Source organism: Diceros bicornis, chromosome 38 (genome assembly GCF_020826845.1).
Source record: "Diceros bicornis minor isolate mBicDic1 chromosome 38, mDicBic1.mat.cur, whole genome shotgun sequence".
Taxonomy (NCBI): Eukaryota; Metazoa; Chordata; class Mammalia; order Perissodactyla; family Rhinocerotidae; genus Diceros; species Diceros bicornis.
The window spans coordinates 30770315-30911324 of NC_080777.1; the positions used below are offsets into that span (position 1 = coordinate 30770315).

The following is a 141010-nucleotide window of genomic DNA, read 5'->3' on the forward strand; positions in this document are numbered from 1 at the left end:
GGTAAGGCCAGCGCTAACCATGAGTTCTTGGTACCCATAGGGAAAAGAAAACTTATTGAGGCATTTTTGCCCATTTAGGGGTGGCCATTTCAAGGCTAAAGATGGCTGCTAGATTTCTAGACATCTCCAGAAAATAATAAGCACCTCACAACCAGGGCTGCAAAAAAACAAGTGACTCACTGGTGAATGTGACCCTAGGTCACATTTGCCCCCTCTATTCCGCTGTTGTCTGGGAACAAGAGGAAGGTGGGGGCAGGCACAGAGAGATGAAGCAGGTTCACACCCCAGGGCCAAAATACTCAGTTCTTTGAGATCGGTAGAGCCCTAGACAGGGAACCAGCAGAGCAAACTGAGAGACTGACTTTTCCTTAGAATAAAGTGTAGGCTCAGATCAGTCTCATCTGATTCCAAAGTCCACCTCTCATCTCTTTAGCTTTCACATATGTGAAATAGGGATATGTGCTACCTACATCTTGAAGGGTCATCCTAAGGAACAGTGACCATGACAGGTAGTCATTCAGCATTAAAAGAACAAAATTCCAAGTGTGTTTTAACCGGTCAGTGGTCAGGACAGCTCCAGAGGCTACAGAGCATCCTGAATAGCAGCCATCTCCTAGGAGCTTAGAAAGTCTTGCAAGAGCTGGGCCAACTGACTTCCAACACAGCAGACACTCTCTGAGCCAACTCTAAATTAACCTAAATGCTACACTCTCTGCAAAGTGTACTGATGGTCCTGGCCTGCTCAGCACTCTGTAGTCTGCTCTCTTCTGTTCTCACCTCTTGAGTGGCATTTGTTCCTAATTGTATAATAGTCAATCTGTTATAGTAATTATGTTTTAATTATTACATAAATAAGTGTGAAGATTCATTCTCATAAAAACCAGATTGAGCTGCGTATAAAACTTGCTATTAAATTAGGTATAGGTGGAACTCTTATGAAATTCTGAAGCAAATGAGTAAATATCTAGAATTCTAAAGTCAAATTCTTTCACGTCTAAATTCTTTATCCATTTTAAAGCAAGTCCAAGCTGAAAATCATAGATAATGCCTTACAATTACTGTAAATAAAGGCCCTTGCCTCCAAACTATAATTTTTCTCAATTTTAGAGTTTATTAAATGAATATATATATGATTTAGGTTAAATGTTATCTTTTTCACCCTTTTACTGATTTTTCGATTAACCGTCAAACTACTTGTCCTAATCATACGCAAAAGGGGCTTTCTTTTCTATATGTCCCTACTTTAATTACGGTCAGCGAATAAACATCAACACCGGCAGACAGCAGTCAGTGGTTGAAACTGCACTCCTCTCCAACTTCTAGTAAGTAAGTTTGCCAGGAGCTAGATTTTCTCGCGGGGCAAGAGTGTCTTTGGGTATTTATTTTAAATAGAGCAAATAACTTTTGTTTCCTCAGAAAGGCAACTTTTAAATTTCTCTATTTTCCCATCCAAGGGGAGACAGAAATAGTTCTTAGGCCTCCACTCACCTGGAACAGATCAAATGACCTCACAATTCCATTCCTCTATGGCAATGCGGCAGGTTATCCTGAAAATAAAAGACACATCCAGACTCACTATATCCCAGCCCTTCATCTTGTACAATTATCCCAGAACCGAAACACAGAGCTGGATCTGTTCTGTTGTTGGCTGGTTTTAAATGTTCCATTTATACTGATAAAAATGTTAAATGTATTCCCACGGAAGCAATCTTGAAACATGAAAATTTGTTTACACCAATTTTGAAGTGAAATATACACTTTACAAATTGATTCTTTATGCTTTGAAAATGGATTTACGATAGTATTACTTTATACCAGTTCCTACTTTATACAATATTTTCTTTAGGCAGCTTTTCAATAACATTTCTATTACAAGCTCCACATGGAACATCTCAGAGAAAAGTTGAGAGGCTTAAAGGAGCCACATGCAAGGGATGGTGAGGGGCAAAAGGTATGATGTCATCACTCTGGTGCTCAACTAGGAGTTGAGAAAGGACTCCAACTCTTACGTGGAGCTCAATAAAGGCACTGGGATCTTTGTTATTTTCCCCAGCTCTTCTTCCCAACAGGCAAAGTTTCATCGGAAGAGGATTGTGTTTTCTGCATCATTATGGCAAGGAAAGACCATTTTAATATAGGCTGATGCCTAGCATCGACTAGCACAGTTACAGAATGGCAACAGTCAATGAATCTTAAAATATTGGTCATCCAATTCTATCTCTTGTTACAAGTATATAGCATCTATATCCATTCCAGTCTGTGAAAAACACCTTGGGCACTAAAGACCAATCAATGCCTGATCCAAGCCAGAAGCAGGTCTTAACAGAATGCCAGATATCCACCAAGATTGTAAGTGGAAAAAAAAAAAAAGGCAGAAACCCATTACAAAAGGGCCTTCAGAGCACAACAAAAGGCAGAAAGAGAAGCCAAGTTTTACCCCCTTCCAGGTAGGCACCACTCTGTTCTCAGGCTTATCTTGCACAAATACCAAAGGGTCATGTTGCTTTGTATGGTGGATATAACGGCAATTAGGGCATCTCAGATACTTCTGCCAAAATATGATCCAAAATCTCAAGATCTTTACATCTCATTTTTTAAATCTCTGTATGGCAGAATAAAGCAGGGAAATTCAGGTTTTTACCAGCCTCTACCATCACAGGTGGCATCTCTGGCTTTAGGTTAACTTTGGGATAGAAAAATGAGTCCCACCTCCCAGGATGCTGAAATGAAGCTGCAAAGAAGTCAACTTCCTTCACAGCTGGTCCAAATTACACAAACTTTCTCCAGGCTCTTAGAGGCTACATACAAGCAAGGCCTTTATTCTCTATAAGAAATCCCCCAGAGTCTGATCTGACGGACAAACAAAAAACAACAGTCACTGAGGTGGGTTGGGGGCACTCAGCCACCTTTTGTGCTGAGTTCACGAGATTCTTTCTTTACCCACTAACCCTCCTGGCTCAGGCTCCAATCTAACACAGTCCTTTCTCTCTCACACCTCAGGAAGCTGGGGGACTGCTGAGATGGAAAAGTGTCAGTTTCTGTGTGTGTTTTATCTTCTTTCTCCAAGTTCAGACGTTTCTCTAGAATATGGGCTGGCTTCACAGTTAACACACAATAAACATGGTTTTTAGATAACAGCACTCTGTAGTCATTTTGGACACATAACAAGAGGCATCAATTGTTCAATTCAATTGAACAAACACTACTAACTTTGTAGTGTTAGTGCACAGGGTAGGAGGACTACTACAGAAGTGGAAGACACCACACAGGCTTTGCCATTTACTAGCAATATACTTTTGGGCAACCGACACTCTAACTTTAGTATCATTATATGTAAAAAGATTAGTGGTTCTCACCTGGGAAGGGGATAGTTTAAATACATACCTCCTGCCTTTCCCCCCTCACTCAGAGAAGCAGAGAATCTACCTCACCAAGGATGCTGGCTGTCAGGAATTATGTAAAACCTAGAGGTGAAGAAGGAAAACTAGCAGGGGCAGGCGAGATGCATACTAAACGGCAAAAGCTCTCCAAAGGCAAGCCTTAATTCTAGCAGCAGTGTTCCCATTAACTTACTTTCTCAATGGAACTGGAACAGTTGGCATCCTGTCCCAGTGTTGGGGGGTTCTAAGAATCTGGATACTTAAAAAGGCCAAACCACTATTATTCCAGATTGTACTCTGGAGATTCTTCTTCTCCGTTGGCCCCAGAATCCCCATCAGACAAAAAGAAACATCACAATAACTGTGGGAAAACTGTAGACAATTAAAAGTCATTCTTAATGAGATTTAATTATTTGAATTGCATAAAAAGGAGACAGTACATTTAAATCCCTGCTACAACACCAACTGCTGTTTTTGCTGTTTTGTTTAATTAAAGACCCACTAGTTCTACCCATCTTCAGGTTTATGGCTATAGAATGTGAGGAAAATAAATATTAGCAACAGAATAGAAAAAGCAAGCAAGAGTGAGTTCTGTTTACCAGAATGTCTTCTCCCCTGCAGAACAGTCCTTTAAAAACAAGAGGAGGGAAAGACTATGAGCTATCCACACCCAGTAACAACAGCCAGAGAAAGAGACTGAGAGGAAATCAAAAAGGCAGAGCCTGGGTGTTCGTAAGTTCTCCCTCAGCCCATACTTCCCTAGCCCTCTGTGATGATGAATCTTCCTGAGTTCCTTCTGATACCTTAACTGAAGACCAAATTTCGCTGTCAATTCAAATATAATAATGACATTCCCACAAGGAGCACTGATGTAAGGACTGGAATGATTTGCTAACATTCTGAGAAAGCTTATCAAAAAACAGCATGGCTTTAAAGACAGGTTCTATTCCTTGAAGACTAGGGAGAGGTCTTTATTAGTGGTCACTGGAGGCATATGGCTCACCAAACAGAGCAGGATACAAAAGAACCCCCTAAAGTTTGCAGGCTACCATCCACCTCCACTGTAGCCTGGTGGGCAGAGGCAAAAGCAAGCAACCCCCTCCTGCTCCTCAAAGCCCACAAGGCAGAGGGGCAGAAGAAGCTGTAGTCTAATGGCTCTAAATAACCAGCATTTAGTGTTATATTAGGACCAAGGATTTATTCCACAATATAAACTGTAACATTTGATACAAGCTACCAAAAAAATAGGAGAGAAAGGAAGAGGCAGGAAGAAAGCCAAAACACAGCTGTGGCAATTTCTTACAGAGCAGTCTCTTTCCCACATCACTAGTTCATCAGTGACACTAGAAATCAGACATTGCATTCTGTACATCAACCAAATGCTAAAGCACCACACACTGTTTGGAAGTTTTTTTTGTTTTGTTTTAATTCCAGCCACTGAAACATAGAAGTTATTGCTTAGATAAATAAACCTAGTCTACCAGGAAAAAGAAAAGTAAAGAAAGAAACAAACAAAAAAAAACCCCCAAAAGTGAAAAACTTAAGTTCCCCAATATGGTAACAGAGTAAACAAGAGAAATTCCTCAAATGAGGATTTACTGGAATTTCGGGTGCCCTTCTGGGCACTGAAACTGAGTTGGACTCTTAAGCCGGTAAATCCCAGACAGAGGTAAGATTTTAATGCTGTACATGAAAAGGTGCAAGCTCCAATGCCTTCCAAATTGGTGGAAACCCCTGCAAAAAACAGTCAGCATTTCAAACCTAAACAACCACAAACAGCTTTTAAGGAAAAAAATACAAAAAGTGTCAAAAAATTTTTTAGTTGTTTTTCCTTTTTTTCAAAGAGTTCTGGAAAAATGATCCCGTAAGGAATAGAAATAGCACCGTTTACAGGCTGGTTTCAATACCAGTCCTGTAGCTTTGCTGAGAAATTGAAGAAATCTTCCTGGTTGGAGTCCTGAATTACATTAAGTAGGGGAAGGGTCTGTTTTTGTGTTTTTTATTTTCGGCTTGGTGCGTCCTTCACAGAACAGCGCACACAGATGTAGTCTTCTTTCTCTGCCATCTCTGGAGAAACACCAACACAGACCTGATGAAACCACTGATTGCAGCTGCCATCACACTGGACCCAGTCCACCTGGTTACAAAGAGCAGGGAGACGGGGTTTTCAGAGGAAAAAATCTGATTCAGAATTGGGCAGGCCAGCCTCAAGATATTCAGGCCGTTTGCCGCTAACGGCCACTGTCCCACCACTGGGACCTCTGGCACAACAGCTAAGCCAAATGAGTGTAGCTGGCCCACCAGCCAAAGCAACTGAGTCAAAGCCATTCTTCAAGTTGTGACTGCTTTGGGGTTAAGACAGCGCCGCCCTGTGATGATAAATAAGCAAACGGGCATTACATCAGCATTCCCCTCCCACCTTCTTAGTGCCGGGACGGTGAAAGCTGGAGGAGCAGGAAGAGGAAAAAGGGAAGAATAAGAGTTTCTTCAAGAAAAGGGAGAAGACCCAGGAGCGATGGTAAGAGCAGAGATATCAGTGGGGGAAGGCTGAGCCATCCATTCAGATCAGCTCAAAGCAGAGAAGCAGAAGAGAAAGACCCAGCGAGGTGAGGTCTAGCTTACAGGGTTTCTGCGTTAAGGGAAAGCACGTCCTCTATGGCCCAAACCTCACTGACCTCATCTCCTTCTGGCTGCAGGCAGCTCACAGCTGGGCAGATGGCATCTTCATCCTCAGAGTCTTCCTGCTCCGAATAGGATGTGTCTGAGGGCAGGGAATGAGTTTCGGCAGAACGGACTAACTCATAGCTACGCTCTCTCTCTAACGTGAAATTGTTCATGTCCTTGGGGTGGCTCAGTTTGACTTTCTTCTTTTTGGGGGTCCGCATTTTTTTAACTCGATCCCACCGCTCACTGGAGAGGCCTTCTCTTTCCAGGCGCCTCTTCAGTTTTCTCTCAAGACTATTGATTCCATCTCGTTTCCCACGGCAGCACTCATTCTGGGTGGAAAATGGGCAAACTCAATTTTAGCCTAGTTTGCCTATTACTAAAACCAGTGAAGCTACATATTAGCTGTTTGGAACCCCATCAACAGTGGAAAAAATACTGCATCCTAACCACGACCACCCATCTCCCCTCACATCCTATAGAACAACTTGTCTAAGTTTAACCAAGTTAACTGTTAGTGCTGTCAAAGGAATGCTGGAAAAAGGACATGTTAGAGACATGACTGGGCTTCAACTCAGCCAACCAGAACCAGGAGATGGGGAGATGTCTACATTCTTCTTTTCACCAAATCCGTAAGTGACTGACTGCTCTATAGTTTCTATCTCTGACCTACAGACTTCTAAGGAACCATGGCTAATACCTTCCTTCTTTAAGGACGTACAACCCCACCCCTTATAGGAGTAAGGTGCATTAATTGAACACAATCAATAATGGTGTTACACTATTTGGTATCATAATGAAAAATAAAATTCTAAATGCCAATTATCTGCCCTATGCTAGAGATTTTTCCTATCCTGACTACATTCTCAGGTGCCTTAAATGTTACAGGCCGGTTAGTTCACTAATAGGAAGAAGCAGCAGTGTCTCTAACCATGCTAAGTAACAGGACATTATATAGTATTCCCTTCAAGTTAAGTCAGCGCTCAAAAGGGCATCCTCAGTCTAATCACCACTCCTCACATCAGCTACCTTGTTAGGTTTAGAAGAATTAAAGCATTTGTTAAACGTTAACTCCAAGAATATCTTTGATTTTTTTAAAGGCTTTATTCCAAAAGGCCTTCCCAGCTTGTAATTACATTTGCATCTCTACAGTATTTTCTCTTACAGAAGAAAAATAATCCTGCTTCTAGCTTCCTACATGGAAATGATGAGAAGCACTTTGCTAAACAGAAAAAAAAAAATTCAAACAGTAACTTAAAAAAAAAAGACCAAAATCCAGGCTGTAAGCCCAAAGTGATGTCCAGCACCCCTCTGCTCACCGACAGCCTTAGGAATGAAGTTTTGAGGTAGATAGTTTGCATCCTTTTCGGGATCAAAGATAGCATCTCATTCACTAAACTATTTAGATGAAATGACATTAAAAACCATGCTCCCCACTCCAGACTTTGCCTTCCCCAGCAGCCTCTCAGACACTCACCTTTTCACTGCTGGCTCTAACCGGTGAGCTTCGGTCAGTCTGCTGAGCAGGGCTTGGCTTTGCAAGTAAAGTCTGGTAAAGTTCCTGAATTTCAGGAAGGGATACCTGGAGCAACTGGGCTTCCATCAACAGTTCATTCACTTCTGGACTAATACCTGTTAAAGAACAGACCAAATCATAATGATGACAACAAAGCGTGTTTCACATTGACATTCAGACCTGTGAGATAAGCAGAAGGATTATGCCTCACTCCACTACCACCTTCTCCTTTTTTGTGAGGAACGTTAGCCCTGAGCTAACATCTGTTGCCAATCCTCCTCTTTCTGCTGAGGAAGATTGGCCCTGGGCTAACACCCATGCCCATCTTCCTCTACTTTACATGTGGGACGCCTGCCACAGCATGGCTTGATAAGCAGTGCAAAGATCCACACCCGGGATCCGAACCTGCGAACCCTGGACCGCTGAAGTGGAGCGTGCACACTTAACCGCTATACTACCGGGCCAGCCCCCCTACTCCTTTTTAAATTACATTCAGTTGAAGTTAGGTTCACTTAATGTGACTAAAGCTACAATATAACATAGCCCAAACCAGATTTTCTAAGTCTTCTGATTACTAGGAAGTATTAATTCCATACTGAGTCCCCTCACTCACTTATTACTAATGCAGGAGAGACAGTACTTCTGCCTTAACAGCTTTTAATAGAAAGCACAGAATAGCCCCGGGCATGGGCAATCGCAGTGGATCAAGTAGCTCTGGCCCCATTACTAGACACACAATGTGATGGTGTGACTAAGGATCAGACTCCAGTTGCAGCTTTAGGCAGAAGTCAGGGGGCACGCATTTATTTATAGGTAAGTATAGGAAAAAAAGGAGAGAGGTTTCAAGTGTGGATTCTCTTTCTAATATCCTCCACAAATCTCCTAAGTAATGAACTAACAAGGGACCCCATGATTATCTGACTAAAATGCTTGGTATTTAATTATCAGTTGGCCTGGGATTAACCCTTTCATCCCTGAAAGCAATGATATAAAGCCTTCCTCTGTTTCCTTTGCATTTATAAACCTTCAAATATGATCCTTCTCCTACCTTCCAAATACAGAGTAACTCCTATCCTGCATTTGGGAATAAAGTCCTTTTCTATGGTACCTGATCATCTATAACAAAAACATATGACAAGATCACTTCTTATTGTCCAGCCTCAAAATAGTAGTAATAAAAAATGCAAACCATGGAGGGGGACACAACTCCGTCCGGTAGAGAAGGGAAAGTGTAAATATGAGGTTCTGTGGTCCCAGTCATCAGGCAAGGAAAAGGATGTTGTGCCAGGAGGCTGAGATACCTAATGGGGGAAAACATTTTATAGTCAGGCTTTTCAGGATTAAAAATACTCCCACCAATAAAATGAAGATAGCCTGGGTTATCAGGCAGGCAACCAGGAAAGAGAAAGACTTGACTTTCCCAAACTGAAAGAAGTCTCCTGGCATCTTAGATCTGGACAAATCAACTCACATCCACCAAGCCTTTCGTCTTCCTGGTTTTACTTGGACTCATTTCAGAGAGGTGAAGAGCACCAATTGGAAATAAGTCATTTTCTCTGTGTGAGAACATGTCCTATGACCTTTTAATCCCTATGTAATTCTCCTTATGAAGACTGTAACACGATGAACACAAACATGTACCCCTTTGAGTAAACCAACAGAGGAACTGCCTGGTATCATTCACACCCACCTCCCTACCTTCTTCAGTGTTTATTAAAGGAGCTAGGAGAAACAGTCCCTGACCACACATTTGTAAATTGACAGGTGTGTCCTCTCCTTTTATTAACAAAGGTAAACTCCTAGCACATCTTGCATAAAGAACACAAATGTCTCCACTATAGGCTGCCCAAAGAGCCCCAACTCACTCACACAACAAAAATCTAACTGATCATTTGCTAAGTGCCAGGCACTGTATTTCAGAAGCCTGGAAAGAAATTACAAAAACAAGGAAACAAATACAACAGAGACCAATATTTTGTCCTTATCTCTGACCTGCTGAACATTTAACTCACATAATTCCTTTGTCTGTGTTAGTTGTGACACCTCTGCTAGAGAAATCTGTACTCGATTTGAAAGTCATCAGGTTAACCTTATAAAAAGACTGAATGCTGCCCCCCTGACTGGACTTTTCTCATGTCTTCACATTCTTTTCCTGCAGCCATCTTTTATGGAAGAAGACAGAAAACTCTGCCCATTCCAGTGATGGTCAGAATAATCTGGCTTCTGGCAGAATGATCACAGATGGTATGAAACCCACTGCCTTTCCTCTGAAGCAACATGGTACTCAGACACTTCAAAACCTCTTCTTCCTCCAAGGGCAATATGAGACAGGAAGGAGACACTTCCTTTCTACTCAGTGACTTACGTGAGAGGAAGTAGGGAAAAAAAGTCATGCAAAAATTTTAAAAATCCATAAATATTAAATATGTATCTGGATTCATGCACATAAATGGAAAAATTACATACATATGTGAAGAGGTGAAATTTGCTCTACTGAAACAAAGGACCTGAGAGGCACTCCTGACTATGGGAGCAGAGGAAACTAAAACAACAGGGTAGGTACACAGGACCCTCCAACTGGAAGCTGCAGGTAAAATGCGTGCTGTTGACAGTCCAGCGATCACCAGGAACAGCGACACCAGAGCTACAGGCTCAGGGACAAGGTAGAGAGCTATGCAGAGTCCAGCACCCAGCAAAGAAAAGTTCAGACTCACCTTGTTTGTCTCTGATGCCTGTCCTGCTGAGGTTTGCCATCTGCTATATAACAGTCCTGAGCCCACTTGATCTTGCACAAATTTGAGATTCCCTGAGGAAAGCAGTTGCTGGGCTCTGTGCTGCCAGTTCACGGTTCTTTCAATCATATATCGAAGTGCATCTCCCTCAGGAAGGCGAACTCGGATGCGCTGTAGGGAGGCCAGCAGGGGCAGAATTTTCTCTAATGGAGGTTTCTCTGACCGCCGACAATGGGGACAAAGCCAGATTCGGGGGCCTTGTGAAATACTGGGTACCGCCACACAGCTAGTATGGAAAGCATCCCTGCAGAGTTCACACTGGATCATAGGGGCAGCTGGGGCCTTGTGACACAGACAGACTTTCATCTCCACATCTTGGACAGGCGACAGCAATTTCCCTTCATTGGCTAGTCTGAGAGACTGCAAGGCTTCCATTTCCCTTAGGCGAGCTTCCCCAAGTGTTGCCATCTAAAAAGGAGTTAACAATCAAGGACAATGCCACAGAGAACTCAGCCTTCTCCTAAAACTCAAGGGCCCTAGTGGTTAAGAATATGGGCTCTAGAGGAGATTATCTGCTTTCAAATCCTGGCTCTGCCTCGCTAAGCTGTGTGAGTGACCTTGGGCAACATATTCCACTCTGGCTAAATTTCCACGTGTAAATGTCCACATATAAAATGGAGTTAATCATAGTGTCCACCTCACAGGGATGTAATGATGATTAAATGAGAGATGTGACACACTTTCTGCCCAGCACATGGTAAACACTTCATGTGAGCAATTACTTAACATGCACCACTTCTTAAAAGTCCAACTTCCAGGCACATTCATCTCCTAGAAAATTTACTTCTCTTGAAAGAGACAGGCTTATCACATTCTCCACATACTAATTTCTGAGGTTCTCCGTTTGTTTTCAGTTCCATTAGCTTTTGTGTTCTTCTAGAAAAGTCCCTTAGATGGAAAAGTCTCCTAGAACAGTCACTAACGCAGTAGCAGTCTATGTCTCTCATTGTCCTTAACATTAAGGCCTTATATGTATGCCGGACACAGCAACTGTAGATAATGAAACTGGATTCCTCATGAAAAAATTAAACAGAAACCACTTTACCACACTTTTCTTACACTCATGTGCATGCACGCACACATACGCTATAAAATAGATCATTAGGGCAAAGACAAAAGCAAGTTGCTTTTCTGCAAAAAGTGGCAAGTATACTGATACTGTAAAGTCTTTCCTCTCTATTAAAATGAGAGCCATGTCCCAGGGAAGTGCTGAGTTCAGCTAACCTGCATGAATGAACTGAAGACACATAAACAGAGTAACTTGATCTCCATGTATTTCTGAACAGTATTTACAAGCTGTCTGCAAGGAGAACTTTTACATGAACAGACTAGACATCTATTACATAAACACATCCAGCATCACAGATTTATCCATTATGCACCATGAAGTAAACACAGAGTCTAAAAGTGACAAAATCAAATCACTAGCTACGTCAGAGTTAGCCCCTACCACCTCGAACTTAACGTCCAGTTTCCCCAACAAAAGGCTGGACCACCAAAGTCCTTCTCTAGTACTTTACTGATAGAGAAATACAGATAAACAGGAGAAAAGCATGGATTTTTAAAACAGAGCTTTCCCCTCTAATAACAAAAGCTATAGGCTACAGAAACTATTCCTTTCCCCAATTCTATTCCCAAGTCCTTAAAACGTTAATCTGTCACAGTTAAAACCATTCCCAGTTATCACATCCCTCCACCGATCCATCACGATGCATCAGATGAGGCACCCCGAGTCATAAGGCCAGAATGAACTCTCCATTATCTCTTTTCGGATTAGAGAAGAAAACGTATGAATGAGAGATAAGAGAAGAAACAAAAAGATCTAGAAGTAAATCAGGTATATTTTTGTTAATTGGTAAATTTTCAAGTAAATTGGTATTTTTTAAAAATCCACTTATTTCTGTAGACAAAAACGATGTACAGGCAGTATACATGGGTTATGTGATAACAGGTGCCTTCCTATAGCTTAGAAATGGAGAGCAAATACAATATGATCTTCTCATCTTTCAGAGTTCTACTATGAAATCAACAGGTCACATATAGGAGTTCTTAAACCAGGGGTTCATAGACTAGACAGACATAGACTAGACTCTATTAAAAAGACACAGCATGCACAATTCAAAACAAACACAATTTTTACAAAAACGAACCACAAACATAATAGTGGAAAGCAGCATCTGAAAAACACCACAACGATGCTCAGGCAGCAGAATCTGATCAGAACTGACTGAATGTACAAATAGGTCCAAAGAAAAATCTGTGTCAAAAGACATAAAATCAAGGCAATCGCATGTCAATCACAAGAGAGGTCAGGCAGCTACAAGGAACAGACTGGGAAGAAGGTGCCCTGGCCCAAGGATGGATCCATTCAGTCCAGTCCTAGTAGCAGGAATATTTCTACTCGAGAATGGGCAATGCTTTGTGCCAGGAAAAGTATCCAAATGAGACTACATCCAACTAAAAAGCTTCTGCGCGGCAAAGGAAACCAACAAAATGAAAAGGCAACCTATGGAATGGGAGAAAATGTTGACAAATCAATTATCTGATACAGGGTTAATATTCAAAATAAAGAACTCATGCAGCTCAATAGCAAAACAAAACAAATAATCCCATTAAAAAATGGGCAGAGATTCTGAACAGACAATTTTCCAAAGACACACAGATGGCCAAAAGGTTACATGAAAAGGTGCTCAACATCACTAATCATCAGGGAAATGCAAATCAAAACCACAATGAGCTATCACCTCACACCTGTCAGAATGGCTATTATCAAAAAGACAAGAAATAACAAGTGTTGGCCAGGATGTAGAGAAAAGAGGACCCTTGCGCACTACTGGTGGGAACGTAAACTAGCGCACCCACTATGGAAACCACTATGGAGGTTCCTCAAAAAATTAAAAGAACTACCATATGATCCAGCAATTCCACTTCTGGCTATTTATCCGTAGGAAATGAAAACCCTAACTTGAAAAGATATCTGCACTCCTATGTTCATTGCAGCATTGTTTACAATAGCCAAGATATGGAGATAATCTAAGTGTCCACCCATGACAGATGAACAGATAGAGAAAATGTATATATATACACACAATGGAATATTATTCAGTCATAGAAAAAAGGAAATCTTGCCATTTGCAACAACATGGATGGACCTTGAGGGCATTATGCTAACTGAAATAAGTCAGAGAAAGACAAATACTGTATGATCTCACTTATATGTGGAAATTATAAAAAAAAAAAAAAAAAACTCACAGATACAGAGAACAGACTGCGGGTTGCCAGAGGCAGGGGGTGAAAAAAAGAAACGAAAAAGGTTTTTAACTATGTGAGGTAATGGATGTTAACTATTAACTAGACTCAGTGTGGTGATCATTTCACAATATATACATATATCGAATCCTGATGTTGTCCACCTGAAACTAACGTAATATTATATGTCAATTATACCTCAATAAAAAAAGGATTTTAAAAAAAGCATCCCAGGGCCGGCCCGGTGGCGCAGCAGTTAGGCGTGCATGCGCGCTCTGCTTTGGCGGCCTGGGGTTCGCCGGTTCAGCTCCCAGGCGCGCACCGATGCCCTGCTTGTCAAGCCATGCTGTGGCAGTGTCCCATATAAAGTAGAGGAAGATGGGCAAGAATGTTAGCCCAGGGCCAACCTTCCTCAGCAAAAAAGAGCAGGATTGGCATCGGATGTTAGCTCAGGGCTAATCTTCCTCACACACACACAAAGCATCCAAATTACACAGCTATCTTCCATTGTCCTGATACTGTGGTCAGTAAACATCAGCTACATACTGTTGCATCTTCCTGAAGACAGTATCATCTTTGAATTAACAGTGTTTACGAAATGTTAGTCAGACTCAGAAGTATCCAGTACACTTGTAAGTGTATTTCTTATTGTAAATTAATAAGTGGCATTGCAGTTTCACATAACTGTCAACCTTGATATCCTTAGCATCCCTGGATCAACCCACAGGCACTAACAAGACTGTTTCTGAGTCGGTAAGACTTGACACTAGCAGGCTTTCCCTGAATCTTCCACACCTCTATGCGTCTTCCATTCAAAACTTTCACATTTGACAATTTTCAGAAAATCTTTTCGGTAAAACTGAGTTCTTTTAAAATTATTCTTCTACTTGCCTTTCCAATATTCCTGTAAATAAAGAAGAGTTAGAAACTAGCCTCCCTGACCAACAGAAAAAGGAGAAGGAAAAGCCCCACTACATACAGCTGAAGCAGTCTCTCTGCTTTCAGTTAAAGCTCTCTCCAGGTCACTCAGACTCTCTAATCTGGTGCTTTTCTTTTTTCCACTTGGCAAGGGCTCCTTTAACTTTCTCTGCTTCTTCTTCAATCCCAAAAGGCCAATATCACATCGAGGACACAGCACCTAATGTGAGACAAAGCACACCCTTTGGTAAAATGGATTTCAGACAGAACATTAGGAAGCACAAAATAAAAACATAAGCAGTAGACAGGGCTGGCCCGGTGGTGCAGCCATTAAGTGGGTGCACTCTGCTTCAGCGGCCCGGGGTTCACAAGATCCCGGGCACATGCGGACGCACCACTTGTCAAGCCATGCTGTGGCGGCATCCCATATAAAAAAAAAAAAAAAGTAGAGGAAGATAGGCACGGGTATTAGCCCAGGGCCGATCTTCCTCAGCACAAAAGAGGAGGATTAGCATCAGATGTTAGCTCAGAGTGAATCTTCCTTACAAAAAAAAAAAAAAAAAAAAAGCAGTAGAAAGGATGTAAATTTCTTAGTATCTAATGTTCTTTGTAACACACCACTCTGAAGCCAGAAAATTCCTCTACAAAGAAAAGAAGAAAGGGAGGGAGGGAGGAAAGAAGGAAATCTCACAAAAGATTGACTTTGATTCTAGTTGCAATTAAACAATAGGTACAAATGGGATATATGCTGATCCCAGTCATAATGCATGACCAGTTTCAGTTTACAAAAAGTACAACTATAGCACTTTATGAGAGGGAGATGAGATCATTTATCTGGCTTACTAAATGCAAGTGGTGAAGTATGGCCAAAGTTAGAAGTCCAATTTCAACATAGACTGAGGAACTTCATTGAGAAAAATGTTCTACCTTAGACACTGAATGCTATCCTAAAGGTATCCAGAGAGCATTTAAAGGTCATTTCACTAGAAGAATCTCCCTAGCTCTACTGAAAAAAATAAATAAATAACTCATAGAACATAGATCAATCAGTGATGCCACCTTTGTATGAGAGGGACTGCATGTCTTACCAAGCTAGGACATCTAAGGTCTTGTAGATGGGCTGGGTGCAAACTTACCTCTAAGAGAGAATATGGAGAATTCTCAGTCAAGAATGTATTAGCAGCACATTCTTTCCAAGCCTGAACCTCAGCTACTAGTGATTCCAGTCTTGGTAAAGAATTCAGATGTACCGGTATACATCGGCCTCGTGTGACAAGTTCTATGAGTGTGTCTAACACTGGCACACGTCCTCCAACCTAATAAATCAAGAACAATTATAGCAACTTAAGAAAAAGAATACTTCTATGTAAAGTGGGAAAAGCACAATTTAGACTGGGCCTACTCCATGATTTTAACATGCTAAATTCACAGATGGATATTGACAAATCTGCCAGCTGACCAATGGTGGTGGGAGTGGGCGAACATGTGTTCTTTCACTTAACAAAAACTCCAAGAATCTAGTTTGTGCTAGAACCCAAGGATACAACTGTGAACACTGACATACACTGTAGTCCTTTTGTTCTATTTATGCCCTTCTAAATTCACTTGTCACCTTGGTCCCTATGAATAGTCAAAAAAAATTCAACAAAAATGTAGATTTGAAATAACTCAAAAAAGACTTACATAAATAAAAGTAACAAAACAATATTTTACTCCAATTCACTCACCAAGGATGAATTAAAGTAACTCAGTATAAACTATTCAGGAAACTGAGTTGAGAAAGCCCAGTGGTTCTCAAACTTTAGTATTCACTAAGAATCATCTGGAAAGCTTGTTTAAACAGTTTCCTGGGCTCCATCCCCAGATATTCTGATTCAGGGAAGGATCCATGAATTTGCATTTCTAACAAGTTTCCAGGTGATGCTGATGCTGCTGATACTGGAACACATTTTGAGAATGAGATACTCAAACTGGAAGAAGAATAAAAGCATTAGGTTGGGGGTGAGGGGTGGCAGAGCACAGGTGTCGCTCTAATACAATAGTAAATCTTAGCTTCACTAAGTAGGTCATCCAGATATGTCTCTTGATATGATGTAATATCTATAAAATATCACCTGATATTTTGATGTATTCTAAGTCAAAAATATTTAACTTGAATCCATCAAGGCTTTGAAACTAACTTCTTTTTTTTTTTAAATAATTTTATTTATTTATTTCCCCCCCCCCAAGTCCCAGTAGATAGTTGTATGTCACAGTTGCACATCCTTCCAGCTGCTGTATGTGGGACGCGGCCTCAGCACAGACAGAGAAGCGGTGTGTCGGTGGGCGCCCGGGATCCAAACCCGGGCCGCTAGCAGCAGAGCGCGCGCACTTAACCGCTAAGCCACGGGGCCGGCCCTGAAACTAGCTTCTAATTTACAGAAAACACAGAAGATAGAACACACCACCAAAAAACAACCAGACAAATCCAGAAGGTGGAACATACCACAAGATAAATGTTCTGGAAAGTGACATGAAAAAAAGTAGGGTGGGGAGGAGAACTCTACAAGATTAAAAGAAATTTAAAGAGATATATCAATTGGATGCAACATGCAGTCCTGGATTGGACAAACCAGGACATTTTTGGGAAAACTGAATATAGACTAGGTAGACTGATGTTTTACTGCTTTGATATTTAATCTTATAGGATTGAAACTGTGAGGGCAAAAATGTTCTGCTGGACACTTAAAAAAAGGAGACTTACAAATTACATGCTATTCCTATGATACTTAATTTGGAAAAAGTAATTCCTATGTGCAAAGCAGCATATTGGACAACTTTTTAAAATAACCCTCTAAATATGAAAAGGTTCCTAGTTGTTAGTCACATTTCTCTATTAGTCCTCAAATATATGATGCAAGTAAAGGCCAGACTATTATTTCAGGAATGGAGCAAAATTTGCTCTGCGCCCTTATAGGCACTATTGCAAACACAATACTTAGCAGTACATACATATAAAACATGAAGGGAGTGAAACTATCCAGAAACGTGTCCTCTCTTTCTGATTTCACATGCTCACCTCTCTTTTTTGCAATGATCTAACCCTTCTGGCTGTTCCCTTTCATGAGTGAAAAGGGGGACCATGACTAAAACTAATTACTATAGTTCCAACAATCACTGACTAGAGCCTGCATCTAAAACTTCCATTAAGGAAGTTAATGTACACAGTAGATACTTTCCTTGGTTTTTTTCTTGGCCAGCTGGGGTCACCCCTCAATTATGCAATTATATTTATCAGAAAATATTCTCTTTCCCATTAACTAGAACAAATGTCCAGATGTTTTATTGCAAGCATCTGGCTAAAACTGTCATGTTTGGCACTTGTTAGCAACTGGTCAATTAGTACCACTTAAAATAACACAAATATTCAGAAAACCAGATAGTATTTTATTCCTAGAATCTGATGGCTCCAACAAAACAGAACTTGAGACTCAAGAATATAAATTAAATTTTTTAAAACCTTGCCCATTAAATAATTCAAAGATCATTTTCCTCAATAGGTCCATAAGACCTATTGGTTTATGATGACTGGAGAGATAAAGGAAGCCAACCCTCAACCAACCACTTTTCAAATGAAATTATCCAGCTGAAAATTGGGTAAATCATAAAATGCATTCTGTCTGTACCTTAATAATGCTACAAGTGAAAAAATTCTCTTTTTTAACTTAAGGCAAGTCAGTTAAGTATAACATCTAGCAGAGGGCCACAAATACTTAGCACTAATTACTTTGGAAATTGGTAAATTTCATTTCCTTTGTAGGGACGGGGAGGCACTTTTAAGTCACTACTGGGTGAAAATTCTAGGCCCTGGGGCCTAGTTTGGTTATGTAATCCTATAATTAGATTCACTGTATCTGCTATTCTTGATTGTCTAAACTCCAAGTTGTTGACATGCCAATAAGAAACAATGGTACTTATCAAAGATTAGAAACTACATTTCTCTCACAACTTCATTTTTAGTTCTTTTTTTCTTCAATCCCCAACCAAGTACTCAAGTTTGTTATGGGTTGCTCCCAAGCTCCCAGAAAAAATTGGTTTAATTATCTAAGCTTTAAGTAATTCAATCAATCTAAATAACGTTGAGTAGAATTAGTAATCTGGCCAGCCCAAAATACTCAATCTGGGCAGTGAGATCTAACATATTACTCTTTACACAATTTTTCAATTATTGCTCTTTACAGATGCCCTTACACACTCAGGGCATTTTTTCAGACCAACCTGCAGGGCCTCCACATCCTGGAGCCAGTCTCTGGCTCTCTGCACTGAGTCTTTCAGAGCCACACCATTGGGCAGATAGGCAGGGATCTCCTCTATCTCCTTAACTGCCGTAGCAAGGCTATTCAATGAATGCCGAGGTCTAAAAAAATGAAATATAAAAACTACTTAGTATTTTATATGATGGCTCATTTTTCTTATGGTTTACCAGAGAAACCAGAAAAATCATTTCAAATGAAATTTAGTATAGCAAATAAATTTTTTCAAATGGCAATAACTGCTAGATATCAAATTAACTAGTTTCAAATAGCTGCCTAAGACTTAAGAGCATCTAAGATAAAGCAAATGACTCAGCGAAGCATTTAAGTTCTACTTATTTCTAATTTAATGTTGGAATAACCAAAACCTCCATTTGCAGAAGGTAACCTAGTGTTACTTTATGTCCAACTGGATACACTGTCAAGACTCATACACTTTCACTAAAGAGCAAAGTACCAAAATATTTTGCACACTCTGCTCAATGACCACTATTTTAGGATTACAAAAGATTGTCTACAACCTAGATATTTTTTGTACTTTATGTTGTCAGTTGGACCAATAAAGATCTGTGAGACAGAAAGTAAGATTAGGGAAAGGCTAACTTTCTCCCCCTCAAATGGTTAGCTTGAGTCCAAGCAAATCTTTCACACAAAGATAAGGTGTCCTGAATTACCAAGCCAACAATACAAATGTACAGCCCTCTTCCTGTTGGAAATTACCGGCACTATCTTCATTTTACAGAACAGTGCACATTAACTCTCAGACATTTCTCTTTAAGACTCCTTGGGATCTTACTAACTGTGGGTTTAAACAGCTCCACTTATTTGCAAATTTTTTCTTCTCTCAAAGATGGTATCATTGGGGTCCAGAGAAATTTCATTATACCAACTTTAAAAAAGGCATGTCCATTTGAATCATTCATTTCATAATCAGTAAAGAAAATATTAATATTCTTTTGCCCAAGTTCCAAAGCAGCCCCAAATATCTTAGCTGTTTCTACATGTACTCTACATGCACAACCAGAGTACTGAACACTAGTCACACGCCAATCACTGTGCCCTGTCCTCTAAATGGATGTTACCCAACCTTCCCCAAGAGAGAGATGCGAGTCTGCTTTTTTACCTGGCCTTGAGGAGACCCCTGGCTTTGTCATCCCAGTGCTCCGACACTGTGAGCAGTTCCTGAAGCCGGGCCATAGCTTTCTCCACTGCTGAATATGGGGCCAGACCAACCCCTAGGTCTATGAGACGTCTCATATCATCTAAAGTAAGGGAGCTGGGGTCTAGGCAAGCTTGCTGCACCTCTTCTAGCCAACGGGCCTGTTCCAGACGAATACGCATCTCAGCAAGCTGTGGAAGTTCAACATCAAATTCAAAGCTGACATCTAGCAAGTCTTGCAGCTCAAGAGCACTGGGCATTTCCTCAGAGAGCAATTTCTGGCTATGCTGTTGGAAATCTTCTACGCGATTCAAGAGATCCTAAAAAAACACAGGTTGTTGCATCAAAACATGATTTCAGTAATTGGCTTCTTTCATACTCAGAATCTTCAATGTATATTCAATGTGACGCTCTTCCATCTCACTTGATTTTAGTAATAATATAGGTAAATGAGACAATATATAAGCCTACTGACGCTAAACCAAGTGACTGTAACAGAGACCTTATACCAAACGCGAGAAGTAGCTGGTGGTCACTTTCAAGAAACAAATTTCCAAATTTCTCTCTCCTTTGTAGGCCTGTTATAATCTCTTTATATACATACACCACTCAATGCGTATTAAAAAGATCTGTAAATAAATGTACAAGTCACCACCTGAGAAGATGACTTGATCTTGTCAATCCCACACATCCCCCCTATAGTTACCTTTAGCAATGGTGTTTGACTGAGGACACATGGAAGAGCGTACAGCTGTGTCACAAACTGTCGAAGCTCATTCACTGTCAACTGATTTTGGGATTTTCCTCCACCAGATCGGTATCTATAAAGACAAAAGCCCAAGAAAGCCGTATGAGAACATACATTTTTACCACTCTCAGATTCCAATGTCAGGAACGCAGGACAGAAGAAAAAATCAGTCACGATAGGTTTCCAAGTTTAGCCACCAAAGCATCCAAACTCAAACAGTCAAAAGTACATACCTAGTTTGCCTTTTACCATTAAGCAACTGCTGTGCAACAGAGGCACACTTCTCTGCGTCCTGCGTGACTAAGCGAAGGTGACGCAAAAGATCATTGTCTGGAAATTTCTTCATTTCAGATTCTTCAATTAAAGCCTTAAAGCTGACAAGGCCTAGGAATAAAGAAAAGGTTGTCTTTTCTGTGCTCATTAAGTGCATTACTACTGGTATGAAATACAGAGGGGAGTTTGCTTGTATCAGTTCTTATCTATAAATACTTACAATGTTTTAGATCATTAATAAATTTGTTTGACTTTTTTTGGCTGAGGGTGGAGTGTTTTATTTTTTTATTTTTTAATTTTTTCCCCCCAAAGCCCCAGTAGATAGTTGTATATCATAGGTGCACATCCTTCTAGTTGCTGCACGTGGGACTCAGCCTCAGCATGGCCAGAGAAGTGGTGTGTCGGTGCGCGCCCAGGATCCGAACCCGGGCCCCCAGCAGCGGAGCGCGCACACTTAACTGCTAAGCCACGGGGCCGGCCCAAGGGGGTGGAGTGCTTTAAACAAGTGCCTAGAGTTGCTCTTCAATAATGGAAATGTTTAAGATATGAAAACAACTGACTTGTCCAAAACAAAGCAAATGCAGATTCTTATTGTGGCTTGAACCACCTCCTCCTACATTTTACTCTGCAGTTGGCAGATAACTAGTATGCTCGAGACAGTGACATTGCGTTCTTCCCCTAACCAAAAGAGGGCAGAGTTACCCGCTGGGCTAACACTGTGAAAGAGATGGGAAGGGAAGCAGTGACTTTCAAAGGTAATAAGAGGAGACAGAGACTTTGATTAGAACTAAGAAGTGATAAACCAGCATATCAGAGACTTCTAATTTAATGGCATGCTGCCTTTGTAATGAGATCTAGTTTTTAAAAAAAAGTTTTTCTAAGATTCCATATAAAATGTGAAGTACTTTTGTTTCTGAGACAAAGAGGTGTAAATGTTATCCTGTTTCCTAACAACATTGTTTTTGTTAAATACGTGATCTTGCACAATTCATATATTAGGACTTCACTTTGATTTAAGGGCACCTGCCTCATCCAGTCTGGGCTTTAAAACCTCTGCTAATGCTCTGTAACCCCGGCTTCACAGAGAGGCTAACCAAGGACAAGGTCGGGATGTTTCAGGTAATCCATTTGTTGATAATTCTAAGTGGGCTACATTATAATCAGTGCCAATTTGCCAATCACCAAGTCACACTTTCTGTACCACATACTTTTCTTCTTGTTAATCTTCGCCTCCAAAGCTTCATTTACATTCAAGGCCCATTCGTTGTAAGATTCTGCTCGAAGCTTCAACGCATTCATCATGGGGTAGAGATCATCCAGAGTGTATCTATACCTGGAAATAGAATAGAGGCTCAGCTTTGAGATATGTGGGTTTGGAGAAAATCAGACATTTTATATTCAATATTTCAGCCCTAGAACAGGGATGTCACTGAGCTTTTATTAAGGATTTAGTGTTTTCCAAAAAAATCATTCTTCCTACTCACCGCAGTTTGTATTTATAAGGAGGACAGGAGCACAATTCTTTTACATGATGCAGGCAAACAAGCAAGCCAGGTTTGCAAGAACACGAGATGGCAGACATGAAGCATGTGGTTTTGCATTTTATACACTGACGTTCGTCATCTGGCAACAGCTCAAAATCCATTCGTTCTGAATCAATTACTCCCTAAAATAAAATGTACTTCAGACGCCTCCAAAGGATAACATAGTCCACCAGTCCCCAAAACAAACATGAGATAGTTGAGTTAAAAAAAAGAGACTTACCAAAATAGGGAGTACATGATTAAAAATGTGTGGAGTGCAAAGTAACAAATATAGGCCAAGTTAATCTGCTTCAGTTGTCTAGGGAGAACCCCTTTATGGACAAGGTAAGTCCTTATGTTTGGCCATTTTGATCTGAGTATGAAAATAGTTATTAATTGGACTATAAAACTAATGACAGCTGTTTATTCTACTCCAAATAGGCCTTGTCCATATTTTGGGCATAGATAAGAGCAAAGGAAATGTATATACTTTCTACTTCAGAGGAAATACTATATAGGGCTTCAGAGTAATATTGCTGGAGAATCCATAAAAAGAACACACAAAAAAAAAAAAGAAGATGGGGCAAGTGGAAAAGACTATTATGCAGGAATTGTTGAGGGTGGGAAGTTACCTGAAGGGATGTCATTATCTAAAAAGGTTATACAATTTTTGCAATAGAGACTAAAGTCATAATAAAGCATTTCCGAACTGAAAGAGTGTCAAGACAATGAGGTCTTGAACCAGTAAATTTCAACTGTAGTTTGTACCGCCTGACATCTAGACAGCCCTTCTAGAATATACCTTTTGTCATTCAAAGACCAAACTTTTACCACCTTTCCTCCTATCTGGAACTGGATCCAAATCCAACCTTGAGAATGCCAGGACCTGATTAAGTCACTTCATGAACCATCAAGCTCCTCTGTTTCACTCTTTTATTCTGTATTTTAACCTTTTGACCATTTCACTTCCTACCAATCATATGGACCAACAAAGACAGAGGAGAGTGAGGAAAACATCAATGAATGAATTTTGGATTTAATCTGGTATTAATCATTAAAACCGACTTAGTGATGGAGATTGTTGAAATTTTTGTTTAAAATGAGATTAGGGACCAACTCTTTGGATTTTAGTTGAGAATGAATCATAAAGGTCACCCAATTTTAATTTGTAAATTTCCACATGTGGAAAACAATTAAGTTCTCAAAGTTCCAAAAATGACCTACCATTATTGATGTAAGACCCTCTTGGCATTGTTTTCCCCAACTGTAAAATAGCAGGGGAGGGTGAGGAAATTGTTGTTATCTGTAACGGGCTCCGGGGAGCCAACATTCTAGGATTCTATCTCAAGAGGCATATTAAAAAAAAAAAAAAAAAAAAAAAATCAATGTGACTCTATTTGCAGATACGACTGTCCCAAAAGAATCTACAAAAAAGCTACTACAACTATTGAGTTTAGCAAGGTTGCATGATACAAAGTCAATATACAAAAGTTAATTGTATTTGTAAATACTGGCAATAAACAACTAGAAATTCTTTTGTGACTTTTTAAAAGTACCATTTAAAACAGTACCAAAAAACATGAAATACATAATTATAAACCCAAGAAAATATGTGTAAGATCTGTATGCTGCAATCTACAAAATACTGAATGAAAGAAATCAAGACCTCAACAAACGGAGGGATATATACTATGTCCACGGACTGGAAGACTCGATATTGTTAAGATATCAGTTTTCCCCCCAAACTGTCCACAGGTTTAATACAGTCCCAATCAAAATCCCAACAGGCTTTTTGGTAGAAGTCAGTAAGCAGATTCTAAAATTTATATGGAAAAGCAAAAGAACTAAAATAGCCACAATAATTTTTAAAAAGAACAAAGTTGGAAGACTCATGCTACTTCATTTCATTTCAAGAAAGTTATGGTAATCAAGACCATATGGTATTTGCAAGAGGACAGACGCATAGATTAACAGAACAGGACAGAGCCCAGAAACAGACCCATGCATATGTGGTGAACTGACTTTCAAAGGTGCCACGGCAATTCAACGGAAAAAGGAAGAGTCTTTTCAAGAAATGGTGCCAGAACAATTAGACATCCACGTGCAAAAACAGTAATCTCGACCCATCTGGCACCACAAAGATAACCTGAGATGGATTAAAGACTCAAATGTAAAATCTAAAACTAGAAATTCTAGATAACTACACAGGAGAAAATCCTTGTGACTTTGGGTTAGGCAAAGATTTCTTAAGTAGGACACACACAAAAAAAATCCATAAAAGAAAAAAAGTGATAAATCGGACTTTATCAAAATGAAAAACTTCTATTTGAGACACTGGTAAGAGAATGAAAAAAGAAGCCACCGACTGGAAGAAAAATCTGCAGAAAACTTATCTGATAAAGGATTGTGTCTAGAATAAATAGAAATCTTAACAATCCAGTAACAAGGAGGTACGGCAGAACATCTGAACAGACACTTCACTAAAGAAACACATACACAGGTAGCACATAAGTCCATGACAAAATGTTCAATATACCATTTAGCCATTAGACAAATGAAAATTAAAACCACAATGAGACATTAATATACATCTATCTGAATGGTCTTAAAGGAAATTAGAATAAGAAAAGACTTCTCAAAAAGATATTAAAGTGCATAAGAACTTTACTAAGTAATAGCCAATGACATGCAATTGGGATTCCAGAAACCTTACCAATTTACGGACAGTTTCTCTTAAAGCTTTCTCATCTTCAATCATAATGGCCATGTCTTTCTGAACAGTAGACGCCACTACGACATCTAGTACGTCAGCCTTGGAAGCCATCTTGCAAATCATTTCATCGTGGGAGAATACGCAATAGCGGTGAAGCAAGCGATAATGCTCCACACACTGTCGGCCTAATGGTAACTGTGTCAAAAGACAGAGGAAAAACACACAACATTCATCTTTCTCCTTCCTATTTCCAAAGACTTTGGATCTTTATTATCAAATTACCAAATATCACACTCTGGGTCATAAAACGCATCATATGTCAACCCTAAAACCAGACCCTAAGAGGACTTAGGCCTTTTTAAGTCTTTACGTCTCAAATATCTGGCATATCGGGTAGTAACTTAATTAAAAAGTGGTTTAAAAAACCCAATGTAGTAACAACATATTGATGTTTACAACAATGTAGAATTGGAAATATAAATTTACACATTTCCTGAAACAACTGTGCTGAAGTGGTGTGGTTAACCCACTTCAGGAAACAATAATGCTCCAAAAACTATATAACAGAAAATCATTATAGATCCAAGTAGTACTATTATTCAGAAAAGCACTGAAACAAGGTTATAATTCATGAGGTTTAACATCGCACACACTTAAACTAGACAGTTCTTTTTAGGTAAATGACAAGTATTAATACTAACACTGTCATTATTAAAGACAAAGATACATTCTGAGAAAGGCATCGTTAGGTGATTCTGTTATAGTGCAAAAATCAGAGTGTACTTACACAAACCAAGATGGTACAGCCTACTACACACCTAAACTATATGGTATAGTGTATATAGCCTATTGCTCCTAGGCTACAAACCTATATCGCATGTTACTGTACTGAATATCGTAGGCAACTGTAACACAGTGGTAAGTATTTGTGCATGTAAACATATCTAAACATGGAAAAGATATAGGAAAATTACAGTAAAAAAGATAAAAAAATGTATAGGGCAGTTATCAAGAATGGGCCTTGCAGGACTGCAAGTTGCTCTGGGTGAGTCAGTGAGTGGTGAGTGAAATGTGAAGGCCTAGGACATTACTGTATACTACTGTAGACTTTATAAACACTGTACACTTAAGCTACACTAAATTTATATAAAAAATTTTCTTTCAATAATAAATTAGCCTTAGCTTACTGTAACCTTTTTATTTTATAAACTCCAATTTTTTTTAACTTTTTGACTCTCTTGTTATGACCTCTAGCTTAAAAGACTAACACAATTGTACAACTATACAAAAATATTTTCTTTATATCCTTATTCTATAAGCTTTTCTCTATTTTTAAATTTTCTTTTTTTTTTTTTTTTACTTTTCAAACTGTTTTGTTAAAAACTAAGACACACATTAGCCTAGGCCTACACAGGGTCAGGATCATCAATACCACTGTCTTCTACCCCCATGTCTTGTCCCACTGGAAGGTCTTCAGGGGCAATAACACACATGGAGCTGTCTTCTCCTATGATAACAATGCCTTCTTCTGGAATACCTCCCAAAGGACCTGCCTGAGGCTCTTCTTGAGGAAGTATCACTCTTTTCAGAAATATGTCCACGGTGGTTTGCTTTTTTCATCACAGATTTGCTTATAAGCAGATAATGCACCATGAACATTCCTCTCTATTAATGAAAACCTTTTCGTGTTGGAGTCTATGTTTTCAAACTTTTTAAGGAGCTTGTGGAGGTCTGCAAAAGCTTCTGCTAAACCCTTCACTGTGCATTTTCTTGGGGGTTCTTCTTTTTCTTCTCCTGCAGTTTCCTTTTCTCTTGCCTCTTCTTCAGCTATGTGTTCCTGTTCCAGTTCCAGCTCCTCAATGTCATCCTCACCCACACCCAGGTTAAAGTTGTTTGCCGTCTCAACCACAGCCTTGCTGATTTTTGTAACCTCCTCATCCTTGGTGAATCCTCTGAAGTCATGGACAAACCTCGAGTGTCTTCTTCCAGACACACTAAGCGACAGGAATTTTTCAGCTCCATTATAATCTTATGGGACCACTGTCGTATATGTGGCCCATTGTTGACTGAAATGTTGTTATGCAGTCCATGACTGTATAAAAATTCCACTTTTTACAACAGAAACCAAATGTGTCATTAAAAATTGCTGTGTTGTGGATAACTTAAGCTAGTGCCGTATAAAGTATAGCCTTAAAACTGGAACTGTTGTTATCAGTTTGCAATGAGATACTGAGCTTCAGCCAAAATGTAAATCAACAGACTATTTTCTTCATCAAGTCTTGCAACAAAAGAAGAAACTGTCAGCTGAACCAAGCTGTGTGCTTAGTTAGTACAGGCTTGACTTACAATGTGGTGCAAATGTCTTATCTTGTTGTAGATGGTAAACAATTTGCAGATCGGCCATTTGAGCAGCAATAGGTTTAAGCAACTATACACATGACAGTTTTTAAAGCATTATATACCATTTCTGCAGAAAAAACAATAAATTTGAAAAGGTTCACTAAGTCATAATTACATACCCAATCAACAGTGCAGAAGTTAACGGCCTCAGCAAAATTAAAACCTTGATTAAAACCACTGTGGTAGGCTCTTGGAAATGTAATCACAAACTCCCCAGCACACTGATTCGTTCGGTAAACCTAAGGAGACAGAAATTGGAGATTTTTAGTGACATTCTCACAAAAGACAATCTGACATAGACTATCAGATGATTCTCCAGAAAGGGTGGCTTTCTGCCAATTAAAAGTGAGCCAGAAAAAACACAAAAAACAAAAAATAAAACAAGTAGAATGTCACCTAGAGATATTCAATTCTGCCACAAGATGGAGTGGTACCCCAGACAAGCAGGGTTGATTAGCATCTGAACAGAAAACATGGTTTATATCACAAAAATTTGGCTACATCCAGGATCAGGACATATCTTGCTAAATATAACTAAAATTAAGAATACCCTAATATTATTTTACCAGAATAGAATCTCCTACCACCAATTACAGAAATTTCACTGTATTCCAAGGATCTTATCCCATATAGAGATCTTCTTGATCTGGGCCTAAAACTCACCTTCCATCAATAATTCCCCTTTTCCCACCACCAATCTTACCCAAAAACACCTATATTGCTCTAGGCATACAAATCCTCAGATTAAACTTATTATTATAGCGTAATAATATTAGATGTCTTTTGAATCTCTATCAGTGGTTCTCCAAAATGTAGTTCCCAGACCAACAGCATCAACACCAACTGGTGCTGGAACTGAACTTGCTGGAAATAAAAATTCTCAAGCAGCACCCACACCAACAGGACGAGAAACACTGGGAATGAGGCTCAGCCATGTGTATTGTAACACTCCCTTCAGGTTCTGATACAGGACAAAGTTTGAAGACCACTACCCACTGCATGAGCACAATCCCTTCTATGTGGACCACTTCCTCCCTCCCCCTAAATCTTTGCCAAACATATTCCTTATTAGAGCTTCCAAATCCTAGTTTAAATGTCATTATGAGCCCTTTCTGATTCTCCACAGAGTTAACGGGTCAGTGTCCTAATTGACACCACTGTCAAACCACACCACCCTTCCAGTATCTGTGTAAACATTATTTGTCTTTTCCATTAAATTGTGAGTCCCCAAATGCATGAGTTCATTCATCTCTCTCTGCAGGTCCAGAAGCTAGCCCTAGATGGTTTGCTGAATTATTAAAGAACCAGGGCCAGAGGTCTCATTTAGGGCAAGCTACTCATAACAAATCAGAAGGATCAATTAACATGAGGAGGGAAAAAAATCAATCTGGAAAACACCAACAATGAGGAGATGGTGGTATTTTGGTAGTTACTGGTCATTATTTTCTAAGCTATGGCCCATGAATAATTATCATCTGTCAAAGAAAAGTCTTTCCATTTGCCCCTATTTACTATAGCCTATGGACTCCAAAAGCATAAAATTTAGGTCACAACAAGATCAAGAAGTCATTAACACTATAAATGCATGATTTACATTTGATTTAGCTAATTAAGATGGACTCTTCAACTTCATACATCTCATTCTGGCCTCCCAAAATATCTTCATAGGATTCACCAAAAGGAAGCCAGTATACAAACAAGTGTCACTTTGTATAGCAACCTCAGAGGAAATATCACCTATAGCAGCTTTCAGTCTAGAATGAGAACCCTGAAATACAAGTTCAAGACCTTGAAATAAATTTTCTCTTAAAAAAAAGCTTAGTTAGGGGTCGGGGTGTAATATAATTAAGATCTACCAAGCATGTCATTTCAGTTCATCATTCAAAATTAAGACCATGTAGATTCAATAAATTACCTTTTAAAGCAAGAGCAGAGTATGAAGGACTCTGACACTAGAGTTTAGATCTAATTAAAACAGAACCTAGGGCCGGCTCCGTGGCTTGGCGGTTAAGTGCGCGCGCTCTGATGCTGGCGGCCCGGGTTCGGATCCCGGGCACGCCCCAAGGCACCACTTCTCCGTCCAACCCGAGGCCGAGTCCCACGCACAGCAACTAGAAGGATGTGAACCTATGACATACAACTATCTACTGGGGCTTTGGGGGGAAAAAAATGAATAAATAAAATCTTTAAAAAAAATAAATAAATAAAACAGAACCTAGCCATGTTCACAGTAAACTAATTTATACTGACAAATAACATTTATTTATTTTTAACATACTTATTTTTTAAGGCTTTTGTTTTGTTGCATTGAAGGACTGAAGTTATAAACAAAAATAACAGTTTAGAAAGTATCAGTGGTGATGGTTGCACAATCTATGAATATATTACAAACAACTGAATTGGACACAAAAAAACACAAAGCACTGCACTTATTACGTGCAAAGTAAAGCTGCTCAGTAATCTAGTTACTAGCTGCAACAAATTCGCTTTTATGGTGTCTTGAGATCCAGTCCCACTGGCTTAATGCAATACTGGACCAAATTGCACCAAAGAGCTGATTCTACTATCAAGTTATGCTATGGAAAACACATTACCAAATCAACTTCATAAAAAAGTGAGTAACAGGGAAAAAGAGAAGTGGTGAATTAAGCCTGAGTGGCAGGAGGATTGACAGAACATACAGGCACTTTGTGAGTCATCAGGGTATTAGGGTTCATGATAGTCACAAGCTGATGGAGGAGATCTGGCTGGGACACAAAGAGCTCCGGAGCAAGTTTCTTCATTACGTTCTCTAGCTGCTCAGCAGCATACCCTGGAACTCCATACCAGGTTTTTGGCTCGCCCCTGGAAATAGATTGTAAAAATAAATCAATCTCAAAAAATACATAAACATGAAATTTCAGTAGTTTCTTCAAATCACACACACATAAAATATCAATCTGCGGCCGGCCCCGTGGCTTAGCGGTTAAGTGCGCGCGCTCCGCTGCTGGCGGCCCGGGTTCAGATCCCGGGCGCACACCGACGCACTGCTTCTCTGGCCATGCTGAGGCTGCGTCCCACATACAGCAACTAGAAGGATGTGCAGCTATGACATACAACTATCTACTGAGGCTTTGGGGGAAAAAATAAATTAAAAAAAAAAAAATCAATCTGCAACACTATCATAAACAAAATGGTTAACCGGTTCATATTTTTCAGACTTTGCTTTGTAAAACTATGCTACAAAGGAATGTTCAAACTAAAGAAGTATCATTAAAAATGTGATCTGAACACATGTAATGCATTTTCCCCCTTCAAGTATCAAGTTTAGAACATGCGACTTTCCATCTGAGGTCCCTCTTCTCCCTCCCATTTTCATCTGACCCTTTAGAAAATATAGATTATCTAGAATTGCTAAGAACATAAGATATCATGTGAGTTATAGGATATATCGTTACCACAATTTCCTACAGCAATTGACAAGGGATGGCAACTCTCCATCTTCCTTTTCCCTTGTCTATTCTGACAGGTGAGGTTAAATCACACACTAATAAGGCAATTAGCATTTCTAAAGAGCTCTTATTCTTCAAAGCACTTTAAACTGCCAACCAATTAATCTGTGACATCCCTGTGAGGTATGGTAAATACAGTCTTCATTTTACAGCTGGGAGCAATTGCCTAGGGGAGCAGAACTGATGCTCCTGCATATACGTGCCCACTCCCTCTTGCTTGTGGTACAGTCTCACATTCTTTTTGTGGGGATTTCAGTGAGTTAAAGATCTTCAAATGTTTTTGTACTTAGAAAAGCAAGGGAAATGGAGGGAAAACACACAGAGACCTGAAAAGAGGAAAAGGCTTTGGTGGAAGAGTTTAAAAAAGTAAAAAATAACAAAAAGTCCAAATACCTGTCCATTCCCCCCACCACCCCTACCACAAAGACAAGGCCCACTCTACTCTGTGTAGCAATGTCAGAATTCAGCACACAAAGCAGAAGCTAGCAGTCCCAGGGACGGGGAGGACACCATGGCACATACACTCCACTCCTCTCCCAAGGGCTACCTGGGCCACCACTGCCACCAAATGAGATTTTCCACAGCAAAGGCAATGCTCAATGCTTTTTAATCTTTCTATGAGTAAAGACTTCTTTGACAATTGGATAAAAGCTGTCTACTCTCTCCCCAAATCACACACACACACACACAAATATTGTGTGTGCAATTTCAGGGGATTCATGGATTTCCTAGGAAACCTTAAGAACCACTGTCTTAACTTGGTAGGATGCCTGTTCAACAGAGGTGAAAAATCTTAGAGAAAAAGAATAGCTCATTACTCCTCAGACATAGGAGATGTATCACAGTTAAGACACACCTGAGATGAAAAGGAAAGTTTCACAGGTTATTTAGAACTTCTCACCAGTGCAGGTAGTTAATTGAATAGCTCCAGTGGTCTTCAATATGCCAGCAGAATGAAGAAAAGCACATTCCCACATACAACCAAGGAAGTTTCATGCCACATATATCAGCGGTAATGTGGGCAAGGACAGACTGCTCCATCACTGGCATATTGTTCAAATTCCAGCCACTATCAAGATATTCCTAAAAATAAGGAGACAAAAAAAGTATAAAGGTATAGCTATATCAAGCTAACATTTTAGAACTGTGATTGTTTCAAAACCTAGCTGAAAACAGTCTCCTCCAAAATACAAAGGCTGAGGCAGGAGGGATGGAGGAGAGGCCACTAGGCTGACTTCTTGGATGCCCACAGAACAGTTTTACCCAGTTTTTAGCTTTTATAGAAATGGACTGAGATAGTATATACTTTTGTATCTGCCTTTTTTGTTTTGTTTTGTTTTTTTGGTGGGGGGCCTCTACAGAAGTATACACAGTATGAATCCATTTACATAAAGTTCAAAAATACGCCAACTAATCCATGGTGTTACAAGTCAGGATAGTGTGGTTTTTGTTCTGAGACAGAGAAGGTAGTGAAGGAGAGAGCACAAAAGGGAAGCTTCCAGGGTACTGGTAATGTTCTATTTCTTGTTCCAGTGCTGGTTTCATGGGTGTATTCAGTTTGTGAAAATTCATCAAGCTGTACACATGAGATTATGTACTTTTCTATGTGTATGTTAGATTCCAAAAATGTTTACAAAAAAAAAAATCTCATTTCCTACTAGGATAGGAATAAAAACCTTCCTAGGAGCTTGCTAGTGTGGAACATAATAAACTCATAAACACTAAATTGCAAAGATAAATTGGTCTGGTCCCAATCTCTCAGATATTTTTCAGGAGAAACCAAAGTTTTAGAATCTGAAGGTAAAGAGAGGTATGTAATTTTCCCATATCACAGTGTAGTGGCACAGTTGGGACCAGAATTCTGTGGGCTCTTTCTACTTTTCTTGAAATTGTTAAAACTCTGGTAATTAAGGATTTGCTGAAAGTAATCACAAATTACTTAAGCCAACCAAACAGAATTTCAACTAATAACTCAAGTTCCAAGCTACATATAGTTTTCGCAGTAAGTTGCTATTAATCCAGTATTATGCCCTTTAGATCAAGGATATGTTGAACCATCAGCTTTAAATGCAGGTCTCCCCCTCAAAATATAAGTGCCTCACAGTGAGAGCCTACCTCTTCCTCGGGTGAAAGTTTGATTTTCCCATCGCGGACAGGGAAGCCACTGCCAAATTCCTTTGAGGCAATATCAGCTCCATACTCCACTGTAACATCCTCTTCAATAGTGCTTACCAGTCGCCAAAATTCTTTCTCAACCAGTTCTGTGGGAACCATCTGGAAACAAAACAATGAGGAAGAGAAAAAAATGAATTTTCTCAGACACTCACAAACTGCCTGTGGCCAATCTGACTAAAGAAGCTAAGTGACAGGAATCACAGGATAGCACCCTAAGGAAAAACCGTTCCACAATTGATCACAGGCAGTTCACATATGAAAATGATTTTCTAAAAGGAATTTTCTAACTATAAGAGTTCAGAATTGATTAAGAATTCATGTTCCTCTATCACCAACCTGGCCATTACAGTTAAAGGGAGTCAAGGAAAGCAAAATGCTGACAAGTAAGAAGTGGGGATATTTTTTTGTTTCAAGGATGCAACACACAACTTGGTTGACTATTCTACAGTAATAGCTGCATTTGAATGATGCTTTATTCTTTGAGATACGTTCAAACACATTACCTGAGTCCATCCTTATTCTTTTCACTAGACCTGTCTGAGAGTAATGTGACAACCATGATGAAAAAGACAGGATGTAGAAAATGAACAGAAATAGCAATTACTTTGCAGCAGCATGCACTAATAACATAAAGAGCTAGCAGACTGAGTGTCTAGGATCTGTTGTTAATCTGATGCAAGCCCACAGGCAGGTAACCTAAAAGCCTACCCCTCAAAGTCTTCATCTTTTAAGTAAAATAAAAAGCCAATCACAGATAGAAGAGGTCATATGCAAGTCACCAGAACCAGTTAAGCAAACACATGGGGAAATAATATAATGCATGAGGGATCAAAAGCACTGAAAATTCAAATGGAGTATAACTTGAATTTATAAGCCCATTAAACAAGCAAACATTTTAAGTAACTTAACAGTTAATACTAGCGATGTTAGGGAAAAACAGGTTCACTCATACATTGCTAGGATCCCATAAATGATACAGCTATTATCTATTATTAACTATTACTGGGAAAAGAATGGATAAATACTCTCATCTGTTCTCAGTAATCACCTCAAGAAAAGAATCCAACTAAAAAGATCTACACGGCTGAAGTGTTTGCTGTAGCATTTTGTTAGTAGTCAGAAAAAACACAGCTTATGTATCCAGAATTACAGTAGAAAACCATTTAATTTTGGTGTACTCATTTGATGGAATATTAAATGCTGAATGAAACATGCTTATGCTTCTAAGTGAATAAAGGAGAATTTAAAATGAACTCATCCTAAAGTTTACAATACTAACTTGTGATAACAAAATAATATATAAATGTGTTCCCAATTCATAGCATACTGATTGGCATATAGTTTGAGTTGAAAGGATTGCCGATGATTTCCTTTATTGGTGTTGTTACTGTTGCTGTACCATCTGTGTGGAAAAGCTTATCTTTAGGGAAATCAATTGAAAAATTAGAATGCATTTTAAACTATTATGGAATTTTAATACCACTAAACAAATTAAAGGTTTCCTTGTGCATGCTAATGACTATCAGAGATAAGCATGACTCAAACTTGTCTAAAGATATGTGTTTCTCCCAAAGTCACTAAAATCCTAAATCAAAGCAGTATGTATGTACATACATGCACTGGCATGTTGAAGTAGTCAGATTTGAAGGCATCTGCCATTTCCCCAAAAGTACGCAGGGTATAGTCCCTGGCTGCTTGTTCAAAGCCAAATGCTTCTTGTGGCTTACTACATTCCTGGGGGGGTGGGTAAGAAAAAGAAAAAAACATTTTTTATTTTTACATATATATTCATTTATTTATACATGTATATATAGCAGATCACTAAAATTACTTCTATGGTGTAATTCCATTTGTTTAAAATACCAAAATATTGACAGTGGTCACCTTTGGATTGTGAAATCATTTATCTCTTAAGTCATTCAGTGTTTACGAATTTTTGCAAAGAGCATACAATGCTTTTTTAAATGAAAAAAAAATTTTTAGTATAGTTATTAAAATTTCTGTCTCTTCGCTCTGCATAGCCGTGGAACTCACTTCTAAGACCTCCTTCCTATTCAGGTCCAGCCAGTTTTTTTCACGGGCCTCATTGTTATCAACTAACAAATCTAAAACCCAAAGGCAAAGAAAAAATATTCTGAAGGGAATTTTCTAAGGCTATCTCTGCCATTGTTTCTTACCTGAGCCAAACACTTAGGACACCTCCAGTCTCCCTTGGGAACATCATGGAGAGGTGGGATCAAGCAAAAGGTATGGTAACTGTCATCACACCCATCACACAAGAGAAGCCGGTCCTCATCATTGCCACTGCCACATAAAAGGCAGACATACAGGTCCACCTGTAGCAATGAAAATGTGTACAGAACAAAGGGACATTGTGAAATTCTAAGAATGAAATGGATCTGAGGCATAGTCTCTCCACCCTGCTTCAAATGAAAATGCTTCACCGTCTATAAGGAATATTTTAAATAAAAATGCTTCAACTTCTGTAAGAGATATTTCACAATACCTCACACATTCCCAACTCTAAAGTGTAATCTGCAAGCTTTCTCAACTGTGTGTTTTAATTAAACTTTGTTAATTAAACATCTAGCTTTCAGTAGTTTAGAAAGACAGTCTTCTAGAAGAATAACATGTAAGGTAATAAATTATCAGCCTAACCAAAAATAGAATTTATAAAGGAAAAATTCAATTTTGCCATGTTTAAAAGGAAAGAAAACTGTTTAAGTTAATTCACCACATTAAATTACCACTTTATATTCTAATTAAAGAGTCATTGTTAAGAAGTTCCCCAAATACACAGGGATAAAAATAGTTATTACCTGTTATGGGCCGAATTGTGTTCCCCCAAAATTCGTATCTTGAAGTCCTAACCCCTACTACCTCAAAATGTGACCATATTTGAAGAAAGGGTCTTTAAAGAGGTAATTTTTTTTTTTTTTTTTTTGGTGAGGAAGATCAGCCCTGAGCTAACATCCATGCTAATCCTCCTCTTTTTGCTGAGGAAGACCGGCTCTGAGCTAACATCTATTGCCTATCCTCCTCCTTTTTTACCCCAAAGCCCCAGTAGATAGTTGTATGTCATAGTTGCACATCCTTCTAGTTGCTGTATGTGGGATGCGGCCTCAGCATGGCCGGAGAAGTGGTGTGTCGGTGCGCGCCCAGGATCCGAGCCCGGGCCACCGGTAGTGGAGCGCGTGCACTTAACAGTTAAGCCACGGGGCCAGCCCAAGAGGTAATTAATTAAAGTAAAATGAGGTCTTTAGGATGTGCCCTAATCCAATTTGCCTGATGTCCTTATAAGAGGAAGAGATTAGGACACAGATATGGACATAGGTAAAGCCACGTGAAGACACAGGGAGAAGCCATCTACAAGCCAAAGAGAGAGGGCGCAGGAAAAAACCAACACTGTGGACACCTGCATCTCAGACTTCCAGCCTCCAGAACTGTGGGAAAATAAACTTCTGTTCCTTAAGCCACTCAGTCTGTGGTACTTTGTTATGGAAGCCTTAGCAAACCAATACATTATCCAATAATAGAAAGCTAAGAATTGAACTAAACAGAGAATCTCACTTTTTCACAGTCTTTGCATTGTAGTAAATAAAAACCTGGGCTCTGCTAGCTTTTGACTGCACTGTTTTGGGTGGTGGGGGGAAGGGGAGATGATATTTATGAAGAGAATATTTAATTGGAATAATTTCAAATTCCAAGATGAAAAGCACTGTTGTTGGGCCAGCCTGGTGGCGTAGCAGTTAAGTGTGCGCACTCCACTTTGGCAGGCCAGGGTTCGCAGGTTCAGACCCCAGGCACGCACCAATGTACCGCTTGTCAAGTCATGCTGTGGCGGCGCTCCATATAAAGTAGAGGAAGATGGGCACAGATGTTAGCCCAGGGCCAATCTTCCTCAGCAAAAAGAGGAATTTTTTTTACAGACATAACATAAAAACTTAAATTTCCATTTGAGTAAACGGCTGCCCAGTCCTCCAAACTCTGCTGGGTCCTCACATCCTACCCCCACTCTTTCTTTTTCCTTCCTTGTTGGAAAGCTGGAAAGCATCAACTTGAATTCTGATCTAGCCTCCAGCTCATCTGGAAGTGGGCTAGTGATTTATGAAAACTCTACATGATCTAGGTCACCATCATTCAGTGCTAAACTGAACGTACTCAAGAAAAACAGCTGTCAATGACCCTCAGATGTTACTACTATTTTCATGATGCATTCGTCTATTTCCTCAATTATAAACTGATACTATAAACGGACTTGAAAAGGTCTTTTCATTGTCAGACACTAAGCTAGCAGTCTTAAATAAGGAACGAAAGTATAAACTGGGAGGTTTCAACTCACAGCATTGGTTGTTTTTTTAGATCGACTCCTGGGTTTTTCCTTTTCATTTTCTACACTATACTCTTTCTTCTCAATGGGTTCTTGCTTGATGTTGCTTTTCATTTCTTTCTCTGTAAGAGGCAATCCACGTTAGCGCTTTCTGTACTACGCTTTTCTTATATTCCTCCTCCCGCACCTTATCACTTCCCTCCCAAAGCACGCACTGGACAAAACTTTGTTTCTTTTCATTTTAGCAGCAGTAGCACCCAGTGTTACTACTATGTTTAAGGGCTCAGTGCTTATTACTTCATGATAAAATGCAAACTCTCATCCCATTTAAATTCTAAGACATGGGTACTTCTGGAGATGTTGCTCAGGTTTGCATGCTTTTTAAATAGGAGCTGAAGACACAGTCTTCTTAAGACCAAGACATGACATATATTGATCAAAGCAAGTTCCTCTTCATTTTGACTGTGATAGACTGACAATTCACCAAATTGCTTCTCCTCCACATTACAGATTATCCCTCCATGATCTAAGATACTTACCTCTCTAACTTCCTGGTTCCAAAGACTTAGAATTTTGGCTAAAATACTGGCTATCAATTAATGAACTATCCTGTGGTAGGCATCATGCTAAATGCTTTCCATAAATTATGTAATCTTCTGCAACAAATCCGTTTCAAAGATAAGAAAAGTGACATTAAAAGAAGTCAAGAAATATCTCTAAGCTCATACAACTAGTTAGTGGTTAGGCCAGGATTCAGATTCAGATCTGTGTTTTTAAAAATCCATCTACTTTCTACTACATTGTGCTGCCTTTCCACTAACTCACCAATCACTAAGAAGAGCCAATTTTAATAACTTCTCAATTTGCATGTGCCTGCCTATATAGGATATAAGGTATCTGTTAAGAGAGTCCCAAACCAGTGACTGACATCAAGCAATAACCAGGCAAGCAATTATCAACTAAAATTCAGATTTAGAAAGCATCTCTGCCTGCCATGCCTGAAATAAACCTACCAGACATTCGTAAAAGGAACCTATGCTTTTCACAAATCACTTCTTTTCAATGAATGCTATTGAGCCAAATTTCAAAGTAGCAACTAGTGACAGCTGAGAAACTCAATCGCATTTCTATGGCTTATATTCATCTGTTTACCTCTCTTACTGGTCAATTAACTATATATTTTAATTTTACTTCTCAAGGCCCAAGCCCGTGACTAGTATGTAACAGTTGCTCAAATGTTCTCTTAATAAATGAATAACTGTTTTTACTTATTTATTGTTTACTTCTTTCCTATTTGTGGATAAACTTTCTTACCATTTTCACATTTTGGAGGTGGACAACCCATTCGACGTCTCAGGTTATGTGTCCTGGCTTCTGTGGTCTCTTCTGGTTCTATTTTAATATTCATGGCCTTTAAAAAAAAATTGTCATATACATGAATATTTCCTTTAAAAAGAAAGAAATCTTCTAAAATCCAATTGGAATCTCAAGGTGACTATAATCTTATAAACTGTCTCTATTAATATGGCATTCAAAACATACTTCTCTCTCTCCTTAGAGGAGAGATCTCACCCTTAAAATTACTATTATTTTTTTTTTTTTATAATTTTATTTATTCATTTTTTCCCCCAAAGCCCCAGTAGATAGTTGTATGTCATAGCTGCACATCCTTCCATTTGCTGTATGTGGGACGCAGCCCCAACATGGCCGGAGAAGCAGCGCGTCGGTGCGCGGCCGGGATCCGAACCCGGGCCGCCAGCAGCAGAGTGCGTGCACTTAACCGCCAAGCCACGGGACCGGCCCAAAAATTACTATTATTTAAGGAATGGATGAGAAATCTTAAAAGTTACAAGAGTATTCTCCACTTCAACAGGTGAAAAAAATAAGGAAAAGCCAAAGGATCAGGAACAAATTATGGGAAGTGTTACTACCCAAATTGGGAAAAGCTCTTACTTTCCTTCTAGAAGCTTCTCAATTCTCATCTACTCACCTTATGCTGTATTCAGTCACCACTAAGCCAAATCTTAAAGTTATATAAATATTATAATTTCATTAGCCTATAAGAGTTTGCTGACTTCTTCCAAAGCTGGCAAGCACTGATAAAAAACTCAGCTTCCAGGGGCCGGCCTGGTGGCGCAAGCAGTTAAGTGCGCGTGCTCTGCTGTGGCGGCCCAGCGTTTGCCAGTTCGGATCTCGGGCGCGCACCGATGCAACGCTTGTCAAGCTATGCTGTGGCGGCATCCCATATAAAGTGGAGGAAGATGGGAATGGATGTTAGCCCAGGGCCAGTCTTCCTCAGCAAAAAGAGGAGGATTGGCAGATGTTAGCTCAGGGCTGATCTTCCTCACCAAAAAAAAAAAAAAAAAAAAAAAAACTCAGCTTCCATAATAATTTTCTATTAATTCTTTTAGTAAACCATTATTAAAAACTACTCTTCTGGAAAGGAACAGACACTTCTCCAAAGAAGATACACAGATGGCCAATAGGCACATGAAAAGATGTTCAACATCACTAATCATCAGGGAAATGCAAATCAAAACCACACTAAGATATCGTCTTACACTCATTAGAATGGCTACAATCACCAGGACAAAAAAAACCACAAATGCTGGAGAGGCCGTGGAGAAACGGGAACCCTAATTCACTGCTGGTGGGAATGCAAACTGGCACAACCTCTATGGAAAACAGTATGGAGATTCCTCAAAAAATTAAAAACAGAAATATCTTATGATCCCGCTATCCCACTACTGGGTATCTACCCAACGAACCTGAAATCAACAATTCAAAGAGGCTTATGCACCCCTGTGTTCATTGTAGCATTAGTCCCTATAACCAAGACATGGAAGCAACCCAAGTGTCCCTCGACTGATGAGTGGACAAAGAAGATGTGGCATATATATACAATGGAATACCACTCAGCCATAAAAAAAGACAAAATCGTGGCCAGCCTGGTGGCGCAAGCAGTTAAGTGCGTGCGCTCCGCTGCGGTGGCCCAGGGTTCGCCGGTTCGGATCCCAGGTGCACACCAACGCACTGCTTGTCAGGCCATGCTGTGGCAGTGTCCCATATAAAGTGGAGGAAGATGGGCATGGATGTTAGCCCAGGGCCAGTCTTCCTCAGCAAAAAAAGAGGAGGATTGGCAGATGTTGGCACAGGGCTGATCTCCTCACACACACACACACAAAAAGACAAAATCGTCCCATTTGCAACAACATGGATGCACCTGGAGGGTATTATGTTAAGCAAGATAAGCCAGAAAGAGAAAGACAAACACCACATGATTTCACTCCTAAGTGGAAGATAAATCAATACATGGACAGAGAGAACTGTCTGGTGGTTACCAGGGGCAAAGGAGGTGGGGGGTGAGCACAAGGGGTGAAGGGATGCATTTATATGGTGACTGACAAATGATAATGTACAACAAAAATTTCACAATAAAGAAAAAAAAAAAAACAAAAAAACTACTCTTCCAGCGTCACTAAATTATTAGGGATTCCCGTATCACTGAGGGTATATAAGCTAGTCTCAGTTTCCATTGTTTCTTTTTTAAATAATGATATTGAGGTTCATGTTCTTTTTTTTTTTTTTTTTTTTTGGAAGATTTGCCCTGAGCTAACATCTGTTGCCAATCTTCCTCTTTTTTCTTCTCCTTTTCCCCAAAGCCCCAGTGCATGGTTGTGTACATGATAGTTGTAGGTCCTTCTAGTTCTTCTATGTGAGCTGCCGCCACAGCACAGCTACTGACAGACGAGTGGCGTGGTTCTGTGACCAGGAACTGAACCTGGGCCGCCAAAGCAGAGACCGCCAAACTTTAACCACTAAGCCATCAAGGCTGGCTCTTCCATTGTTTCTTAAAGTGCTAATGTTTATTGGTAAACCAAAATAATTTTTGTGGTCTGTAACACTTAAGTATTTGTGGAACTATACTTGATCATTTTTGCCTGTATTCATGCATACATATTCAAGATGTCCACTGGTAACAATTTCTTCCAGGGAGATATCATCACCATTTATGTCACCAAGGCAGACCTAGGCATCCACAGCATTAGGGCATGTCTTATACACTTAAAGATCAAGATGTACTCAAACAGGAACTGATTCTTAGACTAATGAACTTTCAGTATGCTTATAGGCTTCAAATAACCATATTTTCCTATTTTGAGGCAGTCTCAATTCAGAAAAACGGAGTCACTAGATTTTTTCATATCTCCAACTTACCTAAGTGAAAAACAATTCCCTTATTTATCCATTTCCTCAGAAAACAAAATGGCTGATTTTTTTCATCCTCAACAATAATTACTAAATAACCACAGACTGATTTAGAAACCCAATTAATGCAATGAGGCTTCCCGGCTCTAAATTGTTCCTAATATATTAATCACTAACTCTTAATACTCACATGCCCATCAAACAAGGCAGTAACCCAGAACCTTCACACCTCTTTACGGGAATAAGCTAACTGGGAAAAGACTCTTCCTTTCCCAGGGGAAACCTCTCAGAGCAGAAAAATCTTAAAGCAAACCGTCCTTCTTATCAGTCTTTCACTCCTCCTGATCTTCCCTCAAGGTTTACTTTCTTTTCATCTTATATATTCAATGCCCCCATCCCCACGCTGTCTAATTATTTTCTGTCTTAGAATAAATGTTTGCCATAGATTCCATACCCCTTTTTAGGAAGTCTGAGAAAAATAGGTTTCACTATCTTCTAATCTCTCTTTTAAAAAAATTGTTCTTTTCAGCAAAAATCTCCCCAGCTTCACATCTACTAGTCTTAATCGTCAATAAACACTGCTTAACTTCATGAAGGCAACAGGCAAACCAAACACCATCACAATGAATGCCTGCCTATTCTTCCTAAGGCTCTGACTGGTAACAATTAAGCAGCTCAGTCTGTGCAGACACCATAAACCTACAAAGCGTTCTTCGATTCCTTATACCCTTTGACAGCTCAATTCTCCCAGGTGTAAAAGGTAGAATACACACAGCACCCCTCTGTGAGGTTAACATGGTTCAAAGCCCCGAAGAGTACACATGTAAGAGAAATTCAGTGTCAGACAGACATTGTAATAGAGCTCTGGAATTCCGTCTGATCATCTCACCTCTGCTCTCATGCGTTTTGCTCGTCGGGCTGGGGGGCATGTTTCCGAGAGCTGTACAGACTGCCTCTGGGGAATATCATGGGGTTTGTACTCCTTGTCCTTTGTATCTGTGGTCAGGTTTGGCTTCTGCAGACACTAGAAATAAAACACAATTGTACTGATGAATTTCTCCCTTTTTTTAATCTTAGAGAATTTCACTGGATTTTTGCAAGGTATATTTTACAATTATTTATGTAGATACATATAACAGGTCTGCAATTTTTAAAACCTAAATAAACACAAAGACAAGTCTGCAATTAGCAATCACACACACACAGATATAACAGCTTAAAAAGTTCTTTCAGCAGGTGAATGGTGCTGCTTCAATTCATTTAATTGTTGATGTCATCAGATTACAGCAGGCTCAAGGCACTCCCAATGAGCCTGCTGAAATTATCCCTGCTTGCAACTGTCAATTAACTGAAGGCCCAAATAGTTAGAAAGGCCCTTTATAAGTTCCCAAAATAACTTTCCATATTGAGCATATCTCATTTTTAAAAAAGTGTTCAGAGTAATAAAATAGGGAATCTTACAGGTTTTCTAAACTTTACAATCCTGTAGTTTTAAACCTAACTAGCAATGTTCTATTATCAAAAGCCAACATCTGAGGTGAGAAAAAAGTCATTTGACTAAAATAGTAGTCTCCCTTATTAGTTCAACTTATTCTTGCATTTACTTCAACATATTTCTACAAAGTCTAACTCACAAGGCAAAGGTTAATAGGTAGCCCACAGCAATAACTTTGGTTCTGATCAGACAAGAGTCTCTTCTTGCTTTGATTCTTCTTTTTAGTTTGATTCTAAGCTGGCTGAAAGAGGGTATTTAATGCCATGACAAAAAAACAGAGTGACAACAAAATATTACCACTGAATCCAATAGAAACTTCAAGTACTACTCTTTCAGAAGAGGACAAACAAAAATCACAAGAAGCATCTTTAAAAGCAGGTTCCAAAATGTAATACTTAGAGTATATTATATTATCTATACTTGGAATAAGATATACTAAAATAATAACCCTCTAGAACTCTTGGCTCTTGGATACCATTACTACCAGTCTCACTAACAAGACTGGTTTCTTCCTCTTAACATTTGAAGAAAGAATTCAGAGAATGTGGGAAGGAAAAAAGAAAATATAGAGCAACCACCTAACAAAATCTACTTCTAACATTTAAGAAACATGATATACTAAAAAAAAAAAGAGAAGGATTGGCATGAATGTTAGCTCAGGGCTGATCTTCCCCACAAAAACAAAACAAAACAAAAAAACTGTAAAATAAAAATAAAATAATAATAATAAAAAAAGAAATATGATATACTATAAAAATACTTCACAAGTAATGAATCTACCACTGGTACAACTTATAAATATTAAATAATCTGCTCATTCTAATTAAACCTATACATTGATTTGATCTGGAAATGTTAACTAAATTTGTATGGTATATTACCTTCCCTTCTGTAATAAGCCCTCAATTGCACATTCAGAGTATGTTTGGTGAAAGCACAAAGATGGGAATAAAACCTGTCCACCATCTAAATTAACCGCTTTTATGTATTACATGAACTTTCTATTTAAGACCTAAAAGTACATGTGATTGTGGAGACACAAATTGAGCTGAATGACAAATTTTATTAAGTGGATAGTCAGAAATGCAGATATTATAGATTTGGTCCCTATCTCCCACTAGTCTAAATGGTTCCATAATCTATGGTCTGCTTGGTTCTATAAGGACTTTAGAGACCTAAGGTGAAATCAAGCTCAGAAGCTTTTTAGAATACATATGAAGAGCTTTATTATTTTTTCCAAATCTCAATTCAAAACCACACCTGAGTGTTTGTTTTATATCTAATGCTATCACATGCAGACTCTTTAATTTTAACCTTTGAGAAACTGAGTTGCTTTCAAGTTTTGGCAATTATGAATAATAAAGCTGCTGTAAATATCCGTGTGCAGGTTTTTGTGTGGAGGAAAGTTTTCAACTCCTTTGGGTGAATACCAAGGAATGTGATTGCTGGATAGTATGGTAAGAGTGTTTAGTTTTCTAAGAAACCACCAAACTGTCTTCCGAAGTGGCTGTACCATTTTGGTTCCCACCAGCAATAAAAGAGGTCCTATTGCTCCACATCCTTGATAGCATTTGGTTTTCTTAGCGTTCTGGATTTTGGCCATTCAAATAGGTGTGTAGTGGTATCTCACTGCTGGTTTCCATTCCTTTTTAAAATGTGTGTCTTCTGATTCTCCTTTCCTCTAAGAATTATTTTCAAAAGTAAGAGACGGGCATAAAAATCTATGTACAAAGAATGCCCATCATAGTATTATAATTAAAAAAAAAAAAAAAAAACTGGAGCCAACCTAAACATTCAGCAACAGGAAAAATCAAATCTAGGTCTGGCAATAAAAAGGGAACGTCACGGAGTCATTAAAAACTCTATCTTCCAAAATATTCAATGACAAGGCAAATGTTTGTGATTGTTAAGTAGAAAAAAGCAGGATACAATCCTGTATATGAAGAATACATTCCCAATTTGTGTTTACATGCATAAAGACAGCCTTGAAAGAAAAAACAGGTGAAAGGATTACGAGTGATTTTATTTTCATCACACTTTGTTTTTAAACTTTCTACAATGAATAGGTATTAGTGCCTAGAACACACCTGGCACATAGGAGGCCCTTCAACAGATATTTATCTGTGCTGTGGATGTAATGTTTGTAAAGGATATCTTTAAACACCTACTTCTTTCAGACTCTGTATAAATGTTTACATGCTTTTCAACTATGAAACTACACTGCCTCTCTGACTATAGATGAGATGTTTCTAAAGTGCTGCAAGCCATAAAGCAAGTAGATTCTCTTTCCCCTTATTTACTGTAACTTCCACACAGAAAAAGGGAGGTTAATAAGGAGAAAATCTATTGTGGGCAACTCTATCTCTAGATCTGATTATGAAACAGAGGCATAAAGGTTCCACACACAATGTTCTAAACTATTTCATCCATGGGTTCATTAAACATGCACACAACATACATTGAAAAAAAAAAACTCGGGGCTGGCCCGGCGGCACAGTGGTTAAGTTCAGCGTGCTCCACTTCGGTGCCCCAAGTTCACGGGTTTGGATCCCCCGTGTGGACCTACACCACTTGTCAAGCCATGCTGTGGCAGCGACCACGTACAAAATGGAGGAAGACAGGCACGGATGTTGGCACAGATACAATCTTCCTCAAGGAAAAAAAGGAAGACTGGCAACAGCTGTTAGCTCAGGGCCAATCTTCCTCACCAAAAAAAAAACCCCAAAAAAACCCTCAACAACTTTCTGAATATTAGATTGGTTATATTCTTCTATACTGAAAAGAAGGCTTATCTGGAATCAAGGGAGAGAGGGAAGAAAAACACAACACTACAAAAATCTATAGGATTTAAGCATTACAGATGGTATGCCTATAATTTCAAGACAGAGTTTTGATTAGTAGTTTACCCTCTGAAACTATGCTATTATCTTCCTACCTCTCTACCGCACAGTAACAATTCTTAAAATTATAGGGCTTACTGCTCTAGCCTTATTTACACTCCAAAGGTGTAAACAGAGTATGACATTCTTCGTTCTAACCAGGGCCTTGAAATAAGTGGAAGGTCTTTATAACACTGTTTTACTTTAATTAGAACAAAAGTTTTTACCTGAATAATTTATCTAAATACCATCTTTGTAAGGAAACAAACATGGCTACATAGAAACTATTAGAAAAGGGATCCCTCAGCTTTCCAGCATTGTTAAGTCCTCTAATCTTTACCAATATCAATATTCTATCTGAAAATCTCCTTGGAGATCTCAGCTGGCAAAACAGAACAGGAAGGCAAGTTATTTCACATATTTGTACCTTCATGTGACAACCAGGAATACACTTTAAATAGCAAATGAATGCTAAAGCTCCATAACAAGTAGATAATAACCAACCCCTCATTGTAAGAAAGCAACATCTATAGTGAAGTTAATATAAATATCAGCTTTTGACAGCAAAAGGGTATTTCCTCTACAATGTCATTCATGCCAAAAACAAACTTCTAAGTACGGCTGCTCTCAAAGAGAACAACCAAAACATTAGAGGAAAACTTCACAAAACAAAGTCTTCTAAACAATGTCTTCCACACGTATCAAGGCCCTTTCATTCCCTCTAAAAGACAATGTACCACTAAGCAGTGAAATAAAATAGGTTAAGGCTAGCCCCAATACTCACCCTCAAACTGTCTCCAGACAGGAATAAGTTGTAGGGGTTGAGGATTCGCTCATAATGCCCTCTGATATGGGAGCCCACAGCTTTGCCAGGAGCAAACCCCATCTTGGTGGCAATTTTGGTCCATTTTCTATCCTTGCAAACCACCGCAAATCCACCTTCTTCTGCAACTAACTGTTAAATAAAATGGCAAAAGAAATTAGAAACACCTATGTGGAAATCACTTCTAATTCCCTCATGCCTAGGTATAACTCCAAGAACAAAATGTTCTTGGCTGTGGTAATCTTTTGAAAATACATTTTCCAAGTCAAAAGAAAATATATATGCACTATTAATTTTATACTAGAAAATTAAAATATCACTTTTGACAGCATAAATATTTTTTATCCACCAAAAGCTATTTCTCAGTTCCCCAAAGCAGTCAAGATTTTCTAGGAGGAAGAACTAGATTTAACAATTAAATCTCTAATAAAGAAAGGGTCCTGATACTTAGTCCAACTCAGTGACCCTTAAAAATCTCCATCAGATAAGGTGTAGGCAGGATAACGGCATGTTTGGTGGAAAGTATGTAGGCTTCAGACTGAAGCGAACTTTAAGTTAAGGTACTGAGTTATGACTCAGCTTTTTAGCTTGGTCAATTTTCTCCCCTGAGCCTCAGTTGTCTTATCTGTAATAAAACAGAAAGGAGCAGCTTACAAGACTATTGTAAAGTTTAAAAACGACAAAAAATAAAAAAATAAACCAAGCGGCAGCAAAACATTTCACAAGACAAGGCTTTCAGACCCGACAAGTAGAGCCCGATAAATCCCTAGACTGAACGGAGAGTCTCATTTTACATATTTCAAACAGTAAATTCCTTTTTAAAGCAAAGAAGATCAAATTCATGCTGTCAGAAGAATTATGAAATGAGCGAGATGGGCATTAGCCTTTACCTTATTAAGTTGAAATAAGTCCAATATCTTCCTCTCCACGTGTGGGATTTTCAGAGTACTTCCTTGTAACTCCCAGTACTTTGCAATCTGGTCCAAGAAATTCAATTTTACACGAGTCTGGGCCTAAGTGACAAAGAACTGAGTTTTAATCTTACCTAGCTTATTTTAAAGCTCTTGCCTATTACCTGTGCATGTGTATTTTCATTCTTAGAATCTTTAAGTGCAATACCACTTCCGAATTCAACAGAGAAACTACCAAAAATATACAAAATAAAGCTGGTTAAATAATTATACATTAACTCAACAAATATTTAATTTAGCCCCTACCATGTGCCACGCAAGGACTTAACACTCAGTAAGCCTCCCATAACATAAGTAGGCATTCTGCAAGGTGCTTCATTTAAGGAGTACTATGAGCACAATTTTATGTTATTGGTTAAAACTATACGACAACTAAGCTTCTATATGTCTCCGTTGGTCTTTGTACAATTTAGGTATTTTAAACGCCTGTGCTCTCCAAATACAAATTTTCTTATTTGCTGAATCACAAATCTAAAAACAGATTTACAATAGTGATTCTACATCAATTTTATTACGTCTTGATAATATAAAGATAACAGAAAAACAGGGAAACTTGCTTAAAGATTTTTCCTTTAACAGATTACTTCTGTCATCTACAAGTCATTCAAAAAATATTTTTGTCCTTTTTCTTTCCTCTCCTTGTAAAATGTTAAGTCAAACAGTTATAGTTTTATCTTGCACAAGATGAAAATTGAGATCGATGTCCAAATGTTCCCAACCACATTCCAAGACCTCAAAGTTAGCACCCATCTCCTATTTTTCAAGCTCAACTTGAAAATACATAAACTAGATGCTACTACCAACAATGCCCACAGAATTCCAATGGATATATGCTCCATTTAAGCTCAGAATGTTTTATTTAGTATAAAAAACAAAATATGGTTCAATATGAAAATCAGATCAGCAAAACATTAATGTAAACAACCTAGCCCTATGTTATCTAATACCCAAGCCTTGTTCACCTACACTTTAGTAGAATAAAGACTAAAGTAACATTACCTCTTTTCTAGAGAATCCCCTGTATTCCTCATTCCTCTGTGGGAAATTAAAGTGTTATTAATCTAAGTGAAGACACGTATTTGGAGGAAAATTAAAGCTGGAGAATCTTTTCCATTATGTGGTTCTCAAAGTACATTCCTTTCAAAACCTAAATTCTAGTGGTTATCACCTAAAATTTAGAAGGATTTAAAATGAATTAATTGGCCAAACAGGACTGACAAAAATTAGTGTTTTTAATGAAATCTGGTTTGCTGCAAAGGCCTTACTGCCATTTGTTTTACCATGATTATCAATTACTGGCCATATTTTAGCTTCCCTAAAACTATTAGACCTGGGACAGTCTCTTCAACGAAGGCCCCCATGGATTACAAGCAACCACAAGAGTAGCTAAGACATTACCTCCAATTCATTCAGCCTCTGGATACGTGGAGTAAAATGAAGTTTATCAACATCACATGCAAATGGTGGCTGCCAATCCTAGGGGAGAAGCAAAGGCTTTTATTAGAAGAATTTATAATTTCAACATTTAAAAAATTGTTTTACAATTAAAACCCCAGCTAAGTAAAGCATATGTTATCCCTAACCAGTCAAACAAAACAGAACATAGGGTAGCAGTTTCTCAACCATTTTCCCACCAAAACAGCAGAAGATGTATGACTACCCTCCCCCAAATAAATGATACATCCTGCACACACCCTCAACTCACACTTTTCCAACTGCGCAATGTCACTGAGCCTCAACCTCTGTTGAAAAATCAATGACTTGGGTGAAGGAGACTTTGACTCCTCTATTCCATAGAAATTTCTCTCTTTTTATAAAATAGCTATATGTATTAATGTCAAAATATCTATAAACTATATGTTTATAAATGTAACTTTCTAGTTACACTAACTTTTATTATAAAATTGAGGATAAGCTCTTCTGTGGGGGGAAAAGGAAAAACTGACATCCAAAACCAATGTTAAAAATCATCCTTAACATATCTACTGACACAGGTATACCTCACTTTTCGAAAGTTTGCTTTACACCACTTAGCTTTTATGAAAGACCTACATTTATATCTGTCTTCACTAGCTGAAAGAAATCCAAAGAGAGTGACATCATGGCAGAGTGAGCTGTTCCCTTTGTTTCTCCCCTCTAAGTTACAACTGAATGGACACTCATTAACCAGCAGAGGATTCCCTGCACAGCACAAAAGGACGTCTGAGAGATCTACTCAGCCACACATCTGAAGGTGGGTGGACTGGATCCCCAGGAGACAGCAGAACTAAGTGAGCATTGCCCTACCCCTCCCCAGCAGCAGTGATCTATGGCCGGCACAACTCTAAGAGGAGGCAGGGGCAGCCTGGACCAAACAAATGCTTTCCAAGTTGTAGCCCTGCCCATGGGAGAGCCCACCATGCTGTGGCAGCCCAGCAAGTGAGAACACTCCCCTGGTGTGGCTCAGCTCCCACGAAGAAGGCCCTATCAAGCACAGCAGCTCAGCCAAGCCACCTGTGAGCACAGAGCTGCCCATGCGTGAAAGAAAGCACCCCTCCCCTCCCGCCTAGCACACCAGCTTGGCCAGTCACCTGCCAAGCACAGTGGTCCCGCACCAGAGCAACCTGTCTGAGTATGCATGCATAACCCATCAAGCGGCTGTGGCCAGCACACAAACGCAGAGAAGCCCTACTGGCACAACTTCCAGCAGACAGGGTGGGATCAGAAAACACAGCTCCTGCCCAACCCCCAGTGGTGGCAGGTGGAATCTGCAGCCTGAAACTACCACAAATGCACCAGCAGAGGATCATATCATCAAACACCATGGAGAACTACATTAACACCTTAGAGCAGAAGGAAAATGACAAGCCTCCAGGAACCAATCCTGAACTCACAGAAATTTAAAATCTAAATGACAGATAATTCAAAACAGTTATCATAAAGAAACTCAACGAGTTACAAGAAAACTGAGAAAGACAGTTCAGTGAGGTCAGAAACAAAATTAACAAGCAGAAGGAATACTTCACCAAAGGGACTGAAACTCTAAGAAAAAAAAAATTCAGAGATGAAGAACACAATTAATGAGATAAAAAATAATTTAGAGGGGCTGGCCCAGTGGCATAGTGGTTAAGTTGGCACGCTCTGCTTCAGCAGCCCGGGATTTGCAGGTTTGGATCCCAGGCGCAGACCTACGCACTGCTTATCAAGCTATGCTGTGGCAGGTGTCCCATATATAAAGTAGAGGAAGATGGGCACAGATGTTAGCCCAGGGCCAATCTTCCTCAGCAATAAAAAAGAGAAAGATTGGCAACAGATGTTAGCTCAAGGCTAATCTTCACTAAAAAAAATAAATAAAATAATAATAATAATCTAGAATCCATAAAAAAAAAAAAAAGAAAGGGGCCAGCTTGGTGACACAGTGGTTAAGTTTGCAGGTTCAGATCCCGGGCACAGACCTATGCACCGCTCATCAAGCCATGCTGTGGCAGGTGTCCCACATAAAGTAAAGGAAGATGGGCACAGATGTTAGCTCAGGGCCAATCTTCCTCATCAAAAAAAAAAAAAAAATAGAGCTGATGTTATAGAGGACAGAATTAGTGATGTGGAGGATCGAAATCTAGAAATGCTTCAGGTGGAGGAGGAGAGAGAATTAAGATTTTTACAAAATGAAGAAATTCTCTGAGAAACATCTGACTCAATTAGGAAAAGCAACAAAAGTATTATAGGTATTCCAGAGGGAAAAGAGAGGGAGAAAGGAGCAGAGAGCTTGTTCAAAGAAATAATAGCTGAGAATTTCCCAAACCTGAGGAAAGAACTGGATTTACAAGTACACGAAGCCAACAGAACTTCTAATCACATCAATGCAAAAAGACCTTCTCCAAGGCATGCGATATTAAAACTGGCAAAAGTCAATGACAAAGAAAAAATATTAAGGGCAGCAAGGCAGAAGAAAATAACATACAAAGGAACCCATATCAGGCTTTCAATGGATTTCTCAGCAGAAACCTTACAGGCTGGGAGAGAATGGAATAATATATTCAAAATATCGAAAGATAAAAACTTTCAGTCTAGAATATTCTACCCAGCAAAACTATCCTTCAGATACAATGGAGAAATAAAAGCTTTCCCAGATAAACAAAAGCTGAGGGAGTTCATCATCACTAGGCCTACCCTATAACAAACATTGAAAGGAGCCCTCTCACCTGAAACTAAAAAGCAAAGGTTTACAAAACCTTGAGCAAGAAGATAAAGACAATCAGAAAATTGCAGCTCTATATCAGAATAGGTTAGTAAACAATTATAACATAAAAGACAAAGGGAAGAAAAGCATCAAAAATAACTATAAACACCTCAATTTAGTCACAAACTCACACCACAAAAAAGAACAATTTGTGACAACAGTAACTCAGAAGGGGAAGAGGAAAGGGATGGAACCTGCTTAGGCTAATGGAGATAAGAGGCTATCAGAAAATGGACTATCTCATCAATGAGATCTTTTATACAAACCTCATGGTAACCACTAAACAAAAAAATCAGAGCAAAGTCACAAATCATAAATAAAGAGAAAACTGAGAAAACCATCACAGAAAATCACCAAACTGAAATGGCAGTCAGAAATACAAGGGAAAAGAAACGGAAATATAGAACAACTAGAAAATAAGAGATAAAATGGCAGCATTAAGCCTTCATATATCAATAATCAACTCTAAATGTAAATGGATTGAATTCTCCAATAAAAAGACACAGAGTGGCTGGATGGATTAAACAACAAGAGCCAACAATACGCTGCCTCCAGGAAACACATCTCAGCTCTAAAGACAAACATAGGCTCATCATGAAGGAGTGGAAGACGATACTCTAAGCAAATGGCAAGCAAAAGAAAGCAGGTGTTGCCACACTTATATCAGACAAAGAAGACTTCAAGATAAAAAAGACAATGAGAGACAAAGAGGGGCAGAATATAATGATAAAAGGGACATTCCACCAAGAGGACATAACACTTATGAATATATGTGCACCTAACACAGGAGCACCAAACTACATAAAGGAACTATTAACAGACCTAAAGGGAGAAATTAACAGCAACACATAATAGTAGGGGACCTCACACCCCACTTACATCAATGGATAGATCATCCAGACAGAAAGTCAACAAGGAAACAGCAGCCTTAAACGAAATACTAGACCAAATGGACTTAATGGGTATATATAGAACATTCCATCCAAAAACAGCATGCTACACATTCTTCTGAAGTACACATGGAACATTCCCAAAGACAGACCATATGTTGGGAAACAAGGCAAGCCTCAATAAATTTAAGATGATTGAAATCATATCAAGCATCTTTGACCACAATGCTATAACACTAGAAATCAACTAGAAAAGAAAGGCTGGGAAAGTCACAAACATATGGAGACTAAACAACATGCTACTGCGCAACAATTGGATCAATGAAAAAATCAAAGGAGAAATAAAAAAATACCTGGAGACAAATGAAAAGGAGAACACAACATACCAACTGTTATGGGATGCAGCAACAGTGGTGCTAAGAGGGAAATTTATAGCAATACAGGCTCACCTCAACAAAGAAGAAAAATCTCAAATAAGTAATCTTAAACTACACCTAACAAAACTAGAAAAAGAAGAAAAAACAAAAACCAAGGTCAGCAGAAGGAGGAAAATAATAAAAATTAGAGCAGAAATAAATCAAATAGAGACTAAAAAAAGCTAGAGAGGATCAATGAAACTAAGAGCTGATTGTTTGAGAAGATAAAAAAAATTGACAAACCCTTACCCAGACTCACTGACAAAAAAAGTGAGAAGGCTCAAATAAATAAAAGTGAAAGAGGAGAAGTTACAATGAATAACCACAGAAATACAAAGAATTATAAGAGAAACTATGAAAAACTATATGCCAACCAATTGGACTACCTAGAAGAAACGGATAAACTCTTACACTCATACAACCTCCCAAAACTGAAGCAAGGAGAAATAGGGAGGCCAGCCCCATGGCACAGCGGTTAAACTCAGCACTCTAGCGGCCCGGGTTCACAGGTTTGGATCCTGGGCACAGACCTACACCACTCGTCAGCCATGCTATCGGCAGCAACCCACATAAAGTGGAGGCACAGATGTTAGCTCAGGGCCAATCTTCCTCAAGCAAAAAAAAAAAGAGGAAGATTGGCAACAGATATTAGCTAAGGGTGACTCTTCCTCAGTGAAAAAAAAAAAAGAAAAGAAGAAATAGAGAATCTGAATAGACCAATCACAAGTAAAGAGATTGAAACAGTAATCAAAAACCTCCCAAAAAACACAAGTCCAGGGCCAGATGGCTTTGCTGGAGAATTCTACCAAACATTCAAAAAAGATTTATTACCTATCCTTCTTAAACTATTCCAAAAAACTGAAGAAGACAGAATGCTTCCTAACTCATTCTATGAGGTACACACCCTGATACCAAAACCAGACAAGGACAACACAAAGCAGGAAAATTACAAGCCAATATTGCTGAAGAACATAGATGCAAAAATCCTCAACAAAATATTGGCAAGTGGAATACAGCAATATATTAAAAGGATCAAGCGGGATTTATACCAGGGATGCAGGGATGGTTCAATATCTGCAAATCAATGTGATACACCACATTAACAAAATGAAGAAACATCACATGATCATCTCAATAGATGCAAAGAAAGCACTTGACAAGCTCCAACACCCATTTATAATAAAAACTCTCAATAAGGGCCGGCCCTGTGGCTTAGCGGTTAAGTGCGCATGCTCCGCTACTGGCAGCCTGGGCTCAGATCCCGGGCGCGCACCGACGCACTGCTTCTCTGGCCATGCTGAGGCCGTGTCCCACATACAGCAACTAGAAGGACGTGCAACTATGACATACAACTATCTACTGGGGCTTTGGGGGGAAAAAAAAGGAGGAGGATTGGCAATAGATGTTAGCTCAGAGCCGGTCTTCCTCAGCAAAAAAAGAGGAGGATTAGCATGGATGTTAGCTCACGGCTGATCTTCCTCACAAAAAAAAAAAAAAAAACTCTCAATAAAATGGATATAGAAACAAAGTACCTCAACATAAAAAAGGCTATATATGACAAACCCACAGCCAATACTTAACTGGGAAAAACTGAAAGCCACCCCTCTGAGAACAGGAACAAGACCAGGGTGCCCACTTTCACCACTCCTATTCAACACAGTACTGGAGGTTTCAGCCAAAGCAATTAAGCAAGAAAAAGAAATAAAACATATCCAAATTGGAAAGGAAGAAGTAAAACTCTTGCTGTTTGCAGATGACATGATTCTACATATAGAAAACGCTAAGGAATCCACCAGAAAGCTAAAAATAATCAACAACTATACCCAAGTCCCAGGGTACAAAATCAACTTACAAAAATCAGTTGCATTTCGATACAATAACAACTAGCAGAAACAGAACTCAACAATACAATGCCATTTACAATTGCAACAAAAAGAATAAAGTATCTAGGAATAAATTTAACCAAGGAGATGAAAGACCTATACACTGAAAACTATAAGACATTATTGAAAGAAATCGAAGAAGACATAAATAGAAAGATTTTCCATGCTCATGGATTGGAAGAATAAACACAGTTAAAATGTCCATACTACCTAACACAATCTACAGATTCAATGCAATGACAGTCAGAATCCCAATGACATTCTTCACAGAAACAGAACAAAGAATCCTAAAATTTATAAGGAACGACAAAAGACCCTGAATAGCCAAAGCAATCCTGAGAAAAAAAGAACAAAGCTGGAGGCATCACAATCCCTGACTTCAAAATATACTACAAAACTACAGCAATCAAAACAGCATGGTACTGGCACAAAAACAGACACACAGATCAATGAAACAGAATTGAAAGCCCAGAAATAAAACCACACATCTATGGACAGCTAATCTTCAACAAAGGAGCCAAGAACATAAAATAGAGAAAGGAAAGTCTCTTCAATAAATGGTGTTAGGAAAACTGGACAGCCCTATGCAAAAGAATCAAAGTAGACCATTATCTTGCACCATACACAAAAATTAACTCAAAATAGATTAAAGACTTGAATGTAAGACCTGAAACCATAAAACCCCCAGAAGAAAATATAGGCAGTAAACTCTTTGACATCCGTCTTAGCAGCATCTTTTCGAATACCACGTCTACTCTGTCATGGGAAACAAAAGAAAAATAAACAAATGGGACTATATCAGACTAAAGAGCTTCTGCAAGGCAAAGGAAACCTTGAACAAAACGAAAAGACATCTCACCAACTGGGAGAAAATACTTGCAAATCATATATCCAACAAGGGGTTAACTTCCAAGATATGTAAAGAACTCATACAACTCAACATCAAAAAGAGAAACAATCCGAAAAAAATGGGCAGAGGATACGAACAGACAATTTTCCAAAGAATATATACAGATGACCAACAGGCACATGAAAAGATGTTCAACATCACTAATTATTAGGGAAATGCAAACCAAAACTACACTAAGATATCACCTTACACCCGTTAGAATGGCTATAATCACCAAGACAAAAAACAACAAATGTTGGAGAGGTTGTGGAGAAACAGGAACTCTCACACACTGCTGGTGGGAATGCAAACTTGTGCAGCCACTATGGAAAACAGTATGGAAATTTCTCAAAAAATTAAAAATAGAAATGCCATACGATCCAGCCATCCCGCTACTGGGTATTTATCCAAAGAACATGAAATCAACAACACAAAGAGATCTAGGCACCCCTATGTTCATTGCAGCATTATTCACAATAGCCAAGACTTGGAAGCAACCCAAGTGCCCATCAAATGATGAATGAATAAATAAGATGTGGTATCCATATACAATGGAATACTACTGGGTCACAAACAAAAGACAAAAGATGGACCTTGATGGCATTATGTTAAGTGAAATAAGCCAGACAGAGAAGACACCGTATGATTTCACTCATATGTGGAAGACAAACACACAGATAAAAAGAACATATTACTGGTTACCAGAGGGAGAGGGTGAAAGGGGTAAAGGGGCACATATGTATGGTGATGGATAAAAACTAGACTATTTGTGGTGAGCCCGATGCAGTCTATACAGAAACTGATACATAATAATGTATATCTGAAATTACACAATGTTATAAATCAATATGACCTCAATAAAATAAAAAAAAAAAGAAAAATACACAGAAGCTTACTATTTTTGGGGTGGGGGGTGGAGTGGGGAGAAACCCAAAGAGGATGTTTGCTTTTACAAAGAAAAAAAAAAGCAAAATAGCATTTAGCATTTGTTTTACAGGAAGCATGAGAGGCAGCATGCAGCGAATGGTGCCCCCAAGCTCGTTCCCCAGGAACTACATTCAGTCTCTCAGCATCCAGCTGCCACAGATCTGAGCTGTGTCTGTGACCATCTGTGCTTCGTCTCGATTCATTCTGTGCATCTGTTAGCAAGATGTGTCCTAAGGTAACTGCTTCTTTGCTTAAGCCATTTCGACTTACGGAAGGTTTCACAGGAACGCATGATCTACTTTCAGATAGTGGGGAAACCTATATGGGTTCTTAGAAGAACTGCTCTCATGAGGAAATAGACAAGAAAAGCATGTATGAATTGTTACCTTAAAGTGAAGGAAACTGGAAACAAATGTCCACAATAGGGGGATAGTAAAGATATAAAAATTATGCTGTGTTAATGGGTGTACAGTTTCAGCTTGGAATAATGAGCAAGTTCTGGAGATGGGTAGTGATGATGGCTATATAACACTGTGAATGTACTGAATGTCACTGAATTGCACCGTTAAAATGGTTACAATAGTAAATTTTGTGTTACGTATATTTTAATATTTTAACACAATCAAAAGAACAAAAAAAGACAAATTTATGCTGTGGTCTAGCTCTATTTTTGACATTAAAAGATTTATATATGTTAAGGAGGAAAAGAAAACAGGCTACGCAAGAGAAAAATAAAACACTGGAAAGAAGCAGCAAAAAGGTTAACAGTGGTTGTCTTTGGTGGTAGATTATAGGTGATTTTCTTTTGCTTCCTTATCCATTTTAAATACAATCTGAAATATACTAGACATTAAATAATACCTATTAAATAATAAATTATTTCAGACTAAGAGAAAAAGTTAATACAAGGAAGTTCATAGTCTTTTACCCAATTTCATACCCAGAAGTTTACTCTAAGAAAACAATTCACCCACAGTCAACAAAACACATGCATGAAATTAACTACAGTATTATGTTAAGAAGATATGATTATGTTATTATAATAATATTGACTATTATACAGCATTTTAAAATGCTAGTATTTACAAAGAGCTCATACCAATAAATAAGAAAAGAGACTAACAATTTACAGAAAAATGGGCCAACACTACTACAAGTTAGAGGAAAAAATGGCCAATCATAAAAAAAGATTGGTGTCCAACTTCACTCAAAATTCAATAAGTATACAAGATCTCCTTGTTTTTACCTAACAGACTAGCAAAGATTAAATACATATGTATCACCGGTGTTAGCAACATGTGAGAAAATTTGTACCTGATGGTAGATTAGTACACCGTGTCTGGAGGCCCACTAGAAAGCATCGTATTTTGGGGGGCCAGCCCGGCGGCATTAAGTTCGCGCGCTCCGCTTTGGTGGCCTGGGGTTCGCAGGTTCGAATCCCGGGGGCAGACCAACGCACCACTCATCAAGCCATGCTGTGGCAGCTCCCCACATACAAAATAGAGGAAGATGGGCACAGATGTTAGCTCAGAGCCAATCTTCCTCAGCAAAAAGAGGAAGACTGGCAACAGATGTTAGCTCAGGGCCAATCTGCCTCACCCAAAAAAAAAAAGCATATTTTTAAAGGCCCACTGACCCAGCAATTCCTCTGATAGGAATTTACTTATTACCACTCACAACACCAAAACATAGACACAAGGAAATTCACTGCAGAATCATTTTAACTTAAAACCTTAATATCCATCAGTAGGGAATAAGCTAAATAAATGTTGGTACATCTGTAAATAACAATAAAACACTCTACAGCTGTAATAAAGGAAAAAAAAGTTCTACATATGGAAAGATAGCCAGGATAGCATAAGAAAAAAACTAAAACGTAAAAGTGTGTTAACAGTATTACATACACACAAATTTTAAAGACTAACATAACGGTAAGGGGGAAAGAGGTGTTTTTAATTTCAAATCTATATTGTTGGAATTTATCACTATTGATTGTTTTTAGTTTAAAAGTAAAACAAGGCTATATGACAAACCCACAGCTAACATCATACTCAACGGGGAAAGACTGAAAGCCATTCCTCTGAGAACAGGAACGAGGCAGGGCTGCCCACTCTCACCACTCCTGTTCAACATAGTACTGGAGGTTTTGGCCAGAGCAATTAGGCAAGAAAAAGGAATAAAAGGAATCCAAATAGGTAACGAAGAAGTGAAACTCTCACTATTTGCAGATGACATGATTGTATATATAGAAAACCCTAAAGAATCTGTTGGAAAACTGTTAGAAACAATCAACAACTACAGCAAAGTTGCAGGGTACAAAATCAATCTACAAAAATCAGTTGCATTTCTATATGCTAATAATGAACTAACAGAAAGAGAGCTCAAAAAGATAATACCATTTACAATTGCACCAAAAAGAATAAAATACCTAGGAATAAATCTTACCAAGGAGGTGAAGGACCTATACAATGAGAACTACAAGACATTATTGAGGGAAATCTACGATGACATAAAGAAATGGAAAGATATCCCATGCACGTGGACTGGAAGAATAAACATAGTTAAAATGTCTATTTTACCTAAAGCAATCTACAGATTCAATGCAATCCCAATCAGAATCCCAATGACATTCTTCACAGAAATAGAAAAAAGAATACTAAAATTTATATGGGGCAACAAAAGACCCCGAATAGCTAAAGAAATCCTAAAGAAAAAGAACAAAGCAGGAGGCATCACAATTCCTGACTTCAAAACATACTACAAAGCAATAGTAATCAAAACAGCATGGTACTGGTACAAAAACAGACACACAGATCAATGGAACAGAATTGAAAGCCCAGAAATAAAACCACACATATACGGACAGCTAATTTTCGACAAAGGTGCTAAGGACATGCAATGGAGAAAGGAAAGTCTCTTCAATAAATGGTGTTGGGAAAACTGGACATCCACATGCAAAAGAATGAAAGTGGACCATGTGCTATCGCCATACACAAAAATTAACTCAAAATGGATCAAAGACCTGAAGGTGAGACCTGAAACTATAAAACTCATAGAAGAAAATATAGGCAACACACTATTTGACATTGGGTTTAAAGGAATCTTTTCGGATGACATGCCTACCCAGACTAGGGAAACTAAAGAAAAAATAAACAAGTGGGACTTTATCAGACTAAAGAGCTTTTATAAGACAAATGAAATCAGAATCAAGATGAACAAACAACCAACCAGCTGGGAGAGAATATTTGCAAAACATACATCTGACAAGGGGTTGATCTCCATAATATATAAAGAACTCACACAATTGAACAACAAAAAAACAAACAACCCGATCAAAAAATGGGCAGAGGAAATGAACAGACACTTCTCCAAGGAAGATATACAGATGGCCAATAGGCACATGAAAAGATGCTCAACATCACTAATCATCAGGGAAATGCAAATCAAAACAACACTAAGATACCACCTCACGCCCGTTAGAATGGCTATAATCACCAAGACAAAAAACAACAAATGTTGGAGAGGATGTGGAGAAACAGGAACCCTCATACACAGCTGGTGGGAATGCAAATTGGTGCAGCCTCTATGGAAAACGGTATGGAGATTCCTCAAAGAATTAAAAATAGAGATGCCCTATGATCCAGCCATCCCACTACTGGGAATCTATCCAACGCACCTGAAATCAACAATCCAAAGAGGCTTATGCACCCCTATGTTCATTGCAGCATTATTCACCATAGCCAAGAAGTGGAAGCAACCTAAGTGTCCCTCGACTGACGATTGGATTAAGAAAATGTGGTATATATATACAATGGAATACTACTCAGCCATAAAAAAAGACAAAATCGTCCCATTTGCAACAACATGGATGGGCCTGGAGCGTATTATGTTAAGTGAAATAAGCCAGAAAGAGAAAGACAAACACTGTATGATCTCACTCATATGTGGAATATAAACCAACACATGGACAGAGAAAACTGGACTGTGGTTACCCGGGAAGTGGGGGTGGGGGGTGGGGGGTGGGCACAAGGGGTGAAGGGAGTCATATATGGGGTGAAGGACAAACAAAAATGTACAACCCAAAATCTCACAATGTTAGAAACCATTAAAATATCAATAAAAAAAAAAAAAAAAAAAAAAAAAAAGTAAAACAAGGTTTTGTTTTAGTGATAGTGAGATTTAAGTAAAAATGCCTACCAGCAATACCTATTAAAATATTATATTAAAAAGATTACATTTTATCACAACTAAAAAGAAAAAAGCAGATTATAAATTGGTACAAAGCTATTTTCTACCACCCCAAAAGAAGAAAAAAAGAAAAGAAAAAATGGCAATTTTTAAGACAGCAATTACAGATAAGGCCTTCAAGTGTTTAATATTGTCATACTGCATCTTCAACAAAGACTAGGGCTAATGTTTAAAACGTCAGTTAAAGATATACTGTACTGGGCCGGCCCCGTGGCTTAGCAGTTAAGTGCGCATGCTCCACTACTGGCAGCCCGGGTTCAGATCCCGGGCAGGCACCAACGCACCGCTTCTCCGGCCGTGCTGAGGCCGCGTCCCACATACAGCAACTAGAAGGATGTGCAACTATGACATACAACCACCTACTGGGGCTTTGGAGGGGAAAAAAAAAGGCGGAGGATTGGCAACAGATGTTAGCTCAGAGCCAGTCTTCCTCAGCAAAAAAAGGAGGATTAGCATGGATGTTAGCTCAGGGCTGATCTTCCTCACAAAAAAAATAAAAAATAAATTAAAAAAATTTAAAAAAAAAGATATACTGTACTTTGTTAATAAACTTAAAAATACTTACTACATACACACTGGGTCAAAAGATGAAAGTGATTTATTTTTTGTTTAACTTGATAACTAAAGAAAGCAAAGTATTTAATTGTGCAGAATACAATGTAGTGGAAGGAAATCACATTGCTTCTTAATATTCTATGGCAGACTAATACAAGACTTTATATTGCTCAGAGCTTTGCTCTCTAATACTTTATAAAAGCTGTATGCTTTCTGAAATGAATTGTTTTGGGCTGAAGGTCAGATCAAAAAATATCAACAATAATGTGTCAGAATATACAAGTAAATGATTAACATACTGTCCAAATGGCCTAAAAATTTTATAAACTAAGACTTATGGATAATATATAATGATATTCCCTGATTAATCAAATATGCCTTCTAATCCCAAAACACAATGATACAGAAATTAATTTCACCTCAAGTCTGTATATTAAAATTTATAAATTAAGGTGAGCTGTGTCTTTGTATGTATATGTGTATGCGTATACTATATAATTTATGCTTATTTTAGCCTGAAGCTTTTTCAAATAAAATTGAATCCTGTAAATGAAGCATCAAGAGGAAAACAGTACTACCTAATCTGACTAAGGAAGCTCACACAGCGGGTATGTTTAAAAAAATTGTTTCAGGAGATCTTGCCTTCATTAAACACAGATCACGACAAACATCTTCTCTTCCGGTCACAAAGAATGAGAGAAAACGGATAAACATCATTCAGTTTTGAGACTTTCATTGTCAGCTGCAAAGCACTATTTCAATAAAAGAATTACGTATTATTTGCAATGTTCACTATTATATTAGAACTAAGATATCTTTGGCAAAGTCTGGCCTCATTGGGCCATGACATTTACATGGGGGGGGGAGGTAAAGCCATTAAAGAAGGGAAGAGACCATAATAAAGCTCCTAATAAGTGAAAATTTTGGAATGGGAAAATAATTCTCAAATTAAGTAGCCAAATAAACAATGAAAACGTCCACTTAGAAACACTGTGATAATTTTTGGTTTGACACTTAAGTATCTAAAAGAGATATCACATAATCTAACCAAAACTCTCAGCCTCTACCAATAAAATGGTTCATAAATCATTTTTTCTAACATTAAAACAGCATTTCCATACCAACTAGGTTAAGAGTTAATAGCTTGCAAGCAGTCCAATATAAATTCCCTGCTGAGATCCATCTTAATTTACTTTTAAAACTTTAAAATGGTTCTATTTTAACCCTTTGAATATAAAAGTCCAACTATATTGTTTAAAAAGCACAATTATTTTCCTGAGCACTAAAAAAATATATTCCTTGGGAAGGCAATTAAGTAGGAAGTTGAAGCTTCAAAATCCTCAGAGAGACCTGAGAAACATCAGGTAAACATTTTCCTTAGTCCCAGCATTAACTTAGCAACAAAAACTTACAGCTCATTTAACTGAGAGAAATGTTTGATAAAATTGACCAGTGTGAGAATAACTTGCCTAGGATGATCGAGATTCTTGGAAATCACCATGCAAGTTTACTCTGTAAATGATCCAACTATTAGCATACACCTACTAATATATTAGAAGACTATTTTAATCTTTCTAATTATATAGAGGCTGTCATCATTTTGAGATATGATAATCAGCAAAACGAGAAAGTATAACTCTCTACAGAGGCTACAAAAGTTGGTTCTCTGACTCCTTGTAGACAAAACTAATTAAAAGTCAGTGTCAAGGCTGGCCCCGTGGCTTAGTGGTTAAGTGCGCACGCTCTGCTACCGGCGGCCCGGGTTGGGATCCCAGGCGCGCACCAACGCACCGCTTCTCCGGCCATGCTGAGGCAGCATCCCACACACAGCAACTAGAAGGATGTGCAACTATGGCATACAACTATCTGCTGGGGCTTCGGGGGAGGGGGAAGGAGGAGGATTGGCAATAGATGTTAGCTCAGAGCCAGTCTTCCTCAGCAAAATGAGGAGGATTAGCACGGATGTTAGCTCACAGCTGATCTTCCTCAGTCACACACAAAAAAGTCAGTATCAAAAGCACATTCTGGTTAGTTTACAAAGAATAACATTAACTAAGGACTAAAGCATTTTTCTAATTGCGTATGTTCTATCAAATCCAGTCATCATAGAATAAATGCACTCACAAAACTTGAATCCGATGCCAGCAGAGCTAAACTCAAGTGTTCTAAATCCAGATTCTTACAGTTTCTAGTTATCAACATTAACACAAAACTGTAGTGCCAGATTTTAAGGATCCAAACAAAGAATTTAGCTTAGTGAGTATTTTAAGGCAAGTTAGAAAATCTTTCAGTTGAGCATAACAAGATTTATCAACCTTAATAAAGATTTCAGTAAAGACTACTTTCTCATCAATTTAATGGTTTTATGTCAGTCAGATGCCCTTAAAACACCTGAACAAACATAAGAGGTATAACTAGGCACACATCCTAATCCTTATAAATCTCCATTTATAAAGTATAAAAACAAGCCGAGTTGCTATTCAAGAGCCCCTCGATGGGGTCTTATGGCCACTCAATGATGGGTGTCTATCAGGAAAGCTTTGTAACACCAAAGACTTCATTCAATGTTTTCCAAACAGAAATAAAATGTGTTCGATATAGATATAATGCTGCTACTTCTCCCTTGCTTCATACTTCCCTCAGGGTAGGCTTCGTACCAAGTAGCTTTAATTAGCCACCCATTTGTCCAAAGTCTTGTGTTTAAGATCTCCCGTCCTTAGTGAGCCTCTAGTAAAAAACGCTTTATTCTGAGGATTTTCTTTTTAGACTATGGAATCATACTTTTATACCTTAAAATCAGAGACTCTTAAGTTGTATTTAAAATTGAGTATATGTGGATTTTGCTGGGAAGGTCCACAGCTTTCATCAGGGTCTCAAAGGGGTCTGTAACCTTTAAAAAAAAAAAAAAAGGTCCTGAGAGTCTGTTTTGCTTTCATAAAAATTTTTTGCACCTTCAAGTTCTCATCTCACTACCCCAACCTACTTGCTTTCAATCTCTCCTCCCTGTGCTTAACCAAGCCATGCTGATGGATAAGACACTTGCTCCTCAGAACGTCAGGAGGCTATATACGGCATAGGACAGAAAGCGCAATGCACTAAAAGTCAGAAGACATGGATTTGCATTTTGGTTCTTTACCTCCACTTGAGGGATCTCAACTTTTCTGCTGAAAAGTATGAACAATAGCTACCTTTAGGACAATGGTGAGAATTGAAACTACAAAGGTTTTTTTTATTGTCAATCGAAAATAAAAGTATTATATTACATTAAGTTCTGACCACTGAAATGTAACTTTCCTCTAGCAAAATGTCACTGCAACCTCACCTTTCAAGGAGCACCTGACCTCCAAATCTTACCCTTTCAGGACTCTCCTTCCAGCCTACTTCTGGTTGGCATCTAGTTGCCGACGAGCACTTTTCATCACAGCAACTGCAATACAGGCTAAAGGGCTCCCCTCTGTTTCTCCTCTCTGTTATATCGCCAATGCTCATTTTGAAAGCACAGTGACACCATTTACCTTTCCTTGTACAGTAAAACAGATGTTAAAGAGGACAGGCTCTGGAGTCACACTGCCTCAGTTCAAATCCAGGCTCTACTGTGTGACTTTGTACTATAGTTAATCTCCCTGGACCTTAAGTGTATATAAAGAGGAAGTTATGAGGCTTAAATAAAATAATACAGGAAAAGCCTTTAGACACGTGCCTGGCATTTACAAAGTAAATGGTCAAAAATGTTAGTTATTAGGAAGTGGAGGGGCCCGCCCCATGGTGTAGCAGTTAAGTGTTCGCGCTCTGCGGCGGGTGACCCGGGTTCGGAAGCACGCACCGAGGCACCACTTGTCAGGCCACACTGTGGCGGTGTCCCATATAAAGTGCAGAAAGATGGACATGGATGTTAGCCCAGGGCCAGTCTTCCTCAGCAAAAAGGGGAGGAATGGCATGGATGTTAGCTCAGGGCTGATCTTCCTCACAAAAAAAACAAAACAGGGGCTGGCCCGGTGGCGCAAGTGGTTAAGTGTGCGTGCTCCGCTGCGGCGGCCTGGGGTTCAGCGGTTCGGATCCCGGGCACACACCGATGCACTGCTTGGCAAGCCATGCTGTGGCGGCGTCCCATATAAAGTGGAGAAAGATGGGCACGGATGTTAGCCCAGGGCCAGTCTTCCTCAGCAAAAAACAAAACAAAACAAAACAAAAACAAAAAAAAAAAGGAAATAGAAGCCTAATGCAACCTTGATTTTGTTGTTTTTGGATTGGTTGTATTTAACACAATGGTTTCAATTCTCTAATCTTCATTATAAAACTGTCTAAAATAGATTCATAAATTAATATATAATAGTCAAAGCCCATTAACCTATTTTTTGCCATATTTTTTTCTAGTTTTTTAAAGTAGGAGAATATACTGTCAGACTACCATGCTTACAGAACAACTTCTAAGATTGTTTTAGGTATATATTCAAGGGTAGAGGCAGATAACAATGGATCTGCTGAGAGAGAAGCTGCTAGGGTGGCAATGGAATTCAACTTCCAGACTATGAAAAATAACACTGTAGTGGGCAAACCTATGTATGGTTCCCTGACATCACTATTTGATACTAACCAAACCATTTCCTGGACGTCCACTATATAAAACTTTCTGACTGCATATTCTCTTATTGGGGTAAAAACTAAGTAATAGAATGGGTTTAAAATAACTTTTCCTAATACTAAGTAATTCTTAGTCTGAAATTTCAGAAAATATATATAAAGAAAGAAGAAAAAATCTGCCATAATCTCATAGAAAATCTGCTACATTTTTGTACACATTCTTCCAGTATTTTTTCTAAAACATTTATCTTCACAATTTTATTTTATTTATTTTTTTGTGAGGAGATCAGCCCTGAGCTAACATCCGCCAATCCTCCTCTTTTTTTTTTTTTGCTGAGGAAGACGGCCCTGGGCTAACATCTGTGCCTATCTTCCTCCACTTTATATGGGACGCCGCCACAGCATGGCTTACCAAGCAGTGCGTCGGTGCGCGCCCGGGATCCGAACCAGCGAACCCCGGGCCGCCGCAGCGGAGCGCGCGCACTTAACCGCTTGCGCCACCGGGCCGGCCCCTATCTTCACAATTTTAAACCAAAAAAATTTATATTGCCTTTTACTTACTATACTGTAAACATCTAATATTTCATTGTACTCATACTTTTTTAAATTTCTTATTCTTGGATATTTAGGTTATTTCCTTTACTTTCCAATGTTATTCATTATAAACAAAAACATCCATATCTTCTAGAAAGCTTGTTTTAGCCTCAATGATATTTTACATACTGCAATTACAGGAAAAAAGAAATCAACTTGATCACAGTGATGATAGTAGCTTGAGACTCTCTTTTAAAATGATGGCTTATTCTGGCTCTACAGACAACCAGCTACATAGAAGTATAAAAATGATTTTTAAGGAGTTTTAAAATTAAAACTACCTTCATAGAACAGTGCTATGGATGTTCAATAAATGTTACCAAACAAGTAGAAATTCTAATTAGGAAAATTAATTTTAAACGTCTCTATAAAGCTAAAGCTAAAGTATAAAAGTCAAGAGCTGAGTGCTAAAAATTTGCCAGTGAAGAAAACTTGGTGACAAAACAATAGTTTAGTAAAAACACATCATGCTCCTTTAGAGACATGAGTAATTGTATCAAGTGAAGTTCACATCCTAGCAAAGGGTTTACCTTATTTAAGGTGATACAAAAACTCCCACAGATTTAATGTTTAAATCCTTCCACAGACAACAGGAAAAACTGCAATAGATGTCCCCCTCCTGTTGTCAGGAAAAACTGCAATAGATGTCCCCCTCCAAAAAAAAAAAAAAAATCAGTTGCCCATATACCCAGTCTTACCATGAGAATAACATCAGATAAATTCCAATAGTGGGAACATTCTACAAAATACCCAGTCATTACTCCTCAAGACTGTCAAGATCATCCAAAACAAGGAAAGTCTGACAAACTGCCACAGCTAAGAAGAGCCCAAAGACATGACAACTGAATGTAACGTGGTGTCCTAGATGAGATCCTGGAACAGAAGAGGGACATCAGGTAAAAACTATGGCAATCTTAATAAACTAGGGACTTTAGTTAATAACAATATTGGTTCATTAATTATGACAAATGTGTCATGCTAATATAAGATGTTAATAAAAGGGGAAACTAAGTGAGGGGGTATATGAGAACTCTACTATCTTCTCAATTTTTCTGAAAATCTAAAACAGTTCTAAAAAAAATTAAGTCAATTAAAAAAATCATTTGGATCAATTTTTATGTTTTGTTGCAAACTCTTCTGACCCCAACTGAGAGCTCTCAAGAAGCAAAACACAATCATATCTTTTCATTATGAAATTTTTAAAACTTAATAAAATGACAAAGTGAGACCAAAAAGGCCCACTTCAACATTTTAGTTGTTACTGGTTATATGGGAAAATTTATTGTTTGCCCTTTAGAAAATATTTTTAAGTTTTCACTTCATAGAAGCAACTGATAGGTGAATAACTGAAGTTTTTACCAAACCCTCTACTGGTTTTGTAATGGCTCATCCTCTTCAAAGGATGAGCACAGAGAGAAACCTCCTACACATAGATCCTACATTTATTTCTGAGTCAAGCCTTTGCAGAAGTAAGTTTCCCTATTTACTACCACAATACCTCTCAAATTTTTGGCCTTAAGACCTCTTTAAACTCTTAAACTTGAGGACCTCAAAGATCTTTCGTTTATGTGAGGGGTTATATCTATTCATTTTTATCACATTAGAAATTAACCAGAGCAATTAGGCAAGAAAAAGGAATAAAAGGAATCCAAATAGGTAACGAAGAAGTAAAACTCCCACTATTTGCAGATGACATGATTGTATATATAGAAAATCCTAAAGAATCTGTTGGAAAACTATTAGAAACAATCAACAACTACAGCAAAGTAGCAGGGTACAAAATCAATCTACAAAAATCAGTTGCATTTCTGTATGCTAATAAAGAAGTAACAGAAAGAGAGCTCAAAAAGATAATACCATTTACAATTGCATCAAAAAGAATAAAATACCTAGGAATAAATCTTACCAAGGAGGTGAAGGATCTATACAATGAGAACTACAAGACATTATTGAAAGAAATCCATGATGACATAAAGAAATGGAAAGATATCCCATGCACATGGATTGGAAGAATAAACATAGTTAAAATGTCTATGTTACCTAAAGCAATCTACAGATTCAATGCAATCCCAATCAGAATCCCAATGACATTCTCCACAGAAATAGAAAAAAGAATACTAAAATTTATATGGGGCAATAAAAGACCCCGAATAGCTAAAGAAATCCTAAAGAAAAAGAACAAAGCAGGAGGCATCACAATCCCTGACTTCAAAACATACTACAAAGCAATAGTAATCAAAACAGCATGGTACTGGTACAAAAACAGACACACAGATCAATGGAACAGAATTGAAAGCCCAGAAATAAAACCACACATATACAGACAGCTAATTTTCGACAAAGGTGCTAAGAACATGCAATGGAGAAAGGAAAGTCTCTTCAATAAATGGTGTTGGGAAACCTGGACAGCCACATGCAAAAGAATGAAAGTGGACCATGTGCTATCGCCATACACAAAAATTAACTCAAAATGGATCAAAGACCTGAAGGTGAGACCTGAAACTATAAAACTCATAGAAGAAAATATAGGCAACACACTATTTGACATTGGGTTTAAAGGAATCTTTTCGGATGACATGCCTACCCAGACTAGGGAAACTAAAGAAAAAATAAACAAGTGGGACTTTATCAGACTAAAGAGCTTTTATAAGACAAATGAAATCAGAATCAAGATGAACAAACAACCAACCAGCTGGGAGAGAATATTTGCAAAACATACATCTGACAAGGGGTTGATCTCCATAATACATAAAGAACTCACACAATTGAACAACAAAAAAACAAACAACCCGATCAAAAAATGGGCAGAGGAAATGAACAGACACTTCTCCAAGGAAGATATACAGATGGCCAACAGACACATGAAAAGATGCTCAACATCACTAATCATCAGGGAAATGCAAATCAAAACAACACTAAGATACCACCTCACGCCCGTTAGAATGGCTATAATCACCAAGACAAAAAACAACAAATGTTGGAGAGGATGTGGAGAAACAGGAACCCTCATACACAGCTGGTGGGAATGCAAATTGGTGCAGCCTCTATGGAAAACGGTATGGAGATTCCTCAAAGAATTAAAAATAGAGATGCCCTATGATCCAGCCATCCCACTACTGGGAATCTATCCAACGCACCTGAAATCAACAATCCAAAGAGGCTTATGCACCCCTATGTTCATTGCAGCATTATTCACCATAGCCAAGAAGTGGAAGCAACCTAAGTGTCCCTCGACTGACGATTGGATTAAGAAAATGTGGTATATATATACAATGGAATACTACTCAGCCATAAAAAAAGACAAAATCGTCCCATTTGCAACAACATGGATGGGCCTGGAGCGTATTATGTTAAGTGAAATAAGCCAGAAAGAGAAAGACAAACACTGTATGATCTCACTCATATGTGGAATATAAACCAACACATGGACAGAGAAAACTGGACTGTGGTTACCCGGGAAGTGGGGGTGGGGGGTGGGGGGTGGGCACAAGGGGTGAAGGGAGTCATATATGGGGTGATGGACAAACAAAAATGTACAACCCAAAATTTCACAATGTTAGAAACCATTAAAATATCAATAAAAATCAAAAAAAAAAAAAAAAAAACACAACAAATGTTGGAGAGGATGTGGAGAAACAGGAACCCTCATACACAGCTGGTGGGAATGCAAATTGGTGCAGCCTCTATGGAAAACGGTATGGAGATTCCTCAAAGAATTAAAAATAGAGATGCCCTATGATCCAGCCATCCCACTACTGGGAATCTATCCAACACACCTGAAATCAATCCAAAGAGGCTTATGCACCCCTATGTTCATTGCAGCATTATTCACCATAGCCAAGAAGTGGAAGCAACCTAAGTGTCCCTCGTCTGACGACTGGATTAAGAAAATGTGGTATATATATACAATGGAATACTACTCAGCCATAAAAAAAAGACAAAATCGTCCCATTTGCAACAACATGGATGGGCCTGGAGCGTATTATGTTAAGTGAAATAAGCCAGAAAGAGAAAGACAAACACTGTATGATCTCACTCATGTGGAATATAAACCAACACATGGACAGAGAAAACTGTACTGTGGTTACCAGGGGCAGTGGGGGTGGGGGGTGGGCACAAGGGGTGAAGGGTGTCATATATATGGTGATGGACAAACAAAAATGCACAACCCAAAATTTCACAATGTTAAAAACCATTAAAACATCAATAAAAAAAAATCAATTCATTGAATAACATAAAAAATAGTGAGAAGAGTGGCCCTGTCATATTCTGCAAATCTCTTTAACGTCTAGAAATAATCTGGATTTTATCATCTTCTGCAGTTATTCAGTTGTAGCATGTTGTTTTGGTTAAACGGTACAAAGAAAATCTGGTCACAGATATTTAGTTGGAAAGAGGAAGTTCTCATGGACCTGCTGAAAGGGTCTTTGCGAACCCTCGAAACATCCTGAGCCCAAACCTTGGAAACAATGGCCCTAACAGATTCCCTCCAGGATTCTCCATCCAATTTGTCCCTCCAAAGAGTTCTGTCCATCTGGATTTTAAAAGCAGCCCCTTCAAGCGTTTTCTCCAATCACTAACAATGATTTCTTGACCTATTTGTGTAATGTCAACATTTTTAGAAAAGGTATACCTATGTCAACCCAGTCCTCCCTATGTCAACCCAGTCCTCCCTAAAGTCCGACCACCAAAAAGATCCTGAAAATACCAACACAATCATTTGCAAACATACATGAACTTTTAATAGTCGTACTAAAGTAGTTAAGTACCAAGTGATAAGAACTTTTGTTAAAATTATAACTCCTATAGATAGATAGGGCCTGGGAAAATCCATCAATTTTCAGGTTTACAAAACTTCTTGTTTAAAAGAATATTTTAATTTCTGAATATTAAACATTTGCAAAGGCAAAGCACTGTCTCTCTGGACCATCTATTAGTAAATGATAATAGACTGGTAAGAAAGGGACATGTCAAGCATGGTATTTACTCTTTAAGCAATTAGTCCCAATAAGTTCCTCTTTTGCCACTTTTTTTTTCCCTGTGAGGAAGATTGGCCCTGAGCTAATATCTGCCAATCCTCCTGTTTTTTCTTTTTGTTTTTGTTTTTTTGCTGAGGAAGACTGGCCCTGGGCTAACATTCATGCCCATCTTCCTCCACTTTATATGGGACGCCACCACAGCATGGCTTGACAAGCAGTGTGTCGGTGCGCGCTCGGGATCCGGGCCGGCAACCCCGTGCCGCCGCAGCAGAGTGCGCGCACTTAACCACTTGCACCACCGGGCCGGCCCCTCTTTCGCCACTTTTAATAAAACTTGGCAATAATCATCTGTATTTGCAGGGCCTCTAAATGACTTAAATTTATTACCGTCAAAACCATGTGAAAATACAGAATGGTTCTCTCATTGATACTGCTCCCCAAACCTCAAACAAATAGTTTCCTTCTAGGCTACTTTACAAGAACAAGCTAAGTATCATCTTGTTTACAAACTATAAGAGTAAGGGAATAACTGGATCACATGAAGACCTTCTTACTCTTTCAAAATGTCCCTAATATGTGACTACCAAAGTTACCTACTACAATGATTCATACAGATTTTTGGCATATCCCCAAAGTCTTATCAGGCCTACAATGGAAGCATCCTTTTAAAATTTACCAAGGATTCTAAGAAAGCTAAATTCTTAGAACAAATCATCTTCCACTCTAATGGACCAACAGCATGATGGGTCAATCATGAAAAGTTAACAGGAAAGCATTATTTCTTTCAGGTTATTCACTGACATCTTACGGTACAGAAGTCACTGAACGGGATCTGAAGAAATTTCAGATCCTTCTCCCCAACAGCAATTACGATTGGTGCAAATATTACTTCAATATGCCATGTTATGATCAAGTGGCTATACTGCCACAGTTTTCCCCCAAGGATATTGTTTAACAAATGGTTTTGATTCTATTCTCTTTGCTATCTAGGATCCCAGTGAGGAAAAGACAATTTCTGGCAGAAAACTGAGGTTGCCAAGGTTAAGAAAAGATTACATACTTCAGAAAGGTTCCAAAAATGATTTGTCTGTCAGGTTTAGGGTTTAGGAAAGAGGCTGGACTCCGCCCCCCTCAACCTTCCCCCAGCAACACCCAAACCTACCTGGGCACCAAGGGCAGGGAAAATTAAACATCCCACACCCTAACTTTAAGGCCTCATTAGCTCTGTAAACACATGCTCTCCCTTTAAGTACTTTACAAACTAGTGACTCCTGGAGATTCAAAATCAAGGTCAGGAAAGGGACACTAAAAAATCAGCCTGAGCCTCAGAGAAGATTCTAAAAAATCGCAAAATCTTTGTTTTGCTTGATGTTCCATGTGAAGACACATTAGCAACTGTATGTAAAAAAAGAAACGTAAATAGTAAGCCACACATTGCACCAGATGCAAATATTTAACACCTATTTAGCCTTGCTATGATTAAGATATATTAATTGTAAGTCTAACGTTAAAAGTGGTAATAATTTTAGAATATGTATGATACTTAACAGCCATATTTGAAGTAAAAGATTAAAGCTTGAACCTGAACTGAGGATTGCTAGAAAGCTGCTCCGTTTACCCAACTGCCAGATCACTTACTATTTACTTAAGGGCAACCCGCCAGTCTATTCAATATACTATAATTCTGACCACGCTTCAAGGCTAGATCTCCTGTTTGAAAGAAAAAAGAATGTACTGATACACAGGCATGCTCAATTTACGATGGCAGATATCTCCAAAGATCTTACGATAAATTTATCCTATGATATATCTCAGACCATGCTGTGTGTTACTGTTGTAGAGACAGCACTATCAACTGCCTTATTTTTTCACCTTTATTGCCACATGTAACAATCATTTGATTTAAAAGATAATCCCCTTTAACCTAAAATATGATGAAGTTGCAGCCTGATAAAACTGGTCCTCATTTGAATGGCTGCCTGGTATCAATGAGACACACACTATAAAAACTCTTCTATGATCTACCTTTCCAGGTTTCAAATAGAGGATTTTGCAGCTGTGCCTAGAGTTGGGACCTAAGAAAATCATCACCATGAAATCATAAGTCTGAAATACTGACTCTCAACAAACTTGCTCTTTTCTCCTTGGCTTCCCAGCACTTTTCCTGCTGCCTCCAACTAGATCTTCTTCTTTCCTTAAATGTTGGCATTTCTGGGGGTTCTGCCATGATCCTCATTCTACATCCCTATTTCCTCCCTAACCCTGTCCTAACCCAAAGCCTTCCCAGACATCTCAGGCAGCCCCCTCTCCCCATACTTCACCCATCCCCATCTCCCCCAACCCTAATATCTTCAACCATTCTGTATACAATTTCCATTACTTGCAATACATCATACTATATAATCTAGTTGCTGATCTTTCTCACCAGCAGACTATGAGCTCCTTTAAGTCAAAGCTGTTTAATTCATTTCTAAAACCCCAGAACCTTAACATAATGCCTGGCACTTACTGACATATCAATAAAAGTACTGAATTGAACTCACATCCAACCCCAAGGACCTAATTTGTTTCTTCATTCACCAGAGCTGACAAAAAGGATTCTCTAGTTTCCTGTAGTAGAGGTGAGAATTTGTTAATTCGAATTCAACAGATAAGAGAATTCCTTATATTAACAGACACCTAAACCTCATCAGGGAATTAACCTTAACCAGTAGTTCTCAAACTTAGCTGAGCTTTAGAATGACCAAAGGAGCTTCTTAAAATTCAAACACTTGAGCCCCACATGAGATTCTAATACAGTTCTTCTGGGGTGGAGCCCAGAATGACTTTGATGTGAGGCAGGGGTACATTCAGGGGGCCTCTGAGTCCCAAATACTCTTGCAATTGAAGCTGAGTGATCACTGAAATTGATTAGTCAGGAGTTTCCATACAAATGAGCCAACTAACAGTACATGAAATGGCTAACCTCATACATACTGGTAAATTAAAAGAATGAGGGTATATGATTTATTTAAAATTTTATAAACAAATATAATGGACAAAACAAAATAGTACTTTGATATCGTATATCTGCAATTAATATTTTTATTGATTTCCCTGCAGTTGTGTCTGGACAGCCAGAAGGAAATGAGAGAAAACCACACTCACCTTCCCCAAAAGCCTGGGAGGGGAGAAAAAGAAGCTGGCTAATTTCTGGGATCTATGAAGGGAGCCACTGTGTATCAGAAGGAAGAACAATGAACTTGGAAGTAAAAAGCCATCATCTGGAATTCCCCAATCTGTCCTTTAAAAGCTGTGTCACTTTAGACAAGTCACTTAACCTCTCTCAGCAGTTTCCTTATCTATAAAATTGTCCTACCTTAGCAACAAGAACTAAGTAACAAAATGTGTTTTGCTAAACCAATCAGAAAAAATGTCAGCTTACCAGGATAGAAAGTGTATAAGCAAAAAGAATAATAAGATTCATAATTTTCCATCAACCATCTCATGTAATCATCTGTATCATTACTATGGATATATAAAAGAGGCAATATAAATAGCGGTTAATAGCACTACCTCGGGACCTGTACTGTTTGGGTTCAAATCCTGGCTCCACCACTTACTAGTCAGATGACCCTGAGCAAGTTTACTGACCTCTTTAGGACTCAGTATGTAAACCAGGGCCAGTATTACCCCCATTTTATAGGCAAGCTAATGGAATAAAACTCTAAAAATAGTCATGATCCTCTTAAGGCTAGCAGCTCAAGGATAACATGTAAATAATGGAACACACACCAGAAGCCAAATAATTGATACCTACTCTAGTATTCTTTCCATAAAATCTCTATTCTCTTCAAGTTATTATTTCCTAGCTAGCTAATACAAACCTCCAAAACCTAAATTATCTTGGATCCTAAATCAAATTCTAAACCTTGTTCCCCTCAAAACATCTTGATGAGCAATTATCTACCATGTAAGTCAACGATATATTTTACAAATGGAAGACGGGAAAAGCCACAAGGTTAGTAGTGAAAAAAAGTAGTTATAGAGAAGAATCCAGAAGAATGGGCTGCCACCAAGTAAAATTTTTAAAAACTCCAAACCCACACCCTACACAAATCTCTGAAGCCAGCCTCCCACTGGAAAATCTGGTGGCTGTTCTCAATTTGTCCAAAATGCATCATAATATTGGATAAGAGCCTCTCTGGGAGAAGAAAAAGTTTGGAATACCTGGAATTTTACAAATAGAAGTTATACTCCAAAAATTCTCTTTATAGACCTCTCTCCATCTCCATCCCCTCACACCTTGTCCCACAAATAAAAAGACACCAGAGTACCAAACCTAAGAGGTCCTGGTCTCCCCACCTCTTCCTAAGAAATCCTGCTCTCCTCATTTCTTCCCGCTAAGTTAAAGCCTGGCAAGGATGAGATGTTACCATCTGGTTTAAATATCACCAAATGATGAGTTGGTGTACAACCAACAGAGATGTGGTGTACAACCACACAGAGAATTGGGAGGATCTTGCCTTAAAGACCTTGTAATTATGTGATTTCGAGAGAGATTTGTTCTGTTTCTGAAGTTAAGAGATTAGAGTAAAACGGTCATGTTTGGGTGTCTGCACTTGGGGGTATGTGTGCCCATGGGGTATGTGCTTAATAAAAGCTCCAACCAAGTGCTCAAAACACATTAAGTGTTAGATTTTGGTTCTCTGAACATTACAATCTGGTCAAGCCGGTGAGATGTCCAAAGATTAACGCAGGAATGCACAGAAATCTGCCTAGGGCCACACAAGGAGCACAGCTGGGAAGAGAAATCTTAGCCTAGCTACATGCTCGCAACTAAAAAACTCAACATTTAAAGGTTTAAAACTTGGGGGCCGGCCCAGTGGCGTAGCGGGTAAGTGCGCGTGCTCCACTTCCATGACACGGGTTTCATGGGTTCGGATCCCAGGCGCGCACCCACGCATTGCTTGGTCAAGCCATGCTGTGGCGGCATCCCATATAAAGTAGAGGGAGATGGGCACAGATATTAGCCCAGGGCCAATCTTCCTCAGCAAAAAGAGGAGGATTGGCAGCAGATGTTAGCTCAGGGCTAATCTCGCTCACAAAAAACAAAAGATTTAAAACTTGGTATATTCACCATTGGAGAGTGTTTTAATACATCTAGAAAGCAGTTATGAATAAATTGCTTGATTTATTGGATCTACCTTAGGAGGCAACATTGTGGTGAGATCCAATAACAGAAGATATATTTGAACAAAAAACTGGGGAATGCAGGTCTGTATGATTATGAGTTCTAAAGAGTTTGCCTAATTGTGAATAAAACATAAAATATAATCTGGCTCTGTCCTAAGGATCAAAGTAAGCATTTTCTCTGTCATCTCTTCTACTTTTCCCCCCACTTTACAAGTAAGATAACTGCAGAATAATAAAGACTAAATCTACTAACCCTCCTGTAAGCCAAGAATTGGGATTATTTAAATTATGTTGGATAAGATATAATGTCTTCCATGTGCAGGGCTTCCACAGCATCATAGCCACTCCATACTAGGGGAAATTAATTTTAAACATTTCTTAACACAAAGCTCACCAAATACAAACTCCTGCCTGTATACACTCATTACACAAAACATACGTAACACACATGCACCTGCAAATTTTCTGAAATAATTTATAATAGCTCTACTTGGAAAAAAAATTTTAATCTCAATAATTTTTAAAAATATCCAGACACAGGGCCGGCCCCATGGCTTAGCGGTTAAGTGCGCGCACTCCGCTGCTGGCGGCCCGGGTTCTGATCCCGGGTGCGCACCGACACGCCACTTCTCTGGCCATGCTGAGGCCGCGTCCCACATGCAGCAACTAGAGGGATGTGCAGCTATGACATACAACTATCTACTGGGGCTTTGGGGGAAAAAATAAATAAATAAATAAAATTATTAAAAAAAATATCCAGATACAGAAAATCTTCAGCTAAACCTGTAGAAGAATTACATTCTGCATATTCTAGTTTTGAGGCTGGGCTTTTGACTTTTCAAATTTCACTTTTGAAAAATCTCTTCACTGTAGGAGACATGTATATGGTGACTGACAAACAGAAATGTACAACAAAAATTTCACAATGTTATAAACTTAAGACGTCAATAAAAAAAAAAAAATCCCTTCTCTGTAGGAGAAAATGAGGGATATATATTTAGTACTAACCCTTGTCTCGCTAAATCTGTCCCCAGACTCTTCTCAGCAGTGAGCAAATACAGCTTTGGGATTTAAGCTCCTTGCAATCCATCAATTAATTAATCTGGATAGCAGCCCTAGGTCAATGTCAGATCCCCTTATAGCAGACAGGAAGGCATACGTTGGAGAAAAATGACTTTGTCCAAGGTCATGATGAAATAAGATTCAAGGGCCAGCCCGATGGCCTAGTGGTTAAAGTTCAGTGCGCTCTGCTTCGGGGGCCGGGTTCAGTTCCCAGGCACGGAACCACACCACTCGTCTGTTAGTGGCCATACTGTGGCGGCAGCTCACATTAAAAAAAAAAAAAAAAAGGAGGAAGATTGGCAACAGATGTTAGCTCAGGGCGAATCTTCCTCAGCACACACAAAAAAATCAGATTCAAGACTCTACCCACTTATTTTAAAAATCTAGAAATGCTGACTCCTTCTTTTACATAATAGAGCAATCAACTTTTAAAAAGTAATAAATAAAAATCCACACACACTCCCCTTGATAAAGCTTATTTTTATCCCTGCAATATTCCTTAAATTTCACATCTGTTGTAAAATAACAGATGGAATCAAGAAGTTCTAAAAATCCATTCATTATGTGATCTTCTGCCCGGTAGTGTTTAGCCTCCTAACTGAGAAATCAAGCTGGGGCGGGGGTGAGGGGGCACTTAGATTTTTAAGGGGTTATTGATAGAAAATATTTGTCAATGACCTGATTGTTAAATTGCTCATTTTGAACACCTGATACCACATAAATCTTAATTAGCAATTCTGCTGAAACAGAAACTGCACCATCAAGGCTGAAAGTCAAGTTACCATTCTTCACAGAAAAGTGAACCTAACAACCTAGCCAACAACTCATTAGACTCTCTTGATTCTCATTTCCTTAAAACTCTTTTTCCAGAAACGGACTTCATTCTATTTCTTGGTTACCCCTGACTCCCAGCTCTGTTCTGCTGAGATAAAGTCTGACAGATGGGAAAATGTACAAAAAGCAGAGAATGGAACGGTGCTAGCAGAGAATGCCCTCCATCTACCACCTACTCCCACAACCACTACCAAAATGTGCGCCAAGAGTTGGCCTGAAGATGGTCAAGTTTCTGCACAGGTTTCAACAAATATGTAACAAGGCCATTAACTAAAATGGAGAAATACAATCCCCATCCCAACTGGGCAAAGTGATCATCACTCACTAAAGGCTAGAAATCTCACTCCTAATTGCCCAAATTGGATACCTTGAATAAGACAAAAGCTAAACCAAGTTGCTCTCTACAACTGAAGGTGACTAGTTTGCTCTCAACCCCAATGCTGCTACTCTGCTTCCCGCTCTCTTATATCCACGAAAACAGCTAAAGAAACTATATTTTCTTTACTTTTGTGTATATTTGAAAAAACATTTAATTTACACCCTGGAAGTGATGGCTCTGGCAGAGCGAAGTAACTAGTCTTTACGTCCAGAAAGAATGTTTAAATAAAAAAAAATTAAAAATTAAATTAAAAAAAAGAACAGATAGGATGACTCTAGGCCATGTCTAAAGGTGTATGGTTATGATGCTTTAAGAGGAACGGTCTGCAATTAAAGATTTGAACGTTTAAAAAAAAGAAAAAAGGATTGGGGCCGGCCCTGTGGTGTAGCGGCTAAGTGCGCGTGCTCTGCTGCTGGGGACCCGGTTTCGAATCCCGGGCGCGCGCCGATGCAGCGTTCGTCAGGTCACGCTGTGGAGGCATCCCATATAAAGTAGAGGAAGATAGGCACGGATGTTAGCCCAGGGCCAGTCTTCCTCAGCAAAAAGAGGAGGACTGGCATGGATGTTAGCTCAGAGCTGATCTTCCCCCCAAAATAAAAAGGACTTACAAGAATGCATTTTAGTCAAATTCCACATCTTTGTTCCAAACATCTTACAATTATAGAACAGAAATGTCTCATTGCCCTAAAGACTGATTTTCCTCATTAGTCTGGTTCATGAACTTGGAGCTGTAAAAAGCAAATTCACCACAGAGCTCATCTAATAGTTAATGAGGGAAAAAGGAGCATTTTTGGAAGAATTTTTGGAGGTACACAAAGGTAATATCTCATTTAATTTTTCTCTTTAACCCCATGCTAGGGCACAACACTTAATAAATGCTTAAGAAATCCTTGTTAGGCAGCATATAATTCTCATATCTAAAACAAGTTTCTCACAACTCAGATTTTAAAATCCAGTTATTAGTTTCTCAAACTTTAAGTAATCTAAAGTAAATGGGAGTAGCCCAGTGATATGGCTTTTCCAAAACATCACTCCACCCACCCACTCACCCCAAAGGGACTCAGTATGCCTCTGGTGACTCTTCTTCAAGTGACCCAAACTTAAAAAATTTCAGAAAGGTAAGTATAGCCAGCTCTTCAGTTTCCAACATTTATTCCACCTAATTTTTTTTTCTTTTTGAGGTTGGCTATGATCTTCTGCACTTAAACACGTATATTAGCATAATCTCCAGAGAATATCTAATTCTCTTAGAAAGGAAAAATCATACCACCAGCTCAACACAAACCAAGCTGAAAGGACGTGCAAGAAGGAAAGCAAGGTTTTTTCCTAGGTTACTGGTTTTTCAAACCTATAGATGGCCTTTGGAAAGAGGTACAGGAGTAGACTTCTGGGAACCTAAGTCCAGGAACCTAATGAGCACTTTCATTTTGGGGGCATGAGTTTTCCCTTATCCTTTTCTATAGCCAAACCTTCATGTGGTCCAATTAAGACAACAATAAGAGGTTACAAAAGTCTACAAAAAGATCCCATTTACAGCACATAAACCAGATTCTTTTTTTTTTTAATCAGTTTACAATGATATTTTTTACCTGTCTAAAAGAAGATTCTCTCACTGGCAGATTTCTGTCTGCCTATATTAAAGTATTGTAAACATCCTGGATTTTGTTATTATCCTCCAAATTAAATAAACTTACTACTAATTTATCAACCAGAAATACTCTAAGTCTAGGCCAACACAGCATAAAGAAAATTAAGTATCTTAGAGACAAAGAAGGAAATTGAGGATTAATAATTTTCTCTAATTTTTCTTATCAGTGTCTCTTAATAATGAAAGAAATCAAACTTCAGCTTTAATACAGAACATTTAATAACACTTTTCAAAGGCAATTCTCTATTTATTTTCCTCTTTAAAAAAGTTTACATTGGGGGCCGGCCGGGTGGCACAAGCAACGGTTAAGTGCGCATGCTCCGCTGCGGTGACCTGGGGTTCGCTGGTTCGGATCCCAGGCGCGCACCAACGCACCACTTCGCAAGCCATGCTGTGGCGGCGTCCCATATAAAGTGGAGAAAGATGGGCAGGGAGATTAGCCCGGGGCCAGTCTTCCTCAGCAAAAAGAGGAGGATTGGCAGATGTTCGCTCAGGGCTGATCTTCCTCACAAAAAAAAAAAAAAAAAGTTTACATTGTATGTTTAAAAACAAATCCTATCATCACAGGAAGGGAAATTTTTCCAGTAGGGTTGGGTGCATGAATCTTTAGCCACCTCATATACTTGTAATATCACTCACATTCCATTCTAAAAGTCTATTATTTTGTTGATTAAGAGTTACAACCAGATGTATATGTTGGTGGCTCCTAGTGTGACCAACTTACCACCAGCAAAGTCAAATTTAGCTAAACACCCATTCAAAGACTACAACAAAAGAAGTTTGTTTTTGCTTAAATTTAAGGCCAAAACTTTCAAACTAGAACTGTAGCACTTAATCCAGCCTCCTACCAAGTGAGGAGAAAAATGTTTTTCTTCTGAGCAGTATAGTCCTAAATTTATCTTAAAAAGTAGTTACAAGTGGGTACCGGGTTTCTTTGGGGGTGATAAAAATGTTCTAACATTGATTGTGGTGATGGTTGTGCAACTCTGAATATACTAAAAACTACTGAATTGCACACTTTAAACTGATGAATTTTATGGTATATAAATTAGATCTCAATAAAGCTGTTATTTTAAAAAAGTAATTATTAAGTTCTTCCTTCGTTCAAGGACGTTTCCATTGCTAAGCCTCTTCTCCAAATGTTAAGGGTTCAAGGTGGCCAAAGAATCACAACTAAAGAAAAATTTCGTGACACCAAGGAAACTGGGAAAATGAGGGGATTAGGCCAAAGTCAATCAAACCTAAAATTAGAGAGAATGACAGGCTGGAATGAGAGTAAATGAGCTCCATATCATTAACACCTCTAACCAGACAAAGAAACGTGTATTTAAGTTCCTCCCTGTTCCTAAGGCTAGAACCAACAGGCTCACTCAAAGACGCTGACTGTATTAAAACACTTAGAACTTTTACACTTTAACGACCACAAGAAGTTAAAGTTGAAAAAAACGTGTCTACTGTGTCATCTGGGGTTTGATTTAAACCCTTGCCTTTTGCATACTACCAAAGAAGAAATCTGTGGAATCTGCCTATCTATGGCCAAATGTTAGATGTTTGAGGGCAAGAAAGAAAGTTATAAAAGCCATCAAATATATTCCAATCAAACCTGGGAGACTCAAAGCAGCCAACTATTTTTTGCCTAATAGTTACACCCCTAAAATTAATCATCTCCAAATACCACAAAGTGACATGGAAAATATAATTTGTCTTTAAAAAGACATTTAAGTACATCAAGGAGAAAACGAAAATTTGCATTTTACAGGTAACAAAACCAGAAATTAGATTAACTGCAAATTACAAAAAAAAAAGGAAAACAAGCCTGGTTATCCTACATACTCAAGTAATTTGAAACAAAGGTGTGTTTATTTCCCTCTTTAAACTTTTAACTCAAGATCTGAGTAGTCTTCTTGATTTATTACCTTTTTTCACATTTATCTTACTATATATTTACAAATTTCTGTGAACCCCAAGTTTTCAGAAGCCAAGCAGTTTAGAACCCTCACTGAGAAAGCAGCTATAAACTGAAGCTATATAAGTGCCATTAATTAATGATACAAAGGTAGGAACAAAAGGAAATAAAAACGCTTTAGAATTCCTCCCCCTACCTCCTAACAAGTAAAATACCAATAGCCCCAATCCCCATTTTAATACAGCCACTTGTATTCCAAAAACTTAGTGAACAAAAAACATCTAGAAACACAGGCATTAAAAAGCTAACGCCATGGAAAATACTTCATACTTCTTGGGTTTTTTTGTTGCTTTATTTCAACTATATAAAACCACTTGTTCACAGTTAGCTTCCTAAAACAAGAGTTTCTAAAACAAAGACTGTTTTTCTCTCTTAAGAAGTCTTTGTTCCAACAAGACCCTTCTTCAAGAGCTACAACTTCTGGAAAATTTTCCCTTTTCTGGTTATATCAACAACAAATACTCCCAAACTCTTTCCATTTGGTACAGAAGTTTGTTAAACAAAGGAAGAAGCAAGCCCCCTCCACATAAAGAAGGTTTCCAAAACAGAGCACTGGTTAAGTGTGTAGATTATTTGTGCCTCTAACACCCTTTCCCAGGCTGTAGTATGTACTACTCTCATTACAAAATGGTGGCCATCATGTCTGTCTGACATTCAGAATGGGAAAAGGCTATTGCCTTATCCTGTACCATCACACATTTTGCAAAGCTTACCACTAATATCTTAGCCAAAAAGGGGAAATGGGTAGCCAAACCTAACCAGAGCAACACAGCCTTTTTGGGAAAAAAGCCCTAAAAAAAGCAAAGAATAAGAAATAAGATAAAGGGTTTACCCTAGTACTACACCACAATACCAACATGGAGGACAACTCACTCCCAGGAACCTGACTCCACACATTCTGGTTACCAAAAACTTGCACTGCCTAAATTTCTGAATAAAGTCCCATTAAGGCAAACGTACAATATTCATATTCACGTTTCCTAACATATAACATAAAACTACACTAAATGTTTGAAACATGACCTATTCTTCAAGAATTAAAACCTTGGCTCTAATCAGCCCGGTTTTAACTTCTGCAGGCCTCTTCGCTCTCTAAAACAAATGCACTTCCCTTAAGCAACAAGAATCAACCTTGTCCACTTCTTGAGCGAAACGCATCTACTTTCAAACATTTCTCCCATACTCGCCGGGCAGTTACTTTTCTGAGACATATTTCATCTCCATTATCAAACTTGTCCAAGAAAAACTAAAGTATGGGGTCCCTGTTTTAATCTGGGGGGACAGGGAAGAGATAAGGAAGACTTATTGAGGGATCTCCCTCAAAACAGCTTTCCAAAACACAACGGTTACGTACAGAATCCCCGGAACCCCAAGTGTCATTACGAAGAGCAAGCTCAAGAAAGGAGGGAATGGAAGGGGGCTCTTCCTCATGGGGGTGGGGTGGGGTGGGGCGGGGGAGGAGAGCGGGGAAGACTCCAACTGTAGGAAAGACAGTTAACCCCCCCACACAACGGTCCCAGCGCGTCCAACCGTCGTTTAGGCCAACTCAGCCTCAGACCATCAGAAAGGTGGGCAAAAGAACAGGGTGGGAGCGCCTCCGGTTCCGGCCGGGGGTGGGTAGGGGGACAGGGAAGGAGTGGGCCCGGCTCTCCTAGCGAGCGTTGGGGCCGTTAGAGGTGGCAGCAGAGACCCCCGCCCTCACACAGCCCCCAGGCCGGGCGCCCCACACGGGGCTGGAGGGCCGCGGCGGGGGACGGGACGCGGACACGAGCGTTAACCTTCCCGGGTCTTCTCGCCGACCCCCCAACCCAGCCCACCGGCACGGCCCGGCCCGCCGCCCCACAACGCCGCCCCCAAGCACGGCCGCGCCGGGGCCAGCCCGCGGCTCCTCGCGCCCCCGGAGGCCCCAGGCCCGGGGGACACGGGAGCCCGGGGACCAGGGGAGTGGGCGCCCCGGTCCGGAGGGTGGGACGCCCAGGTGAGGCGGCTCCGGCCCGCCGCCGCCGCCACACAAAGGACCGGGCGCCGCCGCCATATTGAGAACTTTCCTCCGCGCGACAACTCGCGCTCCCCGCCCCCACTCTCACCGCCGCCCCCACCTCACACTCGCGTCCCCACTCTCACCGCCCCCCACCTCACACACAGCCGCCGTCACCACACACGTCCCACACACTCCTGCACCCCCACTCACACTCGTCCCCCACCTTTCACCGCCCCACACCCGCCCCCTCACACACCCGTCCCCTCACACACCCGTCCCACACAGCCGCGCACGCACCCCTCACACATCCGCCCCTCACCCCGCCGCCTCCCCCAGCTCACCCGCCGCACGCAGCCCGCGCCCAGGCGGAGCCCCGGCCCGGCCCCGGGACCAAACCCCGCGCCGGGAGGGCAGCCGGCAGCCGAGCACCGCGCCCCCTCCGGGCCCCGGGCCGACTCCGGGTCGGACGCGCGTCCCCGGCCTCAGGCGGCCCCGCCGCCCCCGCTCGCTCCCCTCCTCCGCCCGCCTCGGCCCCGACCTCCCGGGCGACTCACCGGCGGCGGCCGCACCTTACAGATGCCCGTCTGCTCGGCGATGGGCCGGATCTTGTGGATGAAGGCGAAGGGGTCGGCGAACTCCTCCCAGCTGGGCTCGAAGACCGGGCACTCGGGGGGCGGCAGAAACTCGCCCAGCGGGCCCGGGCCCCCGAGGGGCAGCGCGGCGGCGGGCTCCATCCACGCGCGGTCCGGCGGAGCCCTCGGCCTGCTCTGCCTCCTCCTCCTCCTCCGCCGCCGCCGCCGCCGCCGCCGACGACGACGACGTCTCGCCGCGAGCCCACGCCGTGCGCCTCCGCCGCCACGGCGAGGAAAAGGAGTCCCGCCCCACCCCCACCCGCCGCCCCGGATCGGGCGGGGCCGGCCTCCCGCCCCCGAGGGCCATGGAGTGGACCCTGACCGGCAGCTCACGACGAGCCCGAGTCCCTTCACTCAACAAGTTACCGGTCTAGTGGAAGGATCCGACTTCGGAGTGGACTGCTCGAGCATGTGGAGACTCCGCGGTCGGCGCCACGATAGCAGCGCGCACGCAGTAACCCGCAGAGGCAGAGCGCCGGGCACGGAGAAGGACTTTCCAGGGAGAAGGAACAGCTCCAACTAAGGACAGCGTGGACGGACGCGAGGAAACAGTTACAACGATAGTAACAAGCTAACACTTTTGAGCACTTGCACATTCTAAGTGCTTTGCATGATTAATGATTTAATCTACACAACAACCCTATGAGGCAGGCACTCTTACTTCCACCTTACAAATAAGGACAGCGAGGCACAGGTTAAGCCGTTTGCCCAAATTCATACGCTAGTAAGTGACGGAGAGTCGATTTATTGGAGGGTGGGGGTGTTGCAGGAAAAGAGTGGTCCACGAGCAATATGACTGCGAGGTTGGATGTGAGAGCAGCAAAAGACTTTTGAAATAATCCAGATGAGAAATGATGGGGCCCAAATTAAGGCAGTAGTGCTGTTGATTAGGAGGAAGGGATGCAAAAGTAGGAGATAAAATTAGGACGCGGTGATAAATTGGCGACAGTAAGGTATCAAGGATGATTCAGGAGTCTAGGGTGCATGCGTGAGTGGATGCTGGCCCGTTGGCATTGCTGGGCCCTCACCTAGATTATATAAACAAGGAGAAGTCAGTCTGGGGAGGGAGATAATGTGTTCACTTCTGGACATGCTGAGTTTGAGCTGTCTTTGCTACAGTTGAAGATAGCCAACAGGATAAAGGGTATAAATCTGAAGGGGAGAGATCAGAACTGGAGATGTAAATCTGAGCGTTATTAGTATATGAGTGATAGCTATTATTTATCTAACGCTGACTGTGTATTGTTGTAAATGCGTTGGTATGTCATTGAATCTTCACAACTATCCTGTGGGGTAGGTACTGCTATTATCCCCATTTTGCAGAGCAGGCAATGGAGGCACAGAGAGGTTAAGTAGCTTTAAGAGATATGAACACTTTTAATGCACTTTTGTGGGGGAGGGTGTGCGTAGTGTCCTGCCCCCAGAAAAGAGGAGAGAGGAAATTCAAAAAGTAGGACTTCAACACTAAAAAGACCTCTTATCCAGAAAGCAGCCCAACCCATGGAAGGACCGTTTGCCAGGGCCTCCTTAGGAGGGGTCAACGGATTGTTAGCCCTGCTTTCTCCTGTAGTTTCACCTACAGGAGAAAAATCTTATCTTTCAATTAAAAGTGTGTGGGGGGGCTCCTCTTCAATGAAGTCTTCCCAGAGGTACTTGGCCCCCAAAAGAGTTCAGAAAAGTCCTTGGAGAAGGTAGTCCTTTTCTTAGCTCTCTGCGGTGCCGGGAGCCAGGCAGGGCTTTTTCTGCTCCCCACTGCAACGGAGACTTAAGACGAGGGGCAAAGGGCACCCTATTAGGAAAAAAATTATCAGCGTAAGATGGATACGAGATATAGCAAGCTATAATAACATGTTAACATGTTATTAATATTAATATTAATAACGTAGTATCTAGGTGGTGGATTTAGAGAAATCTGCAAAATTCGTTTAACATTGCTGAGTATTTGAAAATGTTTCGTAATAAAACGGGGAGAAAGTTATCATTGTTGTTCTTTGCCCCGGGCGGTCTGCTTTTGAGGGTCTGGCTGGAGTTGACTCCCCGTCCTGTGCTCTCTGGGAAGAGCATTAAGACTTTTCACACGTAGCACTGGCATCGTTCAGGCCAGGCAGGTACAACTTTGAGAAGGACCCTGGACACACGTGAACTATGACCGCTGCTTAACCGGGGTGCGTGGCAGGAGCAGCCCGAGATGCCTCGGCTCTCCCGGCTCGCCCCGCATTTCCACGATGCTCCCGCGGGGACGCGGAGCGCGGCGGTTGCGGAGGGCGCGGGGCTCTGACGCGCGAGGCTCCCAGTCTACCCGCCCCGCCCCGCCCCGCCCCGCCCCGCCCCGCCGCGGCGCTCCGCCCCCGGCCGAGTGTTTACATGGGCGGAGGGATCCCTCCCAGCTGACAGCCGCACTCGCCGGCCCTTCTTTCTTTAAAGAGCCCGGCCGCCCGCGCTGATTGGCCGCGCCGCCGGGGGCGGGGCCGGGCCGTATTGTCTCCGCGGGGCCGCGGGGCGCCGGGGCCGCACCTGGCAGCGCAGCCCGACCTCCGGGCCGGGCTCCGGGGCCGGGCTCCCTCACGGCCAGGGCAAGCGGTCAGGGGCGGACTGGGCCCAGGCGGCCGGGGCGGAACCGAGTCCCGCTCGAGTGCCACGTCTCCAGGAACCCCTCCTAACCTCGGACAACTCTCCGCCCCGCCGGGCCCCGGCCCCAAACCACCCTCTTTGTACAGGCCAGCTCCTCGGGCACGATCCCAGGGGTCTCCATCGTCGGCCGCCCCGCTCGGCCCCCGACCTGCCCGATGCCAGCCCCCGGCCTGCGCCCCAGGTGCGCCGCCTGGGGATGAGGGGCTCCCCGCGTCCCTGCGGTCGCCGCGATGGGAAGGCCACGCCCCTGGGCTCCAACCTGGGGAGCGACCCTCTTGGCCCCCCCTGCCCCCAGGAACCCGCGCACCGCCGGGGACCCGGCTCCCCAGCGACCAGGAGGGGGCGGCGGCCCGCAGCACGTAGCGCACGTGTCGGGCCGCGCCCGCTGCCCCCACCCCAACCCATCCTGCCACCCCCGCCGCCGCGCCCACCCCTTCCCCCCCTTCCCCCCCTGCGCCTCCGACCCCCAAAACCCCTGCCCTGGGCTCCCGCTGTGGGCCACGCGCCTCCCTTCCACCCTGATCTCAGGGCTCTGCGCCTTCCTATTGCGACTCTGCGAACACTATCCTTCCCAGCCTTGTTGATCACCCTCTCTCTTTCTCCCCCCCCCCCCCCCCCCGTTTCCCCAAAGCACAGGCCTTCCCTCTGTGAGCTCCTCCTCTCTCCAATGCCATCTTCGCTCCCACCATCTCTGCTGCCCCGGACTGCTTGTGTCAGATGTCTCCTGGGGAAACCCACAAACCTTGAGATCCCAAGATGGCCTGCAGCCTTTTCGGCCGCCCTGTTGTATTGACTTCGTGTCCTCCCACGACGTCTCGTCACTACCCTCTATTACTGCACTTACAATTCCGTCTTTTTTTCCACTCCCGACCGTGTCCTCTTCCCCTGCACATGCCTGTCCACTGGACTGTAAACCGCCGGCGGGAAGGAGTAATGGTCTCCAGCCCTGGCACCAGGCGCGTGGTAGAAGCTCCACAAATGTTTGTCGAAGGGAAGGGGAAACGGCCGTGAGTGTCTGTGGCTCTGACTGGCTGAGGATGGAATTTTGGACTGTCGTCCAGGTGAAGCAGAAGGAGGTCTCACAACAGATCAGTATGTGGGGTGGTGGTGGGGGGAGCCCACGTAGTGGGATGAACCCCTGTCCTCCCCCATTCCCCAGGAACCTGCAACCCTTCCTCCTCTGCTGGACTGGTCTCTTGTGTGGGACTTCTTTGCTCCCTGTTCTGCTCTACCCCCAGCTATGGGGGCTGCCCTTGGGGATCAGCTCACACCATGACACAGGTTTCATCTCTGGGCTTCTGTCCCTGGGAAGACACCTGGTAACTACCTCTTCCTCTCCAGTCCTGGAATCCATTCTCCGTTGACTCAGCCCAAGGGGATCCAGGGTTTGGGGCTTTGGTTTACCTGCATGTGGGGCCCAAAGGGCTAGACGCTTGTCTGGGCCCCCTCCCTAGGGAGCCCCCAGCAGACACTGGCAAGTGGGATGTTCCAACTGTGCAGCCAGCCCTGCCCATAGGGGTGGGGAGAGGCAGAGTTACCCACACTAGGGCTTCAGGCTGTGTTTCCTCTGGTTCTGGTTGGGCCACTTGAGGGCCTGGACTCCCAAGGAGCAAGCCAGTGCTGCTGAGAGGGAGAGGGAAACTCAGGTCCTCTGTTCATGGGAGAGCGGCTGCCACCACCACTAACTAAGATCTCTGGGCTGAGGGGCCCCTCTTAGCATGCTCTATGGCCTTGGGTAGTTGGAATGTTTGGAATTCTCTGTATCCCAGATGAAAGTCTTCCAACAAGAAGAAAACGGCTTCCACACTTATTATATCAGAACTCCACAGAGCACTAGCAATCTACCATGCTCATTTGAAATTCACAGTGTTCAAATTGTGTTGTGTCAAGCACAGGATCTGACTCACAAAGTGCTAACTGCTAATTCCCTTTCTTCTTTCCCCTGGCAGGAAGGGGTGATATGTAGCAACTAGAAATACTGTACTAACAGGAATAAGACAGGGCTAGTGGCTGGGAGTAATTCATAGTCTATTGGACATATCAACCCTGTGAAGTAGGTGGGTATTATTGTCACCATTTTTTCAGATGGAGAAACTGAGACTCAGAAAGGTTATTTAGCCAAAGTCACACAGATACTAACAGAGCTAGGACTGGAATGGTGATCCTAGAGCCTTTGATCTTGCCCAAACACCAAGCTGACTTCTTTAAAGGTGAAGGGGGACATAGAAACCCCATCCTGAATCTCACCACCAGCTGCCCCTTAACCTGCCAACATGTATCCATTCTCTGTCCTCTAAGCCACAGTGGCTTCACACTTTGACTGTGATCTCCAGTACTTCTGTTTATATACCAACAGTTTCACAAAACCATACTTGCCCTATGCAGTGATGCACTTATGCTGGTTGAGACCCATGAAGTTGGTTTTATAACCCATTAATGGGTTGTGACCCTCAACTGGAAAAATGCTGCTCTGAGGTTAGTTTGTCCCGCTGTTCAGCAGCTTTCCAGAGGACATAGATCAAGTGGTGAATTTTCTCTACTCATACCCATGTAATCTGGAATCCTGGCCACTGCCCCTTTTCCCCCATGCCCCCATAAGTCCTCCAGAACACTGTCCATGTCGTATACAAAACCAACCAGGATCTCTTAGCCAGATAAGAGATAATCTCCTATTTGTTTTCATCCTCCCTCTGCCTGCAGCCCTTCAACCCAGGGATCACTTTGTGCCCCATCTTTTAGCACCTTATCCGGTACCGGTGCCCAGTATAAGACCAGGATCTTCTAGCATATTCTTCATGTCTCCCAAGACCTGACTTAGAACAGGGTCAAACGTTCAAATGCCTACAGGAGACAGAAGTAAATGAGTGACATCAGCCAGATGGAGTCTGAAAAAGTGAGAATGCATGTCCAGCTACCGGGGCCACAACTACTCAGGCCAGGATGGCAGCAAGTTGTAATTTTTCAAGAGAAGCCTGAGTCTAGGTTTTTATACAAGCTCTCCTAATTTTTAAATGTTCAATCTTCAATCGAATTTTTTAAAAACTATGTGGGCCAACCAAATGTATTTGTGCCAGACTGTGTTCTATGTGGAGCCACCTCCCTGGAGAGGCTAGTGGGATGACGGGCATGCTGACCTTCAGAAAGGACAATGGTTACCAAGGGAGCACTAGCTGAGGCACCCAGAGATAAATGCCGGAATGCAGGGGGCTCCTGCCCCACCCTACCCTGCAGATCCAGTTCATGCTCCTACGCTTAAAGGAGAACTCTGACTTCCAGCAGAGCATACACCGTGGCAACAGGCACAGAGTCATAGATAGCCTACCCCTAACTGCAATGTTGATGGGTGGGGAGGGGTCATGGCTTTTCAATATTTATTTTTTCCTCTCCCTTAACTTTTTGCCTCCTCTAAAGTCCTCAGAGCAGTGGGAATCAGGAATCTGAAAGTGCTGTGCATGTGCAAGAATCTATAAGTAAAAATTTGGATGGGGGTTTAAGAATAAAGGGAGATGGACCTCTCAGATATGAGGGAAAAGAAGGCAGTGCTGGTCTCCACAGTTGAAAACAGTAGTTTTTCCTTATAATAAAAGGGCTAATATTGAGTGCTTGTGATATGCCAGGCATTTTTGTGTGGACGATTTCTTTTAATCCTCATAAGGACTCTTCAGAGGAGCCATCATTATCTTCATTTTCTAGATGAGGAACTGGGGATCAGAGAGGCTGAGTCGTTCAGCCAAGGTCACATGGCCAGTAAGTTTAGCAGAGCCAGATCCGGCCCAGGCTGAGTCCAGAATCTGAGCTCCGAACCATGACCCACATATTGCCTTCTCTGCTGACTGCCCAGTCCACCTGGCACTGCTGTATCCCCCACACCTAGCAGAGTGTTTGTTGAAGAAGTAGACCATTCACCATTATCACATAATCCCTGATCATTAGTGAGTTAATAAATACTTGTTGAGCACATTCTCTAGGCAGGTACTGTGCAAAGTTCTGTAGATGCAGCATGGAGTAAAACTAAGTCCCTGCCCTTCAGGGGCTTATATTCTAGTCTAAGGGACAGAGACAGACAAGAAACACATACAGGTAAGATAGTTTCTCATAAAAATAAATGCTAAAGAAAATACAATACATGATAAGAGTAATGAGAAATGAGGTGGGGCTAATTCATAAAGACAGCTCTTTCAAGTTTTTCTGTGTAGGGTTGCAGAGGAATGGGGCAAAATTTGGAAAGAACATGAATTCAGGGAGGGATTTCGCTTCTCCCCCACCAAAAGATAGTAGAGCTCCTTCTCATAGTGCCAGGATGGTCCAGTAGAGAGGGAGAAGTAGATGGTGCAGAGGAAAAAGAGGGTAATTGCAGGGATGAAGAAGGTGAGAGGGAGTAGGAGCCAGAGCACAACCCCCCCAGGGGAGGATGACGGCAGTGAGAAGTGGAGGAGAGGAGGTTCTCTTTTCTCTGTTAAAGATACTGATGCTGGTCTTTGGGATGCATAATAATTAATAGCTACCAATTATTAAGCATGCATCGCTCACACGTCAAGTCCTGTCCATGTGTACCTCTTGAGGATGGGGAGGAGATGGGGAGGACACAAGAGTAACATCACAGAGGGAGCCTAGCTCAAGGGTGGAAAACTGGTCTGCCCTCTCACTCTCTTTGCTCCTCGCGCCCGGAGCCACTGGGCCTCGGCACCCCAGCTCCTCTTACTCCTCCTCTCTCTCCTGCCTCTTCCTGACGCCTGTCGAACCCAGAGGGCTGAACGAGGACAGCGCTCCCAATGTGACTGGCACATGACACAGGAGGCGCAGAGGGGAATGGAGCAGTGCCTGTGGTGTAATTGTAAAGCCTTTTGACTCAGGATATGTATCCATATATTTCTGTTCTAGAGAAAAGAAGCCTATTTCTTTTACATAAATTGGTTTGTATCTGAATCACCTATCTGACTAAGAGTCTGGGCTTAAGGAAACCAGGTAAGAAAAGTTCCATCTGTGAAGCATTACTACCATATATAAGTATTATTTTTATAACTCCCATCAAAAAGCTAAATGGTGAAGGGAGAGAAGTCTGTTAACCTCTACCAAAATACTAAACCAGCAGGGATCCATGAAAACAGGGAGATGAGAGAGTTCTACAGTCTCGGGAGCACAGAAATGACTGACAATTTCTTTCCTGAACATGCAGGGAAAGAATCAGGAGCAGGTGACAAGGCGTATTAAAGCCTTTGCTCTGACCATTTAGAAACAATCAGAGAAACACCTTCTTACTGGAGAAAAGACAGTAACAGGAAGAAAGCAGCATACGAGCGTGTTTGAGGCTGAGCCAGCCTGGATTCCAATAGCCCATCACTCGTGAGAGGATTTTTTTTACACTAAGTTAACAGAATGATGTTCTAATCAGGGTCTGTAAATAAGACTAAAGATTGGGTGCCGGCCCAGTGGCTTAGCCGTTAAGTGCGCGCGCTCCGCTACTGGCGGCCCGGGTTCGGATCCCGGGCGGGCACCGATGCACCGCTTCTCCGGCCATGCTGGGGCCGCGTCCCACATACAGCAACTGGAAGGATGTACAACTGTCTACTGGGGCTTTGGGGGAAAAAAAAGGAGGATTGGCAATAGATGTTAGCTCAGAGCTGGTCTTCCTCAGAAAAAGCGGAGGATTAGCATGGATGTTAGCTCAGGGCTGATCGTCCTCATAAAAAAAGACTAAAGATTGGAATAAATCAAGGATATCCTTTATAAAAAAGTAAGAAAGGCACCAAATTGCTTAGGACTTAGCAACACTCCAAGTTCAACTATTTTAATAAATACTTTGACTTTTGTTTAAAAAGCAGGAGTGGGTGGTGACCATCTATTTTCTAAAATAAACAGGCCGTGTCACAGAAGCCCCAGCTGACCCACATCATTTTGAGAGGGGAAAACTTTGGAAAAGTTGAATCTCCAGAAAAAGCAATACAGAGAAGGCAGCAAAGGTCACAGCAAAGGTGGCCTTCCTTCTTCAGGTGGGGATAAGGCTGTGTCCTGCCAGGTTCCCAGCCCAGTTAAAAAGGCAGGCTTGGGAAAAAGCTAATGATGAGCGAGGATAGAATATGGGGGTGTGAGGGGAAGGCTTCCAGGGACAAAGGGCAAGTTCCAGGCATGGACGGGATGGAGAGAGTCCCCAGCTGCACATGTGGACTTTTTGCTACAGGAACCTTCTCCCGTCACAGACAGCATGTGGTGTTCCATCAGGCGCTGCTTTGTAATCTCAGTGGGCGTCGGATTCCTGTGGCTCTTCATCACTTTGAAAGTCCCCAGGGAAATTGAAGATTACCAAAATGTGATGACAATCCAAGGCCAAGTATCCACCTTTGCTCTCAGTGTGGATTGAGGATGCAGGGTGGGAATGGGTGGACAGGTAGACTCTCAAAAGCACCTGTTCTCTTTTCACCTGAGAGCAGGAAGCTCCAAAGGGAGTTGGGGTATGGACCTGGACCCACTGGTCCATAAAGAAGCTGCATTTCCCCCATATTTGTTAAGGTAAGGAAGAGAGCAAATACTTCTTGAGCTCTGGGTACTCTGGCCAGTGGTCAGACATCCCGAGGACATGCCAGGCTCACTTTAGGGAGGATGATTCACTCCACCTCTTGTCCCGGAAAAGCTTACGGGAAGCCACTAGGGGCTAAACTCGGTTATTTTTATGAAAGCAGGTGCATGATTTGCCTTTGTCAATGTCCCAGGAGGACAGTTCTAGCAGAGGGGAGGACCTGAGACCACTAGAAGACTGGCAGAATCTCACCCCCAAATATATGAAAAAAATCCAGCAGAGAAGAGTGAGTGAGTTCCAAGGAGGGGAAGGGGGCACCCAAGTAGGGCCATCAAGAGAAGTGTAGCTAGGAAGGCGAGAAGGGGAGGAGAGGCAGGACTGTGCCCAGAGAATTGGAATCTGGCAGACAATTCTCTCCCCACCAAGACATCTATACATCAGGAATGAGGAAGAGGAGGGAAAGATAAAGGGAGTTGTTGTAGGAAGACAGAATCACTGGATTAGAGAGCATTTAGATTAGAAGGAGCCTTAGGGTCATGGTCCAACTCCCTCAGTTTTATGGATCAGGAACTAAGTGCAGGGTGAAGAGACTTGCTCAAGGTCACACAGTCAGTGGCAGAACTGGGACAAGAACCTTGGGCTCCTGACTTCTAAGAGAAGTGCTTTTCCTAATATATCTTCTTCAAAGGAGAGCTTTAGGAAGATGAACTGGATAAAAACAAAAAGAATTATAATAACTATAATAATAGCTAATATTTATTGAGCACTTAAACCATGTGCCACAAAATTCTGGCTCAAAGAAGACTCAGAAGGACCCACAGGCACTCAGCATCACCTAGCTTAGTACTTCTCAAACTTTAGTGTGCATACAAGGCACCTGGTGATATTGTTAAAATGCAGATTCTGTTTAACTAGATTTGAGGTGAGAGCCCAGATTCTACATTTCTAACATGAGGCTGATGTTGCTGGACCAAGGACCACACTTTGAGTAGCAAGGATCTAAACATCCCCTCTACCAAAAGGGAGGGAAAAAAGGAAGAGAGCAAGTCCCAAAGAGCACCCTGCCCCCTAAGCCTGTGACCACCCTGACCACCAGCGCACACTGACCAGTGTCCCTCTTTTACCCCTCCTCAGCATGGCTGATGGTGGGGCTCTCCTCAGTGCCACGACCGGACCAAAGCAGCCTCTTGTACACGCTGCTCTCCCTATTCCGGGCTTCGTCTAAGGCTGAGCAGAAACGTCTCATGGTGCTGGTCCACCTGGCAGATTCTGACCTCACCTGGCTCAGAGAAACCATCGTCCATATTTCAAGCCTCTTTGGCCCACAGATCTTGGCAGGTCAGTTGCTGCTGATTCATGCTCCATCGGACATCTACCCCACTGTGGAAGATGTCAAGGACGAGGCGTATCAAGGGGAATTCTACGCCAAGCAGAATATAGATCATGCCTTCCTCGTGAGCTTTGCCACAAAGCTCTCTGATTATTTCCTGTTACTGGAGGACAATGCCTTTTGTGCCCCCAACTTTGTCACCCACATTCCTTGGAAGGTGAACACTATGCGGTCCAACCCATGGGTGCTGCTGGAGTTCTCTAATATGGGCTTCCTTGGCAAACTCTTCCACAGCAGTGACCTCCCCGTCCTGGCCCATTTCCTTCTCCTGTTCTACAAGGAAAAGCCCCTTGACAGGTTGATCCCTCATTTTCGTACCCTCCTGGCCCAGAAAAACCCAATCCTCTGCAGACCTTTCCTCTTCTACCACAGGATCTCCTACTTCACCTCTAATGACAGCCAGAAGGCCACGATAGTTCAGAAAAAGAACCCCTATGGTCCTGACAACCCACCTGGAGCCATTTTCACTGACATGAAGGTTTTTGATGTTCATTTCCCCTGGGAGGCCTACACTCTGGACGAGTCATTCTTTTGGACCCACAATGTTAGTGCGGGGAACCACCTGACAGTCATTTTGAACCATCCAGCAAACTTGAGCAGAGTGCAAGTGTTGACAGGCACCATCGTGGATGGAAAGTATGCCCTGGAGAAGGGGCAGGTGGAGCTGGGCTACAATCCCGAGGGGATGCCTCAATACTGCACCAGCTTTGCCCTGCTGGGCCGTCTCTTAGAAGGGCAGATGGATCAGGAGATATTTCTGAGAAGTATGAGGTACGACGTGAGCTGTGTAAGGCTGGTGGTGAAAGCGAATCAGGTTGGTGGTCTCATGATCAGGCATATTCACCTGTGGGAGGAAAACGCCAAAGTGGCAGAAGCAGCTCAGAGTTGAAGATAATGCAGTAAGAGTATGAAAAATTAAAATCTTGCAGCTATTTCATTCTAGCCTGTGTGACACAGGGGAGATGCAAGGAAATGAGGGGCAGAGAAAGAACACTGGTTCTTTTGGTGCCACCAAGATGTTAGGAGACATATTCCTTCCTTTTTCTACCCAAATAAGCAACTCTTATAGGATATCTTTTTCTGGGGCAGATATCACTTAGCCAACTTGGGGAAAGGCCTTGTTCACTCTCAGAATCTTTATATTCCTGGGGTGCTGAGATCAGCACAAATATAGGGTGTTTGCAGCCACATGCAAAAGAATGAAAGTGGACCATGTGCTATCGCCGTTCACAAAAATTAACTCAAAATGGATCAAAGACCTGAAGGTGAGACCTGAAACTATAAAACTCATAGAAGAAAATATAGGCAACACACTATTTGACATTGGTTTTAAAGGAATCTTTTCGGATGACATGCCTACCCAGACTGGGGAAACTAAAGAAAAAATAAACAAGTGGGACTTTATCAGATTAAAGAGCTTTTATAAGACAAATGAAACCAGAATCAAGATGAACAAACAACCAACCAGCTGGGAGAGAATATTTGCAAAACATACATCTGACAAGGGGTTGATCTCCATAATATATAAAGAACTCACACAATTGAACAACAAAAAAACAAACAACCCGATCAAAAAATGGGCAGAGGAAATGAACAGACACTTCTCCAAGGAAGATATACAGATGGCCAATAGGCACATGAAAAGATGCTCAACATCACTAATCATCAGGGAAATGCAAATCAAAACAACGCTAAGATACCACCTCACGCCCATTAGAATGGCTATAATCACCAAGACAAAAAACAACAAATGTTGGAGAGGATGTGGAGAAACAGGAACCCTCATACACAGCTGGTGGGAATGCAAATTGGTGCAGCCTCTATGGAAAACGGTATGGAGATTCCTCAAAGAATTAAAAATAGAGATGCCCTATGATCCAGCCATCCCACTACTGGGAATCTATCCAACGCACCTGAAATCAACAATCCAAAGAGGCTTATGCACCCCTATGTTCATTGCAGCATTATTCACCATAGCCAAGAAGTGGAAGCAACCTAAGTGTCCCTTGACTGCCGATTGGATTAAGAAAATGTGGTATATATATACAATGGAATACTACTCAGCCATAAAAAAAGACAAAATCGTCCCATTTGCAACAACATGGATGGGCCTGGAGCGTATTATGTTAAGTGAAATAAGCCAGAAAGAGAAAGACAAACACTGTATGATCTCACTCATATGTGGAATATAAACCAACACATGGACAGAGAAAACTGGACTGTGGTTACCCGGGCAGTGGGGGTGGGGGGTGGGCACAAGGGGTGAAGGGAGTCATATATGGGGTGATGGACAAACAAAAATGTACAACCCAAAATTTCACAATGTTAGAAACCATTAAAACATCAATAAAAAATATATATATATAGGGTGTTTGCGTGTATGCATACACACACTTACATGTTCACACATACTCAGAGGTGTAATGTGGTAACAGGAGGGTGAATGGGGACACTGGGGGGAGTCCCTAGAATTGACAACATAAGAAGCCAAGAAAGGGACTCTCACTAGTAGTTGAACTCTCTGAAGTTCAAGAAAGTAGCAGATGGACCGATAGTCATAAAATTAATCCCGTAACACTGTCCTTTCAAGCTGTCTCATGGTGCCAATCCCATTCCCTCTTTTCCTCACAAACACACTTGGGCATAAATGGTTTGAAACTAAAGCTTCATTTTCTCACCAGCATTCACTCCTAAACTGCCCCCTGGCTTCTGCATCCACAGTGCTACTGAAACTCTTGCCTATTGGTAATGACAAAAATGGTCGAAACCTAGTGGCATTTTTTTCAGATCTCATTCTCCTTAACTCTCTACAGCAATACACAACACTAATTAGTCTTCCTTCTTGGAACAGACTTCTTCCTTGACTCGGGATTCATGCATTCATCAGATATTTACTGAGTGCCTACTATGTGCCAGGCACAAAAAAGCCCCTGTTGGGGTTAAGTACAGGACTTTTGGGAGCACAAAGCTGCTGTTCCTAAACATTCTTGTGGGCTTAGGAAAGGCTTTTGGAAGATGTGACATCTAAGCCTAGACCTGCCAGATAGTTAGAGAAGATAGCCAGGTGTTGTGGGAAGAAGGTCAGGGAGACTTTCCAGTAAAACAAAGAGCATGCAGAGAAGTGGGCCAGAGGTGAGAAAGAACATGGCTCATTTGGGAAAACACAAATCATTTACTGAGACTGGAGATGGAGGGCAAGCTGGAATAGAGTGGGGCAGAAGACGAAGCCACAGGACTAAGAAAGGACCAGCTTAAGAAGGGCCATAGAGGCAGGGGCTGAGGGGGGAAAAAAAAAAAAAAGAAGGGCCATAGACAATTCAGTGGGGGAAAGAATAGTCTTTTCAACAAATGGTGTTGGAACAACTGAATATCCACATGCAAAAGAATGAAGTGGGACTCCTACCTCACATCATATAAAAAATTAACTTAAAATGGATCATAGACCTAAGTGTAAGAGCTAAAACTATAAAACTCTTAGAAGAAAACATAGGTGTAAATCATTGTGACCTTGGATTAGGCAACAGTTTATTAGATGTGACACCAAAAGCACAAGCAATCAAATAGATAAATTGGACTACGTCAAAATTAAAAACTTTTGTGCCTCACAGGATACTATCAAGAAAGGGAGGGGCCGGCCCGTGGCTTGGTGGTTAAGTGCGCGCGCTCCGCTGCTGGCGGCCCAGGTTAGGATCCTGGGCGTGCACCGAGGCACTGCTTCTCCCGCCATGCTGAGGCCGAGTCCCACATACAGCAACTAGAAGGATGTGCAGCTATGACATACAACAATCTACTGGGGCTTTGGGGGGAAAAAAATAAATAAATAAAATCTTAAAAAAAAGGTGTATTGTTAAAAAAAAAAAAAAAAGAAAGGGAAAAGACAACCCACAGAAAGGAAGAAAATATCTGCAAATCACATATCTGATAAGAGACTGGTAGCCAGAATATATCAAGAAATCTTACATTCAATAATAAAGACAGGGGCCAGCCCGGTGGTGTAGTGGTTAAGTTCACTCACTCCACTTTGGCGGCCCAGGATTCACAGGTTCAGATCCCGGGCATAGACCTGTACACCGCTTATCAAGCCATGCTGTGGCAGGCGTCCCACATATAAAGTAGAGGAAGATGGGCAGGGATGTTAGCCCAGGGCCAATCTTCCTCAGCAAAAAGAGGAGGATTGGCAAAGGATGTTAGCTCAGGGCTAATCTTCCTTACATACATACATACTTACACACATACATACATACATACATACATAAATATAAAAAAATAAATAATAAAAGACAAATAACCCAATTAAAAATGGGCAAAGGATTTGAATGGACATTTCTCCAAAGAAGATATACCAATGGTCAATAAGCATAAGAAAAGATGCTCATCATTAGGGAAATGCAAATCAAAACCACAATGAAATACCACTTCACACCCACTAGGAAGGCTATAATCAAAAAAACGGAAAATAAGTTTTTGGTGTATTGGTAAGGATTTGGGGAAGTTGGAACCTTTATACATTGTCGGTGGGGTTGTAAAATGGTGCAGCCTCTTTGGAAAACTATTTAGCAGTTCCTCAAAAGCAATTCCACTCCTAGGTATGTACTCAAGAAAATGAAAACATACATCCACACACACTTGTTCACAGCAGTGTTATAATAACCAAAAAGTGGAAACAATCCACATGTCCATCAACTGATGAATGGATAAGGAAAATGTGGTGTATCCATACAATGAAATATTATTTGGCCATAAAAATAAATGGAGTACTGATACATGCTACAACATGCAAAAACCTTAAAAACATCATGCTACATGCAAGAAATCAGTCACAAAAGGCCCCATATTATATGATTCCATTTATATGAAATGTCCAGAATAAGCAAATCCATAGAAATAGAAGTAGGTTAGGGGCCGGCCCCGTGGCTTAGCGGTTAAGTGCGCGCTGCGCTGCTGGCGGCCCAGGTTCGGATCCCCGGCGCACACCGACGCACCTCTTCTCCGGCCATGCTGAGGCCGCGTCCCACGTACAGCAACTGGAAGGATGTGCAGCTATGACATACAACTATCTACTAGGGCTTTGGGGGGAAAAAATAAATAAATAAAATTAAAATAACTGTTTGAAAAAAAAAAAAAAGAAGTAGGTTAGTGTCCGGGGCTGGGGGAAAGAAGAATGGAGAAGGCCTGGTAATGGGTACGGGGTGTATTTTGGGGGTGATAAAAATGTTCTAAAATTGATTGTAGTAATGGTCGCACAACTCTGTGAATATACTAAAAACTATTAGATTGTATACTATAAGAAGAGTGAATTTTATGGTATGTGAATTATATCGCAATAAAGCAGTTATTAAGGGAAAGAAAAGCTGTAGAAACAAATTAACGGGTTTAGACTATCCCAAAGGCAATAGAGAATCCTGGAACAGCTTCACAGGAGAGTGAAATGGCCTTGCTGTGCTCTGGAGATACTATAGGGACCACGTGCAGACCAGACTGAGGGGTCAAGATGGGGAAACCAATTAGAACTGAACAAGAAGATATGTACATGGTATCTATCTTGGTGCCTGGTACCAAACAGAAGCCCACTGAGTGACATTGCCCACTTCCCTTGTCTTCTCCCTCCTTCCCTTCTCTTCCATAAATCATACATGAATCTGTATTTCCACAGACCTCTCTGATGAATTGTTGTCTCTGTCATTGACACCATTTCCTCCACCCATCCCTAAAGATGGGAATATTCCAAGGCCTTTTCTTACTCATCTTATTTCTTATTCATCTATATCTGCTTTCTTTGACTTTTCAATCACTCTCATAGTTTCACCTGCATGAACTTTCAAGTACCACCTAGGTCGAATCATCCTCTGAGGTCTCCAATTGGGGCCTCAGTGTCTTATCTCTAGTTGATGATGAATACCCTCCATTTGGCTGTTTTACTGTCTTCTCAAGCTCAACACGTCTAAAACCAAATTCTTTAGCTTATTCCAAAAGCCAGTACCCCCTTCTAGGCGTGTCTATGTCTGCCAATGGTTACCATACATAAACTCAAAATCTTGAAACAGCTTTAAAAAGGTGTCTATGAACCACTTGCATCAGAATCACCTGGAATTGGTTGTTTAAAATGCTTTTACCAAATCTTGCTCATTCTCCAATCAAAGTGCTTCAACCTCTGTAGTTTCCTATTTTCATATCCACCCCAATCGAGATCAGATATCACTTAGGCTCACATTCAAACTTTTCCACAGAGTGACTTCTACGAGCCAAGGAGCACTATGGCCCTGGGCACCGGGGAGAAGAGGTCAGAGGCTGTAGACTCTGGCCTTGAAGAGCTCCTAGCCTAGTAAGAGACAACCAAAACACAGAGTTAAGGGAACACAGAGGAGGAGGAGGTGACTGTGCCTGGAGCCATCAGGGAAGGCTTCACAGAGGAGGTGACAGTCAAACAGATATTTCTCGGGCAGAAAAGCGTGGGTGAAGGATGCGAGCAGAGGGACTGACAACTCATCGGGCATCCTCTCCCTGAAGTGGCTGTTCACGCCTCTCCGGGGCCCTCAGGAAACACAGGTGAAGCAGGCCTCGTGCAAGAAGAGCCCAGGAGCAAAGCTGTCCTAAGTGCAGCCGAGCCTCAGCCTCGTGTCTGGGAGACGGCGGGCGTGGCAGGCCTGTGGCCCAGGCGGAGCCGCTGCTCAGCTTTCCTGGATTGGCGCCATGTGGGAATGTGGGCCCAGTGCTGCTAGATCTGGCAGTTTTTCAGGAGAAGCTGGAAATCCCAATTGTTATGTAAGAGCTCCCAATTTTTTAAATGTTAATTCCAAAAATATAAAAACATGGTTTTAGAACACCACAAGCCACTCCTCTGCTCTGGGAGGCTTTCCCAGATCTGCAGTTTCATCCCAGGTCATAGCCCCTTCACTAGGTCACAACTTCCCTGGATACTTTCTGGGAATTGTCTTAGCTTCAGAAGCACTGGTCACCTAGATGGAGTCATGGGACACAGCCTCGTCTATCAGTCACATACACCATTTCTGAGTGTGGATGACTCTGCAGATGGCTGAGCTGACCTGCTGTTCAGTTTGTTAGCTTCACTTTCAGACTGGCATCTTCCTGATATTACCCACTCACCCTAGTGGGGCTTGGTGTCCTCCTGAAGAATCACACCATTTAGGGTAAGCCATCAAATGATTTACAATGAGTTCTATAATTCAAAAGAAAGCCCTGTCACTATGGATTGGGGTATAGCACCAAAGACTGCGGGGCCTGAAAGAGATGGCTGAAGTTTAGGGTTTAGGGTGGAGCTCAGCCAGGTCCTGGCTGGATGTGACTGAACTAGCTGAGGAGGGCGAGGCAAGTCAAAGCCACACTCGACAAAGCAGGCATGCCACGTCCCCAAGATTGGCCTCCTCTCCATGTGCTGGGGTGTGGGGTCTCACCTTGAAGCAGCTGAATGGTGAAGGTAGACAATGAGATGAATTGTCATGGGGTTGGCAGAGGAACACTGCAGGATGGTCACCGGGCTCTGGGGATGAGTACCGGGTGTCAGCTTCCTTAGACCTCTCTTTAAAGATGACCCCAGGCAAGGGCGGGGTGGGGGAGCATACATGTGCCTGATGGAGCCTTCCTGGCCCACCTTCCTCACAACCTCCTTCTCCGGGACATCCTGTCTCCTAAAGCAGATGCCTGCTCCCTGTTTCAAGTGAGCGTTAGGACAGGGGAAGCCAAGAAAGTCACTGTTAGATCAAAATTGTTTTAATTTTCCTTGGGAGAAGTGAACTCTGCAAAGGCTTCTTTGCACCCAAATTCTGCCCTTGCCCTCTCCAACTCCTGGCCTGAGCTTTTTGGGATCAATGAGACACAGAGGCCTTGTCAGATTTCCAGTTCACCCTGGGCCCCAGGGCCCTTCATCCACACTTCCCTTACAAAACTTCTTTCCATGTCCTGCTAACCTTGCTCTGGCCTCTCACAAGCCAGACACCCTCTTACAAAAAGCTAAAGGAATTGAGATTTTGCTTGAGAGAAAGATGAGGGGTGACCTTCTTAAGGAAAGGAAATGTTGCTTTAAGAGGATGTTTTTAAAAAGGAGGTCTTATGGTGAGTGGTTACAACATGGCCTTTAGAGTCAGCCCAACAGGGTTCAGAGCTCAGTTGTTGTTGACTGGCTGAGCGACCGAGGTTACTCTCAACTCCAGATCTCAGTTTTCTCACCAGGTAAAATGGGGGTAACAGGAGAGGCTTGCTGTGAGAATTAAGAGGTGAGAAGTACCTTGGGCACTTAGAACACTGCTTGGTACTTAGTAAGCACCAGGTAAGTATTGGCCATCATTGGTATCACAGTGAAAAGTACTACTAGTAGAAAGTATTACAGTAGAAAGTACTACTAGTAGAAAGTATTGCTAGTAATATTGCTAGTAGAAAGAAGGAGAGATCACGTAGCTCCTGTCGAGTGTGCCATGGCTCCATGACCCCCATGCACCCCCCACCCGGCCTGGCATCCCCTTCTTTCCTGCAGGCTAACCTCTGCCTCTTCCCCAAGATCCAGCTCAGCAGCCCCTTCAGGGAGCTCCCAGGGCACCTTAGTTGGATGTCTGGACAGTGAGTTCCTGTTTACCTCTCATCCATTGTCCAGACTCAGCGGGTTTCTTGAGTGAGGAATGACCCCTTGCTCTGTACATCACTTTAGCTCATAAAGCTCAGAGGAATACATCATCTGATTTAATCTGCAGAAGCACACTGGAGGGGCGAACCCGGTTTTACAGATTGAAATATGTAGAAATGAGAGAGATGATTACCTGGAGTCTGCAGGGGTCCCCTGGGATTGCCAGGACCCTAGCTGAGGCCCCGGCATTTGTTACCTGTGCAGCCAAAGGAGGCTCCCGTTGAAGGAGAGGCTTCTGAGAAACCTCACACAAGTTACCACCCAGCCCCTCCGCTGACCTTGATTCCTGTTGGTCCAGGCCCTCTCAATCCACAGAATCTGCGACACTTCAGCCCCCCACCAGGTGCCAGCCCTTCCTGGGATGCAGCTTTCCCTGGCCAGGGGAAGGCGGGGTCCCCCTTCCATCAGTGGGGCTCCAGTGGGGGTGGGAAGGAAGCCAAGCAAAGGGGGAGCACAAGCCCCCCATCCCAAGGCTCCCCTCACGTCAGTCCAGCTGTCTTCCTCACTGCCCTCTTCTCCTCCCTCTAGCCTGCCACATCCTTTATCAAAAGCACCTGCCTCGTGTCCTCCCAAATTCCCTTTTAGGGGAATGGTGTTTGGGTCTCTTGGTTGCTGGGCTCTTGCTACCAAGCACTGGCCGGGTGGGATGGGCTCTGGCTGGGAGGCCTTGTCACCCATCACTCCTGGGGAGTGGGGAGAAGCCCACACTGCCCATGGGTCCACAGTGAGACCCCTGCCTCCTTCCCCTCAGCTCCCACCCCCAGAACCAGGACCAGTTGCAACCCTTTTCTTCCATGTTTTTTATTCACCCAAACCTTCACTGAGTTCCCACTGAATACTAAGCACACGAGATGAGGGGTCTCAGTGCAAATCTCACCTTCTCCATGATGAAGCCTTTGAGGCTCTCCCTGGGAACAAGTAAGCTCTCTCTGTTGGTGAGGTTCAATGGAAACCCATAGGCTTTGGTGTCACCCAGACCTGGGCTTTAGTCTCAGCTCTATTTACTAGCTGAGAGATCTAGAAATGTGATTAACCTCTCTGAGCCAGTATCCCCATCTGTATAACAAGGATTCCATCCGCTACACAGGGTTGGCATGGGGGTTGAAGGAAGTCAGATGTAAGGCAGATGACAGACCCTCTGAGAGCCTCAGCTCACCCTCCCTTCGCTCCAGGAGACACAGGGGACTAGCACTCGGACCCTCTTCCCTCCCACCCCACCAGCAGAGGAAGACCACAGGCTTTGGCTCACTCCTGAGGGCCTGCTCCTTTGAGCTGTGTCTGGGGTTGCTCCCTGTTGACACACCCCCAGGGCTCCAGGACTGCACAGTCAGCCCTACCACAGGGTCTGAGCTCCCTCCCTCTTTCCCAGGGAGCCTCAGACAGGCCCAGGCAGGTAGGACATTTCCCTGGTGTGGCCAACCCTGCCCCAGGTGGGTGGGGAGGGGCAGATTTTCCCACCAAAAGGCCTCAGGGCATGATTCTCCTCTTTCTGGTTGGACTGCTTTAGAAGTCCTGGACACCCAGAGAGCAATATTGCCAACAAGAGGACTCAGAGACAAGACGGAGGGAAACCTTGGCTCCCTGCCCTCCACAGGCATCTCTATCTCCCCCGCAGTCCACTGGGGCAGTGGTGGTATCCACCTTGTAGGGGAAGGGGAAAGTAGCAGGGTGGGGGTGGTCTGGAGGTGTGAACTCAGACACCTGAACTCTGTGATCCCCAGTGTTCTGATCTGTGGGATGAAGACACCACTCACGGGGCTGCTGTGGGAGTCCGACGAGATCAGGATGTGTGCAGCTCAGAAACACATCCACTGGGTCACGACAGTACCCAGTGCGCAGTCCTTCAACGGCTTCCCCACAGCTCTTGGGTAAACACGTGTTTAACACTGCCTACAGCCACCTCACTAACCTCATCCCCACCATTGCAGCCACACGGTTCCTTACCATTCTTTCCAGGGCCTGAGCTCATGCCTGAGCAGTGGCTTTCCCACCAGCTGCTCCCTGGCCTGGACCTCCCCCATCTGGCTAACTACTCGTCCTCAGAGAAGCCTTCCCTGACCACCCCCGCAAGCCCAGGGCTTCCTGTCGCTTGCTCTCTTTGCATAATTCAAGTTAGTTGTGCAACTGTTGAAGTCCTGTAACCAACTGGAGGGTGGGTTTCCTGAGACAGGAGCCCTGTATGTCTGTTTTGTCCACCACTGTATCCCCAAGGCTGTGCAGAGTATACGAGAGTCATTTTATTATTTGTTGAAAGTAAAAGCTATAGAATTTAAGCAGCTTCACCCCCATTCTACTCATCAGCCCCCCTGAGCCTGAAGTCTGTGGCTGTCATAGCCCCTCTCCTGCCCCCACCTCACACTTTCAGCCCAGCGCTTGCTCTCCATCTGCAGAAGAAACGAGAGGGCTGCTCTAACTTCCCCTCAGTCCTCTCTGCCAAAACCTGAAATTCTGTCACTCGTATCTCCCCTCTTTGCTCCCTTTCATGACCCCAGAAGAACGTGGCCTGTTGACCCTATCTCCTTACTTTCAGGTTTGGGGCTGTTCTGCAGGTTACTCACCTGTCAGCAAACCTCCCGAAGACTGCTCCCATCCCTCTCGGTCAACCGAGGAGCAGGGCCTCTCCCATCAAATGGCTCAAGTCCAGGTCCAGCTGTGCCCTGTCCTAGCTCTCAGGCCTTAGACAAATCAGCTTCTGCACGGGTTTCCTCACCTGTAAGACAGGGGTACCACTTCACAAAATGGTTGAAATCAGGTCACAGATCACTACCCATGTGCCAGACACTGTGCCAAGCACCTCACGTGCCTCATTCGGTGAGCTCCACACGACAGAATCAATCTACCTTATTTTATGCTTGAGGTTACTGACGCGCAGAGGGGCTAAGCCCTGGCTTGCTCACACCCACGAGCTCCCTCCAGAGCCCTGAGCTCTTTCCTGACCGCAGGCTCGCTCTGTCCAGTCAGGGGCTGAGCAGGTGCTCATAGGTTCAGGTTGTTTAGATTCAACCTCAACAAGTTACTGAAGGCAGCTGGGAGGCTTGTGTCCTGAAGCTCATTCAGCTTCTGCAAGTGTGTGCTAACGTTGAGGTAGCGCCGGGGAAACATGAGGGATCCCTCCTCTCCCTCTCGCTGAGGAATGAACTCCCAGCTCTCTCTGGCCCCTGTGACCGTGCAGGGATGTGACTGTGCAGGGATGTGACTGTGCAGTAGACGGGGATGACAGGACAAGAAGCAGTTACAGCGTTCAAGAGAGGTGAAGGGACTTGCAAGTCAGTCAAAGTCCTTTATTTTATGTCAGGAAGTTAGGGCACAATTTTTTTCTCCATTTTTTAAAGCTATATTTTGTTTGGGCCAAGCGTGTCAGATTGAGGAACAATTTTGCTAGAAAGTACGTGCTGACACGCTTTTATTACACTGTTTCCTCAGAGGTCTGGGGCCCCTTGGGCAGTGGTTCTCAACTCTGGCTGCACATTCGCTTCACCTAACGGGTCTTTTAAAAAAATACCAGAGTGTGGACCCTAGCCTAGACCAGTTCTAGGAAGCTCTAGGGTAGGGCCCAGGCAGATCTCCTGTGCACAAACCACTGCCTGAGAACAGCACCCCTCACCATGCGCTCTGGAACCAGCAGCCTCAGCATCACCTGGAACCTGTTCCAAATGCAAATTCTCAGGCCCCACCCTGGACCTGCTGACTCAGAAACTCAGGGAAGGTGTTACAAGCCCTTTGGGGATTCTGATTCAGGCTAAAGTTTTAAAGCTGAAAACAATCAAAAAGGACATCTTATCTAAGACTGTCCTTTCTGCCATGGGAAAGGGCAGAGAGTTAATTAAACAGCTTCCCAAGGCCTCCCATCAGGCTCTTGGCAGAGTCAGACCTAGAACCAGCGTTTTGCTTTCTTTTCTCTAGTCTGCCCTCTCCGATGGGCTGTCCACTCTTGAGCAGTCTTGTAGTAGATGGACTGCAAAGAGAGTCACAACAATGCCACCATCCCTATACATGTGTGTCACCCTTCCCATCAAGAAGTGGCAATGATTGCCCTCCTGTATTATTTTGCTGGGCTATTGTAACAAAGTACCACAAACTGGGTGGCTTAAAATAGCAGAAATTTATTGTCTCATGGGTCTGGAGGCTGGAAGTGTGAGATCAAGGTGCTGTCAGGGTTGTTCCCTCTGAAGGCTCTTGGGAAGGCTGTTCCAGACCTCTTCCCTGGCATCTGGTAGCTGTGGCAGCATAACTGCAGTCTTCACATGGCATTGTGCTTGTGTATGCGTATATGTCCACATGTCTCCCTTGTGTAAGGACATCAGTCATATTGGATTAGGGGCCCACCCTACTCCAGTATGAACTTATCTTAACTAATTACATCTGCAATGACCCTATTTCCAATTAAGATCACATTCTGAGGAAATGAGGGTTAGAACTTCAACATATGATTTTGGGACTCTTTTTTTTTTTTTTAAAGATTTTATTTATTTATTTTTCCCCCCAAAGCCCCAGTAGACAGTTGTATGTCACAGCTGCACATCCTTCTAGCTGCTGTATGTGGGACGTGGCCTCAGCATGGCCAGGGAAGCGGTGCGTCGGTGCGCGCCTGGGATCCAAACCCGGGGCCGCCAGCAGCGGAGCGTGCGCACTTAACCGCTAAGCCACGGGGCCGGCCCTTGGGACTCTTAAGAGTCCTCACAGCTTCTGTTTTCACTCTCTAGAAGCTGGCTGCTATGTGGAAAAGTCTGACTACACCGCTGGAAAGAAAGGCCCTGGAGGATGAGAGACTCAGAAGAGAGAAAGGGAGGCCCAGGCCACCCCCAGCCATTCCGGTCACCTCAGCTAAGGCATCAGATGTGTGCGTGAGGCCCCCTTGGGTTCTTGGGTCGCCCCAGCCAACCCCACGTAGCCACCACCCCTAAGCTCTGCCCAAATTACACAATCATGAGTGAATAAATGGTGGGTGTATGAAGCCACTAAATTTGGGGTGGTTTGTTTTATATGGCGGATAACTGCAACAAGCCTCAGACAACAGGTCCTTTATAATTAATACTCAATTTTTCCTGTTGGAAGCCCCTCTGCAGGAGCCAGGTGCCTGCCTATCACTCAGATAAAATATTTGGTCTCATTGCTGGCTGAGTGGCTGGGAACTAGGACACAGTTCTGCCCGTACGTAGTGAACGGCACCCTCTGACATACGTAAGAGCTTCTGAGAGCAGGGAAGACGCTGAGGCTCTGGCTGTGAGCAGGCGCAAGCAGTGGAGGAGACAGAGGTCCTGAGGCGCTTTGTGTGGGTGGGCCCACAACCAGAGCTTGGACGCACAGAGCCAATTGTGTGGGCTCTGAAACACTGGGACTCAGGTGGGGGGACAAGTAGTGAGAGGCCTTGGCTGGGGGGAAAATCGGAATAATTAACCACTGAGGACGAGTGTCCTCAAAAGAGCTTAATTTGGGGGAAAGGAAGAGCTATAGGAAGCACAAACAAGTAGGACTAGGAACGGAGGATTGTTCTACGGAAAGCAGAGATGGGAGATAAAGCACTCGGATGAGGGTTGTGCTGACGTCACACCTGCCACACTAACGCCATGAGCTTGCTGTGTCCCAGGCGCTGTTCTCACTGTCACACATCTCATCCTCATGACAACCCCATGAGGTAGATGCTGCTGTCTTAGTCTCGTTTATAGATAAGGAAACTGAAGCCCAGTCTCAGGACCAGGGCCACACGTGATTCAGCAGCAAAGCTGGGCTTCCGATCCAGGTGTCTGGCCTCCGAGTCTGCGCTTTCCACCATGTGTTACGCTGCTCCGTCCTTTCTAAAGCCAGCCAAATGGATTTCCACACTGTCCCTCACACCTCTGCAGTGCCTTGAACTGGTAATTAGACGTGACTCATGCTCAGGGCTAATAAAATCCACTCCAAGGGGCCCAGCCTTCAGGGATGGGACTGTTCCCCAGTTGGCCGCTCTCTAGAACAAGATGACCAAACGGGCCAGGGTCCATGCTTCCCCCTTACTTGCTGCTGCACAAAATCCTGCACGGCACTCGCCTGCTGCCTTTCTGACAGTCTGAAAACAGCCCCTCCCAGAAAAGGCAAGCCACAACCTTCCAAGGAGCCCGCCCAGGGCGGGGAGCCTGCTCAGACTTGATGGGAAGAACCAGACTCTAGATCAGCAAGAAGGGGTGGGGGGAGCACGTGCACCTCGGACACCCCTCCCTCCACTTCTTCCTCATTGCCTGAGTTCTGTGTCCTTGTCCATAGAGACATGGGGAGTGTCCTTAACTCCCTTGATGTACAGACATGGAGTGTCCAGAGGAGGGAATTACTCGACAAGGTCTCCACACCTCCTCCCAGTGAGAGATGGGTCATCTCTCCTCCTAGCCTGCCTCACTGCACTGTCTGTCTTCTGAAGACCAGGGTGAGGAGGGGAGTAGAAGCGCATGCTCATGGCAGGCTTCCTCATTCTTCCTACCAATAAGGGAATCCCACACCGCCACCTCACCAGAGTCCTGCCAGGTCCTTCCGAGCAGGTATTCAAATCCACAGGTGAGCCAGCATCAACAGCCCCCTTGCTTGCTCCTCAGAGTGGTCAGAAAGCCCCAAGAAGTGGCAGAGACAGTCTCAGCTTGAGGCTGAGGCCCAAACCCTGTCACCAATTTTGTTTCCAACTCTGTTCCTTCTCTCCCTGGGCAATGAGAATGAGCCAGCCTCATTGTGAAGTGGGAGGGAAGGTGTCACGGACACAGGAATCACCAACATTTATAACCATCCCTGGAAACTTAACTCTAGACTTCTGAAGTCTTCAGTGGTCACCATCTTCTCTGCCCATAACTGGGTACTCCAGCCCGCATCTTCCTGCCTCACACCTGAGTCCTTCCACCTGGCTCAGTACCCCATGTGCACCGGGGACCAGCACTATGTGGGGTGAGACAGACCCTGCCCCCGAAGGCTCCCGCACTAGGAGACCTCTCTTCACATGCTCTCACAGGGCCCTCTTGCTGGGCCGGGAGAATGCACAGCCCACTCCCGCTGAGTCGTCGCGTTTCTCCCCACTGTGCTTCGTACCTTCAGCCCCAGCATTAGGAAGCTAGCTGTGGTTCCAAGCTGTGATGCTGGTCCTCTGCCTTCTTCTTCCCAGGTCTGCTCCTACTCGGCCTCCACAGTCCATTCCAGCATCGAGCCCGCCAAGACTGCCTGCCCGTTTCTGGACTTCATTCACATTTCTTCTCACCTGTATCACATTATGTTGTGATTTGTTCACACATCTTCCTCTCCCGAGCCTTGTTTCTCCCCTTCTAAGCTTGGACTCAGATGGCAGTAGGTCTCAGCCCATGTGCCACGGACCCTGGTTGTGGCCGTGTTGAGGGTTCTCGTGCTCTAGGGATCGGCGGGAGGGTGGGGGGGATGGGCAACGTGCGCTGCTTGATGAGCTGACCACCATCTACTGATTCACTGGACCCTCAAGGATGCCTGGCAGTTCTCTCTCCCCCTAGATGCTTCTTCCCATTCCCCCAGAAGATCAAAAGTCTCTGACGGTGTCTAACTCCTTTCTTGCCATTCATGTGAATGAATACAAGATGAGTTCTTCTCTTTAAAAATAGAAGCCAGGAATTCCAACTTCCCACCTACAAACGTGTCTGTACCACTGTCCATCTGCCTGTCACTGCCTCATCTGATTCTAGTATTGAGCTCTAAACACACACCCTGCATCTTCCACGACTATCTTCTCCCTGGTTCTCGTCTCTTGGGCTGCGAAGTCTCTGCCCCATGGACAGCAGCACTCTCCGAGGTGTCTCCTCTGTCCTTTCATATTCTCCACAGGTGACCTCACCCTGACCCTCAGCTCTAGTCACCCCTATGCACCAGTGACCCGAGTCCTGACTTCCTGGGTTCCAGAGCAGCAGCCCTGGGTGCCCGGGTGCTCTGGCAAGCCCCTAACCACCTCAAGCTCAGTATACCCGTTAAGGGCTGAACTGTGCCCCCACAAAATTCATCTGTCAAAGTCCTAACCCCTAGTATCTCAGAATGTGACTGTATTTAGAGACCTTTAAAAGGACCTTTAAAAGGGTAATTAAGATAAAATAAGGTCATATGAGCAAGTCCTATATGACTGGTGTCCTTACAAGAAGAGAAAATGAGGACACGGGCAGGCACAGAGGAAAGACCATCTACACGTCATCCTGTGAAGACAGGAGACAACGGCCATCTGTAAGCAAGGAGAGAGGCTCAGAAGAAACCGACCCTGCTCACACCTTGATCTTGGACTTTCAGCCTCCAGAACTGTGAGAAAATTAATTTCTGTTGTTTAACAAAGTCTGTGGTACTTTGTTATGGCAGCCCTAGAAGACAGACACAATGTCTGAACAGCGAGGGAGGGCGAGCACCTCATCGAGTCCAAGGCAGAGATCCAAAGTCATCTGCAAGTCTCCCCTCCACAGGCCATGTCAGCTGGTCACTGAGTGCTGCCCTGCCCCCCACTGGTCTGGAAGAAGCATCAGTCATCACCCTGGTCACGACCACTGCCCGTCCCTCTACTGCACTTGGAAACACTGTGCTTGGAGGTCTACCCTTCTCACAACTGCCAAGTGATCCTTCGAGGCATGGGTTTTTCAGTCTCAGCAATATTCACATTTTGGGGCGGGATACTTGTTGTGGAGTCTGTCTTGTGCTTTGTAGGATGTTGAACAGCATCCCTGGTCTCTTCCCATGACATGCCAGAACACCCCCCTCCAGTTGTAACTACCAAAATGTCTCGCAACATTGCGCCAGGTTGAGAACTGCTGCTGTAAGCACAGGTTATCCCTGGATGCCGGCACTTGCAAGCCACTGACGATTTTATACAGGAGAAAGTGCAAACTCCTCTGTTCCCCATTGGTTCCCTCTAACATCCAGAGTAACCCATGGCACACAATAGGTGCTCAACAAATATTTGAGAAAGAAATGCAAAACCATGGTCAGTCAGCTCTGCACCTTTTCTCTAGCTTCCCCTTCCTCCAACTCAAGTTCCAGCTACAAATGACTCAAAATCACCTAAATACCCTGTGTCCCTCTTTCCCATCCCTTTTCTTGTACCAGTCTCTGCCGTGAACACCCTGCCCTGTACTCCAGACCATCTTCAGTATTGGCTCAGATGCCATGTGTCCCAGAAGCCTCCCCTTGGCTGGGCTGGGGCTTCCTGTGTCCTCCAGGCACACCGTGAGCATTTCTCATCCCAGTCCCACTGAGCTGTAAGGAAGAGGGAAGACAGAGAGAGAGACTGCAGATAGACTCCTTCCTCACTGTAGGCGGGAGGACTGGTGCACAACACTCACCGCCTACCTAAGAAGCAGGATGAATCCCATCACAGATTCCAAAAGGCTGAGGAAGTTCTGAAGGCAGGAATGCAGGGAAGAGGTGAGAATAGGAAGACTGGTTGAAAATCTTCACAAAGGAACAGTTAGACCCCAGGATCCCGTCTTTCACCTTATACAGGCAGCCACCTGTTAACACATCCAATGGAAAACAAGTCTACACCCAGGAGCAGTCAAATCTAAAAGGCTCTGGGCTCAGAGACCTCAGGCACAGACCCGGGTGCAGGAGAGGAAGCAGCCTGAAAACCAGGAGTTAGTGGGAATCTGCACCACAGAGAAAGAAAGAGTCAAGGCCTCCGGTCCCATCTGGACATTCTCAGAGGGCAGAAACCTTTTCTTGGTCAACTTCTAATACTCTGGAGGTGCTCCAGTCCTCCTTCTTTCCCTCTAGTCCTCTGTCCCGATCACCAGCAGGATGACCACCCAGCTCTCCAAGGACTCCACAGAAGCTTCCCACAGGGCTCCTGGGTCAGCTACAAATGGAAGGTGGTGGTGCCTGCAGGGAGTCATATAGGTTTAGACCTTGCTCCAGCCAGGACCAGAGTCCATCTGCGGCAGCTCCAGTACAACGTCTCTGAGTAAATCCCCGCCCAGCAGGGGGCACTCACTTTGTGCTCATGCTTAAGTAGAGTACTTGTTAAGACTCTAAATGTCTCATGTTTCAGACCACAGCTCCCAAGGCAAGAATTTCTCCTCTTCTCTGTCCTCACCCCACCAAGGGCTCCAGAGTTTGAAAGGCTCTCCCTGGGGACCCAGGGACTTGGTGCTGTCTGGGGCTTGGAGGTGGGTGTCGGGGGTGTTGAGTCCAGGCACAAATTTAACAAAGATCCTTCCTGCTTATTTCAAAAATACAAAAAAAAAAGGGATGAAAGGTGGGAAAAAAGAACATGACTTACACCTATTCCAGTTTGGGGCCATGAGAGAAGGTAATGGTAGCTGCGAGTTTATCCAAATAAATGATCCTGCTTGCTCCGCCCACTTATAACTGACTCACCCTACCTGGTCTCTAACCACAGCTGTCTAACCCTCAGTAGCCATTCTCCTTCCCGTCATCTGGGCACCTGTAGGGTGGTCTCTCTACTTGTGGCTGGGAGTAACAGAAGAACTGCTAACATGCATGAATTCATGCGGCCAGCAAGGGAGAAAGCAGGGAGACGAAGAGAGGAAAGACAGCGTCAGCACTCGTTTCTGGGTGAAGATACCAGCAGAGCAGGCTGGATGTACTTGCTGAACACCGTCAGATCCGGATCCTTGAATAGGCACCGGGCAGGTTTTTCTAACCTCCTTTCCTTCCTACTCTGCTTTTACTGCACTCTAAACCGAGTCCTAGAGGAACCAGGAACAGCTTTGGAGAACAAGATTCTGAAGTAGAAAGTCAACAGCTGTAACAAGAGAAACTTCTGTTGCTTAAGATGGAAGAAAGGGGTACAGGTAAGGAAGACACACACCAGTGTTAGAACTGGACTTCTAAGGAATTAAGACAAATCAATCAAGTAGGCTGAGGGCCTTGTCTTCTTGGGACTATGAGGACTGAGGGAAGGGGAAGAAGGCCAAGCCGGACTGTCAGACCTCTCCACTCAGAACGGCAGTGGTGGAGGAAGACGGGAAAGCAGAGCGAGACTGGCCACCTGGGGATTGACACGGCATAGGCCCACAGCCCCTGTTAAACACAGGTAGCTCCATGGTAGGGCCAAAGTCTGTGGGCCTGGGCAGCGTGCTCATGGGCTCTAGGAGACCACGCTGTCAGCAAACCCCTCCCTGGGATCAGTCAAGCAGGGCTCACAGGGCAGGCCCAGTGGCGTAGAGGTTAACTTCATGCGCTCCGCTTCGGCGGCCAGGGTTCACAGGTTCGGATCCTGGGTGCAGACCCATGCACTGCTGATCAAGCCATGCTGTGGCAGCGTCCCACATATAAAGTAGAGGAAGATGGGCACAGATGTTAGCCCAGGCCCACTCTTCCTCAGCAAAAAGAGGAGGATTGGCATCGGACGTTAGCTCAGGGCTAATCTTCCTCACACACACACACACAAAAAAAGCAGGGCTCACAGATGTTGGGGATCATTTCCCAGGTTTATGCTAATAACTAGTCCCCTAAACCCAAAGCAAGGCCACTGGTGACATTTCCAGGCAGTCCCAAATCTCATCGTGCCTAAAAAGAGCAGAGGGCCTACCCTCTGGGAGGTGCTGGGCTGGGTTCTGCTCAAGGGTCTTGCCAGGGGCAGAGTGTGGCACTTGGAGCTCTCTCACCTCCTCAGAGAGCACAGGCCTGCCACTCCCACCTGGCTGAGGGGGCTTTTCAAGCACCTTGAAGAGGAGCCTCCTTGGCGGTGCTGGAAGGGGCTATCCAGTTCAGCCCTTCAGCCCTTAGCTGCTGCCACGCCCTTTTACTGACTATTGCACTGATCTCAGACCATGTGACCAGACCCTGGAACAATAGTTTCTTTCTCAGTAGGGATCCCTTTGAGAATAAAAGATATAGATCTTCTTGCCTAAAAGGCTCATAGGCACTTTAAAAATTATTTCAAATGTTCATAGCCCCAGGCTAAAGACCCTTGTCTTTTGGAATCCTAGTTCTTGGACCCTGTGCCTTTACAAGGCCTCAGGGTAGAGCCCTAAATTGTTAAGGTGGCAGTGGCCGACTGGCTTGTGAATTCATGTGGATCCAACGCGCACTGCCCTCTGTTGGCCGAGAGGAGGGAGGATAGGTAAAAATGCCTGATTCCTTCCTGGCCTTGAAATTGCGACAACCTGTATTCCCAGAACCCCAGGGACAGACAGACTTCCCGCAGCGTTGATGGAACCTCTAGAAGGCCCACCTTTCCTGGAGATGCGCTGGGGAAAAGGGGGTACATACGGAACTCCACATGAATGCAAAGGCCCTCAGCCTGGGTCCTAAGTCCCTGAATATTTGTCAGGGTGGTCTGCTCACACAGGACAGTAGTGTCAACCCCCTCTCATCCCCTGCTGGAATCACTGGAGGCAGAGGCCACCCTACCCTTTAACTTAGAAGGACGACTGGGAAGCTGGCTGGGTTAGAGAAGGCCGGCTGGCTGGGCAGAGTTCTACGTCACAGACAGCAGAACTTGCGAAACCAACTGTATTTGTAGGGTTAGGGAAACAGTGGAATGAGAGATACAAAACTGAGGAGAGAGACTGGGCATTGCAGGGGCCAGGACCCCCTAGAACTCCTCACTCTCATCCTCGCTGTGTATATACTCTGCATCCACTTCTTCATAATCCTTTTCCAAAACAGCCAGGTCCTCTCGGGCCTTGGAGAACTCCGCCTCCCCCATGCTCTTGCCTACATACCAGTGCAAGAATGCCTGCTTGGTGTACATTAGGTCAAACTTGTGGTTGAGGCGGGTCCCGGCCTCAGCAACGGCCGTTGAGTTACTTACCATGCAGACTGCCTGCCGCACCTTCGCCAGGTCTCCCTCCGGACACCACTGTAGGGGGCTGGGAGTTGATGCCAACCTAAGAAGCAATGGCAAGTAGTATAAGCACATGGTTCTGTGTTCCCTGGAAGGATCTGTACAAGGCTTCCCATAACTGGGGAGGGGTGGTCGCTTGTGTTTGGCATTTGCCAGTCTTCCAGAAACACAGAGATCAAGGAACAAGTTCACCACCACAAGGAAACAGACAAATTCAGAAGGTGGGACATTCAAGACAATGAGACCAGTCCCTTCAAAGTCACAATCCAACAAAAGGGTGGGTGAACTGTTTTACATTAAAAGATGTAAGAGACAAATATAATGCCTCGTCCTTGATTATATCCTGATTTTGAAAAACTGAGTATAAAAACATTTGTGGCAACAGGAAAAGTTTGAACACTGATTAGGTATTCTTATTTTGGGGAAGTATTATTAATTTTCCTAGGCTCAAAAAGGGATTTCCGTATTATATAATAGCTATAAGTGAGTTTAAATTGGTCAGCAAAGCAAAAATAAAGGAAACGTAGAGTTAGATGTTGACTCCGGGCAGTGGATTTATGGTGATAAATAATTGTACCGGTCTCTCCACTTTCCTGTAGTTTAGAAAATTAATAGTTTGAAAAATATAAAACCTTGTGAAGATCTCCAATTGGATCTAAACTTAACCTACTTCAAACATTGTTTTATTAAGAATATATAAATACATCTCATATTCAGTGTTTAAAAAAAAAAAAAGTCACCTTCCCCTTGATACTTCCTGAAGGCAGCCTACTCTTCCTTTGAGTAGTTGAAGCTTTCCTAACATGGACCCTCCCAGACAGCCTACCCTTGTGTCTAGTTCTGGGCTACAGGATAACTCTCCACTACTAGCAAGTGGCTATTATCTTGTGACCAAGGGCCCTGCCTCCCCTCCCATTGTGGTCACGTCTGCAGCAGTGTAACAGGGCACGAAAGCTGTATCTACTTCTTTAAATGCCACAGCTGTCACCTTTAATCTTTCTAGTCTCACCCTGGAACAAAACCCATAAAACTTAATGGGTTTTAGGTCATCTGCCCAGTACCCTCTGGGAATGTGAACTGATAAGAGGAGGGGGCATGAAGAACTCTTCCTCAGTACTTCAAAAGGAAGAGACTGCATTCACAGGCCTTCTTTCTGAGCCATGTTTTGCCCATTATTTGAATGGTAGGCCTTTCTGTGCTTCCAAAAGCACTCCCTTCTGAGCAGGAGCCATACTAAGTGGGTTTGTCCCTGCACATGAGAATGATGAGGGCATTGCCCCCAAATGACTGCAAGCCAAGGGAATGCCTACGTGCCAAGCTAGGAGACAGGAAACATGCTTTTCCTTTCACAAAGGAAAGCTTTCCAATAGACTCAACCTTGGCTCACAAGCCAAAAGCCTGGGGTCTAGACAGGTTGAGACCTATTAAATATTATTGGCCCAATTCGCCCCATCCCTGGCACATTTGTTTATATGCCTGCAGCTCTACAGGAGTCTCTCCTCTCAGTGGGTACAGAGGCCACATGCTAATCCCCCCTCTATCCCCAACTTGCCTTGAAACCTGTGGGACACCAGTTAGCAAACTGGATGGTGCGCTTAGTCTTGATGGTAGCAATGGTGGCATTCACATCCTTGGGCACCACACCTCTGCGGTAGAGCATGCAGTAAGCCATATTTTCACCATAGCGAGGGTCACTCTTGACCATCTGATTGCAGGGGTCAAAGCAGGCAGTGGTGATCTCCGCCAGAGAGCTGCTCGCAGTAAGCCTTCTCGGCTGAGATGATCGGTGCGTAGGTCACCAGGGGAAAGTGAATACGAGGGAAGGGCACCAGATTGGTCTGGAACTCAGTGAGGTCCACATTGAGAGCACCATGAAAATGCAGGGAGGCAGTGACGGAGGACACAACTTGGCTGATAAGCCGGTTGAGGGTGGTGTAGGTTGGGCACACAATGTCCAGGTTGTGGCAGCAGATGTCACAGATGGCCTCATTGTCCACCATGAGGACACAGTTTGAGTGCTCCATGGTGGTGTGGGTGGTCAGGATGGAGTTGTAGGGTTCTACAACCACTGTGGACACTCAGGTAGATAGGAAACTGTAATTTGGACTTCTTGCCATATTCAACAGAAAGCTGCTCCATCAGCAGGCAGTTGAAGCCGGAGCCAGTGCCACCCCCAAAGCTGTTGAAGATCAGGAAACCCTGCAGCCCTGTGCACTGGTCTGTCCAGGGTAGGAGATGACACCGCTAAGGATGCAGATGGCATATCACCTGCTCAGCCCTCTTCTGACAGCCCTTTTCTGTCAAACAGCTACTGTGACCTAACTACAGCTGTATTCACTCCTGTATTTAAAAAAAACTTTGAAGCATAATGCATACTTAACTGTATACGTTTTATTGCATGTACAATGAATGATAAGTGTATGTACCTATATAGTCACCAAACCAATCAAGATACAGAAATTTCCATCACTCCAGAAAGTTCTCTCATGATCTTTTGCTTCCCTTCTGTAGAGGTGAGAAGACCATACCTACAGGGGCTTGGAGTTCTTGGGAGACAGGTGACCTAGAAAGGCAGTGCTGAGTGTGTGAAGTGGTGGGGGAGGGGGACAGTGGAGATGAAGGTCAGGGGGGACATAGGATTAGTAGTCAGGGAGCTGGGCCCTCCCAGCTTTATAGCTTTGCCACCTAGTTGCAGGAGAGTGGGAGTGGGGGCGGCAGTGGTGGTAGTATCCTGTTGAACATGCAGATTCCCAGGCCCACCCCAGACTGGAACCCAAGAACCTGCAGGTTTAACAAGTACCCTCAATGATTCTGATATAGCTGTTCCTTGGACTAGAAAAGCCTCAATCTATGCCAGATACATGGGTAGGGACAATATAAAAGCTTTCCACTTACTCGCAATATATATATATATATATATATATATACCGAATCATTGTTGTACACCTGAAACTAATATAATGTTGTCTGTCAATTATATCTCAATAAAAATAAATTTTAAAAAAGAAAAGCAGGCTTTATGCAAATCGATAACTTAAAAAAACCCCAAAACCTCCTTTTAAGAAAGTCGAAGCCTAGGGGGGTGGTTTGTTTTATTGTCACACAGACTCCCCTTCCTCAGGTCACTCTCAAGTCCTCAGTTCCTACTGAGCAGAGAGAGGATGCCTGGACTGTCTCTCTAGGGGACCAGTGCCCGAGTCCTGGCTCCTCACTGGCCTCCCTCCTGGTTCTCAGCGCCTTGGGCACAGGCTACAAGCCAAGCAGGAGCCTCTCCCAGAACAACGTGGAGCCATGGGGGCCGCTTCCTCCTACCTGCTGAGGCTAGAGGTGGATCAAGTTCAGAGAAGGCTTGGATCAGACAACCAGGCCTGGCACAGGGAGGAACCAGCAGGGCAGAAGCCTGAGTCCACAAACTCAGGGCAAAGCCGGTTACTCCAGCTTCTAACCCCAGATCCACACCCAGGGCACACAGCTCCCCCTAGGGGAAGCCGAGTGGACAGACAGGCCGGAGGAACCAAGTGGACACCACTCGCACCAGCAACAGCCACAGGCCTGTGGTTTCCCTTTCCTCCATGAAGGCCCAGCATCCCAGGCCAGGGAGGGAGGTTAAGGACGCACTGGTCTCCTGGAGGTGCGAAACACACTTGGTCCGCTCCCTAGTTTTCAGATTCGCTCCAGCACCATATCGATGATCTCCTTCCCCACAGTGCAGTGGCCTTGGGCATAGTTGTTGGCAGCATCTTCCTTGCCAGATATCAGCTGCTCAGGGTGGAAGGGCCTCCTGTAAGTGCCAGTTCTTATGGCATCTTGAGAGGAATGAAGAGGGCAAAGGTGAGAGGCTGGTCTCATCCCCACAAGGACACAAGCAGTAGGATCTATGCTGCTAAGCTTCCCTGGTCTAAGTGCACACAGGGCATGAGGGTGCATGGCATTCCAGAGGCCCCCTTCTAAAGCCCAGTCCTACCTGGGCCCTGGGGGCGGGAAAGCCAGGGGCCCCTTTAGTGGTCCTGTCCTTTCCCTCTGATCGCAGACACTCCATTCTGCTTGGTGAGGAAGCAGAGAGGTGTCTAGGGGACTCGCACTTGAGTTTTGATTGAGCTTAGAACATACGTTAGCGCAGAAAACCCAGTCCATAGTTTAACCTCTAAGACAATGTCTTCAGAAAGACGGGGGGAGGGGCAAAGTTTTCAGGGAGCAGGAAACTGAGGAGATTCAGAGCAGAAAGGGGGAAGCAGAGAGCCCCCTGGGAGCCAGCAACAGCCAGGCTGACCTAGATCTACATCCTATTAGGGGGCCCATCGCAGGTGAGGCTGAGCAGGGGGCCATCACAAATGTTCTTAGTGTCCAGTTCCTTAGGTAATGTTATCCTCAAGAGTCCGAGGGTAGGGAAAGGAAGCGTCAAATTTCTGCTTTTATATACATTCTTTTCTGCAGTCTTTCATTCTAGGTCTGAGCCCTAGAATCTGGCAGTTTCTGGGCAGAGTTGTTTGACTGATCTCCCCCTCAGCACAGGAAGCCCTCAGGATCCCCTCTAAAGAGAGTCTAGACAAAAGCCACAGACTTCAGGGTTGTTCTTGGCAGGGGATTGCCTGCATTCCAAGAGCTCTTGCCCTAAGCAGAGCTTCCCACTGACTGCCACCTTCTCACCTAGGACAGTTGGCTCCAGGTCCACAGACAGTCCCGGAAACGCACTTGCCAGCTGGTGTTTCGCTAAAAAAGGTGCTGAAATTACCACCACTGCCACCCCGCCCCTGGCCGCCGAACACGGTGCCACCGGGCTGGATTCTGTGCTCCAGGCAGTAGAGCTGCCAGCGGGCACTGCATCTGCACCCCCGCCTGGCCCACGTGGATGAGACACACTCACGCTGTTGGGGGAAGCAGAGCAGGGACGTAGTGTGAGGCGGGAGGTGGGGCTCTTCAAGCCGATAAAGGTCTGGGAGCACCCCTTTGTCTTTCCTCCCTGGAGGCTGAAGCCTAGCAGTGCGCGACCTGGTCTGGAACCCAAAAGACTAGGTTCCGTTTCCAGGCTCCACACTTTAAGCCAAACTACCTCGAGGCTCTTGTTTTCATTTACCCAGGGCTTGAGAACAAAGGCGTTTAGTCTTCAGCGGCAGGAACTAGAGAAAGCCAACCACGTGGATAAACTTGCCGGATTTCCTAACCATCCCAGGTGCGGCTTCCTTGGTCCCGGACCGCAGCGCGCTGCCCAGCTGGGCCGAGGCTCTGCCTCCCAGAACGTGCCCCACGCGCCTCTGCCCAGCGCGCCCCTCTGCCCTTCGCGCGGGACTAGGAGCTCGCAACTGTTCGAGCTCGCACTCGCCTCTCGCAGGGAAGGGGCGCAGAAAAGCCGTGCTTGGACTCCCCGGGCGCCCCAAGTGCCCTCCTCACCATGGCTGCTCCGACAGGTGGAAGGCCTTCGGCAACACCAGGCCTCCTCGGGCTAGTGGGAGCTCATATACCCGGACAAGCTGCCGGCCACGGCTCCCAGCGGGCCCGGCCGCAGGGACCGCCCCCCGCGTCCTCCCACTGGCCCAGGCCCCCGAGCCCCGCCCCCTCCCTGAGCTTGGGCGGCCCGCTTGTGAAATGTCGCAGCCCGTCCCTGGGCAGTAAGTAAAGCCAGAAGAAGGGAAAGCCTCTGGGGCGCTGGTCCTCCCCGCCCGCCAGATCGTCTTCTGCTCTGTCGGGGCGCGTGGTGCGTCTGAGAGGCTGAAACTTTGGGGAGACACCGCCATTCCGTTTGCCTTAGGTCTTTACACCGCCGACACCGCGGACCTGGTTCGAAAGTGCGTAAACCTGGGAATGTGGCGCAGACGAGCTCGGCAAGCACCTGAAAAGGAAGGATGCTATAAGGAGAGCCAGGTGCTGGGAGGAAAGGGGCGAGAGCGCTGCAGGTGCAGGTAATTGCAATCTACCTCCCCTTTGCCTGGGGCGGCACGTCCAGTTCAGGTGACCCGGATTCCCAGAAGAGCCTGGGTCCAGGCTGGCTAAGGCAGGCTGAAGAGGACTTGTGGGTGAGGACGGAGGCGCGGCGTGGGGCCTTGAATGCTACTCCGGAGAGTTTGCACATAATTCCACTGGCTATGGGTCGCCCTTGAGGGTTTTTGTTAGAGCAGTGATGTAATCAGATCAGCAATTTAAGCAGTATGTAGATGTTACTTGTGTATTTTTTTTTCATATTTTTCCATGCTAAAGGGCATACGCACATTCGCCCACTCCCCAAGCTGTTTGTTAGCTGTCTAAGATAAGGTTTTACTTTTTGTGTGTGTGTGAGGAAAGTTAGCCCTGGGCTAATATCTGTGCCCATCTTCCTCTACTTCATATGGGACGCTGCCACAGCATGGCTTGACAAGCGATGCGTCGGTCCGCGACCGGGATCTGAACCTGTGAACCCAAGGCCACCGAAGGGGAGTGCTCGAACTTAACCACTACGCCACCGCCGGCCCCAAGGTTTTACTTCTAAATACCTAAGCGTAACAAATTAGCCCATTTCCTAGTTTGGGACGGTTAATTGGTGTTTGGTTTAATCAAATGATTGCATACCCCACAAAGATTACCCTTAATATTTGCTCGGCACATTCCAGAGGAACCTAAAGCGTCTATCATCTGTTCTCACTTACCTGTGGAAAGGTAACTGCACCTAGTTTACCCCAGTCAGACTTGGAGGATTGAATTCTTGCCTTAGGAAAGTCTGCACCTGTAATGACTTTCTGCTGATAGAACCCAGGAAGACTCAAAGTTACTGTGTGACTTGCCAGTGTGACATCAGACCAGCTGCCCCCTGGATCCCTGTATCTGTTTTTCCACAAGACTCTAGACATGTTATTTCAAAGACTCCTGAAATATTTTGAAAATAAATGCTTGTTCAGGTGGCTTAGGTGGTTTAAGTCCAGGTTGCAAAGGTTAACTTCAAATTTTGAAAAGTGTTCTTTGGTCTCAACTCTTGGGTTTTATGAGGCTGCCAGCTTTAAAGTGGATGCCTCTGGTCAAGGGATAAGGTGAGAATGTGTGGGTGAACATTCAAATAAGCACTTTGAAAACTCTTGTCTGTACAAAGCTAAGACGTGGTTATTCATTGTCACTGCCCCAAGCAAAACAATTGAAATGTTACATCCTACTGAAGGGGGCATACCAATGATTAAAATGAAGCTATGTGGCTGTAACCTCAAAAAGTCATCAATTCAACACTGTCATCTCTTCCTTGCCTCGCCCTTTTAGGCATTCATTCCACCTGCTGGTAGAGTCTGCCAGTTAGAAACGTCCTTCCGTCCTTCTGCTGAATAGAGTGGACTCTAACCTAGGGGCTATAAATACATTTGAAACAGAGACATCTTCAGTGTTATTTGTGGAAATTACACAAACCCCCCTCTCTTGAGAATATGCTTCTTTACATCACACCAATTAAAATTAGTCCTCTTACAAGGTATTTAGATTTATTTCTATTATCTAGCTTCCAAGTTTAGATTTTTATCTTTAACTTTTCCTCCTCCTTTTCTCTCGATCTGATCTCAACTTCATTGCCATTGCAGACACACCATTTTCACACAGCTCTTCAGGAATTTAAAATATCCCCGAGTTCAGAGGCCCATGGGCAACTCTAGTTTTCAAGCAATCTAAAGAATCCTGATAAGCCTGCCTCCTTTCATATATGTACTCTCCCCCCAGCCTCGACACCACACAGCAATTAAATGACACTGAATTTAATGATAACCACAGTGACTCTGGGCAAGGGAGGGACAAAAGGAGATGGAGAGGCTTTATGGGAACAAGAATATCCTGTTTATTGAGCAGTGAAGAACCAAAGTAAACAGGGAGACATCAGGGCCATGCCTCAGCTATCCATTCTTGAGCCAGTGCCAAGACTGTCCAGGTGGCATCTGGCTTTCAATTGACTAAATTACTTACACCTGATGGTCACCTTAGTTTAGTTGCCCAAGTAGGGTGACTACGTGAGCTTACTTTCTTTCCTTATTGTCTTATCTTGAAATTCACCTCTCCTTTGACTGGGGCAACTGCTCCCTAGGATGGAACCCCCATTTCCACCCAGTCCCTATTTCATGTCTCATACCAGAGCCCATTCAGGACAAAGGGGGGGATAAATGGATAAACCCCTGGGAGTTGATCACTCTTCCCTCACCTCCTTAGGGCCACAAGTCTCCCCTGCCCACCTTCTATCTCCTCACTCGTTCCCCCAGGTCGTGGTTCATCCTGGCCCCAATCTGAAATAGACTCTGTCTGGGGTCACCAGGTCTGGAGAGTGACCTTCCTCTAATTGTAGCAGAGGACTTGTTCCTGGCATCCAAAATTAGAATCATTTGTTATAATATTATGCTTTGGGTACACATAGTTTTGTGTCATAGGCTACAAGCTACTCATCATGGATCATTGTTTCGATGAGGCAAAATGCATTCTAAGTATCAATAGACTTGAAATGAATTTGGTAGACACTTCTGCCACTTAACCCTACATTCTGACATTCAGACACATATTCCAGGAATTCAGTTCTCCAAACACAAACCTTGGTCACAATTGAAAGACTGGCACCACTATAGTTAACATCTTTCTTACCCTCTGAAGACTCAGCCATGGTAATGGCCACATTGATGTACTCTCTGCATGATTCTGTACCACATCTGTTTTCATTGTCTTTGTCAAAAGGCATTGGAAAAAAGTGCCATACCTAATTTCTAACCCACTATTTCTGCATCAGAAATATAATTGACTCTAATCCCTAACTCCATTAAAAAAAACTGCATGAACTACTTTAAATTAGTCCCACTAAAATGATATATCATTCAATGGAGTTTATTTTAAATTCCTTTAACAAGTATTTGTCAAACTATTAAAATGTGGCAGACACTGGGCCAAACACGAAGGGTATAATAGTAAACAGGATATTCTTGGTCCCTATGCTTCTGGAATTTACCTTCCTTGGAGGTGAGGAAGTAGTCAAGGGTTTAATTTTTAAATGAGATAATAGAAAAGAAATGTCATCCAACTGAAGGGAAGAACTGAGGTTTAATAAACTGGGCCTTGTATAGGACCATTGGTTACATTCTTTTAAAAACCTTTTTATTATGAAAATATATATTCAGATAAGTGCACAAAAGATGTACAGCTTAACAATTTATTACATAACCACTACCTAGATTTAAAAAAAACAGAACACTACCAGTATTGCAGAAGCCCTCCTTATGCTCCCTCCAAATCATTACCCTCACCTTTGTCATAAATCAAGTATCCATATGCATGGGTCTGTTTCTGAGCTATTTTGTTCCGTTTATTTGTCAATCCTTGTGACAAACTATGATGTCTATCCAATAGAGAAATTCTCTCATCTTGTTTTTCTCGATGACTGTCTTCACTATTCTCAGTCTTCTGCATTTTCATGTAAGTTTTAGCATCAGTTTGTTGAATTTCACAAACTGCTGGGTTTTTGATTGGGATGTTATTAAATTTATACACCTTTACCATGTTAGTCAGGAGTCGGCAAACTTTTTTCTTAAAGGGCCAGATAAATACTTGAGGCTTTGTGCGCTCAGGCAAAATTGAGGATATTAGGTAGATACTTATATAACCATTAAAAAAGGTAAAAACCATTCTTAGCTCACAGGCTCCTGAATCTAAATAAATTAGATGCTGGCTTGAATGGATTTGGCCTGTGAGCTGCAGGTTTCTGGCCCCATAAATTTGTTTCCTTTTAATTTCTCTCAGTAATGTTGTATGAGGTTTTGTGCTGTCTTGCAAATCTACTGTTCAAGTTATCCCTAGCTCCCAGTTATCTAGTTTTCTCTTTAGCTCTGCCTAATCTGCTGTTAAAACCTTCCCGGAATTCTTAATTTTGGTGATTGGATTTTTTTAAACTCTAGAATTCACTTGTTTTTTCACATGTCCAGGTAGCTGCTGCATTTCCTGAAACTTGTACCTCTCCTTGAACAGAGCAAGCAGTTATTTTACAGGTTCTGTCTGACAGCTCCTGTCTCCAGCCTCTCTGGGCTTGTTTCCATTGTCTGTTGTTTTACTGGTTTTCTTATTATCTTGTCTCATTTGCTTTGTTACATTTTATTATATTCAGGATATTGTATTAGCAAAATTGCAGAAACAATTCTAAATTGAGGATGATGGTATCTTTCTCTAGAGAGGGTTTCTGTTTGCTTAGGCCAAGAGTTTGGGGAAACTACCACTTTGGAATCACCTTCATCTAATTTCAAGGATTGAGAGCATTGGAAGCTAAGCTGCGATCTCCTGAGAGAGGCTTTCCTACCTTCCTACTTCCAGTTCATCCCTGTTCCTGGGGTGCAAAGGACTGAGGGCCGCAACCCAAATTGAGGGACATTCATCAGGTCCACCATCCTTTGACAGGCCCTGTCCCCTACTTCTGGAAAGCTGTCAAAATCACTCATCAGCAGCATTCTGAACTGCCTCCTCCAAGTTTGGTAAATGACCCCAGAAGAAGAGTGGCCCATAACACTAAGCCCATTTCCCAGGCCTCCATCTTCTCAGTGGTCCTGGTTCAGTAATTCTTCAAAGTCACATTAGCTCTCTGATGCCTTTGGATTTTTAAAATATTTTGTCTAGCCTTTCTATTTGCTGTCAGTGGGATGGTCAGTCCAAATTGGCTATCCTCCATTACCAGGAGCAGAAGTCCTCATTAGTTATATGTTACAGTTACTTGAGTAGTCTCATACCTAGCATGGTAACAATATGTCAAATGTCAGTACATCATTGTCCATCTTTGATTCTACACTAAAAAAGAATTTTGTAGAAACAGTTAGGCCTTGGAAAAATCAATTGCTCTCAACAGGAATTTCAGGTTTCTATACTCATAGCAGCAAGCATGGGTTACCTCTGTCTACCTATAGCAGTTAAAATAGCAGTTAACTGCTTCACAAGTCTTTACTAAGAGCCTATTGTGTGAAGGGAACGAAGAGATGACATTATCCTATTATTTTATAGGAGACACTAAGTGATTAATTAAGTAGTTGACAGACCTCAAGATTAACCCTAAGTTTCAGCTCCCCTCTGCTTGTTCAAATTATATATTCTTCTCAAGGACATACAGGAATCTAATTTCCACTGCTTAAATGCCTTTATTTCTTTCAGATCAAGCTGAAAAGGCAGAATAACAACTCGACATTTTTGGCTACCAAGGCAACAGTGTTTGTCAATTCTCAAAAAAAGAAATACAAATAACCAATAAGTATATAAAAACTTCATTAGAAATAAAATAAATGCAAATTAAAACAGAGATACTATTTTTTCTATTGAAGTGGCAAAATGTTCTTTTAATGATAATAAATACCCAGTGTCAGAAAGGGTTCAGAGAAATGAGTGCTCTTTTACACTGCTGGAGGAGGGTAAATTAGCACAGGTGTTTTTGAGGCACAGGTCTTTTTGAGTGTGTTTGCTATATTGTTTATGTGTCAATACAGCAAAGCCTTGAAAACATGCATCTTCTGCAATTCTACTTACAATAATGTATGCCAAGAAAATAATTAAGGATGCATATACAGATTTAACTATAAGGTTGCACATTATATCACAATGTTTATAAGAAACTGGAAACAATCTAATAGTGGACTGTTTAAATAAATTATTGTACAGAAATACAATACTAAAAACAATGGTGTACACAGATGGAAATCTACTGACATGAAAAGTCAGTATTTTGTTAAATGGAAAAAGCAAGTTATAAAAGAGTACAGTATGATCTCATATTTGTTTTAAAAAACCATACATGTTTATATACATATATATATAGAAAAACACTGAGAAAGATATACACCACTTTACCATTGGCAATCTCTGGATGGTGGAAATATGAGTGATTAAAAAATTTTTTATACTCATTTTTGTATTTATCTGCCATGGGTACTATTTCTGTGATTAAAAAAGGAAAGAAAAGTAAAAGCCTAATTTTAAAAAATGCTTTGCCTAGATTTTGGCTTATATGAGGGGCCATATGCCCCTAGAGGCATCTATTTGGTTTTGTTCCTTCTGACCTGAATGAATAAATCTCACAGATGTTTTTCTGCAAATGCCATAATCATAGCATTTGACCGTTTGTCTGGAAAACAGTTTTCTCATTTTCTACTATGACTCATTGAGGCTATGACTGAGGAAGGAAGCCACCTTTCTATGGGAGTAGGTTGGTTGCAAAATTGTGCCCAAGGTCTGCACTTTAGTTGGGGAGCCCTTAGAGTAAGTTCTGGGGAGAAGGAAGGAGGAAGCAACCAGAAAACAGATGCAAAAGAATGGACTGCAGATTGTAGGGTCTCTATTTAGTCCTTATTTCAATTCTAGGTCTCCTGAATCTTAGAGGTAGGGATGACGGAAGGATACCTGAAACCTGGTTATACAGATTCCTTTTAAGATGGTAAGTCATTTCATAAGAGAAATGACAGAACAACTCAAGATCATATTGAATGGTTAAACAAGTTGGCTAATATCAAACAGAGCAACCCTACAGCTGTAGAAATAGAGGCATCTGGGTGGAAAGTTTGTATTCTGGATTGGTATAGAGATTCCAGTGGAACCCAAACTCTGTGAAGACCATGCCCAGTAGGTTCAGTAAATGATGACACTATCCATTAAAGATGTCTTTCCTAAGAACAAAAGAAGAGTTATTTGTCCAGATGAGACAAACCTATAAACTCATGGATAATATGGCAAGGGCCTATCTCTCCTATATCCCACATCCTCCACTCTGATTCCAAGAGATCCTGGGAAAACAGCCAGGGCTGAGTTTTCCTTGGGGTGGCTGCCAGATGGGGTTGAAAATCTGATTCTCAACTTAACAGGCAATAGCGGGGACTAATATGAAGAGAAAACACATCAAGATCTGAAGGGAAGAGGGGCCACGTTCATCTTTACAATAAAAAGTCACTATCAACCTGGAGTAGAGGCTCTCAAACATGGTATTAGAGGTGTGTCCAAAGTAATGTGTTTCTGATTCGTAGTTTAAATACTGAAGTTTGTAAATGCTTTACTTTTAAAAACAATAAATTACTGTAGATAAAATTAGCCATACAACAAAGTCACTCTCGGATACCTGTATGCTTTCTTGAATGAGAGAGAAAAAGGTGGTTTCAACTATCAGCACATGAGCATCATCTGTCACGTGTCATCATGGCTAAAAGGTTGAATATTGCTCTTCTAGAGCAAGAAACTAGGGAGCCCCTGGGTAAGAGAAAGCGCAGGCAGAATGCCAGGGAAAAGATTTGTGGAAGTATCCCAGTGTCCTAAAACTGGGGGAAAGGAGAGATTAGGAAATGTTGTGATGCCAAGTGAACTAAGCAAGAGGCATTCAGTTGAGGCTTTAAGCAAGTAAGGTTAGCTCTCTGCATGCTCAACTGGACATATTGATACTCATAGTTTATATTGGTACAGAGAATGTGGCAGCAGAACAGTTATACCAGGTTAAATGCCAGTTCTTGTGGGGAGTAGCTTTTACAGTTGGGGTGCAGCTGAGTCCTCCTCCCCTCAATTACTCATGGGAAACCCGTTCCAAGGCCACATAGAAACTCTTCTTGTCATCTAGGCAATGCCAGCCAATTGGTCCAATTTCACAGTCTGCGCAGACCAGAAACTTGATGTTGCCCACATCCTTGGTGAAGCCCACGTTCTCAAAGATGAACATATCATCAACCAGCCAGTGCTCCTGGAGGAGATCACCATCAGGATTGCTGCCATCAGCCAGAGCTGGCTTCTTTCTCATGGAGGGAAGAAAAAGCTGTAGTGGCAGAGAACAGAAAGAATACAAAAGCTGAACTAGCTTGGTCAGATCATCACCCCTATTCTACATATACTTACATTGTGCCCTAGCAGTTTCTTGAAATGAAAACGAAATGAGGAGCCCTATTATTAAGTTACAGACTAGGATGCTGGGTGGCTCCTCTGTTGCCTCTGACCCATGTCCTGATTCTTAAGAGACGTGAAAGAAGAACTCTGGTTGCTGTGGTAACTTGACTTCATTGCTGTCCTTAGCATGGCCTATAAGGCCCTACCTGTTCCTAATCTCCCCCTACCTCATTATGCTCCTCCTTCAAACAGGGTAAGGCTACTCTGCCCTCAGATCCTGGCAAGGCAAGCTCCTTCTTGATGTTCAGCTCAACTGTAACCTCCTCAGGAGGTCTTCTCTAACCAAACAATCTCAATTAGCTTCCCATAATGCCCATTGTATTTTTATTTTTAAAACGGCTTTACAGGGGCCGGCCCGGTGGCAAAGTGGTTAAGTTTCGTGCTCTGCTTCGGCAGCCCAGGGTTCGCAAGTTTGGATCCCGGGCGTGGACCTGCACCCCGCTTATCAAGCCATGCTGTGGTGGGATCCAACATATAAAAAAAAGTGGAGGAAGATGGGCACAGATGTTGGCCCAAGGCCTATCTTCCTCAGCAAGAGGAGGAGGATTGGCAACAGATGTTAGGTCAGGGCTAATCTTCCTCACCAAAAAAAAAAAATTAAACCGGCTTTACTGAGGTATAACTGACACACCCACTGCACATATTTAAAGTGTACAATTTGATACATTTTGGCACATGTATGCACCGATGAACCACTACCATCATCAAGATAATGAGCATATCCATCACCCCCAGAAGTTCCCTTATGCCACTCCTTCTTTACGTTTACTTACCATTCTCTGAAATTATCTTAATTTATTGGCTTATTTACCATGGGTCTCCCTCTAATCGAATGTAAGCCCCTGGAAAGCAGGGAGCTTACCTTTCTTGTTCCTTACTATATCCCCAGTGCCTAGAATAGTAACTGGTATAGAGCAGGAACTCAAATATTTGTTAAAAGAATAAAAACAGAATATCTGGCTGTCCTCTATTCCACCATTGTTATGAATATGCTGGATTTATCTTATAAAAAGAACATTAAAAAGGAAAATCTAGTTCTAGAATTTGGGATATTATCCTTAGGATCCTTGTACCTGCTAATTAACATGCCTTCCCAGTCTTCAGGAGAACACCCCTGGCACTGGCACACTGCTGTGCAAACACATACACACACACACACACACACACATTCTCCCTTTAATTTCTTCCATATGGCTAGTTTACACACCTAGAGCTGCCCCCGACTACTAAAAAAATACAATGCCAGCAAAGCTTGTTACCCCTCTGCTGTTCATCATTATGACTGCTGCCAATACACTTATTTCCCACACCACAATAGACGTTTAATGCATCCCCAAACTCTAACAAAATAGGATGGCCTCAGTGTGCTAGTCTGGGATTGGCAATCAGAATAAAAGCAAAAATTTTTTAAAAATTGGACTGACATTAGTCCAAAAAAGGTAAATGCTTTGGTGGGGATGAGTAAGCCTCTCCCTGAATGTTACAGTTAGGAAGTCCACAAGAGCTAATAGTGTGTATTAAATACCCTGGAGTTTACACTTCTGAACTCTAGGCCATACTGTAGCCAGTAGGGAGGGTATCCCTGATAGGGAGGAAGGAGCACTGATTCAGAACATTTCTACTCCCCATCCTCCAAGCACTTGGCTTATTAAAACAAATATCTATGCACTACCCTTTGCTGTGTCACCTGAGACATCATCTGAGGACATCACAAAATATGACAGTCTCTCCGGGTATACTGTCATTCCAGTCACTCTTTTTGCCTCATCTGATGTTTAAATGAGTCCCTAATGCTTGGTTTTACCCTAAGGGAAAATGAGAACAGGCAGAGGCAAATGAGTTAGGAATCAAAATTCAGGAACCAGGAAACCGGGATTCCTTTCCTAACTGTAACTTTCTGTGGGCCTAAATTTCTCTAAAACTATTTCTGGCCTATCCCCTACGTTGTAGGGGTCAAGTCACATCTTAACTAAATGGAAGAGGAGAAAATCAAAGACTACTTAAGCATTAGCCTTCAGGAGGCATTCAACAAAGAAGCACCAGCTTCCCTCGCACTGTTCCCATTTACAGAGCAAAACGCCACCTCTGCAGTCTCGTTTGATTAATGATTTAAGGGAAATACTATTATTAACTATTCATTCAAGGAGTCATTCTGAGTCCTGTTCCCTCTATTCCTCAACAATCCCATTTTTATTTAAATCCTATAAGTCAGACCCACAAGACTATACCTATATTATGTATATGTGTATCTGTGCATAGATCTCAACCTATTCACTGCCACGCTGGGGACAAGTGCCAGGGTCAGGTTATGGGATGTAACACTGGGGATACAATGAGGCATTCTGGACAGACTACTGGGGTAGAAATCAAGAATTAACATCTAGGGGCCGGCCCCATGGCATAGCGGTTAAGTGCGCACGCTCTGCTGCTGGCAGCCCGGGTTCGGTCGGGCGTGCACCAATGCACCGCGTGTCAGGCCATGCTGTGGCGGCGTCCCATATAAAGTGGAGGAAGATGGGCACAGACGTTAGCCCAGGGCCAGTCTTCCTCAGCAAAAAGAAGAGCATTGGCATCGGATGTTAGCTCAGGGCTGATCTTCCTCACACACACACAAAGTATTAACATCTAGGGGCCAGCCTGGTGGCATAGTGGTTAAGTTTGCACATTCCGCTTTGGTGGCCCAGGGTTTGCCAGGTCGGGTCCTGGGCACGGACCTACTCACCACTCATCAAGCCATGCTGAGGCAGCGTCCCATATAGAAGAACGAGTAGGACCTACAACTAGGATATACAAATATGTACTGGGGCTTTGGGGAGAAAAAAGAAAAAGAGGAAGACTGGCAACAGATGTTAGCTCAGGGCCAATCTTCCTCACACACACACACACAAAAAAAAACCCAAAAAGAATTAATATCTAATTTGAGGCAGCTAACTCAGTTGGTTGGGGGCCAAAGTTGCCAGTTAGATCCCGGGCCAGGTGGGTTAACTTTGCTGTCAGGACCCCAGCCAGTACCCCTAATCCTGGACAGGCTCGTCAGAGATACGTAGAACACCACAACTCAGTGAGATTCTATTGATGTCTCAGTGAATGAAACTCCTTTTCCTTTTTGAAGAGCTGTTAACAGTACCCTTTAAAAAATAAATATTTTCTTTCTCTTTGTAAAAATACATTCTCATTATGGGAAACTTGGCAAGCATGCTACAATATAGATGAGAATAAAAAATGTCAGAATACAGAGTAAACTTGTTGACTTTTTCATAATTTTCCCCCTTCTGTGAGTACTTGTGGTGGTTTAAAACAGGTCCACAAATTCTTTGACAATTCTTCCATCAAGAGGTGGAGTCCAGGGGCTGGCCCGGTGGTGCAAGCAGTTAAGTGCGCGTGCTCTGCTGCCGGCGGCCCAGGGTTCGCCGGTTCGGATCCCAAGCACGCACCGACACACCATTTGGCAGGCCATGCTGTGGCGGCGTCCCATATAAAGTGGAGGAAGATGGGCACGGCTGTTAGCCCAGGGCCAGTCTTCCTCAGCAAAAAAAGAGGAGGATTGGCAGATGTTAGCGCAGGGCTGATCTTCCTCACACACACAAAAAAAGAGGTGGAGTCCATGCCTCTCCCCTTGAACCTGGGCAGGCCACTGTGTCTGCCTCGATGAATATAATGCTAAATAAGAAGTGACAGGCTAGGTTAGAAAAGACCATGCCACTTTTGCTAGTTTCTCTTGGAACACTTTGCTCTGGGAGCCTTCAGCTTCTATGTAAGAACCCCAGCTACCCTAAGGCCACCATGTAGACAGACCATGTGGAAAGATCCAGTGAAAGACGGAGATGCCTCCAAAGCCTGTTCCAGTGCTCAGGTGTTTGGGTCTTCCCAGTCCACAGGCAGACACATGAGTGAAAAAGCTTTTGAGATGAACCTTTTGACTGCTGTCACGAAAAAGACCCTGAATGAGAACTGCCTAACTATGTCCAGTCAATCCCCAAATTTGTGAGCAAAATAAATGTTAATGTTTTAAGTCACTGTTTTCGGGTGATTTTGTTATGTAGCAATAGATAACTGAACAATACTGTCTAACATAGCTGAGATGCATGTTCCTTTTGATCCCTGATTTTTTATTGTGATAAAACATACTTAACATACAATTTACCATTTAAGTCATTTTTAAGTGTACAGTTTAGTAGTATTAAGTGCATTCACATTGTTGTGCAACCATCACCACCATTCATCTCCAGAACTACTTCATCTTCCCAAACTGAAACTCTATACCCATTAAATAAAAACTCCCCATTTCTCTGCCCCCCAGCCTCTGGCAACCACTATTCTAACTTTATGCCTCTATGAATTTGACTACTTTAGCTACCTCATGTAAGTGGAATTATAGAGTATTTGTCTTTTTGTGACTGGCTTACAGTCACGTGTCGCTTAACGATGGGGACAGGTTCTGGGAAATGCGTCCTTAGGCGATTTTGTCATTGTGTGAATATCATAGAGTGTACTTATACAAACCTAGATGGTATAGCCTACTACACACCTAGGCTCTATGGTACTAATCTTATGGGACCACCATCATATATACCCTCTGTCGTTGACCAAACCATTGTTATGCAGCATGTGACTGTATTTCACTTAGCATAATATCTTGAGTTTTTAAATTAGTTTTAAAGTTTTATTGAGATAATTATATGTTCATACATAGTGAATAAATAATACAAAAATACAGATAAATGATTATTTCTATATTAAGAAATAATACAGAAATTCCACGTACTCTTTACCCAGTTTCCCCTAATGGTAACATGCTGCAAAACTATAGTACATCACAACCAGGATATCGACAATGATACAATCCACTGATTTTATTCAGGTTTTCCTAGTTTACTTGTACTCATTTGCATGTGTATGTAGTTCTAGACAGTTTTATCAATTTTATCCCGTGTAAGTTCATGAATCCAACACCACAGTCAACACACTGAACAGCTCCATCACCACAAGGCTCCCTCATATTACCTTTTATAACCACACTCACCAATAGCCCCAGCCACCCTATTCCTATCCCCTGGCAATCACTAATTCATTTCTAAAATTTTGTTATTTCAAAAATATCGTATAAATGGAATCATACAGTAAACCTTTCAGGACTGGCATTTTTCACTCAGCATAATTCCCTGGAGATTCATCCAAGTTGAGTGTATCAATAGTTCATTCCATGGTATGGCTGTAGCACAGTTTGTTTAATCACTCATCTGGTGAAGGACAGCTGGGCTGTTTTCAGTTTTTGGCTATTACAAATAAAGGTGCAATGAACATTCGTGTACAGGTTTTTGTGTGAATATAAGCTTTCATTTCCTCCGGGATAAAGGTCCCAGAGTGCACTTGCTGGGTCCTATGTTAAATGCATATTTAGTTTTAGAAGACTGTTCTTGGTTACTGCCTTCAGGTCCTTTGCTCTCCTATTCTTATCCAAACACTGCTCTGTACTTTCTCTCCCATGAGCCAATCCTCCACTGCCTCCAAAAAAGATAAAAAAGCAAACAACTCCCTTTATAACATCAACTCCCTTTTCCTGCCTTCACAAACTCTGGTGTTTCCTTTTTCTTTTCGTCTTCATGGAAATAAGACTCTTGCTAGGACAAAACCACAGGCTCCTCAGTGCTGCCCATTCTCTGACATTCCACATACTTCACGATCCGGAGATGGGAACCAGTGTTCTCCTTGCTCCCAATTATTACTCCTACACCCTCACATCAACACCTGTGCTCCTTTTAGGTTTCTGCGACCCCTCATGGTCATCTAAGTGGCTCTGGTCACTGTACCCTATGTGGCTCAGTCTCTCTTTTGATCCCACTTCCCCATAGCTTTCTCACCTCCTCTATTCCAATCACCTTAACTTTGAGTGGCCTCATTTCTTGCCACTTTCATTACATTCTATGTTCTGGCCAAGCTGAACTTTTCAGTTCTTCAAACATACCATACTTACTCTCACAACTATGAAACATCACACTGCTATTCACCACACCTCTACTCAGCTTAATTTTAATTTCCTCTGCCACAAACTTTAGGTAAGATTTTGAGAAGTACCGAGTTCAAAGGTGTGAACATTTTATATGTGAAATCATTTATATGATTTAAAAAGAACACACATTATGTGCTACACAAATAGTGGAGTAATAGTACTAACTACACATACTGATCCATTCCATCCATGCTAACCCATTATTTACACTGGACCAATAGCTTTTATTCATTAATTTATTTCAATCCAAATATTTACTAAGTTCTTATTTATATGCACAGTCCAGGTGTAGTGTAGGAGATACAGAAGTGCATAGGACACAAGGCCTCATACTCCAGTGGTATAAACATCAAATACAAATAATTTCATAAGGTTTATGAGATTATAGATGTACAAGTGCTTTACAGTCTTTAGGCCACGGTTTCTGAGTCCTGGTACTACTGACATTTTGGGCTGGAGAATTCTTTGTTGTCACGGGCTGTCCTGTGCATTGCCGGATGCTTGGTAGCATCCCTGGCTTCCACCCATTAGATGCCAGTAGCACGCTGCCATAGACCTAATGTTTGTACCCCCATCCCCCCAAGTTCTTATGTTGAAACCTAATTCCCAGTGTGAAGGTCAAGAGGGCGGAGCCCATTTTTAGAAATAATTTTTAGTGACAGGGTATGCACATGGTTGAAATGAGATTATTACACTTTGCACTTTCCTAGAGCATGTTACAGTTCAATGAAAAGCTTACCAAAATAAATTTCTTTTTCAACTTTCTCACTTGTGGTGATGGTGGTATGAAGGATATCAAAATTCCTAAGTTGAAGAAAATAAGAAGACTTCCTTCACAATTGATTTTCAGGACTGCAGGGAGCTGTCCCACTGGAAACAGGATTCCTTTGGGCAACTCTGGATTCCAGTACCTTGGTAAGGCATCTAGGATACAGGAGTTATTCTGTCACATCCCTGCACGGAAGGTGCTGCTGCTGGGGCTCCTTGTGGAGCGGACAGCGCCCGGCAGAAAGGACTAGGGCAACAAGGACTGGTGGGTGGGCTGACGCGAGACTGGAGCGGAGCTGACAGACCTGCCGGCCTCAAGAGCTGGCCCAGGAAGCCGGCGGGCTGGGGCGCATGCCCAGCCGCGGACCCCTCAGGGACGCGGGCTCCTCACCGGCACAGACCCCTCACGGACGCGGACCTCTCAGGGACCGGGACACCTCACGGCCCCAGACATCTCCGGAGGGCGGGCCTCTTACGGGCGCCGGCAGCTCGGGCCACGGGAGCCCCGAGCGGCGCGGGCTCCGGAAACTGAGGTGCGGGTACTCGGCCCCTCGGGAAGGCGGGCGGGCCGTCACCCGCCCCCAACCTGCCCCTACCTGCCGGCGGGAGAAGAGAGCCGTCCCCGGCTGCAACACCCGGGAGCCACAACGCCGGCATAGCACCGCCTTACGGTTTCGGCCCTCGGCGGACACCAACTCGCTCAGTTGCTCCATGGGCTCCATGGCGGCCACCGCCTCAGCCTCTTAGGCCGCAGCCGCGCAGGCGCCCTCTCGCTCGGCCTTTCTGAACTGCGCAGGCGCTCCCCCCCCCCCAGACTCTACTGCGCAGGCCCCCTCATCCTTTGCCTAACCTTAGCGTAGGCGTGGCTCTGTGACAGGGTCACTTCCTGGGACGTGACAAATCCTCTCCGTACTCACCTGGTCACTGGGCTTCCCTTACTATTGACTAAAACCAGGACAAATAAGTCATTACAATCGACCCTAACTCTTCAGTTTCCTGGGATTTGAATTCAGTTCACGAAAGAACGGGGACATTCCTAGAGGCAACGTGAAGGGGACCTGGGTTGGACTCCCATCAGCAAGTTTTAGCCACATTAGCTTCTTCTACTTAGAGGGACATGCACCTTTTTGGTGTTGGAAAAAGATGCCTGGAAGCTTTAATTGCTGGTCTCTGTTCTAATCATAGTGATTACATATTAGGTGGAAAAACATTATATGGAACACTTTAGAAACGACCCTGTTGAATCATCACAATTTCCTTATGGTGCTGTCATTCGTTATCCCCAGTGCACAACGACGAAGTTAAAGTTTAGAAAGGTTCCTTTTCCAGGGTCCATAGATCCAGGCATGGCTCTAAAGCCACCTTAAACTATACTTTCTGGGCCAGCCCCCTGGCTTAGCGGTTAAGTGCGCTCGCTCCGCTGCTGGCGGCCCTAGTTCAAATGCCGGGGGTGCACCGACGCACTGCTTCTCCGGCCATGCTGAGGCCGTGTCCCACATACAGCAACTAGAAGGATGTGCAGCTATGACATACAACTATCTACTGGGGCTTTGGGGGGAAAAAAAAATAATTAAAAAAAAAATTATACTTTCTCATTCCATTTGATTAGTCTTTAGATCTCTAGCTTATTACTGCTAGTGCAACCGGCCATGGGTTTGCTGAAATGGCAGGGAAAGCAGAATATGAAGCAGAACTAAGCCACTTGATTAGGTAATGTCTAATCTACCCACCACCCCCATCTGCATTTTTTCTTCTTCCTCTTTGTCCTTCAATAATTAAACATTTAATGAGTAATTATATAACATGCTAAACCCTGAGGATACAATGATGATAGGCACGTTGTAGTTAAGAACACAGCCTAAACAGGACGACAAACCCAAAACCAACGACATGTGATAAAGACAACCACAGGAACAAAGGAAATGGAAGCATGGGTTAGGGAGTAATTCTGTCCAGGGAGTCAGAAAAGGCTTTGACCCAGGTAACATCTGAATTAGGCATTAATGGTTATTAGGATTTTGTCAGGAGAGCAAGATTATTTTGGACAGAAGAGACAGAATAATACACAAACAAGGGTGAGAACCAATTTAGGAATGATTAGTAGACTACTGTGACTGAAACACATTATATCTGGGGCAAGTGAGAGTAGTAGAGGGAGGTAAGATCAGAAAGGCAGAGTGGGCCCAGATCACCATGGGTCTAATGTCATGCTAAGGAATTTGAACTTTATAATATGGGCAATGGGAATCTATGGAATTCTAGGCCAGAAATAACTGTTTGATACTTACTGAAAATTTGCTGTATGTTAGGTACTAGAATGATCCTATCCATACTTTAGAAAAATAACTGATGACAAGTAATGGAAGGGCTTGATGGAAGACAGGAAAAGAGCAGAAGTAAGGCTATTAGGAGGCTATTACTCTGAGTGTGGGCAAGAGATAAAGGCCTGAACTATGTGGCAGCAGAGGGAATAAAAATATAGGGATGGATTTGTAACAAAGATAAAATCATGTAGAACCTAGAAACTAACTGGATGTCTCTCTTGTGATGGAGGTGACAAGATAAATGATAGCTTTCTGAGGTTGGA

General features: G+C 42.6%; 3 protein-coding genes and 1 pseudogene across 6 annotated transcripts; 1 reads left to right on the plus strand and 3 right to left on the minus strand.

Moving 5' to 3' along the window:
- Positions 1 to 3769: 3769 nt before the first annotated feature.
- Positions 3770 to 85975, minus strand: KDM5B (lysine demethylase 5B). 3 transcript variants are annotated; one of them, XM_058533839.1, is made up of 27 exons: positions 85796 to 85975; positions 49399 to 49476; positions 47920 to 48042; positions 46991 to 47161; positions 42722 to 42856; positions 38938 to 39034; positions 37636 to 37745; positions 35471 to 35629; positions 34908 to 35027; positions 33234 to 33392; positions 32020 to 32201; positions 30309 to 30471; positions 27747 to 27866; positions 25228 to 25422; positions 22476 to 22657; positions 22200 to 22324; positions 20952 to 21102; positions 20677 to 20791; positions 19935 to 20290; positions 18777 to 18915; positions 15656 to 15835; positions 14581 to 14739; positions 10275 to 10760; positions 8750 to 8861; positions 7522 to 7676; positions 6056 to 6376; positions 3770 to 5517 (listed from the first exon to the last, which is right to left on the minus strand). In XM_058533839.1, exons 1-27 carry the CDS (start codon positions 85958 to 85960, stop codon positions 5380 to 5382), a joined length of 4596 nt encoding a protein of 1531 aa, XP_058389822.1. In that variant the 5' UTR covers positions 85961 to 85975; the 3' UTR covers positions 3770 to 5379. The 3 variants fall into 3 exon arrangements, with proteins under 3 accessions (XP_058389822.1, XP_058389821.1, XP_058389823.1); XM_058533838.1 differs by having other exon boundaries at positions 85781 to 85975; XM_058533840.1 differs by lacking the exon at positions 3770 to 5517 and adding an exon at positions 5545 to 5749 and having other exon boundaries at positions 85781 to 85975.
- A 10170-nt stretch (positions 85976 to 96145) lies between these two features.
- Positions 96146 to 97282, plus strand: LOC131399570 (alpha-1,3-mannosyl-glycoprotein 4-beta-N-acetylglucosaminyltransferase-like protein MGAT4E). The gene has a single exon (XM_058533912.1). It carries the CDS (start codon positions 96146 to 96148, stop codon positions 97280 to 97282), a length of 1137 nt encoding a protein of 378 aa, XP_058389895.1.
- A 20254-nt stretch (positions 97283 to 117536) lies between these two features.
- LOC131399571 (tubulin alpha-8 chain-like) lies at positions 117537 to 126372 on the minus strand (annotated as a pseudogene).
- A 2391-nt stretch (positions 126373 to 128763) lies between these two features.
- Positions 128764 to 139195, minus strand: RABIF (RAB interacting factor). 2 transcript variants are annotated; one of them, XM_058533841.1, is made up of 3 exons: positions 139020 to 139100; positions 138395 to 138579; positions 128764 to 131517 (listed from the first exon to the last, which is right to left on the minus strand). In XM_058533841.1, the coding sequence occupies exons 1-3, from the start codon at positions 139078 to 139080 to the stop codon at positions 131272 to 131274; spliced, it is 492 nt and encodes a 163-aa protein (XP_058389824.1). In that variant the 5' UTR covers positions 139081 to 139100; the 3' UTR covers positions 128764 to 131271. The 2 variants fall into 2 exon arrangements, with proteins under 2 accessions (XP_058389824.1, XP_058389825.1); XM_058533842.1 differs by lacking the exon at positions 138395 to 138579 and having other exon boundaries at positions 128765 to 131517; positions 139020 to 139195.
- Positions 139196 to 141010: the final 1815 nt, after the last annotated feature.

Bases quoted from the DNA above. Each gene is read 5' to 3' on its own strand.
- KDM5B (XM_058533838.1), bottom strand. From the start codon at position 85,960: ATGGAGCCCGCCGCCGCGCTGCCCCTCGGGGGCCCGGGCCCGCTGGGC. The intron at 35,630-37,635 runs GTGAGTTGAAAC...TCATTGCTACAG, and splicing joins CTAAAAAAACAACCAATGCT to GTGGACCTGTATGTCTGCCT. The intron at 20,792-20,951 runs GTATGTACTTTT...TTGTCTTTATAG, and splicing joins AATGGTAAAAGGCAAACTAG to ATACCGATCTGGTGGAGGAA.
- RABIF (XM_058533841.1), bottom strand. From the start codon at position 139,080: ATGCCGGCGTTGTGGCTCCCGGGTGTTGCAGCCGGGGACGGCTCTCTT. The intron at 138,580-139,019 runs GTAGGGGCAGGT...CCTGTATCCTAG, and splicing joins CTCTCTTCTCCCGCCGGCAG to ATGCCTTACCAAGGTACTGG. The intron at 131,518-138,394 runs GTAAGCTTTTCA...CTGCCACTACAG, and splicing joins TGAAAAAGAAATTTATTTTG to CTTTTTCTTCCCTCCATGAG.
- LOC131399570 (XM_058533912.1), top strand. From the start codon at position 96,146: ATGGTGGGGCTCTCCTCAGTGCCACGACCGGACCAAAGCAGCCTCTTG.